The following is a 128,701-nucleotide window of genomic DNA, read 5'->3' on the forward strand; positions in this document are numbered from 1 at the left end:
ATCCGGCATTGGGGCGGTGCTCCTGCAACACGATGGGGCCTCATCATGGGCCCCCGTTGCATATGCGTCACGTGCCATGATCCTCACGGAACAGCGCTACACGCAGATTGAAAAGGAGTGTCTGGGCCTGTTGACTGGGGTCGACAAATTTCATGATTACGTGTACGGCCTCCCCCAATTCGCTGTCGAGACCAACCATCGCCCGCTGGTCAACATTATACAAAAAGACCTGAATGATATGACCCGTCGCCTCCAGCGCATTCTGCTTAAACTCCGGCGGTACGATTTCCAGCTCCTATACACCCCGGGCAAAGACCTGATCATAGCCGACGCTCTGTCCAGGGCAGTCAACACCCCATGTGACCCAGAGGGGTTCGTCTGCCAGGTTGATGCACATGTGGCCTTCACTGCCTCCAATCTGCCGGCCGCGGATGAACGCCTTATCCACATTCGCCGTGAGACTGCGGCTGACCCCCTACTACAGCGTGTCATGCGCCACGTGACGGACGGGTGGCTCAAGGGCCAATGCCCGCAGTTCTACAATATCAGAGACGATCTGGCAGTAGTCGATGGTGTCCTCCTGAAGTTGGACCGCATCGTGATCCCGCACAGCATGCGCCAGCTCGTTTTGGAACAGCTACACGAGGGCCATCTTGGCGTGGAGAAGAGCCGCCGACGGACCCGAGAGGCTGTGTACTGGCCCGACATCAATGAGGCCATCGCCAACACAGTGCTCAACTGCCCCACCTGTCAGCGGTTCCAGCCGGCCCAACCAGGCGAGACCCTACAGCCCCATGAGTTGGTCACGTCCCCTTGGTCTAAGGTAGGCGTTGACCTGTTCCATGCGCTCAGCAGGGACTATGTTCTGATTGTAGACTATTTTTCGAACTACCCGGAGGTCGTATGCCTGCACGACATCACATCATCGGCGGTCATCCGTGCCTGCAAGGAGACCTTTGCTCGTCATGGCATCTCACTCATTGTGATGTCGGACAATGGCCCCTGCTTCCCGAGCCAGGAATGGTCCAACTTTGCCAGCAGGAACAACTTTGTGCATGTGACATCCAGTCCCCTGCACCCCCAATCCAATGGCAAAGCGGAAAAGGGCGTCCACATCGTCAAACGGCTCTTCTGCAAGGCTGCCGATGCAGGATCCGACTTCTACCTCGCCTTGCTGGCTTATCGTTTGGCCCCACTCTCCACGGGCCTGTTGCCAGCCCAGCTGCTCATGGGTCGCACCCTCAGGACCACGGGGCCGTCCATTCATGTCCCAGACCTCGACCACATTCCGGTCCTTCAGCGGATGCAACAGTCTCGTGCACAAAACAAGGCGGCGCATGACGCTCGGGCGACTGATCTCCCTGCTCTGGCGCCGGATGACAACGTCCGCATCCATCTTCCGGAGGGTGGCTGGTCTGCAACTGCTGTGGTTCTTCGGCAGGTGTCTCCCCGCTCGTTCCTGGTTCGTCTGCCAGATGGTTCCATTCGCTGCCGCAATCGGCGTGCCCTTCGTCTCGTTCCACGCTCGTTACGTGATCCTCCACCGGTGCCACGCCCTCCAGTTGTCCCCAACCTGGACTATGTGGAGATTGCGAATATTCTGCATCCTCCTCACTCTGCTGTGGCCCAGCCCGTTCCTCAGCCGGTGGCTCCTGACCCACCCTTGAGGCGGTCAACCAGAATTCGTCGCCCACCTCAGAGACTTGACTTATGAGTTTTACAATGTTGGACTCTTTGATCTGTTCTGTTATCCTGTTTCATCGTTCCAGTAGTGTGTATATAATGTTCATTTCGTTGTTGGCTGCACCAGGCACCTTCCCGTGTAAATAGATTAGCCTCATGTACATAGTCATGTAAATAACACGCACACACATAATCAGGTACATTCACTACACAATATTTATTGTCACGCAGGCACATGTTCTTTATATTAAAGGGGGGATGTCATAATATACACCAGTATATTATGGTGCAGACACACACACACACACACACTGATGGACATGCAGTGGGACCAATCAGCATACACAACACCGCAGCCAATCACCAGTGAGAGCACACACACTATAAAGACAGGGGACAGGAGAGTTCCCGCTCATTCTAGTAGCAGCCAGCTCGGAGCACAGAGCTCACAGCCTGCAACACAGACATTCACCATGTGCTGAGTGCATCACCTGGTTAGGACTAGGCAAGGGTCAACAGTTAAAGCTGGTATTGCATTTAGCCACAGTTCAAGTATGTTAATATAGTTAACCTTATAATAAAATAGAGTTGCACCACTTTCAGTGTTGGTGACCTGTTTGTGATCCACAACACCCAACACATCAAAAGGGAGGCAACACATGTGGTCTCATATACATTCCTGCAGTATCAAGTTCCACATACACAAATACAAGATTCCGATGGGCCCTTTCCTTGACCTGGTCATATAATCTAACTGCCACTGATTCTGATAGGCTCATTACACATTCCTTTCCTTCCTCTGGGCCTCTGCCTCCCAGCATCCTTTGTAGCATCCTTTGCGCAAAGAGCCAGTCCTGATAGCCACCCCTCCCCCTCTCGCCATGCTTTGCCCATCTCTTTGTTCATTCCTTGCAACCTGAATTAATGTCCATAATGCACTATTCTAACTGGTCATCCCAGTCTAATGCTCTTTTCCTTAGTTCAATTCCTCATTCTCTCCTTTTATCATTCTATGATAACTACTATGCCGCCTCCTAACCAACATTCCCTTCTGCTACCCGCCGACAACGGGACACCAGTGTCGTTGTGGCAGGTGCATTGGCCTGACGTCTGGGTTACGCTACACCTCCGTTCCGTGCAGGTGGAGAACAGACATGTTATATTTTCTTTCACCTCTGCCACGAAGGTCTCTATCGTTAGAGAAAGGTGTGGGTAGGTATTCCCCCCAATGGTCAAAAAGTGTGCTAACCACTCTCCAGACCAACAATAGTCCTGTTGCTGTCTCGGTCCAAATTTGGAGTTTGGTTAGGCAAACAACTCCCAGTGTCCATTATAAACATCCCCGGGTTAATAAACTGCATCAATGTCTGGTCTGAAAGACCGTCCCACAATTCATTACATTCCGTACATAAACACTTCATCGCATTTTTACAGCCACTGGCTCTCCTTCCGGGTTCCTTCTGGTTTGATGGTCGCCAGTAACGGGATGTTATCTTGGTGAGTGGTGATGGGTCGAGTCTATTGGCATCATCCGAGCCATAGTCATCTTACAACACATTTTAAGGCATTCAATGATTATACAATATACAATTATAATAACAAGTATTATCAATCCATGCATCAGGTAAAACCCCATGACCGAGCTACGAGAGCTGACTCTGAGCTGAATCCTACTGTAGGGTTTATATCCCCCTTCTATTTGTACTGACTAGCAGCTATCCCCGATCCTTGTCATGTGTGTGTACATGTTGTGATTTGTAAACTGTGCACGGGAATCAATTGTAAATTCATCCATCCCGCAGACCAGTGTCGATAGACTCTTTGTATTGTTCTTTCCTCAAATCCAATCACCGTGAACCATAGCTGTCGCTACTCAGGAAGGTAACACAATAGCTATATCCGTGTGTTCCACTACCTCCAAGGCATCTGATTACCTTGGGGTAGCAGCACCGTAAAAGCTTCCTCATGTCCCTTAGAAACAGCACACAACTCAGTCCATCAGCGACCTAAAAGGTTTTTATCCCTCGCTGGTATTTTCTTTTAGGAAGTGCTTTCCGTTTCGCATTGGAATGGTAAATTATGACATCATGTACTATCAACTGATTATCTTGCTTTATGAATTGCAGAAGCTTCAATCAATCCTGTTTTTATTCCTGACTTCCTCACACTAACGTCTAACATTGTACTGAACCATGTAGTCTGCCAGCCCCGGCTTACATGAGACAATACTCAGTTTTCTTCAAATCCCTTTTGTCCGTTATCATTTTCCTTACAGCATGGAGTGTATACTTGCCATTATTTGTTTGTTTGTTTTTCTACTTTGCAATAACACCACTTGCACATTCAATACAGTCAACTTTTGGGGTTACAACCCAATTGAATCCATACATAACAGTCCCTAACAACTTGCAGGACATTTCGGCCGTAATACCTATTACACTCTCCAATGCAATATTGTTTGCTGCATTGGTTACAAATTTCCCGCCGTGGCATCAAGCTGCCAAAATTCCTAAACTATTGTCATTTAAAATGCGGAGGTTCCTCGTCAGTCGCTGCTGTCTGCCAAGACCCTGAATAACTCCACCGCGTAGTACATACCCCGTGGAGACCACAGATCATCCATCAGCTAACGTGCAGTTCGAGATGTCTGGCCGGAGGTTTCACTATTGAGGAATAATTTGATATTTCGATTTGTTTCTAACCCGTAAGGTTTTCCTTCTGGGCTCTGTCATTTAATTCCGTCAAATATGTAGCCAATTGTATCATTAGTTTCCCCCCCCCCCCCCCCCATACTGTCTAAAACATTCTTCTCTGGAGTGTAGTTCTCGTTCTTCGTCTGTGTTATTTTTGCTTCATCTGAAAACCAAATGAACAGGTCAAAGGCGGAGAGGGCCCTATTCCTTAATTTGTATCTTTCTATTCTTGTTTAGACATTCCAGAAGTGCCCTCTCCAGGACTTCCGGATTTCCATTTAATTCCTTTTTTTTCTTTAACTGACTTGTTTTCCTGATCATGTACGTACATCATACGATTAAGGCCTGTTAAGCCTCCTCCTCCTATCATTGCACCCCTGGGTGAGACTCGAAGAATCTCAAACTCTTCTTTTGCTAACTCAGTGATCCAAGCGGGTTGAAACTTTCCCTGATACATGTCGGATATTGCTACTGCGTGTACTTTAATTCCTTTAATTTTGATTACGACCGGATTTTTATGGAAGTAATTTCCAACCATGACATTTTCACTTTATCATCTGTCCTATCGATGCTGCTAACAGGTTTCAATTCCCTGGCATCCCGCTCCACTGATTCCATAATACGAGTAAGTGCAGTTATCCCCTGCCACTCACAACCAAACATTCATTTTCCCTTGTCCAAGCGGTTTGGGGATATGATCTATCCTGTGGCACGGCATCATTGCAGTGATACAGTCTCTAAATACTGTTAAACTAATTTTATGTCCCCGGGTCATCCCAACATCTCTTAAACTACGTACTCCCTCACTAATTGGTACCACAAGTTTATCACTTCTTCACAATCCTGCACATCCTTTCCCAATCACTCCGTCGTCAGCTTGATTTTCTCTGCAGTAATTACAATTTATCATTATCACACCATCCCATGGTCAAAAGCTATCATGTGGTCACAAACTTCGATCATCGGTGTTGCCTGATGTTTCACAAAACAATCATGCCAACTGAATTCCCCAAATTTCCCTGGGAGCCGAAGCATTTCCCCATTTCTGTCGTTCTAAATGCAATATCAACTCACCTGAATGCTATATCTACCATTCTCCTAGGTTTCATATGATTACTCCCTGTCCAAACTACTGGGCTACAGAACGTGCCACATCCTTGACATGATGTTTCATTATGTTCACAATGAATCATTTTAACTGGGGTCCATTAATAACAGCCCTTGATCTATCATCCCATATTCTCAATTCCTTACTAATTATGTTTCTTCGTTTGCTGCCAATAGGTTGCCTATGGATTATAATAATCCCTCTTTTATCATTTAATTGGGTCAGATGTTTTCGTTCTGATACAATTCCTTTGCTCCAGATGCCACTGATTCTCTAATTCAACGTCCCCCGTGCTGCTATCAGCTTTGATTAAAAAGTACAAATTACTTTTGCTGCTCCTAGGAAAAATTACAAATTACTTTTGCTGCTCCTAGGAAAAAGAGGGCCTGCATACTCCATTCTTCCACCAGTGTCTCAGTTTTTTTCTTTGCTACTCCCTGTTTCTCCACCATTTTCTTTCCTGAATTTTTTAAAAAATGGATGCCCCCCTGGCTTGTCCCTCGTCCTCCTTAACTTTACTACCATCCGTATATACCACCCAAGAATTTACCAACTCTGTTCTGCTAACTGATTTATCAAGTTTCTGTCCCTTTTTAATGTTATGAATAAACATTAAGGCAGGGTTTAAAAGAATGGTTTCCCATCTTTCCCATCGAGCTGTATTTGCGCCTTGCTGGCAACCCTGTCTTTTGGACAACTCTGTCAATTCTAAAAATTCATTTGTGACATAAATTTTCTTTCCGGCTGATAAATTTTCCAATCTCTGCTATTCTTTTTGTTATGGCTGCCAAACATTTTGCGATGTCCGAAAACTTTTGTTCAGCCCTTGCCCAATTTCCTGTCAATGTTTGATAGGTGTCTGAGTATTATGATTAACAAGCACCATACCATATACATTTGAGTACAGATCAAATTTAATGCTCAAATCGTCTTCTTCATGTCTCTCCTCTCATGGCCCGGATGTTGCTACAGCTGTTTTTAACTGGTTCAACCTCCTCTTCAACAGGAGCTAGGGAATGTGGATTGGGAGCAGCTGTTTAAGGGTAAATCCATATTTGAAATGTGGGAGTCTTTTAAGGAAAGGTTGATTAGAGTGCAGGACAGACGTGTCCCTGAGAAAATCAGGGATAGAAATGGCAGGATTAGTGAACCATGGATGACGGGTGGAATTGTGAGACTAGCTAAGATGAAAAAGGAAGCATACGTAAGATCTTGGCGACTTAAAACTGATGAAGCTTTGGAGCAATATCGGGAAAGTAGGACAAATCTCAAGAGATATGGACAGGGTGGATAGCAACAAACTTTTTCCAAGAGTGGGGTTGTCAATTACAAGGGGTCACGATTTCAAGGTGAGAGGGGGAAAGTTTAAGGGAGATGTGCGTGGAAAGTTTTTACGCAGAGGGTGGTGGGTGCCTGGAACACTTTGCCAGCTGAGGTGGTAGAGACGGGCACGATAGCATAATTTAAGATGCATCTAGACAGATATATGAACAGCGGGGAACAGAGGGAAGTAGATCCTTGGAAAATAGGTGACAGGTTTAGATAAAGGATCTGGATCGGCGCAGGCTGGGAGGGCCGAAGGGCCTGTTCCTGTGCTGTAATTTTCTTTGTTCTTCACTGGTCCACCTAAAATCCCCTTTTAAAGTTTCATAAATGGGTCTAGCATAAAGACCAAAGTCTTCCACTACTGGTCTCAAATACCCCAAAATTCCCATGATTTGCTTACCCCCGTTTCGTGAAACGGGTGCTGCGATTCTAGCAGCTTTCTCTCTCATCTGAACACTGGCCTCCCCACCTGCCCTTGACACTGACTACCCTAGATAGTCGTCTTCGCTCCTGCCAATCTGGCATTTCTTTAACCCTATCTCAAACCCTGCTTCATTAACTGTTTTAATAATTTTGGTCACTCTTTCAACATGTGTCCCCCTGATCATCATCTCCAATTAACACATCATCAATATATACTAAAGCCAAATCATCTTTAATCAACTCTCTTACTATTGCCTGAAAGTGGTCTGGGGAATTAACATATCCTTGTGGCAATTTACAGTATACGTAATGTTTAGTGCCAAAGGTAAATGCTGTCTTTTCCCTGCTGTCTCGATCTAACAGAACACTCCCGAATCCGTTGGCTAAAGCCATACTAGTTAAATAAGTTTTCCCTGCCACCTTCTCCAATGTAGTTTGTGGATTTATTAAATACCGTTTATCCTTCTCTTTTTTCTTTTTGTGACCTTATTTAGTGCTTTGTAATTCGTTACCATTCTAAATGTACCAGCAGGCTTGCTAACTACCTGAAGTGGGCTATTCTTCGATGCATATGTGACTTCTTGAATGATTCCGTGCTATTCTAACTCTTTGATCATTATCTCCAGCTCGCATTTGGCACCTCGGGTCAAGGGCTATTTCTTTTACGGCCTGTATCGTCTCCCTGGATTGTGTGCTGGAATTGTGTGCTGATTAACCCTGTGTCATTCTTTCTATTGCTAGGTTTGCTTTCCTTATTTCCTTTACGTTATCAATTGGTTTCAATATCTTAATTTCTTTTATTTCTGTATCTATTTTTATTAATCTTTCCCTGCCATCAGATTCTAATTTCCTGATACTGCAAGTAATACTCCTAATCTAAGCTCCGGTCCCATATCTTTATTCCCTAAAGCTCTGCCTGCAATGTAGTTAACATTCTAACTCTTCATTTCTTCAGCTCGTGACTTTCTTGCAACCCAGCGGGCACTAGGACCCAGTGGAGCTGTGCCATATCACTTCCACCGACTACCTCCTAATACTGGTCTCATTGGTCCCGTGTTTCTAGCCTGCCACAATGCCCCTCTCCACTATCCCAATATAACGCGAGGGCATGTTAAAATTATTTTTTTCTTGAAAGCGGTATCCTGCTACTGTCCCCATTCTACCTGCTCTCGGGACTGCCTACCCCCCTGGAGTCAGTGCTGGCAGCGTCCCCTCAAGTTATGAGTGCTTATACACCAAGGCCCTACAGTAGACGAATAGTCCCCAGTATTTGCCTAACCCCTCTTGAACTGATTTGGGGTTTGGGCATCTCTAAAATGGCCTTCTTCCTTTCTACTGGGATACTGGGATCTTCCTTTCCCCCTGTGTAATCTTAAAATAAAGTTTAAAAAATCCATAGTCTTTGCTGTTTGAAAATCCCCAAATCTTAAATTTGATGTGTAGTGAGTTCACAGAGAAAATACTGAAATCTCTACAATTTGGAATTCACTGAACAAAATTTTTAAATGTAGGTACATCATGGCTGCCTCTAACATGGACTCAATTCACCGAATGCCTAGTCTTCGCATTTCAATTTTAGATTCCTTTGTTCTCTCCTCTCTTTTTATTAAGCAGCCAAGACTATGGCGAGTTCAACTTATCATTTACAAATCCCAATTTATACATTTTGATTTTGCTTTTTGTATACTTCCTGAGACTTGTGTTCTAAATAACTTCCCCAATGTTAATCATTATTACTGATTTTCTAAAGAACTTTCAAATACCCCGTTTTAAATCTCACTTTTAGCTGCCCCTGTATACCTCCTAATTGATGTGCAACTTCATTTTGCAAAACATAACATTTTAAAAACTAGGTATACTCGAGGAAGTTCACAACTTCTTATTAAACACACACTCATTCATCCACCGAGATCTCCACTCAACCGACTCAAACTTTCATTCATTTCAACCAATAAGTTTGAATTTGCCAAGAAAAAACAATTCTGAAATTCCCTAATCATTTCCGAGCCTTTGGTTCCCCCTAGTGGCCATTCATCTCCCATCTTTTTCACTCATAAGATATAACTCCCCCTAACAAAATCCAACTTTAGTCAATTCTAATTGTACGGCATTGAATTATCTCCAGAACATTTCCTCAGTGGTCTTAACTGAATTGTCTGTGACATTCCCTCAATCCATTAAAAACCTTAACCAAATTAGAGTGTAATTCAACACAACCAATTTTAATTTTCAACATGAAAACTGAATTACGAGGCACATTCCCTCAGGCCCTAGCTGAATTGTCCCCTCGAATTCCCTCAGTTTAATAGCCCTCAATCGTGCTTATATCGATTGAAATTAGTTTCCTATTCGGCCAGACTGACCTTTGATTTCGACGAGACGACCTTACCTGACCATGTGCGAGTGATTAAATGTCATCAGACTACGAAAAAGAGGAAAACCGACATGGTCATTTTCCAGCTACTCACGTCCTACTCGGAGAAGATGTTCTTAGCATGAAGGTGTAGCCAGTTAAAATGGCCAACTCCCAATTTAAATTGGCTAACTCCCGATTTAAAATGGCGAATGGCAAAGGCTGATGGGAAAGTCAGCCAACAGGACACAAACGAGCAGCTGCAGGTTGAGTGTGTATTTACCTCTGGAAAGGCCAGACAAGATCGATACCAGCAACCATCAGCATAACCAAAACACCAGCCATCTGCATATTAATGAGCAATCCCCGGGAACAATGAGCAACATTTAGACACATAAAGCAAAACCAGACTCTTTGGCGCCAGCAGAAGCCTACACAATGGGAGGTGAACGACCACCTCAGGACCGCCCATCGATCAGGGAACCGCTCCAGCATTGGAGAAAATCGAACCAAGTGATTGGGACAAAGTCCAATCACTTGGAACCAGGTACAGGGTCCGCCCCGAAAGGCGGGAAGCCCCTGGGGACTATAAGAATTAAGCCCAAGTTCAAATCGTTCTTCTTGACCGGGTCACCCAGCAACGCGAACCAACTCTTGACAGTGACCGGTTCAGCCGCCGCCGATATCCAGTAAGTCTTACTTCAACGCTCGCTACGAGATAGGCGCTCCTAGCTACCAATCTGTACCAACTTCGAATCCCGCAGGCTCAGAACCCGAACGAAAGGCCATTCGTTTCCCTGACCTGGTGGGCCAGTTCCAAGTTAAGTATTGGCCTGTTAGCTGTAGAAGTAGCTTAGACGTAGAATTTGTACATGAGTAGTGATTACTGTGTATAATAAATGTGCTTTGATTTAAATCTTACTAAGCGGTGTATTGGATTATTGATCATTACTCGGACTTGAACCACGTGGCGGTATCATAAAGATACCTGGCGACTCAAGAGCAAAGGTGATAAAACAGAGCAATTAAACTAAGGCAAACGTCAGCAACATTATTTGGCGACATCCTGACGGGACCCGATCTAGAAGTGGAAAACCACTCCGGGAGAACCCAAGAATTTGAATTAGAGATCCAATTGGAAACAGAAAACCACAAGTGTTCAAGCAGTTCTGATCAATACTCATAATTCGGAAGTGTGTGTATGCATGCGTAACTAACAGGGCGATAAGGTAAAACTGATAGATTTGTTGTTGCATCAAAACTGCTGGAAGTTTGTATATCGGAAAGTAGCGAAAGCCGTACCCGTATTTACAGCACCGCCTTAGCTCCCCTGTTCCTAATTTAAAAGAAGCATTCGGATAGGAAAGATGGCAATGCAGCGCCTAATGAACACCGAGGAATTTGCGGTCGCAGCGACCAGCAGCAGTAGAGTGGGACAATGTCCCATTTGGGAGGAAGAGATCAGGAAATATCTCAAAGGGAAAGGATGGCCCCTTTGGAATGAATTCTGTGACAACGAGGAATCAGGCCCCGGGAGTATAGTATATACTTGGTGGGAGAACCTGGGCGAGATCCACAAAAAGAGCTTGGGGAAAGCTCGCAAGCCGATGGCAATCGTGTCCTGCTTGGCACAATTGCGAGGCACAGAGGAGGTCGTTAGGACGCTCCGGAAAGAAGTAGAGGGCATACATCGGATGAGTAAGGTCGATGTAAGCGAGGTAGAAAAGGAGAATTTAGACTTGAGAAGGAAATTGGCAGCAAAAGATGGAGAGGTGGATGACGCCAAAAGGGCTCACAGTCTTGTCTGGCGCACTTAGGCAGCTTCCAGTCTCAATACGAAAAGGCCTATCAGGACACGCAACGTGCAGTCCTGGTACGAGAAGAAACGGAAAAACAGGTAGAGGCATTACAAAAACAGTGTAGTGACCTCACGGCAGCATTAAGAGCACTCCATGCTGCCACCACAGAACAAAGACAAAGCACATTAGACCACGCAAAGTGCCGGAAGCAGATTGCAGAGCTGCAATCCCTGCTTTCTGTTCAAAAAGGTTTTCAGGAAACCTTTGGAGAAAGATTAGATCCGGAAGACGGCCCTGATTGGGAAGAATTGAATGAAACAGCGCAGAGATATGTTCAGGGAACATGTGCGCAGGGAAAGCCACAAAAGAGAAAAGCGCCCCAACCCCCCACACAGCAGATAGTTCAAGCTCCAATGAACCCTGTAACCACCCACCGCACAGCCACATCAGACGATGCAGAATTTCTATATTACACCCCCTTAACAGCGACCCAATTATGGGACGCGTGCGATAAGATCACACCGTTCCTCCCCACCTCAGACCCCCACCATTTCTTTGCCACAGTTAAACATCAGGCGACTATGTACAGCCTTGGTGAGCGAGAGCATGTAAAGCTAATCGTTTTAAGTTTAGACCCGTCAGTAGCAACAGCCTTCCCGACCCACAGAACGTAGGAGGAGGCACCCTTGCAGAAATGCATACCGCGATCCTGGATGCGATTGGGTATAACCGGGGTGACCCCGTAGATGGCCTCAACAAATGTAGGGAAAAGAATTCCGAGCAGCCTGCAGAGTTTGCTGGACGCCTGTGGATCCACTTTGCAGCAGTCTTTGGAGACTTAGACCGTGCCCATTTGTCCCCAGACAACATGGCCAAATGGACCCGCACCCTTATCTCCCATGCCACAGAAACAGGACAAAAAGCTTGCGCGAGTTTTGATCCCTCAGAGGAGGCCCATAACGAGAAGTGGGTAGTGAAAAGATTGTCCCGCGCTTGGGAGCAATCTATACAGAGCAAACCCGCAGTCAAGAATCCCGAGGAAAAGCAGGCCTGAGCAGCATGGGTGAATGAGGGAAAGAACAGCCCCCCACCAAGTCACAGGAGTGTTACAACTGCAGACAGTTGGGACACTTTGCAAGAGAGTGCAATGCCCCTAGAAAGCCACAGAGAGCCTAGCAGACGGGCACTCTGAGTAAGAAGAAGACAGAGCCCATTCATAGCGTTAGCGCCCGTTCAGATCAGACGGACTTGACCAGAACGGACTGACGGTGTACGGGCTCCCCCAGTTGGGTCTGCGACACCCTTTGGGATAGGTCCGGACGACCGGTAGTTGCAGCACAAATTCGGGGACAGCCCATCAAATTTCTCTGGGACACAGGAGGGTCCCGCACCACAATAAATTCCTCCACCATGTTTCAAAAAGACACGTGGCCCACTACAGCCACTATCACCCTCAGCGGCTTTACAGGCCACTCACAGCAGGGACACATCACAGCCCCTGTACCCATTCAAATCGGAACCATCACCACCAAGCACCCCGTGGTTTTAGTTGACCTGCCCCACACAGCAGAACACATTCTGGGAATCGATTTCATGAATTCCCACAATCTTTCATTTGATCCAGTCAACCAGTGTGTCTGGAAAATGGCAAAATCCGCAAGAGCCCCCGCAACGCTCAACATAGGAGAGTACACGAACAAAATTAGCGCCGTAGGCGAATTTTGGTTCAACCCGACTACGCTTAGCACGGACAAGCAGGTTAGGGCAGTTCTGCAAAAGAACAGGGCAGCATTCGCGACCCACAAGCACGACTGTGGACGGATGACTGGCTCCGTACAAGTAACAGGACCTGACCCTAGACCCCAAAAACAGTACGGATTTCCCCAAGAGGCAGAGGGAGAAATCTCAAAGGTAATAGACAGCTGATGAGAGCAGGGTGTACTTAGATCAGTAGCCTCCACTAATAATGCCCCGATTTGGCCAGTGAGAAAGCCCAATGGATCATGGCGACTGACCATCGATTACCGGGAACTCAACAAAGTCACCCCCACAGCAGCCCCCACAGTAGCCACAAGTCCCGAGACCATGCTCAAGCAGGGACTCAATTCCCGATTCTTTACGGTTTTGGACATCAGTAATGGATTCTGGTCCATTCCATCGGCAAAGGCGTGCCAGTACAAATTTGCCTTCACCTTTAAAGCACAGCAGTACACGTGGACATGTCTGCCACAAGGCTTCCACAACTCCCCCTCCATTTTCCACCGACAGCTGGCAAATGGTTTAGCCAAATTATCTCACCCCGAATGTCTGGTACAGTATGTAGACGACCTACTACTGCAGACAGACACCAAGGAAGAGCACATTGAGCTTCTGTCCAAACTCCTGGAACTCTTACACTCAATCGGTTGTAAAGTCAACCCCAGAAAGGCCCAGATTTTGGAAGACAAAGAGATATATTTGGGAACAATTATCACACACGGTAAACGCGAGATTGAGCATAAAAGGATTGACTCGATTGCTAAATTGCCCCTTCCCCAGAACGTTTCAGCCCTCCGGTCGTTTTTAGGACTGGTTGGCTACGCTGAAACCACATTGTCGGTTTCGCCAGCAAGGCAGCGCCCCTCTCAGACCTCCTAAAGAAAGGAGCCCTCTGGGAATGGCTTCCGCAGCATACGGATGCTGTGGACTCTTTAAAACAGGCACTCATAGCAGCCCCCGCACTACAAGTTCCAGACCCTCTTTCCCCTTACGCCATAGAGATGGCGACCACAGACGCACCCTTTCGGCCGTGCTCCTCCAGGAACGGCACGACCAGTTAAAGCCCGTAGCTTACGCCTCCAGAATTTTAGATGCTGTGGAGCAGGGATTTTCAGCCTGTGAGAGGCACCTGCTCGCAGTATTTTGGGCAGTCCAGTATTTTTCATATATTACCGGACTGAACCCCATCACAATTCTCACCGAACACACCCCCACCCAACTTTTACTGGACAGACGGCTCAAGGACGGTACAGTAAGCCAGATTAGAGCAGCGAGATGGACCCTTCTCTTGCAGGGACGGGACATCACCGTTAAACGGACAAAGACACACACCTTTTTAGCCGACAACTTACAGTACCCCCCATGAATGTGAAATTATCTATCCACACCACAACACAGGCCCCTTTATCGCTAAAACACCCCCAGAAAGATAGCTAGTTCAACCCAGAGCCCCCAGCACACGGACACATGTGAGCCCATAAAGATCTATGTGGATGGATCTTCTACAGTCTTTCTATGTCGAGGACGCGCAGGGACGCGCCCTTGAGGAAATATCGTTAAAACTTCCATGCCACTTAGGGGCGCAGGCAGCAGAGCTCGCGGCCGTCGCGTATATAGTGCACCACCCAGATTCTTTCCCCAGCCCAGCAGACATATACTCGGACAGCCTCTATGTCTGCAACAGCCTCACGGAATTTCTGCGCCTGTGGAAAGCAAGAGGATTTGTTTCCGCAGGCGGAAAACCCCTCCCCTCAGCCCCATTGCTCCGGCATATTTTAGAAAGAGCCCAGAACAGGACTTATGGGATAATCAAAGTCCGCAGTCACCATCGTTCCTCCCCCCCCCCCCTGGAAATGTGAAAGCCGACGCACTGGCTAAAGCAGGTTCCAGGCATGGGTACTTTTGGACACCCCCCGATAGCGCACCAGTGAGTGCAGTTCAGGTCTCACAGACAAAGATCGAGGACCTAGTGGAGGCCCAGAAGCAGGACACCAATCTCAAGGAGATTGTAAAGGGAAAATATCCAGCTCCCTATGAGAGGTTTAGAAATGCACTGACCACACATGACGGTGTGGTGTTAAAAGACACCCTTTATGTGGTTCCTGAACAGGACAGGAATCAACTGATTTGCTTGTTCCATGACGGTCATGGACATCAGGGAATCTATCCCACTACAGCCCATCTCAAGCAGCTTTGTTGGTGGCCAAATTTAAAAGATGATGTAAACCATTACATCGAGAATTGTCTTATCGGTGCCCAGAATAAACCGGACAGATATGCCAAAAAGGCTCAACTCAGCTACACCCGACCCGTTAACGGCCCCTGGACTAACCTCCAGATTGATTTTATAGAACCATTGCCCCCTTGCAGGAATGGCTATAAATATGTACTTGTGGTAATTGACACATTTACGAAATGGGTGGAAGCATTCCCAGCCCGCACAAACACTGCAAAAACCACAGCCAAGATTTTGTCCCACCACATCTTGACAAGGTGGGGACTCCCCCGCAGCATTGAATCAGACCAAGGTTCCCATTTTACAGAACAACACCACTTGGGACTCAGTCCTCCCTTTTGTGCTGATGTTTTTGCGTAACACAATTTCTACTTCCACAAGTTACAACCCACACACCCTCATGACCGGACGCCCCATGAAAGGCACAGAATATTTATTAGGTTTGGACTTGACCAGCCCCGAAGTGACGGCCCTCACACACGAGAAAGCAGTAGAGCAGTTAGTGGAGAATGTTAAAACGGCTCAGCTAGCTGCCGCAGTAAAATAGGGCACCAGAAAGAAACAGAGCAAGGCTTGTTTCGACAAGACAGTGCATGTGACTGAGTACAGTATAGGACAGCATGTTATGCTCTCTGTATATAACCCCAGCACATTCCTGTCACCAAAATACTTGGGTCCGTACTCCATTGCGGATAAAGTAAGCCCTTCCGTGTATAAAATATAGTACCCCAATGGTAAGACTGCGTGGTTCCATATAAACCAGCTGAAGGCATATGGAACACAGTCGAACCACGCACACCACGTCATGCTCGACGCAGCACACCACACCCCGCCCACCGCCAACGTAACCCTACCAACCCCCAACACGTCCAGCCCAGCCACGGACTCGACCTCGACTCCACCCCCGAAATATACACTCGGCCCCGGAACGCCCACAGACTGCAGCAGCAGAGACAGCAACTGTGACTCGGACAATAGCCACAGCACGCCTCCCTACTATCCCCATGCAACAGGACCCACACCCAGCGATTCCGACTACAATCCAAGTGATCTCTTCATGATCACTTTCCTAAATAAACCCCACCACCGAACCACAGTTGACGACCCCGATTTTGTCCCCACACAACTAGACACCAATTACTGGCACCGAGATAACTCGTTCAGACTCGTCCGCAATGACGAGAGCGACCCCACCTCATACCACGCAGCCCTTTCAGCCCTGATACACTCAAGAGTTTGGCACCCGGGAGAAGATGGCGACCTTGGGTCTGACTCCAAAACTGAGAACCCCTTTGCGACCCTGTTCGTAACCGAGAACTGAGGTGTCCAGATGATGTTTTAAAGGAACCGCTTGGGAGAAGTGGTGTCCTTTCTGATGGAACCTGCAGAATGTTTTATGTTGTTTGTAAGGTTGTTAAATGTTGTATGTCCGACAGGAGAATTTTTCTTTCTCACTGCCCCAAGCCTATTCGGCCGAAACCTCTGAGGACTTGCCTACAGAGACTCACTATTGCCAGACACTAGTTCAGCGGAACTAGCTTGTCTGCAGAGACTGGTTAAGGTACCAGACGCCCGTTCGTAACTGCCCTTCTGGTTCGAAGGAAAGAACCACTACGGCAGCCCCACCACGATGACTACATTTCTTGCCCGTTCTTGTCGGTTGCTCAGGCAGTGGAGAAACGGCTTGAGACCCGCCCTGCCTGGGAACCCCCCTCTGGTCAACTACGCTTGGGTAGGGGAGACACGGCATTGGTAGCCGTCCTACCCGGGGACTCCATCCAACTCTTACTCGTTGCGGCCCATACGCACCTCATTTTGGCACTTTCAGTTCAAAAAGTTTTGTTTTGTTTAGGTAACCTTTAGGTTGCCAACCACATGCTATTTACATCCTGGAACATTTGGATGGTAAATTGCGCATTATTTGGAAGTGTGTCTTGTCCTAAAATTCGATTTTTGAAAAAAAATGAGGGAGTCACACATAGTGACCAATTATAAAGGGATTAATTGGCACTACAGGACAGACACACTATTATACGAGATATTAAACAAAGATAGTTACAGACACTATGCTTGTTTCCACAGAACTCCAGAAGCTCCAGGACCGGAGAAGAGAAGAAAGAAAAGGAAAGAGAAGAGCCATGAGGACTTCCTTCACATGGATCAGCATCATATTTATGGACATTTGGTTGCGCGTGAACGCGAACCCCATGACTTCAAGCCTCCCAGCCGTTAATGTTTCACTTCCCCGCAGTACCCAGAGCCCAGTCACCAGCGACACCACATCATCTTGGTGTGCCAGGTTTATAACCTGGTACTCTCTGTCCTATGTAATAGAAACATTACTGGTATTAGCGATACTCTGCTGCATAGTGCAGACTATGCGTCTACGGAACTGGAGAAGGAGAGCCTACCGCGCTCGAACCCTGGTATATAGAATCAGATCCCCTATTTTCGGATACGACCAGACCCCCGACCCCCGCGATCTATAATAAAGAGCATTCACTTGCGTTTATTGTAAATACAGAAATGTAAAAAATTGTTCATGAGGAAATTGTACGATCCTGAGCTTGACTGCCAAGCCAGGAAGACTGATGTATAAAATGCTATGATTTTGTTTGTATGGTTGAGGAAGTTAGGATGATGAAATGTTTAAGTGAGTGTCGTGTATTAAGAATAGTTAGAGGTTCCTAGTTTATTGTTTTGTAATGCATGTCCCTGTTTGACATAATGCCCTTAGAATTGTTAGTTAAAAATGTTTTTGCATAGCTATGGTCAGTGCAGAGGCCATGAAGGAAGTGTCCCCCCCAGGTCAGGGAATGGAAAGCAACATAGTTATGTGATCCTTCACGTTTCGCGTTAGGATCACAAGGAGGGCTTGTAGCCAGTTAAAATGGCTAACTCCCGATTTAAATTGGCTAACTCCCGATTTAAAATGGCGAACGGCAAAAGCTGATCGGAAAGTCAGCCAACAGGACACAAACGAGCAGCTGCAGGTTGAGTGTGTATTTGCCCCTGGGGACTATAAGAATTAAGCCCAAGTTCAAATCGTTCTTCTTGACCGGGTCACTCAGCAACGCGAACCACCAACCCTTGACAGTGACCGGTTCAGCCGCCGCCGATATCCAGTAAGTCTTACTTCAACGCTCGCTACGGGATAGGCGCTCCTAGCTACCAATCTGTACCAACTTCGAATCCCGCAGGCTCAGAACCCGAACGAAAGGCCATTCATTTCCCTGACCTGGTGGGCCAGTTCCAAGTTAAGTATTGGCATGTTAGCTGTAGAAGTAGCTTAGAGGAAAGAATTTGTATATGAGTAGTGATTACTGTGTATAATAAATGTGCTTTGATTTAAATCTTACTAAGCGGTGTATTGGATTATTGATCATTACTCGGACTTGAACCACGTGGCGGTATCATAAAGATACCTGGCGACTCAAGAGCAAAGGTGATAAAACAGAGCAATTAAACTAAGGCAAAAGTTAGCAACAAAGGAAAACAATGTTCAACAGAAAACTCATTACATTTCTCATTCTGCAAAGAACCTCCGAGACATGAAAGGTGCTGCGGAGAGAAAGGGAACGCATTCTGGTGCCTTCAACATCTGGCACTGCCACTATAAATTGGCCCAACTCTATGACAAACTTAGCGCTTGCATTCACCAGGACAGACAGGTTAACTCCACATGATGAAGGCAGGCCTTATGGGTGATTCACAACCCACACGGAAGCCAAAGAATGAGCAATAGGAGGTGCCGCACAATGTACCTAGTAAAGACTTGGACGTCAGACCCCATTGCTGCCGAAAGAACAATTATCTCCAAAGTGCAGGGAAAGACTGTCTAAAAGTCAGCTAATGTTACAATCCTACACCGGGCTTGTTTTATTTTATATGGATGTATGGTTAATATAGATAGTGACCACTAAGCTATTGAAATAAGAGTGACCTTAATGCAATAAATATTTTGGACAATAAATAAAATTAAAAGCAGAGAGCTTTAATTAGCTGGTAACAATCTTGCAGGAGGGACTACGCGATTACTTTCAGGAGTAGGAGATGGGTATAGAATCGTAACAATAACCAATTTGGCGAGTTCCACCGGTCTATGACTGTTTTTCAAACTTCTTTTCCCACAATCCACGTTTGCCAACCCGGCCGACCTTCAGGATCCACGCCCACTGCCCTTCACGACCCACAACACTTAATGCAACAGGTGAGCCTGCTTGGTCCTCACAATCTCACTCCAATCAGGTTAAAGGAGGTAAGGGCAATGCGCATTTCAGATGCAGAGTTCAGCCAGTTCCTTTCTGCCGTCTTCATCTTTGTGAGAACGGAAAATCCAACCTCGCACGTGTAGGTCACCATGAAGGGAAATAGCAACAAAATGCTTGTTTTACTCACTGGATACTCCTCGGAGATGCTATTCCAGAATGCTGACATCCTCATGGATTTGTGGCATATTTTGAATGTGCTGTCACAGGCCAGGTGCAGAAATTCCTCATTTGGAGTCAGCTATAAGTTAATAATTGACTTTGGGGTCTCAAACTCAAAGGGATCTTTCACCCACCTCTTCTCTGAAAATCTGATACTTCTCTGGAAAGTAGCGACAGAAACTGTTATAGCGCAGCCAGGTATGACTGAATAAAGGTTGCTCGTCTATTGACAGTTCCCCTCCTAACACGTTTCTTCAATATCATAGCAGTATGGGGAACATGTAGTAGTGTTCGCCTTGTGCTCACACTTGCAAAACCTTCAATGACTTTTGGAAAGCATCTAATTCTTTACAGTGCCCAAAACAAACAGCATAACTCCCCTTACAATTTGAGGTTCAGTTAGTTTTTAATTGAAAAAATCTGCAAGGTGTGACATCGCTAGCATCTAAGTTTCATCACCGAACAAATCAGCCCGAGGACATGATTTCTCAAGGAGCAAAGCATGGATTTCATGCCTCAGTTCTTAAACTCTGCCAAGCACCCAATCCCTTGACATCCAATGTACCTCTGTGTGGAACAATAAATGTGTGTGCTTGGCCCCCATATCGGAACACAAGCCTCAAAAAGCCTGGCATTGAGTGCACTGCATTTAATGAAATTCACAACTTTCACAATTCCACAACATAAAGATTGGGTGGAATGCCTTTCCATGCCAATGCCTCATGGTGACTAAAGCAATGATTCCAAATTGCCTCCTTACTCCTTGTAAAAACTCAGCTGTTTTTCCTAGTCATGTTGGCTACCCTATTGCTTGTGACTCCTCTGCAATAAACCCAGTCAAGCCCACACTTTCCAACCACTTAACAATTCAACGCTTCAAAAATCTGTGTGTCAGTTGTGCTGTTTGGTAATGTCAGGCAGCACAGCAAATCCTCAACAAGTTAATTGCGCCAAACAAACCTAATGTAAGCTAGCAAGGTTACACAATCTGAAATGTCTGTACTTTCATCCAGTTGTATTGAGAACTCCTGTGCTGACTTTAAATGAGAAATAAGCTGGAGCTCAATATGGAGCTAACACGAGCACTGCGCTGTCCTGCCATGGACTCTCCTGTGCAGCTCTCTCCAACATATTCAGATGTGTGATCATGGCCAGTAGGTTCACTGCCTATTTGTGTCTCTGTCCGTTTCTTCCTTGCAACAAAATGATCCATCTTCACAGTCCTCTTGCCTTGCTTGCTGGCAGCTAGAAAATGGAATCTCTCCTCCAAAATTTCACACCAGAAGCATCTACGCACTTGGCATCAAGTGTACGTGCAGGATGCATGACCAGATCACTGCTGCCGATTATGGCCGGAAGATCGCATGCAGCCTCATTTTGTTCTCATTTAAAAGCCAGTAGTGGCCGCCATTCTCAATTTAAAAGCCGGTCGTGGCAGTTGGGCGCTTCTCCCACAATCTCATCCACTGGGAAAGCCACGACCGATCATTCCATGGCCCTCCTGACATCTGCCCGTGACCACCTGCGGGTTGCGATCTGCACTTTGTGAGTAATTTTAAAAATGTATTCAAGGGGTGTGTGGGCTTTGCTGGCTAGGTCAGCATTACCTATCCATAATTGTCCTTGAGAAGCTGATGATAAGCTGCCACCTTGAAGTGCTGCAGTCCCTAAGATGTAGGTACACCCAGTGTGCTGTTAGGGGGTGAGGGGAGTTGGCCCAGCAACAGTGAAGGAATGGCGATATAGTTCCAAGTCAGGATGGTGAGTAACTTGGAAGCAAACTTGCAGTTGGTGATGTTCCCATGCATCTGCTGCCCTTGTCCTTCTAGATGGTAGTTGTCGTGGGTTTGGAAGGTGCTGTCTAAGGGCAACGGTGAATCCCTGCAGTACATCTTGTTATTGGTACATCTTGATGAGCATATGGCAAAATGAACCCTTCACTAAACACCTGGAAAACTGAAGTCCTCTTCCAACAACCCCCCCCCCCCCCCCCCCCCCGCCCCCTCATTGATTAAGATCAATGGTGAGAACCTGGAAAATGTGGATCATTTTCCCTATCTCTTCATAACGAAGGCAGGCTAAAGACGATGAAATTCTTCATGGTGCCAGTTCTACCGAATAAGGAAAATGTTTTTTCTTTCATGTGATGTGGGCACCACTGGCAATTAAGGCCAGCATTTGTTGCCCTCGCGAACAGCCTTTCAATTGAATGACTTGCTAGGCCATTTCAGAGAGCATTTAAGAGTCAACCGCATTGCTGTGGGTCTAGTCACATGGAGGCCGGACCAGCTAAGGATGCGGTCGATTTCCTTCTCTAAAGGACATTAGATGGGCTTTTACAGAATTGTTACAACACAGGGGTCATTTGGCCCATCCGGTCTGCACTGGCTCTCCAAACGAGCATTATGACGTAGTGCCATTTCCCTGCGTTTAGACATCGACATAGAATTTACATTGCAGAAGGAGGCCATTCGGCCTATTGAGTCTGCACCGGCCCATGGAAAGATCACCCTACCTAAGCCCACACCTCCACCCTATCCCCGTAACCTCATCTAACCTTTTTGGACACGAAGGGCAATTTAGCATGGCCAATCCACCTTACTGCACATCTTTGGACTGTGGGAGGAAACCAGAGCACCCGGAGGAAACCCACGCAGACATGGGGAGAACGTGCAGACTCCGCAAAGACAGTGACCCAAGCCGAGAATCGAACGTGAGACCCTGGAGCTGTGAAGCAACTGTGCTAACTACTGTGCTACCGTTCCCTCCTCATCGGTTATATTCAAGTAATCATCTATTGTCCTCTTGAATGCCTCGATTGATCCTGCCTCCACCACACTTTCAGGCAGTGCTTTCCAGAACTGAACCACTAATTGTGTGAAAAAGCTTTTTCTCATATCACATTTGCTTCTTTTGTCAATCACTTTAAATCTGTGACCTCTTGTCCTTGGTCCTTTTACGAGGGGGAACAGTTTATCCCTATCTACTCTGTCCAGATGTCTCATAATTTTGAACACCTCTACCAAATCTCCTCTTAGCCACCTTCTCTCCAAGGAGAACAGCTCCAATGTCTCCAATCTATCCTCATAATCAAAGTTTCGGAACCATTCATGTAAACCTCTTCTCCAATGCATTTGCATCCTGTGACATCCTATAATGTGGTGCCAGAACTGTACATAATACTCCAGCAGCGCTCTAACTAGTGCCTTGTAGAAGTTCAGCACAACCTCCTTGTTCTTGTTCTCTGTGCCCCTATTAATAACGCCCAGGCTATTATATGCTTTATTAACTGCTCTCTCCACCTGTCCTGTCATCTTCAATGATCTATGCACATAAATACCCAGGTCCCTCTGCTCCTGCACCCCTTTAAGAATTTTACCTCTTTTAAAAATTTTTTTTTAGATGACCCAATTATTTTTTCCCAATTAAGGGGCAATTTAACATGCCCAATCCACCTACCCTGTATATCTTTGGTTTGTGGGTGGGGGGGGGGGGGGTGAGGGTGGAGACCCATGCAAACACGGGGAGAATGTGCACACTCCACACCAGGGGTGACCCGGGCCGGAATTGAACCCGGGTCCTCGGCGCTGTGAGGCAGCAGTGCTAACCACTGTGCCACTATGCCACCCTTTACCTCTTATTTTATACTTTCTCTCCATATTCTTCCCAACAACACCCACCACCTCACAGTTCTCCACAATGAACTTCATCTGCCACCTATCTGCCCACTCCACCAACTTGTCAATGACCTTTTGATGTCCTACACTGTTCTCCTTACACTTTACAACAATCCATGATAGTTTCACAGGTCACCATTACTGAGACTAACTTTCAGCTTTAAACACCAGGATCTCACATAGATATACATATCACCAATAATCTGTCCTGGTGCACCCAAGTCAATGCTATGATTAAGAAAGCACAACAGCACCTATACTTCCTCAGGAAATTCGGCATGTCCACATTGGCTGTTACCCATTTTTATAAATGCACCATGGGAAGCATCCTATCGGGCTGCATCACAGCCTGGTATGGCAACTGCTCGGCCCAAGACCGCAAGAAACTTCAGAGAGTCATGAACACCGCCCAGTCCATCACACAAACCTGCCTCCCATCCATTGACTCCATCTACACCTCCCGCTGCCTGGGGAAAGCGGGCAGCATAATCAAAGACCCCTCCCACCTGGTTTACTCACTCTTCCAACTTCTTCCAGCGGGCAGGAGGTACAGAAGTCTGAGAACACGCACGAACAGACTCAAAAACAGCTTCTTCCCCACTGTCACCAGACTCCTAAACGACCCTCTTATGGACTGAACTGATCTCTCCACGCATCTTCTCTACTGTTGTTAGCACTACACTCCGTATGCTTCACCTGATGTCTATGTATTTACATTGTGTATTATCATATGTCCTATGTTTGTTCATGTATGGAATGATCTGCCTGGACTGTATACAGAACAATACTTTTCACTGTACCTTGGTACACATGACAATAAATCCAAATCTAAAATAAAATCGGAGATGAAGGCCCTGGTTATGCCTGGTGGAGACTTGCTCCATGGGCACCGACACTATCGGCCAAAGGGCCTCCTCTCTGCAGCCCTCACTGAAGCGGCAGCGAGGGAGGGAACAAATTGCCTTCCAGGCGCACGCGCGGGCCTGAAAAGGGGGAATGCGCACGCGCGGGCCTGAAAGTGGGCAGTGCGCGCGCGAGCCTGGAAAGGGGAGTGCGCACGCGCGGGCCTGAAAGAGCGGAATGCGCACGCGCGGTCATGGGAAGGAGGCGGGACGTTGCCGGCGGCAAAGGAAGTGGCGGCACGGACGATGTCGTCAGCACGCCGGCGACGGCCGACGCCGATTGGCTGAAACGCTGGCCTATGGAAGAGCGCCTTACTGCCGGTTTGGGGCCGCCCAATGGGAGCGCGGCTGTGTGCGGGGTTGCCCGGTGGGTAGTTTGCCCACAGCCCCCTCCCCCTCCTCCTTGATGCTGGCCTCAGTGTTGACGGGACCGGGGGGGAAAGATCGATTTTAATTCACACGTCGATGGTTGAGTAAAATCGTCCGAAAGATCCAGCGCCCGAGGGATGAGAGCTGGCTGGCCGGCGGCCTGAGGGAGGCCGGTGAGTACAAGGGGGCCCTGTGAGGGTGGAAAGGGAGCAGCGGCCCCGGGCCGCACTGAAGGGGGCACCGGGAGCTGGCACCAACCCCAGTTCCCGGTGCCACTCGAAGCCGCTGTCACTCAGTGTGCCGGCTGTCCGAGCCCGGTGTCCCCCCACCCCGCCTTTACATGGGGCGGTATAATTGCAGCCCAGGGCTTTCAGTTTGTTGACTTATTTCCCTGTCGATGACGATTAAATGCAAAGCAGCCCTCCACATGTATTTTAACCAAAAGCGTTCCCTCCCCTGTCGCCAAATTGTCTGGATAAGATGTTGAAAAACAAATCGGTTGTGGCCAGATAACGTGACGTCTTTCATTTCTATTGATAACCTCGAAAAAAATCGTTCGGCCCGTCATGCCCGTGCTGGTTCTGTGAAGGCACTGTCCAACTGGAGTGAGTAGTGTTCTGTTCCCTGTAAGAACACTATTCACAACACCCTATGCTGTTCTTGCTCAAGTATTTGCTTTGTTTGGCCCTTGTTCCGCACTGTAACCAATCACTATTTGTTGATGTGATTTGTTGAGTATGTTTGTCAATGAACTCTGTTGATTATTTTTTTCCATACTATGTAAGTTCCCTTAGCCACAGATAAATACTTTTCATTGCACTTCGGTACATGTGACAATTAATCAATCAATTCGTCCCCACAGCCCTGCAATGTTGTGTTTTTCAAGTATTTAACCAATTCCCCCTTGAAAGCTACTATTGAATCGACATACGCCAACCACTCTTTTAGGCAGTGCCAGCTTTCCTTGCTATTTATGGTTGAATAGTGACTGAAATCCCAATAATTGTCATTGTTCTGTATAAAGAATGCAATGATGCCAATTCACCTGGCTAAATTCAGCTTAAATTTATTTTGGCAAATCTACACCGCGTTTACTGGCAGATTGAATAGTTGATGTGAGTAAATGTGTAGTGAGGACAAGTTTATTTCTAATATCTGCAGAGTGGCAGCAATTGGGGAATGTTTTGCCACTTCACCTTCTGTTGATTGTTGTTGCAGAGAAGTGGCAGTGAATGAAACACGAAGATAAAAGCGATTTTATCAGCTTTGACAGTCATCCAGACTTGAAACGTTAGCTCCCCGTTCTCTCTTCACAGATGCTGTCAGACCTGCTGAGATTGTCCTGTATTTTCTGATTTTGTTGCAGAGAAGTAGTTGTGCTTTGTATATACATCAGCCAGTATTCTGTTTTCCATCTTCCAACTTTTGACAAGGTGCCACACAAAAGGTTGCTGCATAAGATAAAGATGCATGGCATTAAGGGTAAAGTAGTAGCATGGATAGAGGATTGGTTAATCAATAGAAAGCAAATAGTGGGGATTAATGGGTGTTTCTCTGGTTGGCAATCAGTAGCTAGTGGTGTCCCTCAGGGATCACAGTTGTTCACAATTTACATAGATGATTTGGAGTTGGGGCCCAAGTGCAATGTGTCCACGTTTGCAGACGACACTAAGATGAGTGGTAAAGCAAAAAGCCGGAAGTCTGCAGAGGGATTTGGATAGGTTAAGTGAATGGGCTAGAGTCTGGCAGATGGAATACAATGTTGACAAATGTGAGGTTATCTATTTTGGTAGGAATAACAACAAAAGGGATTCCACACCTGGAGTATTGTGTTCAGTTTTGGTCTCCTTACCTGAGAAGGAGTACTGGCGCTGGAGGGTGTGCAGAGGAGATTCACTAGGTTAATCCCAAAGTTGAGGGGGTTGGATTACGAGGAGAGGTTGAGTAGACTGGGACTGTACTCGTTGGAATTTAGAAGGATGCGGGGAGATCTTATAGAAACATATAAAATTATGAAGGGAATAGATAGGATAGATGCGGGCAGATTGTTTCCACTAGCGGATGATAGCAGAACTAGGGGGCATAGCCTCAAAATAAGGGGAAGTAGATTTAGGACTGAGCTTGGGATGGAACTTCTTCACCGAAAGGGTTGTGAATCTATGGAATTCCTTGCCCAGTGAAGCAATTGAGGCTCCTTCATTAAATGTTTTTAAGATAGATAGATAGTTTTTTGAAGAATAAAGGGATTAAGGGTTATGGTGTTCGGGCTGGAAAGTAGAGCTGAGTCCGCAAAAGATCAGCCATGATCTCATTGAATGGCGGAGCAAGCTCGAGGGGCCAGATGGCCTATTCCTGCTTCTAGTTCGTATTCTTATCTTCAAACTCCTTAACTTGTTCCTGGAGCTTTGAAAAATACCAAACTTCAGTAACTTTGTTTAGCCTACATACAGGCTCTTAAAGTCTTGGTCAGTGAGGAGGTTTATAATATTTACTGCTTTTAGTGGTGTGCTTACTTGAATTGTCATGTCAGTATTTGTTGAGATAACAATTTAAGTTTTGAAAATGAATGCAACAAGGGGAAATTGAAATTTCAAGTAAATGATGAATGATTTTGGGCGTGATTGCTAAGATTTAGATATTACTTAGCTATTAAAATTCTGATCAATTTCTCACATTTGAGTGCCATTTAAATATCAATATTCATTCAGCTTTTGATTAGTGAATTTGTCTGTTCCTATTGGAGTGTATTGTTGCTTGATCGTGTTGGCACTACCTCCAGAAAGGAAGCCGAGTATGATAGATATGTGTTACTTGTTCTGGGAAACTTGTTTCTAGTGTGAAATAAACAGTTTTACGAAAGGTTTATTTGATTCTAAATTACATGTCGCAGTTTTCAGGCAAGTGTCTCAAGGGTTGCACTGCTTGAGATCCATTTAAGCTGCTTTTCTGTGTTGAATGATGAGTGGTGGTCAGTTGTTATGTAATAATTTACTGTTTTCAGAAAATGTGCACTTCAACTTAAACTTCTCGGTCGAGGGTAGAATACTGGTCTCTCTTGGGTTTGTTTTTTAAAAAATAAAATATTTTCTTTCCACTGGTACAATGTCCTTCTGGGAAATCCCTGTGAAATTATACTTTATTTAGTTGAGAAATGTGCTGGTGTGCAAAAGTCGAGTTTGTTAACGGTGTTGATTTGTACTTTTAATAATAATCTTTATTAGTGTCACAAGTAGGCTTACATTAACACTGCAATGAAGTTACCGTTAAAATCCCTTGGTCGCTACACTCCGGCGCATGTTCGGGTACACTGAGGGAGAATTTAGAATGTCCAAATTACCTAACAGCGCGTCTTTCGGGACTTGTGGGAGGAAACCGGAGCACCCGGAGGAAACCCATGCAGACCACGGGGAGAAACTGCAGACTCCACACAGAGAGAGACCCTAACCGGGAATCGAACCCATGTCCCTGGCGCTGTGAAACAATAGTGCTAACCACTGTGCTACCTTTACATTATGGCATGCAATGGCACATTTTACACCTTGCACTGTCAATGCATTTTATGTGTAACATTTTTTGTACCTTTTACAGTACAATATCACTTCCGGCTGTCCTGAAGCTGGAGTTGTACAAACGCTGATTAGAATGTGTCATGTGTCAATTTTAATTGAGTAAAATATTTTTTAAAACTTACCTGGGCAACTGAACAGAATGTGTCATGTGTCAACTTTAATTGAGTAAAATATTTTTCCAAAACTTGCCTGGGCAATTTAGTTAGGTGCTGCACTGGCGCAATTTGACACATGACTTGTTATCCCCTTCACCGCTTGTGCACTGTGGTCTGTTCCCACACTCAGCGACCCTTGTCCCCACCTGCGCATGGCCCAAGATCTGAAATATGGCAGTGCCTCTGTCCTGAAGTTACTAGTTTTGAAATACTCGACCTTTAATTATAATTGATAAGATAACTGCATTTCAACAGGCGGGAAAGTTCAGAAGAATGTTTTGGGTTGTTTGACTTAGATTTTCCTCCTCGTGTGGCTTATTCTGCTTCATTTCTTTTGCATATGTGCAATATGTTGCTGACACAGTCATCAGTAGCCAGTGACATCGGAATGTGGCTTAATTTGCAACTTCTTTAGATCCCACAGTCCTTTACATTGCCTTGATCCGCATTGGTTTAGTAATCTCTATAACCCTCTGTGGTAATAATTATTATTGTCACATGTAGCCTTACATTAACACTGCAATGAAGTTACTGTGAAAGAATTCCACAGATTCACTAACCTCTTCGAGAAGAAAGTCCTCCTTATCTTTGTCTTAAATGGGTGACCCCTTACTCTGGTGTTATGCCCTCTGATCCTAGACTCTGCCACAAGGAGGACAATCGCTCAGCATTTACTCTGTCAAGTCTCCTGACAATCGTATATGTCTCTCATTCTTCTCAACTCCCAATGAGTACAGTCCCAACCTACTCATAAGAAAATCCCTCCATACCCAGGATTAACCTAGCGAACATTCTCTGGACTGCCTACAATGCCAGTATATGGGAATAGAGGGATACGGACCCAGGAAGTGTAGAAGATTATAGTTGAGTCGGGCAGCATGGTCGGCAAGGGCTTGGAGGGCCGAAGGGCCTGTTTCTGTGCTGTACATTTCTTTGTTTGTTCTTTGTATATCTTTCCTTGGATAAGGAGATCAAAACTGTTCACAGTAGTCCAGGTGTGATCTAATTAGTGCCTTGTATTGTTTTAGCAAGATTTATTTTTATGCTCCATTCCCTTTGAAATGAAGGCCACCATTCCATTTGTTTTCCCTATTTACTGAAATTGCATGCCAGTTTTTTGTGATTCATGCACGAGGACTCCCTCTTGAGTTGCAGATTTCCGTTTCCTTTCTCCATTTCAATAACATTCAGCTCCTTCATTCTTCCGACAAGGTGCATAACTTCACACATTTACCTACATTATATTCTATCTGCCAAGTTTTTGCCCACTCACCTAACCTGTTTATATCCCTCTGTAGACTCTCTCATCCTCACCGGTTGCCTTCCCACCTATCTCTATTTCATCCGCAAACTTGGCAATAGTACATTCATTTCCCTCATCCAAGTCACTATATATTGTAAATAACTGGCCCTGGCACAGATCCCTGTGGCACTCCAATAGTTCCAGGTTGCCATCCTGAAATAGCGTCGCACCACTGGACCGCCATGAACAGACGCAGACTCAGTTGGTAGTTTGTAATCTGTTCAGAATATTTGTAGTGCACCTTTCAGTGCCTTGCTGTTAGATATTTATAGTTCCTAAATCTTGAGATTTTGTTTTCCAGAATTCTCCACACACTACACCATAATTCTTTATTGGTTTGATTGCTCATCCAGGTAAACTGAGGCTTTAATTGAGTTGGGAGCATTTTTAATCCCTAGGACACTATATTCATGTTTTTGTGTATGTGGGGGGTGGGTGTGTGTGTGTGGGGGGGGTGGGGGGGGTGGAAGGAATGTTGGACTTTTAAGGCTGTGGTTCGTGTGTGTGTGGGGGGGGTGGGGGGGGGGTGGAAGGAATGTTGGACTTTTAAGGCTGTGGTTCGTGTGTGTGTGGGGGGGGGGTGGGGGGGGGGGTGGAAGGAATGTTGGACTTTTAAGGCTGTGGTTCCTGGTCTGCATCTCCTACTCAATCCATGATGTTGACTCATAGACTTTTATATATTTTTAAGTATTTAAAACACAATTTCTGCATCAACATGTAAAAGCTGCGCTTAATATTTGTTTCAAAAATGTATTTAAGAAATGTTCTTTAGTTTCGTGCCTTGTGACATTTTTTTGTAAATGAAAGCACATAAGTAGTTTGCAGGAATTATTATGTACTTTAAAAAAGAGCATTATTTTTCAACACTGAAAGTGGTGTTAGGATTTGAGTAAAGTTTACTTGCGAGCACGTCAGCTTGTGACCCTGATGGCAATGTTGTGAAAAAACTAATTATATTATTACAGCAATTATTATTTGTCAAGAATTTAGTCAAAATAATGAGATGCATTCATTTGTTACATAGCTGGGCTGGTGTTTCTGTTGTCCGTTAACACGTTTTTGCCTGACCAATTTGAAAGGTAATGTTATTTTGTTTGAAATCAATCTCTGTATACCAGATACTGATGGGAGCAGCTTGTTGTATAAGGGTGTTGACTGAATAGCTGTGTGTATTCCAGTAATTTGTCATAAAGTCAATAAAAATTTGCTAAAATTATGGACAGCTACATCGCAAAGATGCCAAAGTTTTAGTTCAGTTGTTTTGATAATTGTGTCTTGGAGAAGTAGTCACTTGTCTTGTGATTAGGTCAATGTTGTAAATCCGCAGCAAATCAACCAGTAACTTGTGTATTCTGAAGCTGAACTCTAAACAGAGGTATGTGTGATAACTGAAGCTCGGAAAGATATAGCATTAATTTGCGTAAAGCTGCCAGTTTTTAAAAAATAACCTCCTATAAGGCTGACAAAACAAAAAACAGATCCGATGCGGTTTTGCGGTTTACGATTACTTTCACTCATCTGATTCATAATCCTTGTACTGCAGGAAAGTGACTACCTCAACTGCAGGCTACCCTTAAGAACAGATTTGTTTGTTTTTAAATATACATCATTTGTTTTGCCAGCCAATTTTTTATTCTTTTCCAAAGATAAATACTAACTCACGGATTTTCATAGAATTCCAAACTTGTTTCTATCTCCAACACACCAACTTCAGAACTTACTGAGCAAAAATAATTTGATTTATTTATTCATTAGAAACCAGTGGCACTCGTTATAAAAGTCAATAATATCAACCAAAACATTGGTAGAAATCTTGGAATCCCATGTAATAAGATTGAAATTGACTTATTCCATTATGTTAAGTCAGTGATGCTGCTAATATATTTAATTTCATAATGAATAAACATAGAATAATGAAAACCTGCATGTTCTTTTGTAATTTCGATGGCTTACCATTCTGATAGGATCACTCACTGTTGTGATTTACTCTCTCTGAATCTGGCTGTATTTCTATTGTGATTATTGCATTTGTCCTTTACAATTTTACTATACTTTATGATTAATGATACTGAAGGACTAACTGGAAGGTTACAGGAAATTAATGTATGGTGGGCAATAGGAAATAAGCGTTCTGTATTTAATACATTCAATAAATTTTACATTGACATTTATTTGATAGCTATGACAGACTAGAGTAATAATCGAGCAGGACATGTGATTCAGATTATCTATACTTTTTATAACATTTTTAATACTGTGTGAATAATCCCCCCCCCCCAAAAAAAAATGAGGTTGCGGTCTAGAAATTGATGCCATATGTTTTTTAAATAGTAACATCTGTGAAGGTTTAGGTTTTTCTTGTGGGGGGGGGGGCAAAGGTTTCCCTTGCTCTTCCTCTGTCAATAAGCCGATGTAAGATACATACTCGGAATTTGCTGGAGTGGTGGAATCTAGTGGTAAGCTGTTAAACTTCCCCCTCATCCTTCAGCTCAAAACTTCTAAGTGTGAAATAAATAATGGCGCAGCGATAATGTGCATTAGGGATGTTGGGTGAATGATGGATTGCAAAGGAAACACACCGATGGTGGAGAAGGAAATAAGATGAATTGGAGTCGTTGGGTACAGAAATTGAGAGGGAAAGAACTATTGTATTGAGAGAGAGGGAGGAAAAAAGAATAAGGAGAAGAATTTTTCTTTTACAATTGTAGCTTCCCCTTCAATGCAGTTCTGCTATTTTACTCAACTACCCCAAATAATAGCGGGTTCCACATTCTAATCTCCCCCACCACCACCATCACCAACCAAGACTCGCTATACTCTCGCATTAGTAGTCAGCCTCAATTTTCTGCCCAGCAAATGCATCTTTAACTTACAAGCACCTTATATCTGGCCACAAGGGATCAATCCGGTGATATGGGCTGTTTGGACAAGATAAGTGGGAGTTTAAGACATGCCCATTTTGCACCCAATTCCATTTCAAAATGACAACTACCCACGCCAGTAGTTCACTTTTATACTCCCACGTACAACTCAACACCCATTTTCGGAGGGATGTTTTGAGACTTTAAATGTCGACTTATACATCAACATCGATGCTATGTAGATTCTAAGAAAACGTTTGAAAACATACTCTGTTAAAGGCTGATTACTAAAATTGAGACCAATGGAATAGGAAGCTCAGTATCAGCTTTGTTAAAAAAATTGACACGGAGACCGAAACAACGGTAAATGATTGTTTCTCTGACTGGTGGCGGGGGGTGGATTTGAACCTGGGTCCCCAGAGCACTACCCCGGGACTCTGGTTTGCTAGTTCAGTGACAATACCAGTATGCCACCGCCTTCCCAAGTTTGCACTTGGAAGTACAAACAGTAAGGATGATGCCACTCAATTACAATAGGATGTAGACAGGCTAGCAGGATGAGCAGGCAAGTTGTAGATTAATTTAATTCAGGGACATGTGAAGTATATTTTGGCAGAAGGGATGGTGGAAAGCAATATAGGCTTGATGACACAGTACAAGGTCAGGGATATGGGGTGGGGGTTCATGTGCACATATCTTTTGAAGGTGGCAGGACATACAGAAAGAGTAAATAGCAAAGTGTATAGGTTCATAAAATAGGTATTGAATACAAAGCAGGGAAGTTAAGTTGATCCTTTACCAAGCTCTGTTCGGCCACAGTTAGGCTATTGAATCTAATTCTGGCACGGTGCGAGGGTTCTTGAGGGGATGCAGAAAAGATTTATCATAATGTTTCCAGGGATGGGGGACTTTAGCTACAAGGTTAGATTAGAGAAACAAAGGCCGTTTTCCTTTGAACATATAGGGAGGTAATGATGTAATGATATGGTCATTGGACAAGTAATCCAAAGACCCAGAATCCCACCAAGGCAGATGGTGGAATTTGAATCCAATAAATATTTGGAATTAAGCCTAATTATTGCCAAGTGTCATGAAAACCCATCTGGTTCACTAATGTCCTTTAGGTAGGAAATCTGCCGTCCTTAATTGGTCTGTGACTGGTATATGTGACTGCAGATCCACAGCAATGTGGTTGATTCTTAAATGTACTCCGTGATGGGCAATAAATGCGACTCCTGCCAGTGACGTGTCCACATCCCGTGAATGAATAAAAAAACTACTCTGCTCCATCAACCTTCAGTCCAACATATTTCTAGAATTACTGTTACTGAGGATGTTGACAGAGGAGTACTGATTCATCAGCTTGGGCTTGGGGGATGATGGGATCATTGATCGTGGAAAGTGATAATTAGCAAGAGAGTGTTCCTTGCCCAGGTTTGATCTGACGCGCTGAGACTTCATGGAGTCTGGAGTTGATGCCCCCCGAAATGACCGAGCAAGCCTCTCAGTTGTAGCAAACCACTAAAGTCAAGTCAGTAAGAAATGAAACCGGACGGACCACCCGGCATCACCTACACACCAGAAATGATGACAGCAAACTCAGCTACATTGATCCTGCAACACCCTACTTACTAAAATCAGGGGGCTTGTGGCTCTCAGATTCATCAAGCAACTTCCTGACAGTGTCATACCCATGGAATCATATTTTACAGATAATATCCCAGACAGCACCTTCGAGTACTAAAGGTCAAAGCTGTGAGATTGGATCTGGGGCAGGTGGTGAGGGAAAAACATACTTGACCTCATCTGTGCCAACCTGCCTGCTGCAGATGCATCCGTCCATGACAGAGTGACCACCACGCAGTCCTTGTGGGAACAAAATTCAGTCTTCACATTAAGCATCCCCTCCATTGTGTGGTACTACCACTGTACTAAATAGGGCAGATTTTGAACAGATCTAACAACTCAAGATTGGATAACCATGAGGCACTGTGGGCCATCAGCAGGATTGCACTTGACCAATATCTGTAATCTCATGGTCTTGCATATCCCCCACTCTACCAATGCCACCAAGCCAGGGCATGGACCCTGGTTCTATGAGGAGTGCAGGAGAGCATGCCTGAAGCAGCACCAGGCATACCTAAAAATGAGGTGTCAACCTGGTGACGCTACAACACAGGACCACATGCTTGCCAAACAGCATAAACAGCAAGTAATAGACAGAGCTAAGCGGTTCCACAACCAGTCAGATCTAAGCTTTGCAGTTTTGCTATATCCAGTCATGACCGGTGGTGGATAATTAAACACCGCACTGGAGGAGGATACTCACAAATATCTCTAACCTCAATGATGGAGGGGCCCAGTATATTGGTGCAAAAGATAAGGCTGAAGCATTGGCTACAGTCTTCAGCCAGAAGTGCTGAGTGGGTGAGTGCAGAGACTAGTAATCCTGTGGCGAGTAACTCGCCTCTTGACGCACCAAAGTCTGTCCACAATCTACAAGTCAGGAGTGTGATGGAATACTGTCCACTTGCTTGAATGGGTGCAGCTCCAAAGAAGCTCAACACCATAGGATCCCTACAGTGCAGAAGGAGGCCACCCGGCCCATCGAGTCTACACCCACTCTCTGAAAGAGCACCCTGATCTAGGCCCACTCCCTAATCCTATCCCCATAACCCTTCCTAATCTGCACATCTTTGGATGATTAAGGGCAATTTTAGCATGACCAATCCACTGAACCTGCACATCTTTGGATGTCCTGGACACCATCCAGGACAAAGCAGCCTGTTTGATTTGGCACGCCATCCACAAAACATTGGTGGTATCATGACCGGCACAGGCTTGGAGGGCCGAAGGGCCTGTTCCTGTTTCCTGTGCTCTATTGTTCTTTGTTCTTCTTTGTTCTTATTCACTCTCTCCACCACCAATGCACAGTGGCAGCCATGTGTACCATCTACAAGGTGCACTGCAGGAACTCACCAAGGCTCCTTAACGGGCAGTATCTTCCAACCCCACGACTGCTACCATCTGGAAATACAATGGCAGCAGATACTTGTGAACTCCACCACCTGGAAGTCCTCCTACAAGCACTCACCTTCCTGACATGGGAACATTTTACTGTCCCTTCACTGTCACTGGATCAAAATCCTGGAACTCTCTCCCCAACACCCCAGTGGTTGTACCTACACTACAGTGGTTCAAAAACACAGCTCACTACCACCTTCTCAAGGGCAATTAGGGATGGGCAGAATGAATAAAAAAAGACAAACCAGATTGAAGGAAGATCTGGTAGAGGTGTGTGAGATTGAGAGGTTTAGAAAAGATAGACAGAGCAAACCTGTTTCCATTAGCTGATAGTAAGAACAAGGGGAAATAGCTTAGTGGTGTTGGGCAAGAGGAGGGGGGGAGGCGGTGGAATCATTTTAAACAGAGATTTGGAATGACCTGGAACACATTGCCTATGAGTTTAGTGGAAACAGATGATCCATGATTTCAATACAAAATATGATTGTCAGTTGATGGAAATAAATTGGCAGGGCTATGGGGATAGAGCAGGGGAAGAGGGACTGCTGGATTGCTGTACAGAGAGCCAGCACGGACTTGAATGAGTTCCCTCTGCTCTATGACCTATCATTCAATTAAATCATATTTGCACCTTCCCCATATCTTTTTACAATATAGAAACCAGACCTGTGTGCAGTACTCCAATTGTGGTCTAACCAAGGTTCTTACAAATTTAAAATTACTTGCTTTTCAATTCTATTCCTCTAGAAATTAATCTCAGTGCTAGGTTTGTATTTGACCTTGTTAACCAGCTTTTTAATGATTTGTGATTAGATCTCTTTGTTCCTCTACCCTGTATAGATCCTATTGTTAAATGTGACAGCATGTTTCGGTGATTAAATGGATTTTTTTCTTAGCTAACTAGCTCCTCTTGAATTCAGGTCATATGTTGCCTTTATCTCATTGCCTGGAAATCCTGACACCAATCATAAAATAACTTGGTTTTCCTAACCTTGAGAATAGTCACAAAATAAACCTGTCCAGACCAGAATTGAAGGTGCTACACCATTTTCTGATCACCAGGCTGGCTTTGCCAGAACTGCTATGGAAGGGCATTTAACAAACGTGCGTTTGCTATGAATCTCTCCCTTCCCTGACATCAATTTTTTCACATTTCTAAAAGGACATCCCTCTCTTGTAAAATTGTTCCCGTGTGGAGTTTGCACATTCTCCCTGTGTTTACGTGGGTTTCGCCCCACAACCCAAAGATGTGCAGGGTAGGTGGATTGGCCTGCTAAATTGCCCCTTAATTGGAAAAAATGAATTGGGTACTCTAAATTTTTTGTTTTGTTTTAATTGTTCCCATGCGCCCCATTAGCCCAATTTCAATTTGTCTTCATGTCTCCAAGTTTTAGTTCCTCTGGAACCTTTGGATTTTACTTACTAATTAGAGACATTTAAAATCTTTCCTTGTTTTTTGAGGGGAGGAGGATAAGTAACAATGAATTTTTATCAAGCTGATGCAGTTTTGTTCATAATTTGATCCACATTAAAATTCATAAACCATTGTTATATTTTTAAAATTACATTGGATGCATGCGCAATAATTTATCTTGAATTATTCCTGAGCTTTACTATTCACTGACCGGATCCGAGCAGGTAAATGACCTGCTCCCATACCGTTGCTGTTCTTTTGCGGTTAACTGTTTACTAGATGAATTTAAGTGCGGCTTAACTTCTCCCCATTCCCCCATTGCCACTTTCACCATTTTGGGGGTTGTACCGCAAAGCCTCTGCACCCTATTTTCCTCGAGTGAGACTAGCTGGAGCAGAATAGCTCGATTGTAATGCCTTCAGGACTGTATTGGGGGCAGTTTTAGAACGGTTTGTTTAGATCTGATCATGGTAGAAATCATTCTGAGTTTAGTGATGAGTAACAAACCAGAATTAGTTAACAATCTAATGAAAAAACAGCAGTGACTATAATGTGATTGAATTTGATGTTGTGTTTGAGAGAGATGATGGATGGTCATAAACCACATTTTTTAATTGAAGCAAGGAAACTTTGATGGAATGGAAGAATTAACTGCATTAAACTCGGCTGAACTACAGAAGGCTATCTATGAACAGTTGTTAAATATAGTCAAGACAGATATCAATAGTTTATTTGAATCAAAGGGATACGGCAGCACGGTAGCACAGTGGATAGCGCTGTTGCTTCACAGCTCCAGGGTCCCAGGTTTGATTCCAGGCTTGGGTCACTGTCTGTGTAGAGTCTGCACGTTCTCCCTGTGTCTGCATGGGTTTCCTCCGGGTGCTCCGGTTTCCTCCCACAAGTCCCGAAAGATGTGCTGTTTGGTGAATTGGACGTTCTCCTCCCTCAGTGTACCTGAACGGGCGCCGGAATGTGGCGACTGGGGGCTTTTCACAGTAACTTCACTGCAGTGTTAATGTAAGCCTACTTGTGACAATAAAGATGATTATTATTATGTGGGGTTCAGGCAGGAGGGTGAAGTTGAGATCGGAAATCAGATATGATTTTATCATATGATGGAGAAAGCCCGAGTAGCCGACACGTGCTTCTGATGTTCTTCTACCAAATAAATTGTTGAATGGATGAAATAAAATAAAACCATTGCATACACATAAACGGCAACGCTTATTTATGTCATTTAAGCAACTGTGGTCAAATGAGGTATCAAACTAAAAGCTTAACAAATGTCAGGAAATGTGGGAATTCAGCAGACTGGGAGGCTGCAAAAAGCAACAAAGGGATACAAAAAGTAATGTGATGCAAAAAGAAAACATGAAAAAAAAAACACTGGAAGGGACATCAAAGCTAACAGAAAAACCTTTTACAAATGTATTGAGAGTGTGGGGTAAGGCCCATTAAAGATGGATACAGATGGGATTACAATGGAATAATAAAGAAATGGCAGTCTGCTGAAATGAGAGTTTTGTATCTGTGTTGGGGCACAATACTAGTGACACAAGGAAACCTGAAAGTAAGTCATGGAGGAACTGACTGGATTTATGTATTTTGTTCAACGGTACAGGGAATAGAGAAAATAATGGGACATAAAATAGACAAATCTTCAGCACCTAACACGTCCAAGATGAGGACATTGCAGATTCATTAGTCATAATCTTCCATAGCTCTCTAGAATCAGAAATTATTCCTTTTCGATTGGGAAATTGAAGAAATCGATCCCTTAATCAAGAAAGGATTCCCTGCTTGGGTCACTGTCTGTGCGGAGTCTGCACATTCTCCCTGTGTCTGCGTGGGTTTCCTCTGGGTACTCCGGTTTCCTCTCACACGTCCCCAAAGATGTGCTGTTAGATGAATTGGACATTCTTAATTCTCCCTCTGTGTACCCGAGCAGGTACCGGAATGTGGCGACTAGGGGCTTTTCACAGTAACTTAATTGCAGTGTTAATGTAAGCCTACTTGTGACAATAAAGATTATTATTATTAAAAATTACAGAGCACTTGTACAAATATCATTTGAGAGTCAACATTGATTTGTGAAGGATTGGATAGGTTTGACTATTCTAGATGGGCTGGATGGCGTTGGGCAGTTTTGAGAGGATGCCTCAACAAGATTTTTGCTCTGTAAAACTGGATCTGTAAGGTTGAACCAAGTGTCTGTTCAGATCAGTTGGAAGTTGCCTAATTGTCAGTTTTGTCTTTTCCTCTTTTTCTGTTCCCCAAACTCCCTCCCTCCTCACCACCCCCAGAGTAACATTCAGAGCCTATCTGTTGTGTCACAGATCAGTATAAGGCCATAGCAGAGTAGGAAAACAGTGGATTGTAATGAAATAACCCTCATCTGTGTTAATCTTTATTGGACTATAAATGCATTCCAAATGAACTGGCCTGTTGACAATATCTTGGCAATGAATTAGTGTCTATTTGCTTGCACAAGAGACGGTGGTCAATAGTAATTGTGTAATTGAATCTTTTATTCAGCTGCCAGAGTTAGGGGTACAGAGGTGAAGGTGGAAAGTGAGTTACTGCAGAAGTGTGTGTTAATTTATTTTGATCATTCGGCATTCATAGGTATTGTTTAAAAATGGAAAATTATGTATGCTGTGAATTTAGAGTCCAGTGCAGTAATTTGCTGTCTATTGAAAGCATCATTCAGATCCTTCAAATAATGTTTACTATTCAAGCAGGCAGTTGAACCTTTATGAATGTTGAGCTTTAATAATATCCCTTTGACATTAACAGTTGGGCTTGGGAGAAAAAACAAAGGAGGCAAAATTCAATCTCTTTTTAAAAAAAAAATGTATTCAATTTTAGCAAATTTTCAACAAAAGCCCCCCCTCCCCCCACCTTACAGAAAAAGAAAAGCATAAAACACACAGATCAACATTGTACACTTATATCGCAAATTCCCCCAATGTACAACCCCCCCCCTCCCCATGAAACAATAACAAACACCTACATGAAACCCCCCCCGGGCTGCTGCTGCTGACTAGGAACGGTTGCCACCGCCTGAAGAACCTTTGCACAGTCCCTCGCAAGGCAAACTTTACCCTCTCCAATTTAATGAATCCTGCCATGTCGCTGATCCAGGCTTCTACGCTTGGGGGCTTTGCATCCTTCCACTGTAGCAGAATCCTCCTCCGGGCTACCAGGGACGCAAAGGCCAGAATACCGGCCTCTTTCACCTCCTGCACTCCCGGCTCGTCCGATACCCCAAATAATGCTAACCCCCGCAAAATTCAATTTCAACGAGAACCTTGCAAACACTTTTCTAAGCAAATCAGTGTTAGATTCAAATCCACACTGTTACTTAGCTAATAGATTGTTATATGTGAGAAAAATTGTTTTTACTGTTTTTAGGAATTTTGCCCCCTTATGTGGTGCGATTTTTATTTTTTATTTGTCCTTGGGGTGAGGGTAGCTTTGGCAAGGCTGCATTGATTGCCCATCCCTAGTTTCCCTGAGAAAATCTGAGACATTGCAGTCCAGGCAGTGATGGTTCTCTGCACCAACAACGGTATTTGTTAAGTTGTGAAATGATGGATCAGGTCAGCATCTTGACTTTTAGTTGGCTATGGTGACCCTTTTCTTACAGCATTAATTTAGTTTTTTTTAAAAGCGAATTGATAAACTGTACATTGAGATGAGAGACAGCCTTGCCAGTGATGTTGTTTTATAAGAAAAAATGCTCGAGAGTTCATTGGAATGGCCTATGCACATAATTTTCATTTTTCATCTGGGAAGGGATTTCATAATCTAACGCCTGAGGAAACATCACAGACATGTTAATAAGAAAAGACCTAGGTTCAATATTTGGTCAGTGCTGAGATGGCTTCAGCCAGTTTGGCAGCAGCAGAAGCTTACTGATGATTCCAGATTGAAGAATGTTTCGACACCACCGTCATGAATCGGAACAGCTCAGCTTCTCAGCAAAATCAATGTCAATTTTTTTTTTTTTTTGCAGTGTATCTTCTTTGTGAAAGTGGCCATTCATGTATCATTCATGCATGGGCCTCACCATTGTCAGCAAGCTACTCATCTGTGGGAACATCACGGGCAACTGAATCATATTCTTGCCGACTGGAAGTAATTGCCAAAAGGTAAACCTCTGGTGATTTCCCTCCCCACCCAGAGATTGCCAACCCAGGGGCACGGTGGTCATCTTCAGCCTTCACTACACCCTTCACTACTGCCTGAAATAATTCAACTCAGCACTGACAGATTGAACATGGGTCTTTATGGGTTAACCAAACCCTGCTACTTCAGACATGCAAGGAACAATATGGCGCAGTCAATACGAGGAGAGAATACAATATGGAGTGAAGACAGAAAGTGTAGAAGAAATATTACTTTGAAATATTTTAATTGCATTTTTAAAATTGTAATCCCATTGATCCTGATATGAGTAGCATTAATGTCTCGTTCTGAATTACGCCATAGTTAGTAACGTTACTGGATGAGAATCCAAAGACGCAAGTTCGGATCCCACTATAGCAGCCGTGGAATTTAAATTCAGTTATTAAATAAGCCTGCAACAGAAAGCTCTTATCACGAACAGTGACCACCTAACTGTCGTAAAAATCCAGCTGGTTCACAAAAATCCTTGAGGGAAAGGAATCTGACATCCTTACCCAGCCTGATTCCAGATTCACATCAGTGTGGTTCACTCTCAGCTACACTCTGAAATGGCTCAGCAAACCACTCCGTTAGGGCAATTAGGGATGAACAATAAATGCTGGCCTTGCCACTGACTACTATATCATGTGAATGAACTTTTAAAACAACCACAGTGCGAGAGCAAAATTGTTTTTAAAAGGCTCAATCTCAGGAACTGCATGCCGGACAGTTAAACCTTTTCATAGAGCTTCAGTTTGTATATGATGATCATGCAACCTAACCTATCATGTGAACTTTTAGTTTGCTTATTGGATATTAATTTGTTTTCATTTTTCAGGCAGCCTCTTTTGTGGTTCCACCATTTGGCATCAATTTGAAATACTGAAAGAATTCATTCAGATGACTTATCTGATCTAGAAGACATGCTTCTCTCCGTATGGTCTACAACGATTGAGGAAATGGATTTGGAGTTGGTGTTTGGCGATGATCAGCTCAGCCTGGAGGTCCGGGAGGATGATTTCACAGTCTGGATAGCTTTCAAGGGGAACATGAAGGATTATGATTTTGTGAATAAACTAGACATGATCGTCAATAACATGTCATGCCTTTTGGGGATGGGTAAGAATTCTATTCAAAGGATTAATGCTTCCAACTAATGCAATCAGAATCTAAAGATGTTATATCGGAAAGTCCATATTTTTAAAATGCTTTTGCATCCCAGCGTCTTGAACTCCTGTCTTTCCTTCACCTTCATTTTTTTTTTTTCAAAATGCATTTTATTACAAACATGTATCAAAATAGGTTACAGCGAATAAACATCCCGGGAAACATACTTCCCAACAATCAACTATGCAGTCTGTACAGAGTTTTCCCCTTTTTCACTCCCCCCGGCGACAAACAGCTCCTCAAACATGGTCACAAACGTCCCCCATCTTTCCTCAAACCCCCTGAAGAGCCCCTTAACTCATACTTTATCTTCTCTAACCGCAGGAAGTCGTACAGGTCACCCAACCAAGCCGCTACCCCGGGTGGAGATGCCGACTGCCACGCCAGCAAAATTCTCCGCCCTGCAATCAGAGAGGCGAAGGCCAAGACATCAGCCTTCCTTCTCTCCATGAGCTCCGGTTTCTTTCCTTCACCTTCATGTCAAGTTTAGAGAACAGACAAGATTGCTTACTACTTCCAATCACTTCTCTTTCATCTTGTTGTGACCGGTGTTATTTATCCTGGTATGAACTCCTACATCTGCTGATCAGTCAGACAATGGTGAAGATACCAGTGTAGAGATACTTGACTTAACCTGTCCTGGGTTGAGGAAAATGTGGCAATGAGCAGCCTCTCGAAGATTCAAAAGCTGAATGAAGTTGGGTTTAAAAAGTACACAGACTGAGCTGTGATATGTTATCCTTAGATGTTAAAAGACTCTGTGATTCTGAGTTGCAGCACTTTTCAATTAATCAAGTTCCCTATATCAAACCTCTCACCTGAGCCACTTTAATTAACAATGGTTAGACTTTGTGGATTTAAAGGAGCACAGTTTCCACCTTAATGGAAATCTAATACATATGCATGATATACCATAGCATACTGGTCTTTATAAAGCAGTGCTGCATGAAGTTCAACCATAATATTTGCAAGTGCGTTTTTGTTAATATATCAAACAATATTTTTGGGAAGCAAGCATCATATCTGAAATATTTGCTACGTTTTCAACCAGGTGCAGAGAAACTGAGGCCGGAGAAAGTGGAACCATGGAACAGCGTTCGTGTAACGTTTAATATTCCCCGTGAAGCTGCAGAACGATTGCGACTGATGGCTCAGAATAATAACCAGCAGCTCCGTGATTTGGGCATTCTTTCCGTTCAAATTGAAGGTATTCCACCTACTTTTTTTCCAGTTTTCAATGTACACAATACTGGATGGATGGACATTCTAGCTTGGTCGTGCACGATTTCAGCAGGAATACTACAAAAATGGATGAGAAGTCATCAAGTATAGCAACAAATGTACTGCACAGATCTATAGCTAAATTCTGTTTATTAGTGTTAACTGTGATGTTTAGTTTCGATGCAAAATGAGACCAGCATCTAATTATCCATATAACATTTTTAATGCTTTGCACTTCAAAAATATGAAAGTAGCTTGTAAACAAAAGAAATGTTTCATTTTACTTCAGGCGAAGGGGTCATTAACTTGGCTTTGGTGCAACATAGAGGCCAAGAAATCAGAGTAAACGGGCCAGTGAATCAGATCAGAATGGAATCAGGATTTTCTTTGCAAGGAGGTCAAGGTATATAAAATATTCTACTTTTGAGTGTTTTTTGGAGCAAAGTGATTGTGTTTCTGCCTTTAGAAAACAGTTGGTGTCAAAGTAGTCTCTTGGAAGTACTATGTTACATTCTTTCTATGGGTGGTTTGATTTTGATTTGATTTGATTTATTGTCACATGTACCGAAGTACAGTGAATAGTATTTTTCTGCATGGGTACATATTTTCCTGCGTGGGTGGGTACGGAAAACCTAGTTCTAACATTAACCACTCATCCTGTGGAGTCAAATAATATAAAAGATCACAATTATGGATGAGAAAGAGTATCTTTGTTTATCTATTCAGCATGAGAACTTTTTTAATCATTCCAGGGTTTTGGTTTTGGTGTTTACAGTGGATGTCGATTCCAAGACCGATCTTCTATATTCCTGCCCTTGAAGGCACAATGAAATGCACTTTGCAATGTTATTTTAAAAAGATACAAGATCATTTGAATCAAGAGACTTTGAATTAACAGAATCTGGGATTGTTGATCCAAACACATGATCAGGCATCTCAACAAACTTTTATTAGTTTTGCTGGGGGAAAAAGGTGATATTTCTCATAGCTATTTATCTTACACCCATCGGGACATTTTGCAGGAATACCAACGTCGGGGGAAGTAGCAGATTTATACTCGATGAAAGGAGAGTGTTAGTTTGTTGGAAAGTGGACTCTGGTTGAGGTGTTTAAGTATCATATCGTATGACGGAAAGTGAGATTCTGAGGAAAGAAAATTTCAAAGATTTGCAAAGACTTCAAAAGTGGAGGGTAGTGGGTGCCTGGAACTCGCTACCGGAGGAGGTGGTGGAAGCAGGGACGATAGTGACATTTAAGGGGCATCTTGACAAATACATGAATAGGATGGGAATAGAGGGATACGGACCCAGGAAGTGTAGAAGATTGTAGTTTAGTCGGGCGGCACGGGCTTGGAGGGCCAAAGGGCCTGTTCCTGTGCTGTACATTTCTTTGTTCTTTGTTCTTTGGAAATATGATTGTCAATATTGAGAACTGCACATTAGTGTTTAAAGTTACAAAATGAAACATGGATCAGGAAATTGTTGGTGCTAAATGCAGTTACTAATGAGACAATTATAATTCCATGTTCTGTTTTTTTAAAAATAGGTTTGATTAGAGTTAACAACCCATCTGCTGCCATGATCCCTTCAAGTAGCAATATGGCAGCTTCTTTGGTTGGTAGTGGAGCAAGTTCCGAGCTACTGCAAAGCAGAGTACCTCATCCCTCTACTCGACCCACCACGCAGACTGGTAAGAAGGAGATTTAATGCATTAAAAGCTTGTTTCTTAAAAGAAACACTTGCACTTTCTGTGGAGTTTACAAAAGGATGTGCTGTTCTCATTTTTCCTAGGCTAGTTCGACACTTTTTTCTGTACATGTATTTTAACTTGTGTATTGGTAAAATAAAATTGCATGGTACATAATTAATCTTTAAACTATAAATAAATCTGCATTATTTTGCCGAAATAGAGTGTAGTGAGTACACTTCAGTTTAAGAACGTTTCCTACATTAACTCCTCGTCACTGAGATTTATTGTTATGGGCCAGGGCTTAGAAACTTCAAAGTGTATTATGAAGCTCACCTGACCGATAACTTTTATATTGAATTTGGCTAGGATGAGCACAAGAGCCTTCACTTCAGGTGTGATTCATCAGACTTCCTAGGCGCTTTTATCAAAACAAAATTTATTATAAGAATGTAATTAACATATATAAAATAATAATTTGTTACCAATTACAAACATGAAAAAACACACAACAGCTACAGTAATCTATCTATATAACTCTTAATGAATCCCCCTTAGCTGTTCCAATTCAATACAAAATCTAATAAACCAAAACCCCTTTCAAGGGCGTGGCCCAGGACACTGTAATCTCACTTGAATGGGACTGGTCCTTTCCCTGAGATCCAGCCTCCAACCAGCAGATTGAAAACTCCTTCCGGAACGCAACTCTAACAAGGCAGTTAGCCACACCCAATGTGCTTTCAGGTCACTCAAACAGCTTTGAAATGAAAACAGGGAAACACTTTTTTTTCATCTGCTATCCAAAGCAACAAACTGAAACCCAAAAACCTAAACCCCCTCTCACCTGACAGCCACAGCCCAGCTCCACCCACAAATGACATCACTGAAGCCGTGCTACAAATCATGTTGTGGATCGTCAAAGTATCATCTTGCATCATTGACTTTGTCGATATATATGTTTCTGGAACCCACCTCTTCATTCACCTGAGGAAAGAGCTGTGCTCCGAAAGCTAGTGATTCGAAACAAACCTGTTGGACTTTAACCTGGTGTAGTAAGACTTCTTACAAGTCATGTGGTAAGACCAAACCTTTCTTAAAGGGACACACGTAACATTTATGCAGATGTGGAAATAAATCATGTGTTTTCCAATTGTTCTGGAGACTTTCAACTACCAGTGAACTATTTGAACAGAGTATTCCTGAAACGGTTGTCAGTGTAGTTTCCAGGAGAAACAAGAAATTAATCAGAATAATGGGTTATTTAAAACAGCATGCAGACAACCTGTACATATTTACTTCAACTATTCACACTAGTATATGGTGTGGTGGCATGACAGGATGTAAGTTCATGTTTCCATGTGTAGCATATGCGGTCTCATTTTGTGGTTTTGTGATAGAGGCTTTCCAGGAAGTAGTACGATGCACATTTTGCTGGCGTAAATAGGGAATGATGTGGAGGATGTGGTGACACCTAATTCAAATTAATGTCATTTTATCTCATTGGATGGTGATTTGAAAATGTTCAAACCAGAAAACTTTGTTATCAGATGCTACTTATTCTATGGAAACTTTAAAGCAGCTATTTTAATTTTCCATATTACAATATTGGAATTTCTGGAAAAGTTACATTAAATATTCTTTTGGGTCCATTGCCACCAGTCACCCCTGCAAATGGAATGTCTGAGTGCACCTTTTATCAATCCATCATTAAATGATGTGAGCTGGTGATTTAAGTATAAATCGTTGCATATTATTGTCCACTGTAACGTTGCGTTGCATCACTTAAATTGTCCTGGCTGGCTTCATTAAAGGCTGACTGCAAAGCACTCCAGCTAACTAATGCTGTATTTTCATACCTACCTGGTTTGTACTTAGGAGCTGAGCCCACCAAAGCTGTTAACAACCAAGGACTCTAAACTGAATTGACGATGAGAAACAAGATAATTTTTAATTATCCAATTAAGATGATTGACAGTCTTTCAAGATTGAATTATTGAATCTTTGCTAATATTTTTGCTTGCAACTGATGACTTCTGGGATTTTTGTGGACAGCAGATTTTTTTTAGGTGGCTACACACTTTCTGATTACCATGCCCTCTAGCTTAGTCTCTTCCTGATATTCGAGGAAAGGTGCTGCATTGGGAGACGCACCATTAAAACTGAATGTAATCATTGCGTCAATGTCAAATTTACAATATCATTAAAGCACAAACTCTACAGAAGTTAAGCTCATTCCTGCAGAAAGCATTATTGGTTGTGACTATGACAAATAGAAAACCTTTATTCATTTTATAATATTTAAAATTGCAGCTTTAAATTAATGCATGTTCATTTTTTTAAACCAGATATGGATTCAGTTTTGTCAACTCTAAGCATTCAAGCATCAAGCCACCCCTCTGGATCATTGCCTTCTCAGCCTAACATTGTGCAAACCATGTCAACCACCCGGCAAATTGCTCCAGCCAATCTTCAGCCTCATCAACTGCAGGGAGGGCGACCTCCATTTAATCCAGCTCAAATGTCCATAGCTGCCACATGGAATCAAGTCCCAGCAGCAGCAATCCAATCAGTCTCTACACAAGGGGCCTTAGGAACACTGGCAAATCAGATCTGGAAGAAGGCTCCCATGCCTCCTATGCCTGGACAAATGCAGCCCCAACAGCTTCAGATCAGACCGACCCTGTCGGCTGTACAGACCCCCGCTCACCCTCCTCCTCCATACCCATTTGGAAGTCAACAAACGCCACAAAGCCATCAGAACTTTTCTCAACCCTGCAGTTCACCACAATTTGCATCGCCACCCCTTAAGATCCATCCGGGAGGGCCTTCTCGAGTTCCTACGCCCTTGCAACAGCCGCATCTAACCAACAAGTCTCCAGTGTCGTCTCCTTCCTCTTTCCAACAAAGCTCTCCTTCATCCTCCCCAACAGTGAACCAGCCACAGCAGCATATAGGACCGAGAACGCCACAAAGCACTTCCCTCTCTCAGACATTTCAGCCAGCTGTGTGCCAGAGCTCTCCAAGTCGAGGTCCTATAGTTCAACAAGGAAGCTTGCCTGCTGGGTTTATGATGCAAGCAAATCAGGTGGTACAGAGTTCCCATCCTGGTATGGGGAGTAAGTATTGCAACATTAAAAAAGTTAATATTGGCATTAAGCAATGATAATGCATTTTATTTTTGGTGAAATCCAATCAAATCCTTATGGTAAATGAAAAGCTGAGGAACTGTAAATGGTCTGGTGTGTTACGCACTTTCAATACAAATCGATGAATTTGCATATTTTCCAAATATTCTTCAATGGCAGATTAAAATAACAATTGCTTTAGTTTGGCTTTCATTACTTCCATAGCATTCCTGCAGCACAGGGGAAGCCATTTGACCCATCTAGTCTGCACCACCCCACTGAAAGAGCACCTCGCCCTCACCCAGGCCCACTCATCCATTCCATCCCGTAACTTAACCTGTACATCCCTGGACACGAAGGGACAATTTTTATCATACCTAATCCGCACGTCTTTGGACTGTGGGAGGAAACCGGAGCACCCAGAGGAAACCCACGCAGACACGGGGAGAATGTGCAAGCTCCACAGAGACTCGCCCAAGGCCGGAATTGAACGTGGGTCCCTGCCGCTGTGAGGCTGCAGTGCTAACCGCCGTGCTGCCCACCATCAGTTTTTTAAAGTAAAAGATTCTGTCCCAATGTTCACATTTTTAAATATAAAATGCTGATGAGATATTAATATTTTTCTGTTAATTCTTCCATCCCTATTGTTCTGCGAGTATTTGACTTGATCAAACTCGTGTTCTTCAAGTAAGGAATGGCTCAGCTCTGAATGGAATTCTTCTCTCTTCTCTCCCCCCCCAACCCCCCAGCACCACACAATTTTGGCTCCTAGTTTGGGTATAGCTGCCCTGCTACCTTTAATGTGTCTTAACAAGTCTCAAAAGACTGTCCTCAGCACCAATTCCATTTCAACTGCAACCTTTTCGCTTTCATTTTCCACGCCAGCTGAGTGCACTCCCACGTATAGTGTTAAAGAATTGGTAGTTTTCTAAAATGTTTCTTTTCCCACTAAGAACTGGATTGGGAATGCCCAAATGCATTTGTCAGGGTGGTTCTAGCCTCGTTTTACTGGAGCGGGTTAGATGCTTTGTGGAAATGTCATGAGCATATCTCCATCCTTCATCGGGAATGTCCCAGTATAAAAGTGATCCACCTACAGTGCGGACTTTGTTTGCACTGAGTGCTGAATTTGGTGCATTTGAGTGCTATAGTGAGAGTTTGGTGACTGAGGAGTTAGGTGAGGTGGGAGTAAGGTGCTCCTTTCATTTCATTTCATACATTTCCGCAAAGAGCGAGAAGGGAGCCAGGAGTTTACAGAGAGTGCAACTGACTGGGAGCAGAGTTGGAGGGCGGTGGTCCAGTTGGTCCACAGGGCAGCTATATTCTGTAAGGTAAGAGGGGATGGAGGCTAGGCCAGTTGCATGCTCCTCCTGTAGGATGTGGGTGGTGAGGGATACCACCGGTGTCCCCACTGACTATACCTGCGGGAAGTGCACCCACCTCCAGCTCCTCAGAGACCGTGTTAGGGAACTAGAGCTGGAGCTGGATGAACTTCGGATCATCCGGGAGGCAGAGGGGGTTATAGAGAAGAGTTACAGGGAGGTAACCACACCCAAGGTACAGGACAAGAGTAGCTGGGTTACAGTCAGGGGAAAGAAAACAAACAGGCAGACAGTGCAGGGATCCCTCGTGGCCATTCCCCTTCGAAACAAGTATACCGTTTTGGATGCTGTTGGGGATGACCTACCGGGGGAAGGCCCTAGTGGCTAGGTCTCTGGCATTGAGTCTGGCTCTGAAGCTCAGAATGGAAGGGGGGAGAATAGAAAAGCAATAGTAATAGAAGATTCAATGGTTGGGGGAATAGATAGGAGATTCTGTGCTCGCAAGCGAGACTCCCGGAAGGTATGTTGCCTCCCGGGTGCCAGGGCCAGGGATGTCTCGGATCGTGTCTTCAGGATCCTTAAGGGGAAACAGCCAGGAGTCGTGGTCCACATTGGTACCAATGACGTAGGTAGGAAAAGGGGTGTGGAGGTAATAAATGAGTTTAGGGAGTTAGGCTAGAAGTTAAAAGTCAGGACAGACAGAGTTGTCATCTCTGGTTTGTTGCCAGTGCCACGTGATAGCGAGGCTAGGGATAGGGAGAGAGTGCAGTTGAATATGTGGCTGCAGGAATGGTGTACGTTGGAGGGCTCAAGATAATTGGAGTGCATTCTGGGGAAGGTGGGACATGTACAAGCAGGACGGGTTGCATCTGAACCAGAGGGGCACCAATATCCTGGGAGGGAGGTTTGCTAGTACTCATCGGAAGGGTTTAAACTAATTTGGCAGGGGAATGGGAACCGGATTTGTAGTCCAGCAACTAAGGTAGCTGATATTCAGGACGCCAAAGCATGTAGTGAGGCAGTGGGGAAGGGAACACTGACAAAGGAGAGTACTTGCAGGCCAGGAGATGGGTTGAAGTGTGTATACTTCAACGCAAGAAGCATCAGGAATAAGGTGGGTGAACTTAAGGCATAGATCGGTACTTGGGACTACGATGTGGTGGCCATCACGGAAACTTGGATAGAAGAGGGGCAGAAATGGTTGTTGGAGGTCCCTGGTTATAGATGTTTCAATAAGATTAGGGAGGGTGGTAAAAGAGGTGGGGGGGTGGCATTGTTAATTAGAGATAGTATAACAGCTGCAGAAAGGCAGTTCGAGGAGTATCTGCCTACTGAGGTAGTATGGGTTGAAGTCAGAAATAGGAAAGGAGCAGTCACCTTGTTGGGAGTTTTCTATAGGCCCCCCAATAGTAGCAGAAATGTGGAGGAACAGATTGGGAAACAGATTTTGGAAAGGTGCAGAAGTCATAGGGTAGTAGTCATGGGCGACTTTAACTTCCCAAATATTGAGTGGAAACTCTTTAGATCAAATAGTTTGGATGGGGTGGTGTTTGTGCAGTGTGTCCAGGAAGCTTTTCTCACACGGTATGTAGATTGTCCGACCAGAGGGGAGGCCATATTGGATTTGGTACTTGGTAATGAACCAGGGCAAGTGATAGATTTGTTAGTGGGGGAGCATTTTGGAGATAGTGACCACAATTCTGTGACTTTCACTTTAGTAATGGAGAGGGATAGGTGCGTGCAACAGGGCAAGGTTTACAATTGGGGGAAGGGTAAATACGATGTTGTCAGACAAGAATTGAAGTGCATAAGTTGGGAACATAGGCTGGCAGGGAAGGACACAAGTGAAATGTGGAACTTGTTCAAGGAACAGGTACTACATGTCCTTGATATGTATGTCCCTGTCAGGCAGGGAAGAGATGGTTGAGTGAGAGAACCATGGTTGACAAGAGAGGTTGAATGTCTTGTTAAGAGGAAGAAGGAGACGTATGTAAGGCTGAGGAAACAAGGTTCAGACAGGGTGCTGGAGGGATACAAGATACCCAGGAGGGAACTGAAGAAAGGGATTAGGAGAGCTAAGAAAGGGCACGAACAATCTTTGGTGGGTAGGATCAAGGAAAACCCCAAGGCCTTTTACACAAATGTGCGAAATATGAGAATGACTAGAGCGAGGGTAGGTCCGATCAAGGATAGTAGCGGGAGATTGTGTATTGAGTCTGAAGAGATAGGAGAGGTCTTGAACGAGTAATCTTCAGTATTTATAAATGAGAGGGGCCACATTGTTGGAGAGGACAGTGTGAAACAGACTGGTAAGCTCGAGGAAATACTTGTTAGGAAGGAAGATGTGTTGGGCATTTTGAAAAACTTGAGGATAGACAAGTCCCCCGGGCCTGACGGGATATATCCAAGGATTCTATGGGAAGCAAGAGATGAAATTGCAGAGCCGTTGGCAATGATCTTTTCGTCCTCACTGTCAACAGGGGTGGTACCAGGGGATTGGAGAGTGGCGAATGTCGTGCCCCTGTTCAAAAAAGGGAATACAGGCCTATTAGTCTTACTTCGGTGGTAGGCAAAGTAATGGAAAGGGTACTGAGGGATAGGATTTCTGAGCATCTGGAAAGACACTGCTTGATTAGAGATAGTCAGCACAGATTGTGAGGGGTAGGTCTTGCCTTACAAGTCTTATTGAATTCTTTGAGGAGGTGACCAAGCATGTGGATGAAGGTAAAGCAATGGATGTAGTGTACATGGATTTTAGCAAAGCATTTGATAAGGTTCCCCATGGTAGGCTTATGCAGAAAGTAAGGAGGCATGGGATAGTGGGAAATTTGGCCAGTTGGATAACAAACTGGCTAACCGATAGAAGTCAGAGAGTGGTGGTGGATGGCAAATATTCAGCCTGGATCCCAGTTACCAGTGGCGTACCGCAGGGATCAGTTCTGGGTCCTCTGTTGTTTGTGATTTTCATTAATGACTTGGATGAGGGAGTTGAAGGGTGGGTCAGTAAATTTGCAGACGATACGAAGATTGGTGGAGTTGTGCATAGTGAGGAGGGCTGTTGTCAGCTGCAAAGAGACATAGATAGGATGCAGAGCTGGGCTGAGAAGTGGCAGATGGAGTTTAACCCTGAAAAGTGTGAGGTTGTCCATTTTGGAAGGACAAATATGAATGCGGACTACAGTGTTAACGGTAGAGTTCTTGGCAATGTGGAGGAGCAGAGAGATCTTGGGGTCTATGTTCATACATCTTTGAAAGTTGCCACTCAAGTGGATAGAGCTGTGAAGAAGGCCTATGGTGTGCTTGCGTTCATTAGCAGAGGGATTAAATTTAAGAGCCGTGAGGTGATGATGCAGCTGTACAAAACTTTGGTAAGGCCAAATGTGGAGTACTGTGTACAGTTCTGGTCGCCTCATTTTAGGAAGGATGTGGAAGCTTTGGGAAAGGTGCAAAGGAGATTTACCAGGATGTTGCCTGGAATGGAGAGTAGGTCTTCCGAGGAAAGGTTGAGGGTGCTAGGCCTTTTCTCATTAGAACGGAGAAGGATGAGGGGCGACTTGACAGAGGTTTATAAGATGATCAGGGGAATAGATAGAGTAGACAGTCAGAGACTTTTTCCCTGGGTGGAACAAACCATTACATGGGGACATAAATTTAAGGTGAATGGTGGAAGATATAGGAGGGGATGTCAGAGGTAGGTTCTTTACCCAGAGAGTAGTGGGGGCATGGAATGCACTGCCTGTGGAAGTAGTTGAGTCGGAAACATTAGGGACCTTCAAGCAGCTATTGGATAGGTACATGGATCACGGTAGAATGATATAGTGTAGATTAATTTGTTCTTAAGGGCAGCACGGTAGCATTGTGGATAGCACAATTGCTTCACAGCTCCAGGGTCCCAGGTTCGATTCCGGCTTGGGTCACTGTCTGTGCGGAGTCTGCACATCCTCCCCTTGTGTGCGTGGGTTTCCTCCGGGTGCTCCGTTTTCCTCCCACAGTCCAAAGATGTGCAGGTTAGGTGGATTGGCCAAGATAAATTGCCCTTAGTGTCCAAAATTGTTCTTAGTGTTGGGTGGGGTTACTGGGTTATGGGGATAGGGTGGAGGTGTTGACCTTGGGTAGGGTGCTCTTTCCAAGAGCCGGTGCAGACTCGCTGGGCCGAATGGCCTCCTTCTGCACTGTAAATTCTATGATAATCTATGATTAATCTAGGACAAAGGTTTGGCACAACATCGTGGGCCGAAGGGCCTGTTCTGTGCTGTATTTTTCTATGTTCTATTGCCTAATTTTAGTACTGGCGTGTGTTTCACTGTCAATGGTCCTTTTGAATAGAAGCACTTTATGGGCGGTCTGCTGGCAGAGTGGTAGCACTGCTGCCCCACAGCGGCAGGGCAGGGACGTGGGTTCAATTTCGGCCTTGGGTGACTGGCTGTGTGGAGTTTGTATGTTTTCCCGTGTCTGCGTGTGTTTCCTCCCACAATCCAACGGTGTGCAGGTTAGGTGGATTGACCACGTTAAATTGCCCCTTGGTGTCCAGAGATGTGCAGGTTAGGTGGGGTTGTGGGGATAGGGTGGGTGAGTGGGCCCAGGTCAGTGGGTCGGTGCCGACCCGATAGGCCAAGTGGCCTCTTTCTGCACTATCGCGATTCTATGGATTTTACTTCATTGATGCCCTTGGCTGGAGACTAGACTGACTTGTATGATTTTCTAATACCAAGATTTGATCAAACCAGTTAGGTAATCTCATTTGTTTGAGGTTCCTTTTTCCAACACAATTTAAGCTGAATTTGAAATTACAATAATTAGTACATTAATAATTGACCCTTACATTTGGTGGTGGAGGCCAAGGTGGGTGTGTCCCGATGGTGGGTGTGTCCAGAACCAAGGGACACAGTCTGAGAATACGCGGTAGACCATTTAAGACCGAGATGAGGAGAAATGTCTTCACCCAGAGCCTGTAGAATTCATTACCACAGGAAGTAGTTGAGGCCAGAACATTGTATGGTTTCAAGAAGCAGTTAGATATAGCATTTAGGGCGAAGAGGATCAAAGGAAATGGGGAAAAGCGGGATTAGGCTATTGAGTTGGATGATCAGCCATGATCATACTGAATGGCGGAGCGGGCTTGAAGGGCTGAATGGCCTCCTCCTCATATTTTTCCTATATTTCTAAGGTGTAAGATGTAATGCATAGCCTAACTATTTTTAGTGTAAGGTGTTTTTAATAGCGGGAACATTTCATGCAGTACTGCCTCTGATTATTTGGTATTCATTTTCATTTATTTAAATGTTCAGGTGTGATATTCTACTGTATTTGAATAATACAAAGTTCTGCTTGCCGTTCAGAGGAAATAATGTTCATCCTGCCTGTGCGCTGGATTGAAATCCTCAGTGCCAAATGTGAAAAGGAAGTGATTTTTAATGTACACAGCATTGACAGTATTTAATGTCAGCTAGGTGTTACCAACTCTTGCCTCTGGATCACAGTGTTCCATTTCAGAGACTTGAGCTCATAATCTAGGTTGGCACTTCAGTGTTGCTGTCTTTTACATGAGGTGTACTTGATGAAGAGAACTAGTTGAAGAAGAAGAGGGAGTTCACCAATATTTATCCTTCGATCAACATCAATAAAGTAGACAATCTGGGTAATCTTTTAATTGCTGTTTGCGAGATTTTGCTGTGTGCAAGTTGCCCCGTTTCCAACATTGCAGCAGTCACTACACTTCGATAGCATTTCTTTCTGCGAAGTGCTTTCCGACATTCCATGGCCACCAAAGGCACTATATAATTGCAGGTTCTTTTCTTTGCTTCAAGAGCTGTTTCCAGAAATGGAATTAGATTAGCAATTACGCTGAGATGAAAACTCAACCACCACTCTTTCCCTTAGGCATGCCAAAGCGCCTTCCACCAACCTTTCCTCCAGGTCAGCCCAATCAGAACTACACTCAAGCACAGATAAACCAAGCTGTTGCATCTGCCACCTCGATGAACAGTGGAATTCTACAGGCACAGCCCAACCAGAATGTACAACATGCAGGTTGGTTTTCCCCGCAAAAGATCAAGTTTGGATTTGGTGTCTGAGCATCTTTCAGGAGAGAATTGGCAGGAGGTTGGTGCAGTGACGTAGGGGAAGTTGCAGTGTCGGGTGTGATAAATGACTAGATCCCACTTTTTTTTTAAAAAGTGGTCGTGGGGGTCAGGCACCGATCATGCAGGAGTGAGCCACTTGGTAATGTTTAATCATAAGCAAGTTTTAATGATGAACAGAAATTAATTTTTGCATACGTTCTGAATGCAGTCTAAATGGGGAAGGTTTCCTCAAGTGAATAGATACACGATTAGTTTTTTTTAAAAAAATTCACAGCATTTTGCTTTTTGTTTCTAGGTGGTCAAAATAATGCTGCTTCCCAAAATCTGATGAATGTACAGTCACACGGGCCACCTAATGTAATGCAGGCAAACCTGGTTGGACTTCATGGAAACATGAATAATCAGCAATCTATCACTACTCAAGTGAATGTGGGAAATGTGCAAGGCCAACAGGGTCCTCAGTCACAGTTTATTGGGATGCATCAACAGGTCGCACCTTCACAGAGTCAGATGATGAGCATTCAATCCCAAGGTCTACATCCGTCAAACCAGATGATTATTTCTCGTCCCCAGCTCATCCAAAATCAAATGATGATGGCAGCATCCCAAAGCCATAATATCATTCCATCAGGACAGAGGATGATTCCACCCAAGCAGTTGCATTCACAGCAGGGTCAGCAAATAATGACTACACATGGGCAGTTAATAGGACCCCAGGGTCAAGTCATACTGCAGCAGAGCCCGATGATGGGACTTTCTGAGCAAATTGTTGTCAGTCAGGTGCAGGGAAACAAACCAGGGTTCAATAATCAAAACCAGCAAAATGTAATAGCAGGGCCAGGTCAGATGATGAGGGGACCTGCCACAAACTCTCAAGGTAATATGGTTCAATTCTCCACACAGATGATCCAGCAGAATCCTCTGAATGGGAATTCTTCTCAAGGGATTGGAATGCAGGGACAAGTACTTAGACCTTCAGTACCTCATTTAACTCAACAGCATGGTGACCTTACATCAGCCAATGATGTCAATCTGACACAGATGCTGCCTGATGTGCAAATGCAGCAAAGTGTAGTTGCTTCGCACATGCAGACCATGCAGGCAGGTAGTTCTGCTGGGCCCCATTTTCCAGGGCATGGCATGCCCTTCAGTGCTCCTTACAGCACCGCTGCAAGTGGGAGTCAGATGTCATTGGCCACAGCCTCTGGTTTTCCAAACAACAAAGATGTCACCCTGACCAGTCCATTACTTGTCAACCTGCTGCAGAGTGATATCACATCTGCGCAGTTTGCAATGACCAACAAGCAAAACAACCAGAATGCCAACAAACCCAAAAAGAAAAAACCATCGCGATCTCAGAAGAAAAAGAACAATGGAGCTCAGCAGCCAGAAGAGCAAATGCAGCATGTGTAAGTTTAAAAAAAAAAAAAAAAAAAAAAAAATTTGTGTTCATCCCTGGAGCACGCCTGACAGTTTGTTTGGAAGCTTTGAGTGTCTGTCGCAGATATATTGGCTGGTGATATTACAAGTTGCTTTGAATCCAAGGAGACCCTTGTGTATGAAATACACCACCTTATTGCATTTTAACTCTTAGGTTGGTGTTGAGCTTGGACCATAAGACATAGGAGCAGAATTAGGCCGCTCGGCCCATCGAGTCTGCTCTGCCATTCAATCATGGCTGATATTTTTCTCATCCCCTGATATTTTTCTCCTCCTCATAACCCTTGATCCCCTTCTTAATCAAGAACCTATCTATCGCTCTCAAATTGATCTACATTTTTTTTTACTAATAGTTTTCTTTATTTTTCTTTTCTGTCAATCTTCTCCCCTGTTTCTTCCCCCCCCCCCCCCCCCCCTCCCCCCTGCAGAAACATTGACCCTTTGTGGGGATCTAACTGCACAGGTGCCAAGAGTCTTCTGGCCACTTCTCATGCATGAGCCAAGATAATGAGTATCATCAACAAGCTATTCTACAGTGGGGTCATTGCAACCAAGCACAATCCTATCCTTACCCAGTGTCAATGGGCATTTTACAAGCATTGAAATGCATCCTTATTTTGTGCAGTTAAACTGACTAAAGAGGCCAATTGCAACTTCCTGGATGTTCTTTCCTTCCACTTGGCTAAGGTCAGCTAACATTACCCAGATAAGGGATCAGATCAGTTACCTTCCAGTTCTCTTTTCTCCAGGTTTTCACTGGCATAACCAGCTGACTCATTAGGGAAAGAACCACTTTCTTATCAAGAAAACTGGATGACAATTCGATCTATTCCTCATTTTCCCTCCCTTCACCCCCGTGGACAGGAAACTAACCATTTGGTTCTGGTGAGAATATGGAGATAGAAGTTAAATTACTTGGTAGGGTTGAAGTTGAACTCGCTGTCTCAGTCTAACATTGGATGCTGAAGGTAGGTGAATGAGTTAAGCTCTCAGTCATGTTCTGGCTCGGGAGAGAATCCCTCGTTGTGACGTTTTCATTTTCTGCCCCAACAATTCAGATGACCTAACTGAAAGAAGCGATTAACATGCGGATTTATTTCAAATTAGGCAGTTTTTATAGACTTTTTTTTTTTGCTGCGGCCTTGGGAGATTTAGCCCTCTCTCTTCATTTTTCTACCCCCAGCAGATGTTAACAGAAGGACAGAATCTGGAGCAGACTGAATTTGTGATAAACAATTGATCCAATTTCTAAAAGAACATGTGCCAATTTCTCCTGGTTCACATGTTTTCCTGCCTTGCCTGGGATTACTTTATTCATTTGCTATATTTTGACGAGAATAATTAAATTCTTTGCAAGGAAGTTTCAGTATTTGTCGGTTCCCTATTTTGAAAATAATCTCCCTTTTCAAACCATCATGGTATCACACAGCCAATGAAATATTTCTGAAGTAGAGTCACTGTTGTAATGTAGGGAAATATGACAGCAAATTTATGTACAATAGGTTCCAAAAACAACGTGATAAACAATCGGGTAATCTGATTTGCTGGTGTTGATTTGAGGGATGAATGTTGGCCTGGAGAACTCCCTTTGAAAAGTACTGTGGGATCTTTTACATCCACCCGAGAGAGTAAACGGCTCTTCTGGAAGATGATATATCCAACAGTTGATTTATCCCCTACAGAATGCATTGAAGAGTAGGACAAGAATATTTATTAGATCTCTGGAGTAGGACTGGAATCCACAAATTTGTGACTTGGGTGAGGATGTTACCATTGAACCATTTCTGATGCTTTTTTTTGGGTTTCTTTCAACCTGCTTTCATGTCCCAAGATGGTTGTTAAGCGACTTGCAATTAGCTTGTTGATGTCCTGTTGATCTGACTGTGTTAATGGATTGACAATAATTGTGTAAAGAAGAGTGGCAGGTCAGAAAATTGAAAAGAATACAAAGAACGACAAAAAGATTGATAAGGAGGGAAAAACTAGAGTACGAGAGAAAACTAACTAGTAATATAAAGACGGATAGTAAGAGTTTCTATAGATATTTAAATAAGAAAAGAGTTAACAAAATGAGTGTTGGTCCGATGGAAAGTGGATCTGGGGAATTGATAATGGAAAGTAGGGCCATGGTGGATTTGTTAAACAGGTACATTGCATCGGTCTTCACCATAAAGGAGCTGGTTTAGCACAGTGGACTAAACAGCTGGCTTGTAATGCAGAACAAGGCAGCAGCGCGGGTTCAATTCCCGTACCGGCCTCCCCGAACAGGCGCTGGAATGTGGCGACTAGAAGACATTGAAGCCTACTTGTGACAATAAGCGATTATTATCATATTATTATTAAAGGACGCTGGTAACATCCCAGAAATATCTGTAAATCAGGAAATGGAAGGGAGGGAGGAACCTGGGAAAGTTACAATCACCAGGGCAGTGATATTGAGCAAATTGTTGGGTATGTGGGCTGCCAAATCTCCGGGTTCAGCTTGACTTTGCCCTAAGGTCTTCAAAGAAATGGCAAGTGAGATGGTTAATGCATTGGTTTTAATTTTCTAAAATTTCCTAAATCAGGGAAGGTTCCTGTTACAACCCCAATGGAGGTCCCAGGATCAGAACCATAGATATCATAGAATTTACAGTGCAGAAGGAGGCCATTCGGCCCATCGAGTCTGCACCGGCTCTTGGAAAGAGCAACCTACCCAAGGTCCACACCTCCACCCTATCCTCATAACCCAGCAACCCCACCCAACACCCCCCTGGAATATGAACTACCCGTTTAAGGGAGCGGGGCTTCCCCTTAACAGGGAGAGCCCCAACTCTCACAATATCCCTGGCCTGGGTGCAGGTCGGGAAAGGAGACACTTAGTGGAGTGGAGGAGTTTGGATTTGTATCGTAATAAATCTTGTTTGTTAATTTCTACCAATCGTCTATGAATCCTGCTTACCGTGGATTCAACAGTTCCATTAGATTGAAAGATAGGAAATGTAACTCCTTTGTTCAGAAAGGGAGGGAGCAGTACCGGAAGCAGGAAACTACAGGCCAGTTAGCCTAACATCTGTCAGAGGGAAAATGTTAAACGTTATTAAAGATGTTACAGCAGGGCACTTGGAAAAATTCAAGGCGGCAATCAGTCAGTGACATCATAGTTTTGTGAAAGGGAAATCATGTTTACCAATTTATTGGGGTTATTTGAAGGAGGCGTGCTGTGGATGCAGGGGGATTGGTGGATATTCTGTACTTGGTTTTCCAGAAGGCATTTGATAAGGTGCCACATCGAAGGTTATTGCGGTAAATAAAAGCTCATGTTGTAGGGGGTAGCGTTAATATGAATTGAAGATTGGCTAACTAACAGGAAACCGAGTTGGCATAAAGAGTCTCTATCTGGTTTGCAGGATGTGATGACTTGTGTGCCGCAGGCATCAGTGCTGGGGCCTGAACCTCTTACAATTATATAAATGACTTGGATGAAGGGATTGAAGGAATGGTTTTTAAATTTGCTGACGACACAAAAGATAGGTAGGAAAGTAAGTTATGCGGAGGATGTAAGGAGGCTACAAAAGGACATAGAAAGGTTAAGTGAGCAAAATCTGGCAAATGAAGTATAATGTGGGCAAATGTGAAATTGACCATTTTGGCAGGAAGAATAAAAAAGAAGCTTATTATCTATTGTGAGAGATTGCAGAGCTCAGAGGTACAGGGGGATCTGAGTGCCCGAATGCACGAATCACAAAGAGCTGGTATACAGGTATGGCAAGTAATTCGGAAAGCTAATATAATTGTGGGGAATCGATTACAAAATTAGGGAGGTTATGCTTCAGTTGTATAAGGTGTTGGTGATGTCGTCACTTAAAATGGCCAACTCCCGATTTAAAATGGCGAACGGCAAAGGCTGATGGGAAAGTCAGCCAACAGGACAAAAACGAGCAGCTGCAGGTTGGCTGTGTATTTACCTCTGGAAAGGCCAGACAAGATCGATACCAGCAACCATCAGCATAACCAAAACACCAGCCATCTGCATACTAATGAGCAATCCCCGGGAACAATAAGCAACATTTAGACACACAAAGCAAAACCAGACTCTTTGGCGCCAGCAGGAGCCTACACAAAAGGAGGTGAACGAGCACCTCGACCGCCCATCGATCAAAGAACCGCTCCAGCATTGGAGAAAATCGAACCAAGTGATTGGGACAAAGTCCAATCACTTGGGACCAGGTACGGGGGCCGCCTCGAAAGGCGGGAAGCCCCTGGGGACTATAAGAATTGAGTCCCAAGTTCAAATTGCGCTCTTCTCTTCCTCTCCACCTCTTCGAGCTCTTCATCCTGCCCGGGTCACCCAGCAACAACGAACCAACATTGACCATGACCGGAGCAGTGAAGTTCGAATCGTAAGTTTAATTCAACGCTCGCTACGAGATAGGCGCTCCTCGCTACCAATCTGTACTAACTTCGAATCCCGCAGGCTCAGAACCCGAACGAAAGGCCATTTGTTTCCCTGACCTGTTGGGCCAGTTCCAAGTTAAGTATAGGCCTGTTAGTTGTAGAAGTAGCTTAGACGTAGAATTTATGCATGAGTAGCGATTACTGTGTATAATAAATGTGTTTTGATTTATACCTTACTAATCGGTGTATTGGATTATTGATCATTACTCGGACTTGAACCACGTGGCGGTATCATAAAGATACCTGGCGACTCAAGAGCAAAGGTAATAAAACAGAGCAATTGAACTAAGGCAAAGTTAGCAACATTATTTGGCGATTCCGCCGGGACCCGATCTAGAAGTGGAAAACCACTCCGGGAGATCCCAGATTTTGAATTAGAGATCCAATTGGAAACCGAAAACCACAAGTGTTCAAGCAGTTCTGATCAATACTCATAATTCGGAAGTGTGTGTATGCACGCGTAACTAACAGGGCGATAAGGTAAAACTGATAGATTATTTGTTGCGACAAAACTGTCGGAAGTTTGTATATTGGAAAGTAGCGAAAGCCGTACCCGTATTTACAGCACCGCCTTAATACCCCTGTCCCAAATTTGAAGAGCAGCATTCGGATTAATACCCCAGTCCCAAAATTTGAAGAGCAGCATTCGGATAGGAAAGATGGCAATGCAGCGTCTAATGAACCCCGAGGAATTTGCAGTCGCAGCGACCAGCAGCAGTAGAGTGGGACAATGTCGCATTTGGGCGGAAGAGATCAGGAAATATCTCAAAGAGAAGGGATGGCCCCTTTGGAATGAATTCTGTGACAACGAGGAATCAGGCCCCGGGAGTATAGGACATACTTGGTGGGAGAACCTGGGTGAGATCCACAAAAAGAGCTTAGGGAAAGCTCGCAAGCCGATGGCAATCGTGTCCTGCTTGGCACAATTGCAAGGCACAGAGGAGGTCGTTAGGACGCTCCGGAAAGAAGTAGAGGGCATACATCGGATTAGTAAGGTCGATGTAAGCGAGGTAGAAAAGGAGAATTTAGACTTGAGAAGGAAATTGGCAGCAAATGATGGAGAGGTGGAAGGTGCCAAAAGGGCCACCAGTCTTGTCTGGCGCACTTAAGCAGCTTCCAGTCTCAATATGAAAAGGCCTATCAGGACACGCAATGTGCAGTCCTGGTACGTGAGGAAACTGACAAACAGGTAGAAGCACTACAGAGACAGTGTAGTGACCTCAAGGCAGCATTAAGAGCACTCCATGCTGCCACCACAGAACAAAGACAAAGCACGTTAGATCACGCAAAGTGCCGGAAGCAGATTGCAGAGCTGCAATCGCTTTCAGTTCAGAAAGGTTTCCAGGAAACCTTTGGGGAAAAATTAGATCAGGAAGACGGCCCTGATTGGGAAGAATTGAATGAAACAGCGCAGAGATATGTTCAGGGAACATGTGCGCAGGGAAAGCCAAAAAAAGGAAACGCCCCAACCCCCCACACAGCAGATAGTTCAAGCTCCAATGAACCCAGTAACCACCCACCGCACAGCGGGTGAATGAGGGAAAGAACAGCCCCCCCACCCAAGTCACAGGAGTGTTACAACTGCGGACAGTTGGGACACTTCGCAACAGAGTGCAATGCCCCTAAAAAGCCACAGAGAGCCCAGCAGACGGGCACTCTGAGTAAGAAAAAGACCTAGCCCATTCATAGCGTTAGCGCCCGTTCAGATCGGATGGACTTGACCGGAACGGACTGACGGTGTCTGGGCTCCCCCAGTTGGGTCTGCGACACCCTTTGGGATAGGTCCGGACGACCGGTAGTTGCAGCAAAAATTCGGGGACAGCCCATTGAATTTCTCTGGGGCACAGGAGGGTCCCGCACCACAATAAATTCCTCCACCATGTTCCAAAAGGACACGTGGCCCACTACAGCCACTATCGCCCTCAGCGGCTTTACAGGCCACTCACAGCAGGGACACATCACAGCCCCTGTACCTATTCAAATCGGCACCATGACCACCAAGCACCCCGTAGTTTTAGTTGACCTGCCCCACACAGCAGAACACATTCTGGGAATCGATTTCATTAATTCCCACAATCTTTCATTTGATCCAGTCAACCAGTGTGTCTGGAAGATGGCAAAATCCGCAAGAGCCCCCGCAACGCTCAACATCGGAGAGTACACAAACAAAATTAGCGCCATAGAAGAATTTTGGTTCAACCCGACCATGCTTAGTACGGACAAGCAGGTTAGGGCAGTTCTGCAAAAGAACAGGGAAGCATTCGCGACCCACAAGCACGACTGTGGATGGATGGCTGGCTCCGTAGAAATAACAGGACCTGACCCTAGACCCCAAAATCAGTATGGATTTCCCCAAGAGGCAGAGGGAGAAATCTCCAAGGTAATAGAAAGCTTATTAGAGCAGGGCGTACTTAGATCAGTAGCCTCCACTAATAATGCCCAGATTTGGCCAGTGAGAAAGCCCGATGGATCATGGCGACTGACCATCGATTACCGGGAACTCAACAAAATCACCCCCGCAGCAGCCCACACAGTAGCAACAAGTCCCGAGACCATGCTCAAGCAGGGACTCAATTCCCGATTCTTTACGGTTTTGGATGTCCGTAATGGATTCTGGTCCATTCCATTGGCAAAGGCGTGCCAGTACAAATTGGCCTTCACCTTTAAAAATCAGCAATACACGTGGACATGCATGCCACAAGGCTTCCACAACTCCCCCTCCATTTTCCACCGACAGCTGGCAAATGGTTTAGCCAAATTCTCTCGCCCCGAATGTCTGGTACAGTATGTAGACAACCTACTACTGCAGACAGACACCAAGGAAGAGCACATTGAGCTTCTGTCCGAACTCCTGGAACTCTTACACTCAATCGGTTGTAAAGTCAACCCCAAAAAGGCCCAGATTTTGGAAGACAAAGTGATATATTTGGGAACAATTATCACCCATGGTAATTGCGAGATCGAGCATAAAAGGATTGACTCGATTGCTAAATTGCCCCTTCCCCAGAACGTTTCAGCCCTCCGGACGTTTTTAGGACTGGTTAGCTACTGCCGAAACCACATTGACGGTTTCGCCAGCTAGGCAGCATCCATCTCAGACCTAAAGAAAGGAGCCCCCTGGGAATGGCTTCCGCAGCATATGGATGCTGTGGACTCTTTAAAACAGGCACTCTTAGCAGCCCCCGCACTACAAGTTGCAGACCCGCTTTCCCCGTACGCCATAGAGGTAGCGACCACAGACCGCACCCTTTCGGCCGTGCTCCTCCAGGAACGGCACGACCAGTTAAGGCCCGTAGCTTACGCCTCCAGAATTTTAGATGCTGTGGAGCAGGGACTTTCAGCCTGTGAGAGGCACCTGCTCACAGTATTTTGGGCAGTGCAGTATTTTTCATATATTACCGGACTGAACCCCATCACAATTCTTACCGAATTCCCCCCCCCCCCCCAACCCAACTTTTACTGGACGGACGACTCGAGGACGGTACAGTCAGCCAGATTAGACCAGCTAGATGGACCCTTCTCTTGCAGGGACGGGACATCACTGTTAAAAGGACAAAGACGCACACCTTTTTAGCCGACAACTTACAGTATCCCGGAACACGCCATGGATGTGAGATTATCTCTCCACACCACGACACAGGGTCCTTTATTGCGAAAACACCCCCCAGAAAGATAGGTAGTTCAACCCAGAGCCTCCAGCACACAGACACGTGTGAGCCCATGAAGATCTATGTGGACGGATCTTCCACAGTCTTGGATGGGAGGCGAATAACAGGTTGCGATATCTATGTCGAGGATGCGCAGGGACGCGCCCTTCAGGAAATATCGTTCAAACTTCCAGGCCACTTAGGCGCGCAGGCATCAGAGCTCACGGCCATCGCGTATATAGTGGAACACCCAGATTCCTTCCCCAGCCCAGCAGACATATACTCGGACAGCCTCTATGTCTGCAACAGCCTCACGGAATTCCTGCCCCTGTGGAAAGTAAGAGGATTTGTTTCTGCAGACGGAAAACCCCTCCCCTCAGCCCCATTGCTCCGTCATATTTTAGAGAGCGCACAGAACAGGACTTTTGGGATAATCAAAGTCCACAGTCACCATCATTCCTCTCTCTCCCACCCCCCCCACCCCCCCCCCCCCCCCGGAAATGTGAAAGCCGACGCACTGGCTAAGGCAGGTTCCAGACATGGATATTGTTGGACACCCCCCCTGAAAGCGCACCAGTGAGTGCAGTTCAGGACTCACAGACAAAGATCGAGGATCTAGTGGAGGCCCAGAAGCAGGACAGCAATCTCAGGGAGATTGCAAAAGGAAAATATCCAGCACCCTATGAGAGATTTAAAAATGCACTGACCACACATGACGGTGTGGTGTTAAAAGACACCCTTTATGTGGTTCCTGAACAGGACAGGAATCAACTGATTTGTTTGTTCCATGACGGTCATGGATATCAGGGAATCGATCCCACTACAGCCCATCTCAAGCAGCTTTGTGGCCAAATTTAAAGGAAGATGTAAACCATTACATCGAGAATTGTCTTATCTGCGCCCAGAATAATCCGGACAGATATGCCAAAAAGGCTCAACTTAGCCACACCCGACCCGTTAATGGCCCCTGGACTAACCTCCAGATTGATTTTATAGAACCATTGCCCCATTGCAAGAATGGCTATAAATATGTACTTGTGGTAATCGACACATTTACGAAATGGGTGGAAGCATTCCCAGCCCGCACAAACACTGCAAAAACCACAGGCAAGATTTTGACCCACCACATTTTTACAAGATGGGGACTCCCCCGCAGCATTGAATCCGACCGAGGTTCCCATTTTACGGGACGTGTCATGCAGGACGTCCTCACGATATTTGGCATCACCCAAAAATTCCACATACCATACCACCCACAGTTGAGTGGTATCGTGGAGCGCATGAATCGGACCCTAAAATCCACCCTCTGAAAAATGGTCCAGCAGAACAACACCACTTGGGACTCAATCCTCCCTTTCGCGCTGATGTTTTTGCGTAATACAATTTCTACTTCCACAGGTTACACCCCACACACCCTCATGACCGGACGCCCCATAAAAGGCACAGAATATTTATTAGGTTTAGACTTGACCAGCCCCAAAGTGACGGCCCTCACACACGAGAATGCAGTAGAACAATTAGAGGAAAATGTTAAAATGGCTCAGCTAGCAGCCGCAATAAAATTGGGCACCAGAAAGAAACAGAGCAAGGCTTGTTTCGACAAGACAGTGCATGCGACTGAGTACAGTATAGGACAGCAAGTTATGCTCTCTGTATATAACCCCAGCACATTCCTGTCCCCAAAATACTCGGGTCCGTACTCCATTGCGGATAAAGTAAAGCCTTCCGTATATAAAATAAAGTACCCAAACGGTAAGACTGCGTGGTTCCATATCAACCAGCTGAAGGCATATGGGACACAGTCGAACCACGCACACCACGTCATGCTCGACGCAGCACACCACACCCCGCCCACAGCCAATGTAACCCTACCGTCCCCCAACACGTCCAGCCCAGCCAAGGACTCGACCTCGACTCCACCCCCGAAATATACATTCCGCCCCGGAACGTCCACAGACTGCAGCAGCAGAGACAGCGACTGTGACTCGGATGATAGCCACAGCACGCCTCCCACTACCCCCATGCAACAGGACCCACACCCAGCGATTCCGACTACGATCCAAGTGATCCCTTCATCACCACTTTCCTAAACAAACCCCACCACCGACCACCGAACTACACTGATGACCCCGATTCTGTCCCCACACAACTAGACACCAACTATTGGCACCGAGATAACTCGTTCCGACTCGTCCGCAACGACGAGAGCGACCCCACCTCACACCATGCAGCCCTTTCAGCCCTGATACACTCGAGAGTTTGGCACCCGGGAGAAGATGACGACCTTGGGTCTGACTCCAAAACTGAGAACCCCTTTGCGACCCTGTTCGCAACCGAGAACTGAGGTGTCCAGACGATGTTTTAAAGGAACCACTTGGGAGAAGTGGTGTCCTTTCTGATGGAACCTACAGCATGTTTTATGTTGTTTGTAAGATTGTTAAATGTTGTTTGTCAAACCACAAAAAAGGTTTTCACGGCCCCATGCCCTTTCGGCTGAAACCTCTGAGGACTTACCCACAGAGACTCACTACTGCCAGACACTAGTTCAGCGGAACTAGCTTGTCTGCAGAGACTGGTTAAGGTCCTAGACGCCCGTTCATAACTGCCCTCCTGCTTCGAGGGAAAGAACCGCTACGATGACTACATTTCTTGTCCTTTGCTCAGGCAGTGGAGAAACGGCTTGGGACCCGCCCTGCCTGAGAACCCACCTCTGGTCAACTACGCTCCGGTAGGGGAGACACGACATTGGTAGCCGTCCTACCCGGGGACTCCATCCAACTCTTACCCGTCGGGGCCCATACGCATTTTGACACTTTCAGTTCAAAAAGTTTTGTTTTGTTTCAGGTAACCCTTAGGTTGCCAACCTCATGCTATTTACATCCTGAAACATTTGGATGGTAAATTGCACAGTCTGCGAGATGGCTCGCACTGGTTCATTATTGGGAAGTGTGTCTTGTCCTAAAATTCGGTTTTTGAAAAAGAAATGAGAGAGTCTCACACAGTGACCAATTATAAAGGGAGTAATTGGCACTAAAGGACAGACAGACTATCGTACGAGATATTAAACAAAGATAGTTACAGACACTATGCTTGTTTCCACAGAACTCCAGAAGCTCCAGGACCGGAGCAGAGAAGAAAAGAAAAGGAAAGAGAAGAGCCATGAGGACTTCCTTCACATGGACCATCATCTTTATGGACATTTGGTTGTGAATGAACGCGAAACCCATGACTTCAAACCCCCCCCCCCCAGCCGTTAATGTTTCACTTCCCCACAGTACCCAGAGCCCAGTCACCAGCGACACCACATCATCTTGGTGTGCCAGGTTTATAACCTGGTACTCCCTGTCCTATGTAATAGAAACCTTACTAGTATTAGCGATACTCTGCTGCATCGTGCAGACTATGCGTCTAAAGAAATGGAGAAGGAGAGCCTACCGCGCTCGAACCCCGGTATATAAGATCAGATTTTCGGATACGACCAGACCCCCGACCCCCGCGATCTATAATAAAGAGAATTCATTTGCGGTTTTATTGCAAATAAAGAAATGTAAAGAACTGTTCATGAGCAAATTGTACGATCTTGAGCTTGACTGCCAAGCCAGGAAAACTATGTATAAACTGCTATGATTATGTTGTATGGTTGAGGAAGTTAGGATGATGAAATGTTTAAGTGAGTGTAGTGTATTAAGAATAGTTAGAGGTTCCCAGTTTATTGTTTTGTAATGCATGTCCCTGTTTGACATAGCGACCTTAGAATTGTCAGTTAAAAATGTTTTTGCATAGCTATGGTCAGTGCAGAGGCCATGAAGGAAGTGCCCCCCCCCCCGCCCAGGTCAGGGAATGGAAAGCACCATAGTTATGTGATCCTTCACGCTTCGCGTTAGGATCACAAGGAGGGCTTGTAGCCACTTAAAATGGCCAACTCCCGATTTAAAATGACGAACAGCAAAGGCTGATGGGAAAGTCAGCCAACAGGACAAAAACGAGCTGCTGCAGGTTGGCTGTGTATTTACCTCTGGAAAGGCCAGACAAGATCAATACCAGCAACCATCAGCATAACAAAACAACAGCCATCTGCATACTAATGAGCAATCCCCGGGAACAATAAGCAACATTTAGACACACAGCAAAACCAGACTCTTCGGCGCCAGCAGGAGCCTACACAAAAGGAGGTGAACGAGCACCTCAAGACCGCCCATCGATCACGTAACCGCTCCAGCATTGGAGAAAATCGAACCAAGTGATTGGGACAAAGTCCAATCACTTGGGACCAGGTACAGGGGCAGCCCCGAAAGGCGGGAAGCCCCTGGGGACTATAAGAATTGAGCCCAAGTTCAAATCGCGCTCTTCTCTTCCTCTCCCCCTCTTCGAGCTCTTCATCCTGCCCGGGTCACCCAGCAACAACGAACCAACATTGACCGTGACCGGAGCAGTGAAGATCGAATCGTAAGTTTAATTCAACGCTCGCTACGAGATAGGCGCTCCTAGCTACCAATCTACCAACTTCGAATCCCGCAGGCTCAGAACCCGAACAAAAGGCCATTCGTTTCCCTGACCTGGTGGGTCAGTTCCAAGTTAAGTATTGGCCTGTTAGCTGTAGAAGTAGCTTAGACGTAGAATTTGTACATGAGTAGTGATTACTGTGTACAATAAATGTGCTTTGATTTAAACCTTACTAATCGGTGTATTAGATTATTGATCATTACTCGGACTTGAACCACGTGGCGGTATCATAAAGATTCCTGGCGACTCAAGAGCAAAGGTAATAAAACAGAGCAATTGAACTAAGGCAAAGTTAGCAACAGTGAGGCAACATCTGGAGTATTGTGTACAGTATTTATCTCCTTATTTAAGGAAAGATATAAATGCGTTAGAACCAGTTCGGAGAAGATGGGAAATTATAGACCGGTTAGCCTGACTTTGGTCACTGGTAAGATTTTAGAGTCCATTATTAAAGATGAGATTGCAGAGTACTTGGGAGTGAATGATAAAATAGGACTTAGTCAGCATGGCTTCGTCAAGCGGAGGTCATGTCTAACAAATCTGTTAGAAGTTTTTGAGGAGGTAACAAGGATGTTAGACAAAGGAGAACCAGTGGACGTGATTTATTTAGATTTTCCGAAGGCCTGTGACAAGGTGCCGCATAGGAGGCTGTTGAATAAGTTAAGAACCCATGATGTTAAGGGTAAGATCCTGGCTTGGATAGAGGATTGGCTGACTGGCAGAAGGCAGATAAAGGGATCTTTTTCAGGGTGGCAGCCAGTGACTAGTGGTGTGCCTCCGGGGTCAGTGCTAGGACCACAACTTTTCACAATATACATTGACAATCTGGAAGAAGGAACTGAGGGCACTATTGCTAAGTTTACAGATGATACAAAGTATGTAGAGGGACAGGTAGTATTGAGGAAGCAGGGGGGCTGCAGAAGGATTTGGACAGGCTAGGAGAATGGGCAAAGAAGTGGCAGATGGAATTATAATGTGGAAAAGTGTGAGGTGTTGCACTTTAGAATGAGGAATGGAGGCCTAGACTATTTTCTAAATGGGGAAATGCTTAAGAGAATCTTGAACAAGGACTCCCAAGTCCCTTTGTGCTCCTGATTTCCTAAGGTTAACATACAGGTTCAGTCGACAGTTAGGAAGGCAAATGCAATGTTAGCATTCATGCCGAGACGGCTAGAATACAAGAGCAGGGATGGACTTCTGAGGCTGTATAAGGCTCTGGTCAGACCCCATTTGGAGCATTGTGAGCAGTTTGGGCACCGTATCTAAGGAAGGATGTGCTGGCTTTGGTAAGCGTCCAGAGAAGGGTCACAAGAATGATCCCTGGAATGAAGAGCTTGTCATATGAGAAGTGGTTGAGGACTCTGGGTCTGTCCTCGTTGGAGTTTTGAAGGATGAAGGGGATCTTATTGAAACTTACAAGATACTGCGAGGCCTGGATAGAGTGTATATGGGAAGGATGTTTCCACGAGTAGGAAACACTAGAACCAGAGGGCACAACCTCAGACTGAAGGGACAATCCTTTAAAACAGAGATGAGGAGGAATTTCTTCAGCCAAAGGGTGGTGAATCTGGGGAACTCTTTGCCGCAGAAGGCTGTGGAAGCCAAATCATTGAGTGTCTTTAAGACAGAAATAGATAGGTTCTTGATTAATAAGGATCAGGGGTTATGGGGAGAAGGCAGGAGAATGGGGATGAGAAACATATCAGCATGATTGAATGGCGGAAAAGACTCAATGGGCCGAGTGGCCTAATTCTGCTTCTATGTCTTATGATCTTATGGAGAACATTTACTAGACTAATACCAGGAATGGGTGGGTTGCCTTGCGAGGATAGGTTGGAGAGGTTAGGTTTGTATCCACCAGAGTTTAGAAGAGTAAATGGTGACTTTAAGATCCTGAGGGGTATTGACAGGGTGGATGTGGAGAGGATGATTCCTCTCGTTAGAGAATCGCGAACTAAGGGTCACTATTTAAAAATTAGGGATCACTCATTTAAGATGATATTGAGGAGAAATTTTTTTTTTTAAGGGTCACGAGTCTCTGTAATTCTCTTCCTCAAATAACAGCGGAAGCGGAATCTTTTGAATAATTTTAATGCAGAGCTAGATAGATTCCAGGTTAGCAAGGGGGTGAAAGATTAAAGAGGGTTGGCAGGAATGTGGGGTTGAGGTTGTAATCAGATTAGCCATGATCTTCCGGCTGCGATGCGCCGGAAAAGCATCTCTCCACAGGATCTACCCAGCTTACAATGTGTCGCGAGATTCAACGCAGTCTCATGAGACGTTGCAAGTGGGAATCCCGCCCACAATGGGTGGGATCACTTTTTGGCAAATCTGCAGATTAGAGCGAGGCAGTAAGCCTCACTCTAATGTACAGATTCCCAAGGTACCTGAGGTTTTAGAATTCAATCCCTTTGACTCGGGGATGTCGGGCGAGTACTGTTTGGTACTGGGTCCCCACAAACGTGAACCAGACGGAACGGCACTCGAGGGTGTCTCGAATTGGGTTGGAGGCCTCCAGCTGCATGCCTTTTGGACAGGGTGTTGCCCTGCACTGCAAAGGTGTCCAGGTGGCACTGCCAAGGTGCAAGGCTGACATTTCTTGCACACACATGATCTGGCCGGGGTTGCTGGGTGTTGGGGGTTGTGTGGGCGGCTGGGGAACCCTCCCCGTGTTCAGGCTGGGGGTGGTCGGGGATTTGTTCTGTGGACCTCGGAGATAGGGACGCCATCTAAAAATGGCGTCCCGATCCCTCGCTACAACGAGGAGTACCGGCGAGCAGAACTCCCATTGTAAAAAAACGGGGCTATGTGCGACCTAGGCCCGCGTTCCCCGTTTAGACCCTTATTCTTTTTTTAAAAATAAGGTTAGAGTACTCAATTCATTTTTTCCAATTAAGGGGCAATTTAGCGTGGCCAATCCACCCAGCCTGCACATCTTTGGGTTGTGGGGGCGAAACCCACGCAAACACGGGGAGAATGTGCAAACTCTACATGGACAGTGACCCAGATCTGGGATCGAACCTGGGACCTCGGTGCCGTGAGGCCGTGTGCCACCGTGCTGCCCTTTAGGCCTCTTATTCAAAGCAAGTCGCGTTGAATCGCCTTGTGTTTTTCAGCACTGCGAGTGCGGCTAAATGTGCTTGCTCGGGAACTTTGTTCCTTTTTGGGAAAATCGCGCCCATTAGTTTTGCTGAAAGCTTCTATCATTGCCATTTTAAGATAATCGTATCTTTATGATGCTTTCAATAGTTTGTACGATCCAATCTTCTACAATATACAGTTGTGACCTTTTATCATTGTTCATCACAATGGGTCATCTCTGTTGACAATATTGTATGCACTCATTTGGTCAAGTGTTCAGGCTTCAAAGTCAGTGCCACCACCTTCATCCAAACATTCTACATTCTGCAGGTCAGCTTTTAATGTTTGTACATGTTATGCATCTCCCACACTTGGCAGAACAGTTGTGGTTAATTCACGCTGTAAATTATCCTTGGAAAATGGCTGTTTTATTCATGTGAGAATGCAACTCATAAAACTTTTGTTTAAGAGCTTGGAGCTTATCTCAAAGTTGCAAGTAACATGGTGCAAATCTTAGCATTAAAAATATCCTCCAAATTGGTCTGCTGGTTACAATACAATTCTGCAAAATGTGAGTTTCACACAGGTGATTTCTTTTTTTGCATTTGTTGGTGAATTCACGTTAAGTGTGCAATCTGTGTTCAGTTATCATTTCACTGTCACTCTTCAATTTTTTTTTTTTTGTTGCATCTTTTCAATTAAATGTTTGCTATTTGTTTCTAAAATGGTAGCTGCACTTTTATTAAAACACCCAAGTTAATATGAGATTTTAACATAGTGAATAAAGAAAAAGACTCATTTAGATAGTCTAATTATATGTTTAGAAATACCCAAAAATATTTTTGCATGTGGTGAAATACTCTGTGTAATAACTTCAACGTAGGTAAATTTTCCAGACAGGTTGCCGCACGTTTTCAAAGTAGAGAGATGAATAACCGGGTAGTCATTTAGTAGTTGTGTTGTTTGTCAGAATGTTGGCCACCAAGTAAATTCCCGACCTCTCTTTGGACGAGTATATACTATTATTTCGAAAAAATTACAGCATTTCTGTAGATTTGCCAAATCTGGATTGATGCAACTCTGGAGATTTCATGCATGATATTCAATCATATGGCATTCAATCTCTCAATATCTATGTGATACTTAATCATGTCTTTTGCATACTGGTTGCAAACGTGCCATAGTTGAGTGCACAGTAATACAAAGCCCCAAATAAATTATTTGGCTTAGCTTGTTTTACTGAGATGAAAAAATAAAAGGATACAAAAGAATAGAAGCATTTAAGGTTAAATATTGTTTAAATTAAAACTGCTCCCATAACATTTCTACAGTATTGACGACAGTAAATTAAAGTAAATTCCACTGATTCAACCAAAGGAAATTGTGCAAAAGCTTTTTGCAACGCAAAAGAAGTTAGGAAAATAATAAAACCAGAACCTAATTGAATTCACTGAATCCCACACTCCACTACTGAAGTCCAGTTGCAGACAGGGTGGACTTCCTAATACCAGATCACAATATACAACAGCATGTATTGAAGGCTGACATGAGTGTTTTCTTTGCTGTCTCCATTACAGCTTTTGTTTCAGCCTCCTCTTTCACGGTCAATTCATATGTTTGTCTCCCCCACAAAGCTTGTGTACTCTCTCTTTCCCCCTCCCACCCCTAGTAACTCACTGTCCCATTTTTCATTAGCTCTGTGCAGTCAACCATACGGCTGCCAATTAGTGGTGGTGCTCTCTGAATACTTGGAAGAGGGGGAAAGGGAGGACCAACAAAGTTTGTGCTACATGCTTGGTTTCAAAGCATGAGAGTTGGAAAACAAGTGCGCAGATAGAATAATCCCTTTGTAGATACCAGCAGCAGCACTGAGGAGACCAGTCTTCCATTCCCGCTGACTCCTGTTCAAATTAGAAAAGTTGGTACATTTAGCACAAACAGCAGCACATGTGTTTCAAGGTCATGATCAGCCCTTATGTAATTTACATTATTTTCTGTATTGGTGTTTACTCTGGCTATTGATGATGCTCAGATTTTCTGCTAATTTGAAAAAATAAACACTGGCCTGATGATTTCAACCCAGGATAAGCCTTGGTTAAATATGATGGGGGGGTAAACTAGTATGCTTCTAAACCGAGTAAAAACATAATTGGAAGTGTTTTGAAAAGTATTTCCAGTGTTCCAAGTCTCTCAAAAGTCTGTTCCCTTAAGTTTCAGACCCCACTTTCATTTCTACAATTCTGGCAATCCATTTCTCTGGAGGTGGTGATTTATTTTCTATTACCTTTCTTCCCTCCAACTCCGGTTTACTGTTCTGTTTCAAGCCTCTAGCAACATCTCTTTCTGGCTGGTAGGATTTACTAGTTCTATAAGTTTTGTTCTCTTCCCCACTCACTCTGCCCTCGAAATAAATATCTGGCTGAGATTGGCTAAACAGGATCTTATGACCTATGGCAAATAGTTTTGGTAAGCTGTTGAATTAGTTTTGTCTGAATGAGTTCTTCGACAAATCTTGAATACCGTGATATGCCTATTTCACATTAATTTTCCCTCAGACTTGTACTATTCAACTCTCTGCAGCTTAGTTTTCTGCTGTGATTTATGAAATAATGTCATTGTGTCTGGTGTAGTAAAACCTGGTGACTTGTTTTAGGATTTCAGATGCCCGTCAGATGCAGCCAGGTCTGGATGATGCTGAACAGCAGCAAATGACAGGAGAGCAGGGGGTAGGACTTGATCCAGCAGCTAACAAATTATCTGAATTTGCAAATCGGCCTGCAGGTAAATACTTTTTGCAAGAGAGGCTAAAGTTTTATTTTTTTCAATAATTAAACAGTACATGTAAAATCAAGATTGAAAAGAAAATGATCATTTTGGCACATCTCGGGCAGCACGATAACACAGTGGTTAGCACAGTTGCTTCACAACTCCAGGGCCCCAGGTTCAATTCCTGGCTTGGGTCACTGTCTGTGCGGAGTCTGCACATTCTCCCCGTGTCTGCATGGGTTTCCTCCGGGTACTCTGGTTTCCTCCCACAAATACCGAAGATGTGCAAGTTAGGTGAATTGGCCTTGCTAATTTACCCTTAGTGTTCAAAAAGGTTAGGTGGGGTTACGGGGAGGGTGGGGGTGTGGGCTTGGGTCGGGTGCTCTTTCCAAGGGCTGATGCAGACTCGATGGGCCGAATGGCCTCCTTCTGCACTGTAAAGTCTATGAAATCTATGAAAGTGAAATTACGCAACTCTTATGCACCTGGAGGAAAACATTTCACAATTTTGAGTGGCATCCTTATTGCTTTTGTTTGTACAGCATTCATGGTTTATATCTGAATAGTCAAAGGAATTTTCAATGTAATGTTTTCAGCCCAAGCATTATCCACAGTTTTTAGTTTAAGTGGGATTGCTGCTGTTTTTATTTTATGCAAAGTAACTCCCTTTTCTCTTCCCCTGAACTCTCCCTCCATTACCACCTATCCCCATCGGGGGGCCGGTTTAGCTCACTTGGCTGGACAGCTGGTTTGTGATACAGAGCGAGGCCAGCCGCGCAAATTTAATTCCCGTACCAGCTGAGATTATTCATGAAGGCCCCACCTTCTCAACCTTGCCCCTCACCTGAGGTGTGGTGATCCTCAGGTTAAATCACCACCAGTCAGCTCTCCCCCTCAAAGGGGAAAGCAGCCTAAGGTCATCTAGGACTATGGCAATTTTACTACCTATCCCCACAAAAACCATGGTCTCCAGTTATGTTTAATGAACCTTAGTTCACAGAAATAATCAGATAACAATGATTCAAAGAATATCAACATTTTCTAACATAATTAAACTCTTTGTTTGTAAATGTTTAGCAGGTTGATTGTTTATCATATAGAAGTATGTTTCTGATCCATGTTGCATGTTCCATACAGGATTTCATATGCAGGCAGTTGATCAACGACCTCTGAAGCAGACAACTATTCAACCTATGCAACATGCCCAGCAGCAGCAACTACAACCCCAGCAGCAGCAGCAGCAGCAGCAAATGATGATGATGTTGATGATGAAGCAGCAGCAGCAGCAACAAGACTCCTCAAAGTCAATAAAAATTCCAATGACGCCAAGCACACACCCATCAAAGACAGCCTTACCTCCTGATGCCTCAAGGATGCCAATGGCCCCAACTGGTAATATACCTGTCATGGTAACCTTGCCTGGGCAGAGTGGAGTGCCACCCTCACCAGATAAATCAAGAATACCATTACTAGTTGGCCATCAAGCTGCCAACGCTCTAAGGAAAATGTCTTTTCAGGAAAGTTTGCAAAACATCCCATCATCAGTACCCGAGGAAGTAAATCCAGCTACACATCATACAGATGGAATTGGAGCAGAGCTTCCACTTTCCGTTGGAACCCAAATTAATTCGGGGCAACAACCTGTTCCACCACCAAACCAAGTACTTATTACTGGGGCTAAGCCAGGCCATTCTCAGATCCCAACACCACAAGGTGCAGGTTCACAGCAGCAAGGAACAATTCCAGTGCAAAGCACTCATAATCTTCATTTTCCAAATGCTACTACGAACACTCCGACCTCGAGACCAAAAACACCAAATCGAGCAAGTCCCAGGCCCTACTTTCCTCATACACCCACCAATCGACCGCCCAGTACAGAGCCTTCTGAGATAAGCTTATCTCCCGAGAGATTGAATGCTTCAATTGCCGGTCTCTTCCCTCCTCAAATCAATATCCTCTTGCCTCCTAGGCAGCCGCCTCTAAATAGAGGATTTGATCAGCAAGGTCTAAATCCAACTACTCTGAAGGCAATTGGGCAGGCCCCAACGAGCATGCCTCCACTCACCAACAACCCGTCTGTTCCCGCTGCATCACAAGTAAATAAACTGGATTCCGTTATAGTTAGTTCAGGAAAACAGGCAACTGGAAAACGGTCAAGCCCTAGCATTAGCAGGAGGTCAAGCACTGGTTCCAGTAGAAAAACTGGCCAAAATGCAGGTAGGCAAGGTGGAAAAATCGTGAAATCATCATTGATCCCTCAGCAGAACCCAGCACTTTTACCAACCGTGGATGTACAGAAGAATATTCTAGCAAACTCTGCACAAATGTTATCAAATCCAGCTCCTGGAATTTTAAATGATCCTATAAATACAGTTTTGGGTGCTCAAAATCCAACCATTTCTGTCAGGATATTGGGTAACAATCCTGAAGAAAACAAGGAAGGGCCAACATTGTATGGAAATGATGGTGTGTTGAGAAAAGTCTCTATTAATAAAGAACAGATGAGCTTTGAATGCAGTCCTCAGAGCATAAGCAAGTTGGAGAAGAAAAATGGTTCTGAAGTTCAAATAAATAAGGGGAATAAACCACTGGAACCCAGTAAACCTGGACGGGGTTGCAATGAGAAAAGTATGACCCTGCCACCTTTAAGAGAAGTTCCAATTTCACTTAATCAACTTCTGGACACTTCTTGTAGTGCTGGTGTTACCACTAAGACCTCTAGTTCCAATCAGATGGAACAATCTATACCTTCTGGAGATAAAGCAAAAGCCGTAATAACAGATGCTCCTACTATTAAGGAAACCCCGAGCACATCAATCCCATCACAAATAGTTTGTGAAAGTGGCACGGCCGCTCTGCGACCAGATGCTGGCGAACTAAATACCAATGTGACTCAAAGTGGCGCAACGATAGTGTCTGCACCAGTGGTGTCTGCATCCATTTCTGTCTCAAATCAGATTACAGTGTTTGTAAGTTCTAGTCCCATTAAATCTACAAGCAATGTTACAACAGCTGCACAGACTCAATCCCAACCTCCAATTTCAGCTGTAGTCACAACTCCGTCATTACATAATAAAGTGATGGTGCCTGAGCTACAACCAGTGGTGCAGTCTGGTTTGCAGCCAGCATTTATCTCCACACCTGTGTTTATAAATACATCTGTATTCCAGGTTGTTAAAGAACCTTTGCTACCCCAGTCAGCCGCTGTACCTAAAGTAACTGCACCCTCAACCTCTACATTGACACCTCAGTCAGTTACTGTAATCCAGATTCCACAAACTGCTCAAAATTCATCGTGCCCAGCAGCTTCGCCCAACCCGTCGGTTAATAGCTCTCTTAATTCTACTTCTTCACCAACAAATAGAACAGTGGTCCAGAGGTCATCACCAGTTCAACCACCATCCAGCTCTCCAGCATCTCCTCATAGACCAGCTGTGGACTTCAGCCTCAGTGAACCTCTTCAGAATAATGGCATGGTTGACCACAGTTCTTCAACTTCATCCCATGCAACAGCAGTTGCGACGTCGCCTGCATCTGCTAGCCCAGGTAGCTCTTCTAGTAGTAGGCGAAGTCCAATATCGTCCAACAAAGGAAGAGGGAAGGTAGATAAAATTGGTCAGTTCCTTATGACCAAGGCATGTCAGAAGGCCTCCCCAGATAAAAAAGATGACCCAGCAGCATCTGAATTGGCTTCCCCAGGTGTTGATGATCAGGTGCAAAAAGCAGCACTTCCTGGTAGTCCTGAAGGAGGGGTTCCTCCTACAGAAACTAATCAGATCATTATTCCTCCTCCAGCTAGTCAACCAGACATAGGCACTTCTGTTAACGTCACATTTGGTACAACTAGCAGCTCTGCTTCTACTGTCTCTGTTTCCTCACCTGCGAGTACATTGAATAGCACTGCTCAAAACAATTTCACGTCAGCCATCATTCCCCAGAACCCAGAGCCTGAATCTGTAGTACCTGTTGGTGATAGCAGTCTTGCAGTCTCACAATCTGAGGGAAGTTGTTCGTCAGGAGTGAAAGTGGGAACAAATAAAGATCACCTACCAAATACAGGTATCTAATTGGTACTATGCATGTGTTTGCAGGATTTTGTATAAACTAAGCATCAACCCATAGCCTTACTTTTAAGCATAGACTTTAGTTAAGTCACCTTGTCTTCATTTCTTTTGAGTTGCTTCTAAAATAGTTCCGATCCAATCATCCCTGGATATCAAATTAACCATAATCTGTCATTCTGCTCTGCTTCGAACTAATCTTTTCATTTTTGAGGCAACCTTTCAGTGAAAACTTTTGAGGATAAATATCAAAATCACAATACTTTAGTCTTTTGGTTGCATTTAACCAAATCTGGTGGATGGTTGCACCCATCTAAATCTTCCAAAGTTGCGGACAGTTTATTTTTGCTAATCATGATTTGATATCCAAGATATGTGGGGATCATTGAAATTTCGGTGTGCCAGTCCCTGCTTTAAACTTAAAATAGAGTGCTGCTTTCACCTTTGCAAAATCGGTTGTGGTACATCCTTTTGATTGAAATTTGGGGGAAATCGGCGTATTTCTGGAATGCGCTACCTAAAGTCTAGTGGAAGTTTTAGTTTAAGGTAATTTTTGTTGCAGGTAATTTTATTTATGGTGCAAACTGTGGCTCAGTTGGTTGCACCCTCACCTCTGGTTCAGAAGATTGTGGGTTAAATTCATGGGTTCAATTCCAGGACTTTAGCACAAACATCAAGACTTGACACTTCAGTGCATTAGTGAGGGCGTGCTACACTGTTGGAAGTACCAGCTTTCAGGTGAGATGTGAAACTGAAGTCCTCTCTGCCCCCTCAGGTGAATTTAAAATATGTTGTGACACTATTTTAAGGAAGAGGAAGGGAATTATTGCCCGTGTCCCTGCCAACATTTATCCCTCAATCAACACCGCAAAAACAGTTTATCAGTTCACACTGCTACATGTGGGAGCTTGCTGTGTGCAAGTTGATTGCTATGTTTCCTACTTTACAACAGTAACTTCACTTCCGGTGTGCTTAATTGGCTGTAAAGCACTTTGGGATGATCTGTGATCATGATGGGTGCTTTACAAATGCACATCTAATTCTTTTTCTCGCATTTTATTTTCCGCTTCTATGAGAGAGAGTTTGTTTGCAAAGTAATAGAGTAACGAGCACAAACTTTATTTGTGGGTAATATTTTAATAAGATCTTTGCTTAATACCATTCATGCAACGCAGTGGTTAGCACTGCTCCCTCACCGCGCCAAGGTCCCAGGTTCGATCCCGGCTCTGAGTCACTGTCCGTGTGGAGTTTGCACATTCTCTCCGTGTTTACGTGGGTTTCGCCCCCACAACCAAAAGGATGTGCAGGGTAGGTGGATTGGCCACACTAAATTGCCCCTCCATTGGAAAAGGAATGAATTGGTACTCTAAATTTATTTTTTAAAATAGACCAAAAAAATATACAGTTCATGCATGGTAGTGGAGATCATCTTAAAATGTAGTGAAAGCATGGTAACAGGCTCAAATGGCTCAACATCCTCGATCTGTTCCAAAGAATTATTTTTTAATGATTTCTTGGATTCTCTTTTTCTTTTTCATAAGTCTTGGAGTTTTATTGGTACCGTCATCTTTAGAGCTGCTCAAGTCAAAGCATTTCATACCCCGAAATTAGGAGGGTCCCTGTAGGGGGTTCTTTGGTTAGGGGGTACCTGTGGGGGACTCCCTATTAAGGGGTCCCAGGAGGGGAGGGGGTGTCTCCCTATTAAAGCGTCCCGGGAGGGGGGGGTCTCCCTATTAAGAGGGTCCCGGGAGGGAGGGGTCGGCAGGATGTGCATTATCGGGGAGGGTGGCCCTGGGATGGATTTGGGGGCAAACTCTTGGCTCACTGTGAGATCCACCATGTCAGGCCCATGTGGTGAGATCTGTTGTAAATCCCACCCAAAAAAACAGTGAATCACGCAAGGCCGGAGAATAGGGTGCTGGCATCCTCGCAATGGCAGACGGGCGCAAGCCCCAGCCTGCCACCAGCGAAGTCCGGAACATAACGGTTGGTTCGGTGCCCAGCACGAACCTTGATTTCGGCCGGGTGCCTGATTCTCCGCCCGGTTATGATTTACCTTCAAGTGGCGCAAAATTTACTGTTTTTGATTAATCGCTGTCTCTCCAAATACAGATTAATTTTGTTTCTCAGCATTGCTTCCAGGGCGGCATGTGGTGCATTGGTTAGCACTGGGACTGCGGCGCTGAGGACCCGGGTTCGAATCCCAGGCCTGAGTCACTGTCTCTGTGGAGTTTGCACATTCTCCCCATGTCTGCGTAGGTTTCACCCCCACAACCCAAAGATTTGCTGATTAGGTGGATTGGCCACGCTAAATTGCCCCTTAATTGGAAAAGAAAATAATAGGCTACTCTAAATTTATTTTTAAAAAGCATTGCCTCCAATAGTTGCCCCACCACTGAGCTTAGACTGACTGGTCTGTACTTTCCTAGTTTACCCCTTCCTCCCTTCTTGAAGGTCAGAGAAGGTTCATTCAGCTGATTCCTGGGATGAAGGGGTTGTTTGAGGAAAGATCAACAGGTTGGACCCATACTCATTGGAGTTTAGAAGAATGAGAGGTGATGTTAATGAAACATAAGATTGTGCCAGCTTGGATTGTGTTCAAATAGTGTGGGGCAATTCTCTTTCTTGGGCCTCTCAGACTTTATAACCAATGAATTGCTTCTGATAGTGGTCACTATTGTTTTGTGGTAACGGTGATGTTTCAGTCGTTTAATATAAATGGTCGTATCCTTCAAATAGTAAGCACTGATTTTCTTTCCTGTGCAAAATCCAGATTGACAAGTCATTTGGATCATCGCAATTCAACTACCTAACCTACAGTCCATCATCATTACTGTCAAATAATTCCAAACCACAGTGTAGTTTTTCAGTAGCCATGGCTGATTGTTAGCAGAGATGATGGGCTGAATAGCCTCCTGTGCTCTATCATTCTTTTATGACAGCTGAGGCATTTTTACTTTTCTCGACTGGTTTGCCCTATACCTGTTGTTACCCATGGAAAACATTGGACGTTATGAAGAAGGTGTGCAAAGGTGTAATCGTTCACTCTCAATTGGGCACCAATGAAATTTAAAGCACTCTTGGGCATTCAAGTGATGAAGCGTAGTTTCATCAGGCTATATTGCGACTGTGGAAACTTTGATTCTGAAGAGAGAATATAGATACTAGGGCCTATTCCATTGGAGCAGCGATGAAGAGTGAGACTTTTGATAGGATGGGGAAAAACGCTGGTTGCCTTGGTGAGGAATTAAGTCATGAAATGTCACAACATACAACGAGCAGTGAAATGAGAGGATATAGAATGTCTTCATCGAGCAAATTCTTGGAGCATGGAATGCTTTTTCATGGGGCATATACCAGGCAGTGATCACTATCTTTTAGCGGAAAATTAGATACATATTTGAGTCTGAGGGAGAGATATGGGGCTACGGTGAAATAGTGGGGTGCTAGGATGAGTTTTGAATTGCTTTAGCACAAGTTGGTATGTACCAACAGGATTGACTTTCTGTGTTGTCAATTTTGGTTCTATGAAAATGAGGGCGAGGGAGGCAGTTGGCTAATGACGAGGGTGCATATGGGATTTGTCTTTAGGTTGGTGTTTTATGATTAAAACAATGTCTGGTTCCAGGATAGAATAAAAGGATTCTCCAGTTCTAAAGCAAACGCCCTTCTTGATCATTCTCTAAGCACCAATCTGGGAAGTGAGTGTCACTGGGTAGGTCAGAATTTATTGCCCATCCCTAATTGCCCTTGCGAAGGTGGTGTTGAGCTGCCTTCTTGAACTGCTGCAGTCCATAGGTTAGTACTTACAAACTGCATAGAATTGACCTTGGAAAGGTCTATGCTGGGGAGAATCCTCGACAGAAGTCTCTTCCCATTTTAACGCATCTGTCCCATCAGGATACCCTTCGATTCCTTTCTCTAATGTTTATTTCGCTTATTTAGCATTTGTGCTATTTATCTTAACTTCCCTGTGACGGCATGTTCCACGTTCTAACATTCTGGGTAAAGCTGATTCCCCTGAATTCCAGATTGAATTAATTAGTTACATAATTGAGAACATTTTCTCAGTCTTTGTCCTTTCTGTTTCTTCCAGTGCCACCGTCTGTTTTTGCCTTTTTACATTTTTAAAAAATTCTTTCTCTGATCTCATATTCCCTTGAGAATGTTGGTTAGCCCCTGCAGCCTTCTGCTTGATTGTGCCTTTGTCCACTTCTTCCGCCTGGCTCCACAGTGCTGTGGTATTGTGGCGTTGCTCCCTGACTGGAGTGCTATGGGAGGATATATATTCCCCCCTCTATCGTTTAGACCCAGCACTACCTCCATGTTTATTACTGTGACAAGTCACTTTTTGGAAAAGGTTGAGTACATATTGCAAGAGAGGCTGGGATTTAAGACTGGTTCCTTTGTCTGTGTGCAGTGCAATAGTGTGAAGTTCCATATATTGAACAGTTCAATAGAAATACAGTCCTGTTTCACACTATTGTGTAATGATTGTTAAATGTTGTGCCTGACACTCACTACAATTTTTGACTACAAATGTGCATGTTCTATACATACAATGAAAAATGCTGATTCCACTGTTGAAGATGATCAGGTTTGTGACGAAAAATAGTTTAGCATGACCCTGTCAACACTTTGTCTTTAGCAATGGAGCTGTTTTTCTAAAGGTATTTTCAAAAATGTTAGGGGTTCTTGATCACCCACAAATAAATCACTCCATTTGATGTAGGAATAAAATCTTTGAGACTAACCCTGATTTATCTGAAGATCATTTTGATGTTCTATATTTGGAAAAACTAGTTGAAATGAAGGCACAAGCGTGCAACCTAGTTTCACCACTCCAGCCTGCCTTTCTTCTGTGTGCTACTGTCAATTGAAAGTTTGTTTCCTCATATACTTCTGTCCAGGAGACTCCGATTTGAAATCTAGCCTCTGCTAGAACATGTGCTTGGGCATTCCAAAATAGCTAAATTGTGTACAAAGCTGAGCGAAGTGCTGTGTTAAAGGATGAAGGAAGAAATGTTTTCCTGCAAAGCTGTATCTTTCTTGGGAGTTGGATCAATATCACGGCATTTCTGGAAAGGTGGAGCAGTCAATGCAAGACTGAGTCAAGTGTAAGGGTAAAATGGTGATCCCCGGAATAATGAGAAGTCATTCTTCAAATGTTGGTTTGGAGACAGAGAGTCAATGTCGCATTTTTAATAGAGAAAGCCTCCACTGGAAGTAAGATGATTGGGGAGGTCTTGCAGAGTATTATGCAATGGTGGAAGAAGGAATCTTATATAAGTTCTTGAAATGCACTCATCCAAAGTGAAAACACTGGTGCACATTAACATGAAAATTAACAGCAGGAGTAGGCCACTCAGCCCTTAATCCTGCCTCTGCTGTACTCTGGGGAAGAGAATTCCGCAGATTAACGACACTGAGAGAAAAAATGTCTCCTCATCTCCGTCTTAATTGACATATTTCTAAATTGTGTCCATTAGATCTAGTCTCTCACACAAGGGGAAACATCTCCGTCTTAAATGAGATATTTTTTAATTGTGTCCATTAGATCTAGTCTCTCTCACAAGGGGAAACATCCTTTCATCATCCACCCTGCCAAGTCTCCTCAGGGTCTTGTATATTTCAATAAGATCCCACCTCTCATTCTTCTAAATTAGTAGATACAGACCCAACCTTTCCTCAGAAGATAAACCCTTTGCTATCGGCATCAGTCAAGTGGATCATCTTTGAATTGCATCTAATGCAATTATATACTTAAAAGTAAGGAAACATAGAACATGCAGTGCAGAAGGAGGCCATTCGGCCCATCGATTCTGCACCGACCCACTTAAGCCCTCACTTCCACCCTATCCCCGTAACCCAATAACCCCTCCTAACCTTTTTAGTCACTAAGGGCAATTTATCATGGCCAATCCACCTAACCTGCACGTCTTTGGACTGTGGGAGGAAACCGGAGCACCCGGAGGAAACCCACGCAGACACTGGGAGAACGTGCAGACGCCGCACAGACAGTGACCCAGTGGGGAATCGGACCTGGGACCTTGGCGCTGTGAAGCCACAGTGCTATCCACTTGTGCTACCGTGCTGCCCAAAACTGTGAATGTGTTCCCACCAGTGTGTCAAAGTCAATATTTTCCCGCTTCTGTAATAGAAAAATTCAACACACTCGTTAAGACAGAATAACAAGCTTTATTTTCGAAAACAACTGCATGCAGTAATGGCTGAAACTTGAAGTCAGAGAGCAGTCAACAAACTGCTGAGTCTTTCACAAGTTCCGCGCTTTCGCGGAGAATTAGCTCAATATACATTATCATTATCAAGATTATGTGACAACAGTATGGTCAGGAGTTTGATTGGAAATACAAACGGAAGCATAGACCAGACCATGTTTGGTCATATCACTCATACCATTATTTAGTCCCCGGAGGGAACATTGAAAGGTCGGAATAGACTTGTTTCTTCCTGAACTGATCTTGTTTTAAATTCCTACGGCCCTGGGTTATGACAAGTTAGTTTTATCAGGAGTTGCCGAGGTCCGATGTTTTGGAATGGCTCGACCTTCGCTGATCTTTTCAGACTTCAAGTTATGCAGAGTTGGCCTACGGCCATACTAGTCTGAAAATGGTTAGGGCAGCATTCTTTACATGGGCCTGGTGAGCTGGAATGAGTAGTTTCTGCCTTTCTTCTATTGTATCAAACCTTTTGACCAGTCTTCCCATTGACCAGTTTTCCCATCATGCCATTACTTAATTCGTACCATATCACAAGTGTCCTGTACAGCTGTAGCAAAACGTCCTTTCTTTTATTATCCTTTTATCTACGTTGCTTGTTACTTGACGACTGCATTAAGATGTTCTGAGTGCCCCACTCTAATCGCCTTAATAGTAAATTCTAGGATATTCCCTATGAGAGATGTTCGGCTAACTGGCCTGTTGTTTCCTGATTTCTGTCTCCCTCCTTGGGGAATCACATTCACAATTTTCCAATATGATGAGATCTTTCCACAATCTAGGGAATTTTGCAAAATGATAACCGCATTTATTATCTCTCTGCATCTACTAAACAAATGAAGTTGTTAATTTTAGGGCAGTGCGAGATGAAGTACAGAAACTCTCAACTTTTGATCTTGAATTCATTATGTGGAAGAAAGCTTCATTTAAAGACTGAAGCTAAGAACACCTTTTCTGAGTAATCTGCATTTTTAGTGACAATCAGTACATTTATAAATGAATAACAGAAAAATAGTGCGTCCTATTGGATTTTGTTTCTAATAACTTGGAAGCCTCTTCTGGCTTTTCAAAGTTACAAACTTTCCTGGCTGAAATTTTAGGAATGCAATCTAGCCCCACACTTCTCAGAGTCCTACAGCACAGAAGGAGGCCACTTGATACCATGCCTGTGTTAGTTTCTTGAGTGATTCCATTAGTCTCATTCCCCTGCTACTCCTCCATAGCTCTGCAAATCTTTCCTTTTCGACCCACATCTCCAGTTCCATTTTGAAAGTTACTATTAAATCTGCTTTGTTACCCTTTCAGACAGTGAATTCCAGACAATAATTTACTGGTGGGGAAGGGGGGGGGGAAGAGGAATAAATTCTCCATGCTGCCTCAGGTCCTTTTGCTAGTTTTCTTGTATCTGTGGTCCTTGCTTACCTTCTTGCCAGTGGACACCATTTATTCCCACCTACGCGTATCAAAAAACCCTGATTAACTTGAACACTTGTATTAAATCATCCTTTAACCACCATCTCCTCTGCTTTGTAAAGAACAATTCTAACTTCTCTAGTCTTTCCACATAACTGAAGTGAATAAAAATGCTTCTCTCCGTGTTGGGCTTGATCCTAATGTTAATGGCCCTCAAGAATGGACAGAAGTAACTTGCCTCTTTTATTTCTTTTCCCTGTCTAATTTCCTTTTGGGACATTTCATGAGTTTTATTCATTCATCCCTGTTGTTATTACAGAGATTGGAAATTGCTTTGGGAAATTGTAGGTTGGATGGGAGTCCAAACCTACAACAGTGTTTGATGACCAGCATCACTCCCAACTGGGATTAAGTGAAGAGTACCCTAACATCAAATACTGAAAACAACCAGTCTAAACATTACAAAGTGGGTTTTTTGTGTATTGTGAAATGTTATGAGTCCTTTTAAAAAAATTAAAAATGATTGGATTTGCCTTTGTTTTACTCATTCTACCATTGTTGCCATTAGCTTAAAAGGATTGGTCCCCTTATGTAGTGTTTTTATGCACTTCTCTCTTGATAGGTGAGCAGATTGCAGAGAAAAAAGAGGCTTTAGAACATTCAGACACAGGACCACTGGCCACAAGTAAGTCTGTGTCCTATGCAGATGTTTCTTGTATAATAGTTGCAAATAATTCCGTTAAATATGCCTTAACTGAAATTGAACTCGTTGGATTTGTGACTTTTAAATGGAATTGGACCTGGGACCCTGGAGCTGTGAAGCAATTGTGCTATCCACAATGCTACCTTTTCCATAAAAGTCTTGTTTTGGATAGGCAATAAGGATTGTTTTGGGTAGACAAGAATTGATTTGGGTAGACGATAAGGATCGTTTTGGATAGACAAGGACCGTTTTGGATAGGCAATAAGGACTGTTTTGGGTAGACAATAAGGATTATTTGGGTAGACAAAGGTATTTATCCTGCGAGCCACGCCTTCCTGCCATTGGGTAAGCAGCAGAGATTGTGGACAGACTTCATTGAGGGCAGGTTATATTTAGGGGTGGGGCTTCAGTTTAATGGCTCTGCACTTTTTTCGTACAATCTCTGGCTCCACACTTTAAATATAATACTTCCCACCTAACTGAAGCAATTCTCTTTTTGTGCATTCATTAGTCAGTGCATCATTTTATGTGGTAGTCTGATTTATTATATTTTTGTGTGCAATATAACTCGGAAGTGTGTTGGATGAGCAATTGCCCGTCATACCTGACTGTTATTTTTCAGTGATCATAATTTGGTAAACATGTGCTGATTATTTGACCCTTTAACCTTCAGCTGATTAGTAAGTTTGCGGTTGACACCAAGGATGGTGGAGTGGCAGATAGTGTTGAGGATTGTTAGAGGCTACTGCAGGACATAGATAGGTTGGAGACTTGGGCAGAGAAATGGCAAATGGCGTTTAATCCAGACAAATGTCAGGTAATGCATTTTGGTAGGTCTAACATCGAGGGGAAATATACCGTTGTAGCGCACAATGACTTACGAGAGACGAGAAGTGATGAAGTCGATCCAGGCTTTATTAAGCGATGCTTGTCCATAGCAGCTCAGCAACAGAATGAAGCTGCGGGGAGAAGCTCGGGTTCCTATACTCCGCCTTCAGGGCGGAGCCAGAAGTCGGCAGATCCAACCAGGACCCGGGATCTGTCAGCCAATAGCATCTCGGCTTCACAGGTCCCACATGACCCCTAATACATACCACCACAACCGTAGAGGGCAAAAATCTTAGGAATATAGAAAGTCAGAGAGATCTGGACATGCAGGTCCACAGATCCTTGAAGGTGGCAACACAAGTGGAGAAGGTAGTCAAGAAAGCATACGGAATGCTTGCCTTCATTGGACGGGGCATCGAGTATAAAAACTGGCAAGTCGTGCTACAATTGTATAGAACCTTGGTAAGGCCACGCTTGGAATATTACGTGCAATTCTGGTCGCCACATTACCAGAAGGATGTGGAGGCTTTGGACAGGGTGCAGAGGAGGTTGTTGCCTGGTCTGGAGGATGTTAACTATTTGGAGAGGCTGAATAGACTCTGACTGTTTTCATTAGAAAACTGGAGGTTGAGGGGTGACCTGATAGAGGTTACAAATTTATGAGGGGCATGGATAGAATAGATAGGCAGGAACTCTTTCCCAGAGTGGAGGGGTCAGTCACCAGGGGCATAGGTTTAAGGTCCATGGGGCAAAGTTTAGAGGAGATGTGCGAGGCAGGTTTTTTACGCAGAGGGTGGTGAGTGCCTGGAACGCGTTGCCAGGGGAGGTTGTGGAAGCAGATACATTAACGGCGTTCAAAAGGCATCTTGACAAACACATGGAGTACAGGAACACACATCGAGTACAGGAGCAGGGATGTGTTGTTGCAATTATACAGGTTCTTGGTGAGGCCACACCTGGAATATTGTGTGCAGTTTTGGTCTCCTTTTCTGAGGAAAGATGTTTTTGCTCTCGAGGGAGTGCAGCAAAGGTTTACCAGACTGATTCCAGGGATGGCGGACTGTCATATGAGGAGAGATTGACTAGGTTGGGATTGTTATCGCTGAAGTTCAAAAGAATGAGGGGGGAATCTCATAGAGACTTATAAAATTCTAACAGGACTAGACAGGGTAGTTGCAGGGAGGATGTTCCCGATGGTGGGTGTGTCCAGAACCAGGGGTCACAGTCTCTGGACTCAAAGGCAAACCATTTTGGACAGAGGCAAGGAGACATTTCTTCACCAAAAGAGTGGTGAGCCTGTGGAATTTGTTACCACAGGAAGTAGATGATGCTAAAACATTGAATATATTCAAGAGGTGGCTAGTTATAGCACTTGGGGCGAATGGGATCAAAGGTTATGGGGGGGAAAGCAGGATTGAGCTATTGAGTTGGATGATCAGCCATGATCGTGATAAATGGAGCAGACTCAAGGGCCAAAAGGCCTCCTCCTGCTCCTATCTTCTATGTATCTATGGATAGGATGGGTATAGAGGGAAGTGCTGAGGGTTTTGGCAAAGGTTGATGATATGACCGGTCCAGGCTTGGAGGGCCGAAGGGCCTGTTCCTGTGCTTCTTTGTTCTTTGTTCTTTAGTTGCAGAATGCAGAGCTTTGGCTGCTGAACTCCCACCATGATGGCCACAATGTTGAGAAGGACCCTGTACAAAGTACATAGAGTACTGTATAATGTCAATTGTATATATTTTACACGTAATTGAGCACTTAACCAAAGTTGATACTTCAGTACATTACTAAGAGAGTATTCCATTACATCTTACAAAAAAGTCAACATTTATCTTTCAACCAACAATTCATTCTTCCGTTGCCACCACCAAAACCGATTAGCTGGTCATTAATACCTTCACTGTTTAAGGGCAGAATACCTGTTGACGCTGCTGTGTCGGCCAATGAGTTGAGGCTGGGTGGGACCTAATGACAGGGCTTGCAGTTACCTAATAGAAATTACCTGTGTAATATCATTCCCATTCTTTCAGAGCAATGCAGTCTCCAAGTGCGATTAGTAATTCCCCACTTCAATCATCTCCATTCTGGCCAGGAATGATCGGTGTCATTATATGCAGCTGTTTGCGAGACCTTGCGCTGTGCACATTTGCTGCTGTGTTTGTCCACCGTAACAGTGACTGTACTTCAAGAATATGTCAATGACTGTGAACCACTTCTGGATGTCTTGAGGATGTGACGATCACTGCATAAATGCAAGGGAATCCATTTGTTTATTCCTGACTCTCATTCTGTACTGTTATAGATATTGTAATGGTACTGTCTAATTATTACTACTTCGTATCTTTATTCTCTAAGAATATTCTTTTCTTTTTTTTAGCACCTCAAGTTGTTCCAGAACAAGTGTCACCCAGTTCAGCACAACAAGGGACCATTGTGAAAAACGGTAAGAGAATCACAAGTGGAAATATTGAAACCTTCAAATAAGCTTAAATGCATTCACTTGATCCTAATTCTGGTCCAATCCTTAGCTAATCATTTTATCATAGTCATATACATTTTAATCTACAGAAGTAACACAGTGATTTAACATTAATGTGGTGTTGCTTCAAAAGAAACATACGTGAGAACTTCTCTGAAGGCTCAATTGTACCGTCACCTTCTCTGAGGCATGTAGATATGCACGGTTCCAGAAAATGATTAGTTAGAATTCCTACTGGCAATTGCTTAGAAATGGTTGGTTAGGATTCCTGCTGGCAATTTCCATGCAACAAATAAGATTTGAGTCTAGCTGTGATGTCCTCAACCCTAGGATACCCTCATCCAACCTAGGATACCCTCCTGCCACTAATTGAATGGTACTAATGTGGGTGAAATAAAAAAGGATGACCATGTCTGTGAACCAACAGCCTTGAATTCAGGGAATAAAATTAACTTGTAAATAAAATAAATGAAAGGTGTAATGATGCTCATGGTGTTGACTTCTGCCCACCTCTTTCCCTGATTAGTTAGAAAATACTCTTGGGCGCGATCTAACGGGAAAGTTTCTGAAGTGTGATTTGTGGGAGTTTCCTGCCGGTTCTGCTGGCTGTTCCCCACTGCTATCTAACCACACTTGCCACTTTTTTGGGCCCTGGAGAGTTTCTCACCGGTTTATCCCGCGCTTAGAATTATTTTCATCACGGAGGAGCTGAACTCGCTAGCCAGACCAGCTCCTCAGAAATTGGGCCGCCATTTTGAAAGGGTGCCCCGATCTCTAAGTGAGCTTGCGGGTCCCTCACACCCTCCACCCATGGACAATGTCACCCCCCCCCCCCCACACATATATATATATATATATATATGGACATTACCCCCTCCTCCTCCCCCCCCCCCCCCAAATGATGACACATCGCTATGGGGTCACTGAGCCCCCACCCCCCTTTCTCAGGCCTTCCCCACCCCCAAATTTCCAGAGGTGCCTTCACATCTGCCCTGACACCCCCACCCTTCATATTCCCCTCCACCAAGGGTCAGGTCCTGAGGAGAGCCATGCTCAGTGCCACTCTGGCAGTACTCCTGGCATTGCTGTGCCCTCTGGGCACCTAGACGGTGCCAGGGTGGCAGTGTCAAGGTGTTCCCATTCCAGGGGGAGGTCCAGGGGGCTACCCTGCTCTGTCCCTGTCTACCCATGGGCTTTCAATGGCCCGGGAGACCTCTAGTGAGAGTACTGAAAAGCGCCCAGCTGGAGACCTCTTTGGGGAGGCCGTAAGATGCCTGGAGGCTGGTAGATCCCTGGTGGCTATGCCTTAGTAGATTTAAAACCTACTTGGACGAGCATGGCTTGGTCGTGCCCATTGTGGTGGTATCCTGATCACGCTGACTCACAAGGTCCAGGTAGATCCCGCAAGGTATACTGGCTTCCGGGAAGCCCGCGGGAGTTTCAGTAAAGTTACCAGAAAATGGAGGCACATTTTTGAAGTGCCTTTTGGACATCTCTAGGCCAAACAGGTTCAGCAGGGCCTCGGGTTATATTTTCATGAGCAGCAGCATTATGGAATAAAATCTCCAAAACCATCACAAAAAGTGTCTGGAATCCCATGCAATGAAAATGGAATTTGACCTGCCTAGTCACTGCAGCCAACTGTTACGAATAGTGAGCAATTTTAGCAACATGCATGTTCAACATTGAACAGTCCTCACACACACAAAAGCAAACCCATTAAGTTACAACGGTGAAGTTATATCTTAGACAACCAACTGACTTGCTACATAATCCCACAACAAATCATGAGTTTTTATAGTCACAGCACGTATTACAAATCTTTGCCCCAGTAATGCAGAATTGCATAAAATCCCATGGTAGTGAAATAAATGACTTGCTCCAGCTTTAAATTCCTGCGGAATTTGCCCCTTTGTTGTCTCCTGTATCATTATATTATGGGTGTTGACTTTGGCTCCAAGATGGCACTGTAACCTCAATCAGAATGTCATGTAACATTAAATAGAATCCCTACAGTGCATAAGGAGAACATGCGGCCCATCATGTCTGCACTGATTCTCCGAAAGAGCACCCTACCTAGGCCCACAATCCCCACCCTATCCCTGTAACCTCCCATAACCACATCTTTGGACACTAAGGGGCAATTTAGTATGGTCAATCCATCTAATCTGCTTATCTTTGTACTGTGGGAGGAAACCGGAGCACCCAGAGAAAACCCACGCAGGCACGTGGAGGGGGGGGGGGGGGGGGGGGGGGGGGGGGATAGCCCATTGAGTCTGCACTGACAAAAACTACACTTTTCCAGTACTTGGTCCATCGCCTTGAATGATATGACATTTCAAGTGCTCATCCACGTACTTTTTAAAGGTTGTGAGATTTCCTGCCTCTATTACTCTCCAAGGCAGGGCCGGCCTCCCCAACAGGCGCCGGAATGTGGCGACTAGGGGCTTTTCACAGTAACTTCATTGAAGCCTACTTGTGACAAGCAATTATTATTATTATATATCCAGACTCCCACCACCCTCTGGGTGAAAAATAAATCTTCAAATCCCCTTTAAACCTCCTGCCTCTCATCTTAAAATTATGACCCCACGTTATTGACCCCTCAACAAAGGTGAACAGCTGCTTCCTATCCACCCTGTCCATGCCCCACATAATCTTATGCACTTCAAAAGGTCTCCCCTCAGCCTACTCTGCTCTAAAGAAAACAATCCAAGCCTATCCAGCCTCTCCTAATTGTTCAAATGCTTCATCTCGGGCAACATCCTGGCAAATCGCCTCTGCACCCTCTCCAGTGCAATCACATCCTTCCTATAGTGAGGTGACTAGAACTGCACACAGTACTCCTGCTGTGACATGTATGCCTTTTTTTTCAAAAAATATATTTATTAAAGTTTTTAACACAATTTTTCTCCCTTACAAACAATAACCCCCCCCCCCGGTAACAAAATAAGATATATAAATGGTAAAATGATATGTTTACATAGCTTTGTACACTGGCTTTCTCCCGCACGTGCCAGTTTCCCCAACCCTTCATGTTATCTCTTGCTCATCCACCCTCCCAGGCAATCCCATTCTCCACCCCACCCCCCCCCCCCAGGTTGCTGCTGCTGCTGACCGACCTTCCTCTAACGCTCCGCAAGATAGTCTAGGAACGGTTGCCACCGCCTGTAGAACCCCTGCGCAGACCCTCTCAAGGCAAACTTAATCCTCTCCAGCTTTATGAACCCAGCCATGTCGTTTATCCAGGCCTCCACGCTGGGGGGCTTCGCCTCCTTCCACATTAGCAAGATCCTTCGCTGGGCTACTAGGGACGCAAAGGCCAGAATGCCGGCCTCTTTTGCCTCCTGCACTCCCGGCTCGTCCACTGCTCCAAATATTGCTAGCCCCCAGCTTGGCTTGACCCGGACTTTCACCACCTGAGATATTGCTCCTGCCACTCCTCTCCAGAACCCCTCCAGTGCCGGACATGACCAAAACATATGGACATGGTCCGCCGGGCTCCCTGAGCACCTTCCACATCTGTCCTCCACCACAAAGAACCTACTCAACCTCGCCCCCGTCAAGTGCGCTCTGTGAATCACTTTAAATTGTATCAGGCTTAGCCTGGCACATGAGGAATTAACCCTACCTAGGGCATCAGCCCACAGACCTTCCTCAATCTCTTCCCCCAGCTCCTCCTCCCATTTACCCTTCAGCTCCTCTACCAGCGTTTCCCCTCTTCTTTCATCTCCTTGTGTATTGCCGACACCTTGCCCTCCCCGACCCAAACACCCGAGATCACCCTGTCTTGAATTTCTTGTGCCGGGAGCAACGGGAATTCCCTCACCTGTCGCCTCACAAATGCCCTCACCTGCAAATATCTAAAGGCATTTCCCGGGGGTATCTCGAACTTCTCCTCCAGTGCCCCTAGGCTCGCAAACGTCCTGTCAATGAACAGGTCCCCCATTCTTCTAATCCCCGCCCGATGCCAGCTCTGAAACCCCTCGTCCATCTTCCCCGGGACAAACTGGTGGTTACCCCTGATCGGGGACCACACCGAGGCTCCCATTGCACCCCTGTGCCATCTCCACTGGCCCCAGATCCTTAGCGTTGCCGCCACCACCGGGCTCGTGGTGTACCTTGTCGGCGAGAGCGGCAGCGATGCCGTCACCAACGCCCCCAGGCTCGTTCCTTTACAGGACGCCATCTCCATCCTCTTCCATGCCGCCCCCTCTCCCTCCATCACCCACTTGCGGATCATCGCCACATTTGCTGCCCAGTAGTAGCTCCTTAGGTTTGGCAACGCCAACCCTCCTCGGTCCCTACTGCGTTCCAGGAATCCCCTCCTTACCCTCTGGGTCCTATTCGCCCACACAAACCCCATTATACTCCTACCTACTCCCTTGAAAAAGGCCTTGGTGATCACAATGGGAAGGCACTGAAACACAAACAAAAACCTCGGAAGGACCACCATTTTGACCGACTGCACTCTACCCGCTAGCGAGAGCGGTAACATGTCCCATCTTTTGAAGTCCTCCTCCATTTGGTCCACCAACCTCGTCAGATTCAGTTTATGTAGGGCCCCCCAACTCCTGGCTATCTGGATCCCCAGATACCGAAAGCTCCCCTCCGCCCTCCTCAGCGGTAGGTCCCCTATCCCTCTTTCTTGGTCCCCTGTCTGTAATACAAAGAGCTCACTCTTCCCTACATTGAGCTTATAGGCCGAAAACTCCCCAAACTCCTGAGTCTGCATGACCTCCACCATCCCCTCCATTGGATCCGCCACGTACAGCCACAGGTCATCCGCATAAAGCGACACCCGATGCTCTTCTCCCCCTCGGACCACCCCCCTCCATTTACTAGACTCCCTCAATGACGTGGCCAAGGGTTCGATCGCCAATGCAAACAACAGGGGGGACAGGGGGCACCCCTGCCTCGTCCCTCGGTACAGCCGAAAGTATTCTGACCTCCGCCGGTTCGTCACCACACTCGCCACCGGGGCTCTGTAAAGGAGCTTAACCCAACTGATAAACCCTCCCCCGAACCTAAACCTACGCAGCACCTCCCAGAGGTATTCCCACTCTACTCGGTCAAAAGCCTTCTCCGCGTCCATAGCTGCCACTATCTCCGCCTCTCCCTCCTCCGATGGTATCATTATCACGTTTAAGAGCCGCCGCACATTAGTGTTTAATTGCCTGCCCTTTACGAATCCCGTCTGGTCCTCGTGGATCACCCCAGGGACACAGTCCTCGATCCTCGTTGCCAGCACCTTTGCCAGCAACTTAGCATCCACATTGAGGAGCGAGATCGGCCTGTACGACCCACATTGCAGTGGGTCCTTGTCCCGCTTTAGGATCAAAATGTATGCCTTCTTAACTACCCTGTTCACCTGTCCTTCTGCCTTCAGAGATATGTGAACAAGCATCCCAAGCCCTCTGTTCTTCTGAACTTCCTTGTGTCCTGCTATTCATTGAGTACTCCCTTGTATTTATTACTCTTTCCAAAGTGCATCACCTCACACTTTTCGGGTTTAAATTCCACCTACCACTCAGCTGACCAACCGTCTATATCTTCCTGCAACCCAAGACCTTCTTCCTCACCAGTAACCACCCTGCCAATCTTTGTGTTATCCGCAAATTTACTTTTCATTAATTCCCCCCCCCCCCCCCCCCAAAGATTCTATATATATATATATATATATTATCACCAACAATAAGGGACCTAGCATTGATCCCTGTGGCATGCCACTGGATACCAGCCTCCAGTTACACAAATAGCCTTCTACTACCACCCTCTGTCTCCTATCACTAAACCAGTTTTAGATCCAACTTATCAATTTACCAACTTATCCTGAATCCCTTGTGATATTATCTTTTTCATCAGGCTCCAATGTGGGATCTTGTCAAAGATTTTGCTGAAATCCACATCAACTACATCAATTACACTACCCTTATCTACACACTTGGTCAACTCCTTGAAAAATCAAATTTGTTAGGCATAACCTCTACTTGAAAAAGCTAAGCTGACTACTCCTGATCAAACCTAAAGATGTTAGATCTTGGAATGTTGAGTTGCCAACATTCCTGGACCTGGACCCAGTCCTGGACCCCCCTCAATCACGTCTCTGTGATGGCAGAAATATCACAATTCCACCTGTCAACCCATGCCCTTAACTCCTCAATCTTCTCTATGATGCTCCTTGCATTAAAGTTGAGGCCAGCCAGCCTCTTGTTACTTCCTTGGAATCACCCATGGGTGAACTCCCTCTGTCTTGATTCCTTTAGTATGCTCTGTCCCTATTGTACTAACACTCTGTGTCCCCCTCTCTCTTGTTGGTCCCGCTCTGGTTCAGGTGCTGACCGTGCTGCTTGTATGTGTCCCACCTTCCCCAGAAACAGTCCCAATGATCCAGGAATCTAAAACCCTCCGACCTGCACCAACTCTTGAGCCACGCATTCTTCTGCGCTATTCCCCTATTTCCGTACTCGTTAGCACGAGGCAGAGATTACTACCTTTGAGGTTCTGCTTTTTAATCTGCTGCCTAGCACCCTGAATTCTTGATGCCAGACCGCATCCTTCATTCTAACTATATTGTTGGTGCCAACATGTATGACTCTGACTTATCATCTTACCCTTTAGGATGCCCTGCAGATGTTTAGTGACATCCCTCACCCCGGGGAGGCAACATACCATCCTGGAGTCACACCTGGAGCCACAGAAACACCCGTCTGTTCCCCTAACTAATGAAGCTCCTATTGCTATCGTTCTTTCTTCCTTCCTGCTTGTGGTACCAGAAGCTTGGCTCTAACTGCACTCTCTTGAGGAACCAGCGCCCTCGTCAGCTTCCAAAAGGGAAAACCAATTTGAGCGCGGGGCCCCAGGGGACTCCTGCATTACCTGCCTGTTTCTCTAGGAATGCCTGGTGGTCACTCTTCTTTCTTCCAGTCCCTTGAGCTGTGCTGTGACCACCTCTCTAAACATGCTATCCATGTAACACTCAACTGTTGCTTTGCTAGTCTTGCGATATTTCTCCCAATTTTGGCACAGGTGCCTCAGATGTTAGGAGGGCTTTGCAGGGTCGGCAGGGCTGGGTTTGCCTTTGTTATCTCCGGTGCCAGTCCATCCTTGTAGCAGTTTGATAGAACTGAATGGCTTACTAGACCATTTCAGTCACATTACTGTGGATCTGGGGTCACATGTATGCCAGACCAGGTGAAGGCGGCAGATTTCCTTCCCTAAAAGGGATTAGTGAAACAGATGGATTTTTACAAAATTTCACAACCCTTTTAATTCCAGATTTTAAATTTTTTTAAAAATTCAAATTCCACCACTGTGGTGGGATTCCAGCTCGGGTCCCCAGAGCATTACCATGTGTCTGCCTTACCAGTGCAGTGGCAGTAGCACTACACCACCACTTCCCCATGGCCCTTTGCCGACGCCTTATCACCTCTTCTCAACTTACTTGCATGGTTTCATTTCTCTGTGTCTTCAGAAAATTTAGCAACCGTACATATGGTCCCTTCATCCAAGTCATTGATCTAAATTGTGAATAGTTGAGGCCCCAGCACCGACCCCTGTGGCACTCCACTCATCATGTTTTGCCAACCCAAAAGAGACACATTTGGCTAACCAATCCTCTATCCATGTTTATATGTTACTCCCTACACCATGAGCTCTTATGCGTAGTAACCTTTGATGTGGCATCATGTCAAATGCCTTCTGGAAATCTAAATACAGCAAACGCACAGGTTCCCTTTATCCACGCTGCTTGTTAGTTCCTCAAAGAAAACTAATAAATTAGTCAAACATGATTTCCCTTTCACAAAACCATTTTGACTCTGGTCGATTGCACTGAAATTTTCCAAATGACCGACTATAACTTCCCACAGTTTCCCTATGATAGATGTTAACTAACTGACCTGTATTTTGCTGTTTTTTGTCTCCTTCCTTTCTTGGTTCGAGGAACCTATTTTTCAGTCTGATGCAATCCTTTCAGAATCTAAGAAATTTTGGAAAATGAAAACAAATGCATCTGACATCTCAGCAACGCTTAAGCTCCTAGGATAAAGTCCATTGGGACCTGGGCATTTGTCATCTTTTAATTCTAATAATTTTCTCAGTCCCTTGCCCTGGTGATTGTAATTTTTCTTCCCTGCCTTTTACCTCCTGATTCAGTTATTTCTCAGATGCTATTTACATCCTCTTCAGTGAAGACAGATGCCAAACATCTGTTTAATTCATCAGCCATTTCCTTATTTTCTATTACTATTCCCCTATGCTCACTTTACTCATTCTTTTCCTTTTAAATACCTGGAGAAATTCTTGCCATCTGCTTTTATATTTCTAGCTAGCTTTCTCTCATACTCTTTTTTTCCGTCCTTATTACTCTTTTAGTAATGCTGGTCTTTATATTTTGTCCAATCCTTTGACCTGCTACTCACGTTTGCAGAAATATGTGCTTCAATTTGATGCTATCTTTAACTTCTTTACTTACCCATGCATGGTGTTGCCTTAGAGTCTTCCCTTCTCACTGGAATGTAAGTTTTCTGAGTATCCTGAAATATCTCCTTAAATATCTGCCACTGCATTTCTACTGACCAATCCCTTAACTTAATTTCCTAGTTCATCACCTTGGGTAGCTCTCATGATTGCCTTATTTAAGTTTAAAACACTTAGATCCACTTCAAACAGAATGTGAAGTTCAATCCGAATATTTTTAAAGATAAATTTAGAGTACCCAATTCATTTTTTCCAATTAAGGGGCAATTTAGCGTGGCCAATCCATCCAGCTTGCACATTTTTTTGGGTTGTGGGGGCGAAACCCATGCAAACACGGGGAGAAAGTGCAAAGTTCGATCCCGGCTCTGGGTCACTGTCCGTGCGGAGTTTACACATTACGTGGGTTTCGCCCCCACAACCCAAAGATGTGCAGGGTAGGTGGCTTGGCCATGCTAATTTGCCCCTCAATTGAAAAAAATGAATTGGGTACTCGAAATTTAAAAAAAAAAAGGACTGTCCCTCCATGTCATGCTATGATCATTATTTCCCTTATTCCTACTGTGCTCTTTTGCCTTGTTTTTTCTACTGATCCAAACTTGATCCCTCGCTCCCACTATTTATCGTAAAGCCTTCTCGACCTCCCTAGTTGTGCAATTCGCCAGAACTCTCGTCGCAGCGCAATTCAGGTGAAGACCATCCCAGCGGTACAGCTCCCACTTCCCCCAGTACTGCAGCTGGTGCCCTGTACATGAAAACCCATTTCTCCCACACCAACCTTTGAGCCACTCTAATCCGATTTACACTATGCCGGTTTGTTCGTGACTCATGCATAAGACTACATGTCACCGGTATTAATGGAAATTTTTGTTCTGTCTCTTTTTCTCTCCCTCTTTTCTCTTGCTCTCGTGAATGGGATGATTGGTTTAATAATAAAAAACAAATCTTTATTGTCACAAGTAGACATGCATTAACACTGCAATGAAGTTACCGTGAAAAGCCCCTGGTCGCCACATTCCGGCGCCTGTTCGGGCACCCGGAGGAAACCCACGCAGACACGGGGAGAACGTGCAGACTCCGCACAGACAGTGACCTTTATGCACTGTAAATGTGTTTTTAAATTATAATTTTCAGATAAAATGCTTTGTTTTCATTAATCAATTTGTGGGTTTTTTTTAATGCAGGAGAAGACTTAAATGTTGGAAACGAAACGGGTCAGAGGTATGTCTATACTGCTTAGTATTAATCAATTTAAACACAATTCACAAAGGCAGAGGTACCAACAGCATTGAATCACTTGAAATTTGCAGTTTTTATTTATTATGGTGACGATGAAGCTTGAGGGCAGAGACCTACTGATTACATTTTCCTCATGAATTACAAGCATTAACTTTGGGTGAAAATGACTGAACTGTTGTTCCAGAGGCAACTGTCTTCTATGCTTCTGCAAATTGAACCAGCATTGCTTGGTGTATGAACAGTTCTCTGCCATATTGCAGTGTTGAATTGGCACACCAATTTGGTTTGATAGCATGCACGTTTTATTTAAGTTTGCAGCGTTTTTAATTTGTTTAACTTCTGTTTTTTATTTAAAGTCCAAAGACCCATGGGTGTAGAACTTTTCATGGATTTGTTGATGTTTGAAACAATAGTATCCAAACGTTGAAGCTGCACACCCATTGCATGTGCGCCCTTTTGGAGTTTCTGTGAGAAAATGAAGCTTTTAGTTCCTCAGAAGGATCCTAACTTCAAAATAAGTCGGTGGAGCCAAATGAGCTTATTGTCGGAATTTATTTGATCCTCTTTTTTTTTCAGCCTGCTTCCCCTCCGCCACAACCACCAACCACTGAGCCCTTGCAACCACACCTGATCATTTTAATATTTTCAATCCTTATTTCCCAGACAGCGACGTGGGGAGAGGGGGTTGGGGTGCAGAGGACTAATAGCCTGAACTCTGAACGTCTCTGATAAATTAAAATAATTTCTCTCTCGAAGAGAGAGGAAGTGCCAGGCTTCATCCAGTATCACTGGTGGTGATGGCCCAACAGCGATTTGAGAAGTTACCAAAATGCAGATTGTAACACTGGACTGTTTTGAATTCTTGAATTTCAATTTTTGTTTTGTTTACTTTTATTGAATGAATTGAAATAATGAAGTCTAATGATAAGAAAAGTGATTGTGACTATTGCGCTGTTATAAGAAGACGCACACTAGCTTCTTGCAGAGAAGCTTTGGTCCTCACTGGGCATGTGTTCCAGCTTAAGCCAAAGGAAGTTCTGATCATCCATATCGACCTTCAGAGTTTGGTTTTGAAACCTGAGGTTCTTGTTACCAGTTTTAGATGAAATGGTCTTTCGAAGGGTCTTTCTCCCTCAGGCCAGAGAACGGAACGAGCTAGCAAAAAGCAACCAACTGGGGAATAGCCTGCTTAGTATTGAGGTGCCTGGCCTGATCCTTTCCTGTAGCATGGAATGATCATGAAATGAGATTCCCTGTTGTATATCCTCAGAAAAGGAGCCAAGTCCCATCCGTTATTTTAGCAGTGTTCTATTGTGCTAAAAGTTACACCCAGTTTTGTTGGGTAAAATCACCATTCAATCACAGAGTTGCCTTTGAGACCAGATCAGGAAGCAGCTGTAGATTGTGGTCGTCGGTGACTGTTCTGGACTGGCTTTTGTTCCTGATGATTTGTGGAATCCAAAACTAAACCTTAAAAATTATATTTTCTTTTGTGTTGATCATTTCTATATTCCTATTAAAAGTATATTTTTTTATTTTTTTTGTCTAGATTAGGCGGGAATAGTGGGAGATGGCGGGATGTGTTACGCACTGAACTATGTTTACATTTGTATTTGTATCTTTTATTGTTTTAAAACCATAAATGCCTTCATAAAATGTTTATTTTTTTTTAAAGTATATTTTTTAATAAAAGGAGGAAATAATGCTCACTTACTTTTGATGGCAGTGAAGCAAAGAACAATCTGGAAAAATCAAAAAGCCCAAGTAGAAGAAATGTAAAGGCTGAAAAAGAGAGTGAGGAGTCTTCGTCTCTCCAGGAATCTTCTGAAAACGGACAGCGAAAAAGGCCTTCGCGACCAGGTTCTTCAACAGGGGCAGCAAAAGGTAGTGCACGTCTTCTTCTGGTAATCCCAAGTTCATAATATGTTAGTAGGTGACTGCACTGACTTCATTCCCTAAAATGAAGATCGATGGCGGGTTCAGTTTTCTCTGAACGGCTTTTTCTGACTTTGAAATATTTGTTAATTTATCCAAAGCTCGCCTGATGGGTATGTGGGTAAAGGGACTGTGAGCTGCTGCAACACGTTGTACAGACCATGGGACTGCCTGTGTACACCAGGCTGTAAAGTCTACAGTGCTGCTCTGTGGGCTACTAGACCACACGGTCTATAAAGTCGTAGTTCAAGTCCTAGTCTTTTGAGTTAAACAATCTCAGCCAAGACAGTAGTTCGAGCTGCTGCAATTAGCATTAATTGCACATATCCTTCAGTTCCCAAGTTGGAGAGGAGGGAAAAGGTTCAATGCTGGATCTTCTGTTGTCCAGTGATATTTCTCCCTTCTTTAAAATGTGCACGTGTTGGATAATGGATCCAACATAAAGGATGTTGGATAATGTGTTAGCTATAGAGCTTTCCCCTTTGGACCATTGCCGACCTTCTCTGTTTAGGCTCTGAAGTTAGTGCGGGTTTGCTACAGAAAAAAGATGAGGCCTTTCGCAACTACCAGACATCCCATAGCGCTTTACAGCCAATGAAGTACATTTTAAAGCGCGGTCATATTTGTAAACTCCAGGAGTGGCTATGTCCCAGCTCACAGCAACACATGCGGTCAGCGGGGAGGGATTCCGGCTGAGCACCAAGCCATCATATTGTTCCTAGACCACACTTGGTATGGGTGTAAATTGGTGATTTTGCAAAGCCAGTGCTGGACAGAGACAGAAAGATAGGAGCCATCATGGAACCTTATATTGTGAGAGTGTACAATATTCTAATTTTCACATCAGTAAAGTGTTGAAATGCTCTGATGTGGGTGCGGGGGGCGGGGGGGGGGGGGGGGGGGGGCGGTGAGTGAGCATTGTCTTTCATGGGGAGTTTGTTCCATTTATGATAATAGTTACAAGTATATTGTTAGATCGACCTTTCACGATCGATCGAACCTGAAGGCAGACCCTTGGCTATTTGTCTGCTGATGCTCCATCCTCAGCTGTTTTCTTCGCAATGTTTGTGGTTTGCCATTTCCTTCCACTCAAGGGAAGGGTGAGGAGGCAGGTCCAAGTTTACCTTTGTCACCAAATAATAAGTGAACCTGTGCTGATTGTGCTAATCTGAACTATACACCAGCCATATAGATACACTCAAAGTGTGGATGATGTCTCTTGAATTTACTGCTGAAGATTTCCACTTTGAAAAGCTGGTGCAAAACCGTAGCACTTTAGGAGGGAGACCGTTGAGTGGTGTAAAATTAATGTTTCATTAGTCATCGTTATGGTCTAACTTCTCAAAACTGTGTCCTACCACACACATTTTACAAAGAAAATGAAATATTATCTCTAAGCTCCACAGTGAACCAAAATAATATGTCAGTGAAGGATTTTGTAACACTTAATGAGGAGTCTGAGTTTTACCCGCTCAGTTTTTCTTTAACTCTGAATGAACGCAGCTCCAACAACACAAGAAGCTCAACACCTTCCAGAAGAAAGCAGCCCGCTTGACAATAATAATTGTGTCGCAAGTAGGCTTACATTAACACTGCAAGGGGAAGTTACTGTGAAAATCCCCTAGTCGCCACATTCCAGCGCCTGTTCGGGTACACAGAGGGAGAATTCAGAATGTCCAAAGTACCTAGCAGCATGTCTTTCAGGACTTGTTGGAGGAAACCGGAGCACCCGGAGGAAACCCGCGCAGACGCAGGAGAACGTGCAGACTCCGCACAGACAGTGACCCAAGCAGGGAATCTGACCCGGCTCCCTGGCGCTGTGAAGCAACAGTGCTAACCACCGTGCTACCGTGATGGGCACGGATCCACAAAAATCCACTCCTACAGTGGCAGCAGTGTAAATGTACCATCTACAAGATACACTGCAGAAACTCACCAAGTCTGTCCTTAGACAGCACCTTCCAAACCCACAACAGCTGCCATCTAAAACAGGCTTGTGCAAAGCACTGCTCATGGTCTGCCTGCGACTCGTGAAGCCCCTCTATCTGGCCCCCAGCACCAGTTTTCAAAGCCCCAATCAAAGAGGTGAGATTCAACGAAAGATTCTTCTTGAAGCAGCTGCTCCAATCACAGGCCAGTTCTCTCCCACTTTTATTTCTGATAGGCTCATTAATCTGCCAAGCAGCAAATGAGGGAGAGAGACCGTGTCCGATTGGAGGATCAGCAAACCCACGCATTGGTTAATGTGCCGAGGGCTGCCGGGCTGAAGGGAGAGGAGCAGTGGTGAGACTGGAACCTGGGGAGCCAGTTGCATCTGACCCGAACCCCAGGGAGACTGAGGTCGAGCCAGGGCAGTAGATACACGGGAACACCACCACCTGGAAGTTCCCCTCCGCAAAGCCACACACTGTCCTTAACAGTAAGAAGTCTTACAGGTTAAAGTCCAACAGGTTTGTTTCAAACACTAGCTTACGGAGCAAATCTCATTCCTCACCTGAGGAAGGAGCTTTGCTCCGAAAGCTAGTGTTTGAAACAAACCTGTTGGACTTTAACCTGGTGTTGTAAGACTTCTTACTGTGCTCACCCCAGTCCAACGCCGGCATCTCCACATCATGTCCTTAACAGCACTGTGGGTGTACCTATACATGGGAACATGGACTGCAGCAATAAATGCTGGCCTAGCCCGTGACTCCCTCATCCCATGAATGAAAATTATGGTTCTGTGGCACTTTGGCCATGAGGTCATTTCCTATGCGCAAACCTGGGTAATAGTGTTGGCAGGCACCTTGACCCATGGGGGCATTCCAGCCAAACCAGCTCCATCTTCATTCAGTATCCGCCTTGTGTGTGTTCCGGCACATCATAATTAATGTGGGGGAAAAAAGGGTGAACAGGGATTCAACGATTATCATAGAATTTACAGTGCAGAAGGAGGCCATTCGGCCCATCGAGTCTGCACCGGCTCTTGGAAAGAGCACCCTACCCAAGGTCAACACCTCCACCCTATCCCCATATCCTAGTAACCCCACCCGACACTAAGGGCAATTTATCATGGCCAATCCACCTAACCTGCACATCTTTGGACTGTGGGAGGAAACCGGAGCACCCAGAGGAAACCCACGCACACACGGGGAGGATGTGCAAACTCCGCACAGACAGTGACCCAAGCCAGAATCGAACCTGGGACCACTGGAGCTGTGAAGCAATTGTGCTATCCACAATGCTACCGTGCTGCCCAAATAGAACACCCAAGGTGGAAGAGGGGGACACCAAGGAGGGGGCAGGGAGGGGATGGGGAGAAGATACATCATGAAAGATGTATGTACATAAGAAACTGCCTAAATTGTAAATATCGGACACAAAAGTTTCACTCCGTAAAATTGAAAATGCCAATAAAAACATTTTTTTTTTAAAATACATAAAATTAATGTGAACCCTAGTTACGTGGGTTCTCATTTTTAGGTATATCATCATCTTTGGTCCAGAGAGGCCAGTTATTGCAGTACTCATATTGACATAATAGTGCATCATGTGAAATGCTGTTGCGGTTTTAATGTTTCACACGTTGTTGTTGGGGGGGGGGGGGGGTGGGCGGTAATGTAACTCGAATATTGAACTTTTTTTTTCTGAATTGTAGCTCAGAGGTACCTTGGATACTGCATTTACTAATTGAACAGTCTACGATTATCTGCTCTTCAAGCTAATTTACTTTCCATCCTTTGTCTCCTAGATACCAGTACAGGCACCAGCCCTACGCAAACGAAACGAAGGAAATCCAAATGAAATCTCTCCGTTGTAAACGTGTGAAGTGTAAATGTTTGTGAATTTAAATAATTTTTTCCAAGCTACTTTTCTAGCATGAACTTGTGTATAGAAGACTGTTTTTAATATTTGTCCCACTGAAATGTGACTTTAAAAAAAATTTCTTTAAATCCTGAAACTGTTTAACAAGGTTAAAAACTTGTCGTACAGCCAGTAAAAACCTTCCCTGAATGTAACTGTGCTGGTAATTTCTGTTGCAAAGCTAAAGTAAATTGCCAGATTTTGTCACTGTCAAAAATTTTGTTAGAATGTAGTATGTTGTTTTAATGTGGTATTTACTGACAGTTGAAGTGAGTGTTTAAGTCTTAAGTACTGTATGTGAATATTTGTACCAGGGTGCAATAAAACCCATCTCCACTGGATAGTTGAGTCCAAAGCAGTATCCCTTTCCAGTTAGTCCATATAGTTGTTTCGCTTAAATTACATGCTCATGCACTTCATTTCCCTTGCTCTTCACTCTGGGAAGTTCATTTGTATCTATTCTGGGGGAGGAGGAGGAGGTGCAAAATACCGTGGATGCTGAAAATCTGAAACAAAATCAGAAAATGCTGGAATTGACTCATTCAGGAGTGACAAAGCTGTTACTGGTGTGACGTGTAAACTGTTTCTCTCCCCCCCCCCCCCCTCTGCAAATGTTGCCTGACTATTTCCAGCAAATTCTGTTCTTCGTTTGAGGAAGAGCTCATCTTGACTGTGAAGTGGAATTCAAGAACCAATCCAGAGACAGATTCTGTATGCTTTTGTGACAGACAGTTCGATTGTAGTAGCTATGCGGCAATTAGTTTTGAGAGTGTGGGAAGAATGAGCACGATTAATCACCCCTGTAGAGTCTGCCGTCGATCAGTACCCATGATGTAGAATGCTAAGCACCAGGAAGCATTATTTTAGGTGGCGATTGAACTCGTGGCTGTTAGGTAATACAACACATAATATAATTTAGGCTCCCCTCAAGCCAGTACGATACTAAAGGTTTTCTTAGCTGTGTACAGTTCAACCCATTTGTGTATCGGAATAAAATTAAATGTAGAAATACAAATTATAAAGAATTCACACCTCTGGCGATAGCTGTTTTCCTTTTCGACGGCCTGCTTCTACTTGACCTTGTGAATGTCAGGTGTACTAGAATACAATTTCTTAACTTGTGATCTCCCGGTTGGCGTAGTATTTAGTGGCGCCTGTATAATTCTCCTCCAGCAGAGAATTGGTGTGTGGATTGAGCATGCTCTGACACAACTCTCCCCAAATGTTTAGCACTACTGTTTCCCCCATGGCCAGCAGGTGTCGCTGCACTTCTCATTGGCTCGACAACAGCCTTGACTGAAGTGGCTAAACCAGATGAGACTGGCGTTGGTTGCTATTCAGTTAGCTAGCTTGAACTAGCTGCTAGGAAACCTACTGATTGAAGTGGGAAAGGGTGAAAAGAGGGTCCAGGGTGGGGCTGGTTGGAAATGTAGGTTGTGGTTGGATGTGATTTCATTTTCATTTGCAAAATAATTTTCTCCTTTTGGCACAATGCTGCAAATAAGCTCCGTGGCAGCCAGACTTAAGGGAGAGAGTGGCTTCTTTAATGGTTGCTCTGCCTCCTTTAGAGTCGTTATACAGTGGGTTTGTGAAGCCTTTTTGTTTTGAGTAAGAGGAAATGGCCTACATGAACACTTGAAACCTGTGTTTCCTAACCTGTTATTGGTCATATTCTCTCATTGGGGCTGGTCATTTCCTGAGACTTTTGCGGTCCAAAATGTTATTTGCCAGTTATCAACCCAGTTTCTCAGGTCTTGCTACAGATGAGCATAGACTGCTTCATTTATCTGAAGAGTTGAATGCAACTGAAAACTGTCCATCTCCTGCAAAACTATCCCCATATCTGACTTTATGATGGAGGGAAGGTCACTGCTGAAGTAGCTTAAGATGGACCGAGGACCCTGTCCTGGAAACTCCTCCAAATATAGTCCAGAGCTTGAGATGATTGGCGTCCACCAACCACCACCATCTTCGTTGGTGCTCGATATGACTCCAACTAATGCAGAGTTTTCTCCTGATTCCCATTGACTAGGGTTACTTAATGCCACTCTCTAAGGCTGTCTTTTATGTCAAGGGCAGTAACTCTCCTTCCCTGTGGAATTCAGGGTGGAAAGATGAGTGGTAGTGGGTTTGGGGAATGCTGTCATGGTAAGCAGGAGGTAGGAGTCAAGATGAGCAATATTGTAGATAAATCACAGAAGAGACCATTTTCCCATTATGCCAGTACAGAGGCTGTGGAACAAAGGTGGGGAGGAGGGGGTTTAAAAGCAAGAGCAGCAGCTCAGATGGAGTCTGTTGCCAGACAAGAAACGGATGAGGTTGAATTAGGTAAAGGAATGGGAGGAAAATGTGCTCACAGTATAGAGATCAAATTGTGACTCCATGAATGTCTGAACACCACATTGGCGGTTTGGGGCAGGTTGTCAACTATAAGCAGTCAGGAGAGGTTTAAGCAAAGACCCAGGATGTTGTAGCTCCCCCCCCCCCCCCTTCCCGAGTGAGCTGTGACGACTAAGAACTTGCCTAGGAGGATGGTGGAATAGATGATCAATGATTTCAAAAGGAAAAAATCGGTGGCACAGGGGTCAGTACTGCTGCCTCACAGCGCCAGGGACCCAGGTTTGATTCAGACCTTGGGCGACTGTGTGGAGTTTGCACATTTGTCCCGTGTCTGCGTGGGTTTCCACCGGGTGCTCCGGTTTCCTCCCACGGTCCAAGCATATACAGGTTAGGTGGATTGGCCATGCTAAATTGCATCCCCCGTGTCCAGATGTTGAGTGGGGTTGCAGGGATAGGGTGCTCTTTAATGGTCCGTACAGACTTGATGGGCTGAATGGCCTTCTGCACTGGAGGGATTCTATGAAATCAGGCTATTGAGGGAAGTAAACTTGCAGTGCTGGGGGATTTGAGTGAATGATTGGCTTGGTGCAGAGAACCTGCTTAGTGCCTCATGAGTCATGAAGCAAAAATAGCAAACCACTTTGCTTTGTAAAGCACCAACTGGGTACCACCAACTGAAATGAAATGAAATGAAAATCGCTTATTGTCACAAGTAGGCTTCAAACGAAGTTACTGTGAAAAGCCCCTAGTCGCCACATTCCGGCACCTGCTCGGGGAGGCTGGTACAGGAATTGAACAGTGCTGCTAGCCTGCCTTGGTCTGCTTTAAAAGCCAGCGATTTAGCCCAGTGTGCTAAACCAGCCCCAACTGGGTACCAATCTTAACTTTGTTTTAAAGTAAACGTGACCTTGAAAGCTCAGTTTGTCTCAGTTCGATGCTTTGCCTTGAACCCTCAAAACAAAATTGATCCCCATTACAAACCTGGAAGAAAAGGGCTGTCACACATCCTGAACTAGCTGTTGCAATTTTAACCTGTGTACTGGGCAACATCCAGCATGGGCATGAAAAAACAGAATGGCCTCTTGAGATGCATGGGGAAGACATGGAAGGGGAACAATGTGACTGCAGCCAGAAAACCAGTGGGTATAATGTGACTCAAGTGTGTCGATTGTGGATTCTCTGCACCTCTCACTTGTGAAACTTGGCTATTAACATTCAAGATGATAGTGGCTTTTCAGATAACTAAAGTCAAATTCTGTTACTCAAGTGATTTTAGGCAGCACGGTGGTGCAGTGGTTAGCACTGCTGCCTACGGCGCTGAGGACCCAGGTTCGAATCCCAGCCCTGGGTCACTGTCCGTGTGAAGTTTGCACATTCTCCCCGTGTCTGCGTGGGTCTCACCACCACAACCCAAAGATGTGCAGGGTAGGTGGATTGGCCACGCTAAATTGCCCCTTCAATTATAAATTATTCAAGCGATTTTTTTTTTAAAAATAGCATTCACGTACATTCCTCCTCTCTCTCCCCCCTCCCCTCCCTCACCCCTCCATCCCCTTCCCCAAAATAAAAATCAGCAGAACCAGAATTGTGCAATATATTTAACGGTGTAGTGAAAGACTCGGACAGCACATTTGGAAAAAGTGAATTTTATGAAAATAATGACAATCCCACAGTCATCATCAATTGGCTATGACAGAATTAATTTAAGCATTATTTCCACCCATAATCCAGTTATACATTTCACACTTCCAATCATTGAAAACAGTTTTGAAAGACCAAAAGAAAAAAAACAAGCTGCCTTTTTTTTTTTGCATAGGACTTTACTGTTGACACTCAAGTCTGCATTCCTTTTTTTTTAAATATATTATATACGTGTACACAATTTAAAAACCCATCACACCACCCCCAAGTGGAAGGCACATACACAGTCAATTTAATACATAATGAGAGGTAAGTTACTGATGAATTACAAGCAGTATAACTTTTTAAATATATTTTATATCTGGTAACACACATACACACTCTCTACCACTATACACTGTTTTGTAATTAGAACAAGGAACCTCGTGTTATTAGAAAAAGAAATGTGGCCTGTCACTGTAGCTGCACGGTAGAATATGCAGAATGATCTATAATACAACTGCAAAATTTAAAAAGACACCACCCCTTTAATACCATGTTTCACCCTAAAATGCTTTTATTGGAACCTGGCAATAGTGTTGAATGTCCAGCAGGTAGCACTTAAGGAACAGAATTGCAACTTTATATAATCTAATACTTTAGATGTGAAACCTCAATACGGGGAAGGGGAAGGACATGTGTAAAGAGGATATGTAAAGCAAAGAAGTGCATGGGATTAAACTAGGTAGCCCATCTGGAGATAACACTAGCAAAGATGTGATGGATTAAAATGTCCCATTTCAATATTGTAACATTCTCTGATTGAAATTAGTCTGCTTCTGAAATTGTTTTTTTTTTTTTTGTTTTAACTATTTTAAAAATAGTCCAACTACTTGAATTAATAGATTGCATTTCAACCCCACACTTGGGGGAAGAGAGCAGATACAGACGGGAGAAACAATAGGGAGTGCCATTTGAATGTTAGTTTAACTTCCCCAGTAAAATATTGCTTTGAAAGCCCGTGCTGAAGAATATCTTTGAAAGTGATAGGCAGAGGACGGAACGCTGTATGTCAGCCTTGACTCAATCAAGATATGGACTCCTTATTGAGGAGTAATTTGGGGATCTGATTCAATTCCAATAAAGATCATGCATTCGTGAAAAGGTTGATTCCCTCTCAAGTAGATGAAACAGTTGCTGGACACGTGAAAGCATTTTGCAAATTAGACAGGACACTGCATTAAATAAAGAAAGCACATCAATGTAAAACAAAGCATAGAGGCTTGTCTGATTAAAATGTTCAAGTACAAAAGGAGTTGTTACACTTCGATAGGACAGACTGGAAAACTGTTCATTCATCTATCTTAAGCCTGGATTCTCAAAATATCACGGATGGAGAATTAAAATGTTGTATTAGATGAAATTGCTTTACTTGAACACAAGCAATGTTCATCCCGAGAGCAGTTTTAAAAAAAAAAAAGTTATTATCCTTTTATTAGCCACCCTGAAATTAGCCACCTCGGAAGCTTCTATTCAATATAGAATCTCATTGCTTGTCTTCGAATTTTAAAAAAACACGCACTGCATTGTGTCATATTGTCCCTGAGAGAGTCTGCGCTGTCTAGTTTAGAAAGGAAAACTGTGGCTCACATATCACACATATCCTTAAATAAATCAAACAAAACATACACATCAGCAGAACACTCTCATCCCAGTCACTGACAAGCAATTCTACTTCAGAACACTGGTCTCAACAGCACAGCATATAACTTCTAAATGTTCTTTTGTTCTATTAAACATTATAATACTGTCCACAAACTTACATATTTTCAGTTATAAAATAAAGTTGTATATTTCAGTTCAGCACCACACTTGGGTTAATCAGACTGTAGTGTCAGGACCTTCTTTTGTAGCAAGGCATTAAGTATAAGTTAGTAGGTAGATATAAATTGTTGTCGAAAGCCCCAGCTACACTGGTGCAGGTACAGTGTGGTGTGTATATTTATCAAAGCATCTCACAAGCACAGCTCACATAATTAGTGCCATAAACCGTTCCCTTAATTTCCACACGGAAATGCCAAGGGCTGGTCAGGGGGTGAGAAATGCTGCTCATTAGATTGTTGGTATCGCATGGCAGTTTGATCAACACTCCCAAGGGGCAAAATATCACCGTGCAAAAGATGCCAACCTCCCTGCAGCATTTTTGGCTCATTTCACATTTAACTTTTTTTTTTGTGCAAAGTTTAAGTAACTTTCATTGAGGGGACGCCTTGGGGTTTTCATACCGGAGAAGTAGTAAGTCAGTGAACCGAACTAGTCCTACTGTGAACCTTCTGCTGTTTTGTTCGCTTTCCAGTATAAATGCTTAAAAAATATAAATTCTTAGAATTTGGGCGTTAGTGGCAAGGCTGCATTTAGTGTCCAATCCTTCTCGGCTTTCGAAGCTGAGGGTGGACCACCTTGAAGTATCAGAGGATTTGAATTGGAATTCCACTTTCAGCCCACTGCGGATGACAGTACAGAGTCTCAGTGTGAAACTGGAGTCATAACAGCACAGAAGGAAGTCATTCAGTCCATCTCGTCCATACCAGCTCTCTGCAGAGCCATCCAGTCAGTCTTACTTCCCCCACTCCATCCCTGTAGCCCTGCAAGTTCATTTCCAATAAGTGCCTCTTAAATTGCCATTTGAAATCTTTGATCGTACCCGACATGAGTCAGACTGAGTAAGGTTGGCAGATTTCCTTCCCAAAAAGGGAACATCGGTGAACCTGTTTGGGGTTTAAAAACAATAATCGTACGGCTTCAAGGTCATTTTTGCTGGCACCCAGTTTTTTTATTTTTCATTTCCAAATTTTATTTCTAAAAGGTGAATTCAAAATCTTGAACTGACATGTCGGGGTTCGAACTCTCTCCCTCTTGGGATTACTGGTCCAGTAATAAAATCACTGCACGGCCCCAACCCTGACATTGGAAATCCGTTGGCTTAGAGGTTTTTTAAAAAAAGTTTAATTTAAAAAAACGAGAAAAGGAACCAATATCTATTTTTGGCTGCATTTTCTAACAGGAGGAATACAAATTCACAATTTTAAATTTACAGAATCGTAAATATGGAAATAAATTTATGGATCAAATAAACTCAAATACGGTTTAAAGAGGAACTCTATTTTTTAAAGCAGGGGTAAATTGCCCTCCTGATATATTTGCTTGTGTAACTTTAAACCAACCAGAAGTTTCTGACACCACACTGCAACCCTTTATTCTAATCAGCGGGATAGAGCAGTAAGCTGGAAGGGAAGCATCAGATACACTTCCACAAATTGTATTGGCACTCCTAATATCTCTCTATCTCTTATCTGGCATCCCACCTCCTTCAAAATTAAACCCCTTCAGCAGAAAATAAAAACTGCACCTCTGAAAAAAAGTCACCGCCTTATTTTCAGGTCACCCGGACCCCCCCCCCCGCCCCCCCCAAGATCAACACGTTTGAGCCGGTACCCAACTCTAACTGAAGCCAAGAAAGATTTCCATCCACCAGATTTGACTCGCCGTTACTGATGGCAACAATACCAAGAGCAAGGTCAGTGGAATTGGCAACGAGACCGACAGGAGGAGTTGACGATCAGGGCGAACATTTCAACAGTGAAGGGGGGGTAAGGGTTTGGCCAGTGAGGACAGTAAAGAGCAGATGAAAAGTAAACCGTACCGGCATTTTGTCATTGGGACATTTGCAGCTTGGAGGACACAGTGAACGTGTTTCCACCACTAGGAGACACTAGAACTCAAAAGGCACAGCCTCAGACTGAAGGGACGACCCTTTAAAACAGAGATGAGGAATTTCTTCAGCCTGAAGGTGGTGAATCTGTGGAACTCTGCCGCAGAAAGTTGTGGAGGCCAAATCACGGAGTGTCTTTAAGACAGACATAGATAGGTTCTTGATTAATCAGGGGATGAGAGGTTATGGGGAGAAGGCTGGAGAATGGGGATGAGAAACATCAGCCATGATTGAATGGCAGAGCAGCCGCGATGGGCTGAATGGCCTAATTCTGCTCCTAGGTCTTCTGGTCTTATGGAATTCAGCGGGTCTGCAAACCAAAAGCTGATACTGCTCCCAAGTACCCTGTGACCTGATCAAACAATTCTACACAAACTGATAAAATGCTTGATGGGGATACAGCAGCATAATCCACATTCCCTGTGACGTTTGTGACGAGTGCAGAAGGAGGCCATTTGGCCCATCAAGTCTGCACCTACCCACCTAAGTCCTCACTTCCACCCTATCCCAATAACCATTCTTAACCTTTTTGGAGACTAAGGGCAATTTAGCATAGCAAATCCACCTAACCTGCACATCTTTGGACTGGGAGGAAACTGGAGCACCCGGAGGAAACCCACGCAGACATGGGGAGAATGTGCAGACTCTGCACAGTGACCCAGCGGGAATCGAACCTGGGACCCTGGCGCTGTGAAGCCACAGTGCTAACCACTGTGCTACCATGCTGCCCACTGGTTTATATCACTGGTGACATTGGTTTAAAATGCAAGAGACTGGCCCACTTGGTTTTAGCTAGGTTGTGGCGTGCAAACAAACCTTGCAAAGTTCATCACATCCACGTTGCTGACTGTTGCAAGCTGCAATAAGTTAACTTGATTGCGGGTTCACCACTGCCTTTACTTACCCCCTCCCCTGCTGGCACGATTTTTCTGGATGCATTAAATTACCAAAGTAAGCACTGCACCGCCCACACATATGTAACTGAGGCTTCAACGGGAAGGGAAGCAAATGGATCTAATTCATTTAAACATTCCTTAAAAAAAAAAGTGACCCCAGCATGAAGACACAGGAAAGGAGAGAGAAAAAAAAGGTCCCAAAGGATGTATCCGAGTCGGGAGCACGGAACGACTTTTATTTCAGAAAGCTATGCTTAGAGCCAGAAGGCCGGCCGTAAGTCAAAGCCCGAGCGGCGAGATGCGCAGTTGTCCAAACTCATCGTTAATGCCATTTAACTGACCCCCCCCCCCCTCCTAACTTCGCTGTTTTCCTGAAGTGGTTTAGTAGTTGTACTGGCGCCGGCATGGCTGGTACACGAAGCTGCCGTGGTGCTTGGCCCGATGGAAGCGGCACTCCCTGGCCAGGTTCTGCCGTTGAATGTGGTTACGGCTCAGCTGGCGCTTTTCGACCCGTTGTTTGGCCCGCTGGATCCGGCGGACCTGACTCGCCTTCTCCAAGACGGTGGCTCTCCCGCCGACAGCTGCAGGGGCCGGAGCAGCCCACCTTTCCATTCTGCTCCGACTTCCATTTCTGCGGACGATAAAAGATCATTTTTTGTCTTCCCCCAAAATACATTCGCCGGCTGGCAACATAGTATATTACAGTTCAAAAGCATCAACGTTGCTATTTTGATTTTATAAAGATTATTATTCTTTCTTATTGCCCCCCCGCCACCCCCAAACCTGAAACATTTCACCCTTTTCCAAACTTTCCCCTCAAGAATTTACGAATTCTGCTTCACTTTCAAAATAAAATTTGTCCACCTCCCCTCGAAAATCTTCAGCCGATACAATCTATCTGTCACCATATAATCTCATCACCTTATCAAAGAATTCTTACCGTTTCAGCGGGGAAGGAGGCATGAAGTTTTGAGAAGTGTAAACCCTTCTCCCTTGTAACCTCTTTGTGAATCTAAATTACCCCTTCTGCCAAATCTTTCATCATGTAGCTCACTGCTGATGTGTTATGTACTCTGGGATAACACAGGCTGCAACTCGATGCAGCTTTTGACCAAAAGATACTCCAGACTTTGAAGTAAGTTCAATGGGATTTATTGAACCATCAGCACAGTTCTCTAGGAGTTCAACTCTCCTGCTAATCTTGCTATAGCAACACAGTCTAACTAACCAGTCTGCTCTAAGCCACGTGGTGGGTGTGATGCTTCTGATCTGCCCCTGTCCTTCTCTTTGAGTGTCACCTGTGGAAAGAGACAGAGCATGTGTGCCCTGTCCTTATATATGGGTTGCCCCCTTGTGGTAGTGTCACCTCTGGGTGTCTTGACTGCCCATTGGTCGTGTCCTATTCTATGTGTTCATTAGCTGTATGTCTGCATGTCATGCCATCTCCGGTGCTCCCTCTAGTGTTTACTTAGTTGTAGTGTATTTACATTAACCCCTTGTGTATTTACAGCGATGCATATCACCACAGCTGCTACACATCAGAAAGGCTGGGAGTTTTCTTAGGTTTGTTCCATGCTCCAAACTGGCTTCTAGTTGCTCTTCCTGTGAAGTTACAATGGGCTCCCAGCCATTGTTTTTATTGGACTTGGAAAAACTGCACATCTAGCACTAATCTGTCAAATTCATTTTTAAAATGAGTGAGGTACCCTCAATAATGACGCTTAGAGATTAAACTGTAAAGAAGGCTTTATTAGACTAATAACTATGCTAGAGCTAGAGACGAGAGCTGACTGTTACAGAACATGAGGCAGCCCTTTATGTATGGCTCCCAGATGGGCGGAGCCCCCCGGGTTTCAAGCCCAGTCTTAAAGGGGACATCACCTTACATGATGATAAGGCAGTAACCGTTCATCACATTCACCCCCTGTTTAAAAAGGAGTCCGCCGGGGGTGAAGTGCCATCATAGGTCCATCCGTCTCGGTGGCCGGATCGTCCTCCTCGATCTCCTCAATTCGGGCGGTGGTGCGGCGGGCACGGACGTCCCGGTTGAGGGCACATCCGGGAGCACAGCGGTCGGAGCTTCAGTCCGGGTTGGGGCAGGGGAACTAGGCAGGGCCGGGGGTAGCGGAGCCGGCACCGGCCGGGTGTGTAAAGGGGGGTGGCGCAAGGGGGGGCACATGGTAGGGGCTCACCAACGGGTGGTAGTGCCAGAAGGGGGTGTGTTGGAGGGGGCGACAGGTCCTACAGGGGAGCGGCGCGGGAAGGGGCGTCTGTGGTGGAGGATCCAGCGGGTGCCAGATCCCGGAGGGAAACCGTATCTTGCCTGCCGTCGGAGTACTCCACGTAGGCGTAACGGGTTGGCGTGGAGCAGTCGGACCTTTTCAACTAGGGGGTCCGTTTTATGGCTCCTCGCGTGCCTCCGGAGAAGAACAGGTCCCGGAGCCGTCAGCCAAGGTGGAAGCAAGACCCCGGAGGTAGACTACCTGGGGAAGAGAAACAATCGGTTGTGAGGGGTCTCATTTGTGGCCGTGCAGAGGAGTGACCTAATGGAGTGTAGGGCATCGGGTAGGACCTCTTGCCAGCGGGTGGTTGGGAGATTTCTCGACCGCAGGGCCAGAAGGACAGCCTTCCACACTGTTGCGTTCTCCCTCTCCACCTGCCCGTTTCCCCGCGGGTTATAACTGGTCATTCTGCTCGAGGCGATGCCTTTGCTGAGCACATACTGACGCAGTTCATCGTTCATGAACGATGTACCCCGGTCACTGTGGATATAAGCGGGGAAACCGAACAGGGTGAAGATGCTGTGCAGTGCCTTAATCACCGTGGCTGAGGTCATGTCGGGGCAGGGAATGGCGAATGGGAAACGGGAGAACTCATCGATCATGGTGAGGAAATAGGCATAACGGTTGGTGGATGGGAGGGGCCCCTTGAAGTCCACGCTCAGTCGCTCAAAGGGGCCCGAGGCCTTCACGAGCCGAACCTTGTCTGGCCGGTAGAAGTGTGGTTTGCACTCCGCACAGACTTGGCAGGCCCTGACCATGGCCTTGACCTCCTTGGTTGAGTAAGGTAGGTTGCGGGACTTGATGAAATGGACGAGCCGGGCAACCCCCGTGTGGCAGAGGTCATTGTGGATGGCTTGCAGGCGGTCCTCCTGCGCGTTGGCGCATGTGCTGCAGGACAGGGCATCTGGGGGCTCGTTGAGCTCCCCTGGACGATACTTGATATCGTACGAGTAGGTGGAGAGTTCGATCCTCCACCTCAAAATTTTATCGTTTTTTATTTGGCCCCGTTGCGTGTTATCGAACATATAGGCGACCGACCGTTGGTCGGTGACGAGGGTAAACCTCCTACTGGCTAGGTAGTGTCTCCAGCACCGTACAGCCTCCACAATGGCTTGTGCCTCCTTTTCGACTGCAAAGTGTCGAATCTCGGAGGCGGTGAGGGTTCGGGAGAAGAACGCTACTGGTCTGCCTCCTTGATTGAGGGTAGCAGTCAGGGCGATGTCTGATGCATCGCTCTCTACCTGGAAAGGGATGGTTTCGTCCACCGCGTGCATGGCGGCCTTGATGATGTCGGCCTTGATGCAGTTGAAGGCCAATTGAGCCTCAGTCGAGAGGGGAAAAGTGGTGGTCTTTAGGAGTGGGCGGGCTTTGTCCGCATACTTGGGGACCCACTGGGCGTAATAGGAGAAAAGCCCCAAGCACCGTTTGAGGGCCTTGAGGCTGCGGGGGAGAGGGAGTTCCTTAAGGGGGCGCATGCGGTCGGGGTCGGGACCTAGGACCCCGTCTTCCACAACATAGCCGAGGATGGCCAGCCGGGTGGTGTGGAAAACGCATTTGCCCTCGTTATAGGTCAGGTTAAGGGCTCGGGCGGTCTGGAGGAACGTTTTGAGGTTAGCGTCATGGTCCTGCTGATCATGGCCGCAGATGGTGACATTGTCCAAGTACGGGTATGTAGCCCGCAAACCGTACTGGTCCACCATTTGGTCCATCGCCCTTTGAAAGGCGGAGACCCCATTTGAGACACCAAAGGGGACCCTGAGGAAGTGGAAGAGCCGGCCGGCTTCTTCAAAGGCAGTATAGGAGCGGTGTTTTGGTCGGGTGGGGAGCTGGTGGTAGGCGGATTTGAGGTCGACCGTGGAAAAGACTCGGTATTGGGCGATCCGATTTACCATTTCCGCGATGCGAGGAAGGGGGGTACGCATCAAGCTGCGTGAATCGGTTTATGGTCTGGCTATAATCCACGACCATCCGTTTCTTCTCCCCGGACCGGACTACCACCACTTGCGCTCTCCAAGGGCTGTTGCTAGCCTCGATGACCCCCTCTCCCAGTAAACGCTGGACCTCTGACTTGATAAAAGCCATATCTTGGGCACTGTACCACCGGCTCCTGGTGGCGACGGGCTTACAGTCAGGAGTGAGGTTCGCGAATAGCGAGGGCTATGGTTTGGGATGTGGGATGGGTGCGTAGGGAGCAGCACCTTACTGTTTCAGGGTGGATAAAGCTCTCCGTGTTCCCGGAGTCGAAGAGGCATGCAGTATCGTGCCCGTTGACCTGGATCTGCATCATGGAGTTCTGCAGGTGTTTTGGCCGAATTTGATCGAGGGTGATCACACCCAGTCGCGGGTAGTCGGAGTCCTCAGCCGAGTCGGACTCGTAAAATGGCCGCCGCCGTCGGCTGCGCGTGTCGGGTCGAGAAGATGGCCGCCGACAAGATGGCCGCTCCCATGAGTCGCACGAGGCTGATGACGCGTCAGAAGAGGGCGTGTCGGGTCGGTGCGCAGCAGCATTGCGAGGCCTGCGGGCCCGAGAGCCTGACTTTCGGGCCGGCTGTTCTTTGTTTTTCTTGCCCCTGGGTCTGGCCAGGCAGACCCTCGCAAAATGCCCTTTCTTGAGTCGCTGCAGATCGCGGAGCGGGCTGGGCAGCGTGGTCGTGGGTGCTGGCCCTGCCTGCAAAAGTAGCATGGTGCCCCCATGGTGAGCGGGTCGCCGCGTGGCGCAGGCCTGTAATATAGTTGAGTCTGAGGAAGTCCGGGGGGGGAGCTGGCAGAGTCCGCAGGGTACATACCCAAGTTATGTCGGGCCACCGCCAGCGAGGAGGCGAGCATTAGCATCTCCTGGAGGTCGTTTGCCCCGTTTTCGAGCAGCCGCTGCCGGATGTAGGTCGAGCGGATGCCGGACACGAAAGCGTCCCTGATGTGCAGGTTCATATGGACTTCCCCTGTCACATCCTGGTGGTCACGGTCCCTGGCAAGCGCGGTGAGTTTTTCAACAAACTCGTCGAGCGATTCCCCCGAGCGCTGCCGGCAAGTAGAGAGCAGATGCCGGGCGTGCACCTCATTGATGGGTTTGACAAACCGCTTGCGGAGCAACTCGATCGCTTCCTCATAACTCGTCGCCTTTTCGAATGTGGCGGAGATTCTGTGACTCACCCGGGCGTGGAGTAGATGCAGCTTGCGTGGCCCCAGGATGGGAGTCTCTGCGGAGTCCAGGTAGGCCTCGAAGCACCGCAGCCAGTATTTAAAAATTTCCTTCGCCTCCAGTGTCCGTGCTTCCAGATTGAGCTTCTCTGGTTTTAGGCCTGCGTCCACCCTGAATCTAGTTTAGTCTAATAAATTGAGGTACCCTCAATAATGACGCTTAGAGATTAAACTGTAAAGAAGGCTTTATTAGACTAATAACTATGCTAGAGCTAGAGACGAGAGCTGACTGTTACAGACCATGAGGCAGCCCTTTATGTATGGCTCCCAGATGGGCGGAGCCAGAGGCGGAGTCCCCAGGGTTCCCAGCCCGGTCTTAAAGGGGACATCACCTTACATGATGATAAGGCAGTAACCGTTCATCACAATGAGAGACTGTAGAAAAATCATTACTGATGAGGGAAAGGAAGATAAGAGTTGTGACATTTGTATATCAGTTGTATGATAATTAGACATGTGAATTAGAACATAGAACATACAGTGCAGAAGGAGGTCAGGTCGAACCATCGAGTCTGCACTAACACACTTAAGCCCTCACTTCCACCCTATCCCCGTAACCCAATAACTCCTAACCTTTTTTGGACACTAACGGCAATTTATCATGGCCAATCCACCGAACCTGCGCGTCTTTGCACTGTGGGAGGAAACCGGAGCACCCGGAGGAAACCCACGCACACATGGGGAGAACGTGCAGACTCCGCACAGAGAGTGACCCAGCGGGGAATCGAACCTGGGACCCTGGCGCTGTGAAGCCACAGTGCTAGCCACCGTGCTACCGTGCTGAGGGACCTCCGATGACAGCCATGGATTTAGTGGAATGGTTTGGTCCTTTTCATCCGATAAAGAGGGGTGTTTGCTGGTGCAAAGTGCATGACCAGTGAGTGACAGGAATTCTCCTCCAGTGGGGCCGAATTATGGCTTATTGAGCGAGCAGTGCAACGATCAAGGGGCAGCAGTCCGGCCGGGAGGACATTTGAAAGTGCGTAAGAGGTAAAGATGGCGGAGGGCTCTGGGCGTCGTCTCCGGCCCAGTGGTCTACCGAGCAACTGGTGGAATTTCTGAACACCCAAGTTCCAGCAGCAGGGGCAAGCGGGCCTGGCTAAGGTGGCAGAGCCCATCAGGGCGGCTATTGAGAGAGTGGAGCAAAGGCTGGAGGCCCAGGGCTTGGCGCTCCAGAAGGTGAAGGAATCGGTGGCGGATCATGAGGACCGGTTGGCCTCGTTGGAGGTGGAGTTGGCGCTCGTGGCAGCCGGCCAGAAGCGGCTGAGGGAGAAGGTGGAGGACCCGGAGAAACGCTCCAGGGAGCAGAATCTCCGGATTGTGGGGTGCCTGAGGGGATTGAGGGAACGCAGGCCACAAAGTATGTGGTGAATATGTTCGAGATGTTGGTGGGGGAGGGGGGTCTTTGACCGTCCTCCCGAAGTGGATGGAGAGCACAGGGTGTAGAGGAGGAGGCCGAAGGCGAGGGCGCTTCCGAGGGCGATGATGGTGCGGTTGCATCGTTTTCTGGCTAAAGAAAAGATTCTGCGGTGGGCGAAGGAGACACGTATGTATCTGGGAAGGAAACGTGCTGCGTATATACCAGGACCTGGGTGCGGAATTGGCTGGGTTCAATTGAGTCAAAGTGGCCCCTCTACAAAAAAGGAGTGAAGTTTGTGGTGTTGTATCTTGCTCATCTGTGGTAATGCATCAGAATCAGGGATTCTATTAAACGCCAGAGGGGGTGAGTAAATCTATGAGACACGATGGACTGGGGGACTTATGGGGACACTGAATTTTGGAGATGTCAATATGGGGGAATATGGTTGTGTATGCCAGGCATACTATGTGTGGGTGTGGATTGGCTAAATGTGTTCAACTGTTTTGGGGGAATTGAGGGTGAGGGGTGGTAGGGAGAGGGGGGGAAGCCGGTTGCCTTGAGTGGAGGCCACCATGCTAGCAGGAAGGCTAGTTAATGGGAGTGAAGTGGGGGGTCAATCTCTGGAGGGAGTGGGGGGTGGGGCGGGTTGGTTTTCTGTTTCTTTGTTTATGGGTGGATGCTGATGTGGGCGTCGTTGGTTAAGGGGGGTGGCAGCGGACATCGTGGAGAGGTCCCGAGGGTGCATGAGGAGTGGATCTGGAGGAGCTGGGTAAAGGCGGATTATGGCTATTCTGGGGGGGGGGGGGGGGGATTTCCCCCCACCCAGTTGGTTACGTGGAACGTACGGAGGTTGAATGGGCCGATTAAGAGGTCTCGCATTTTCGCGCATTTGACGAGTTTGAAGGCGGAAGCGGTGTTTCTTCAGGAGATGCATATGAAGGTGGGGGACCAGACGAGGCTGAGGAAGGGCTAGTTGGGGCAGGTATTCCATTTGGAGTTGGATAAGAAGATGAGAGAAGTAAGGACTTTGTAGATCAATAAGAGGGGTGTATAGTGACCGGCCCTGGGGTAAACTTGAGATGGTAAGTGGGAGGTTGGAGGTCCGTGATGTAGGTGAATGTGTATCCCCAAATTGGGTTGATGTAGAGTTTTTGATTCACCTTTTGGCAAATATCCCAGACCTGGACATGCACCGGTTGATTATTTGGGGGGGGGGGGGGGCGGAGAAAGGATATTAATACGGTGCTGGACCCTAGGCTGGACCGGTTGTGTCCCAGGACCCTGAGGGTGTCGGCCATGGCAAAGGAGTTGTTGGGGTTTATCGAACGCACGGGTGGTTTGAGAAGCCGAAAGGAATTTTTGTTTTTCTTGCACATCTACAGGGTGTACTCCTGGAATTATTTCTTTGTCCTGGATAAGGCGCTTTTGGCGGGAGTGGTTGGATTGGCGATCATGGTGTCGGACTACGCGCTGCAATGGGTGGAATTGCAGGTGGCAAAGGAGAGTCCCCACCGGTGCCAGGGGAGGTTGGATGTGGGGTTATTGGTAGATAGAGGTTTGCGAGAAGGTAGGGGTGGCTATCTGGAGCTATGTGGAACAAATAAGACGGGGGAGGTTTCTGGCTCCAAGTTGTGGGAGGCGCTGAAGGCGGTGGGAAGGGGGGAGTTTCTCTCAATCTGGGCGCAAATCATTGGCTTTTAAAGCAGACCAAGGCAGGCCAGCAGCACGGTTCAAGTCCCGTACCAGCCTCCCCGAACAGGCGCCGGAATGTGGCGACTAGGGGCTTTTCACATTTTCATTCATTTCATTTCATTTCATTCCACAAAGAGAAAGTGGAGAGGGCTGAGAGGTTGGGATTGGTGGAGGCCATTCGGAGTGTTGACCGGAGGTACGCCACGGTGCCTGAGGAGGCGCTGTTGAAGGAGAGACAGATATTCCAGGTGGAGTTTGGACTTGTGTCCACGGGAAAGGCGGTGGGGCAGCTGTGCAGGCCCAGGGGGGCAGTATATGAATATGGGGAGAAAGCCAGCAGGATGCCTGTGCATCACCTGAGGAGGCAGGCGGCGCGAGGGAAATTGGGAGGTTGAGAAATGGGAGTACAGTGGTAATGGAGCCGGGGGAGGTCAATGGGGGTTTGAGGCTTTTTACCGGAAATTGTAAAGCTCGAAGCCTCCGGTGGGGGATGAGGGTGTGAGGTGGTTCTTGGATGGGCTGGAGTTCCCGAGGGTGGCGGAGGTGAAGGTGCAGGGACTGAGGGCCCCGATCGGGCTGATTGCATGGGGGCGATGCAGATGGGGAAGGCCCCGGGGCCGAATGGTTTCCCAGCCGAGTTCTATAAGAAATTTGGGTCGGAGCTGCTGCCCCTGTTAGACGAGATACATAATGAGTTGATGGAGAGGGGAGAGCTCTCTTTCTCCTCCTCCCCCCCCCCCCCCCACCCCCCCCCCCCACCCCCACCCCCCACCCCCCACCCCCCCACCCCCCACCCCCACCCCCAAGCTGTCTCAGGCTTCAATATCGCTCATTTTAAAGAAAGACAAGGACCCGGAGCTGTGTGGGTCGTACTGCCCGATGTCACTGTTGAATGTAGATGCGGAGCTGCTGGCGAAGGTACTGGCGACGTGGATAGAGGAGTGAGTGCCGGGGGTGATAGGCGAGGACCAGGTGGATTTGTGAAAGGGCAGCTGTGGACGAATATCCGGAGGTTGCTGAATGTCATTATGATGCCTCAGAGGGCCGAGAAGTGGAAGTGGTGGTGGCGATGGACGCAGAGAAAGCTTTCGATCAGGTGGATGGGCCTACTTATTCGAGGTGCTGAGACGGTTTGGGCAGGGATTTGTGGACTGGGTTTGGCTGTTGTATAAAGACGCCCAAGGCGAGTGTTCTGACTAACACACGGTCAGCTCAAAGTACTTTGGATTACACCGCAGGATGAGTCAGGGATGTCCGCTCTCCTCCCCGCTGCTCTTTCCCCTGGCGATTGAGCCACTGCCAATGGCGCTTCGGGTCTCGAGGGGGTGAAGGGATATTGAGCGGCGGGGGAGGGGAGGGGGCGTGTGGGGTGCAGCATCGAGTTTCTTTGTACTCATGATCTCCCTGCTGTACATTTCGGACCCGGTCGACAGGATCATGGGGATTTGAGGGGGGGGGGGGGGGGTGGGGGGGGGGGGGGTGGGGGGGGGGGGGGGGGGGTGGGAGTTTGGTCTCTTTTAGGGGTATAAGCGCAACATGGGGAAAAGTAAGATATTCCCAATTGATGCCCGGGGACAGGGGGAGGAGTTTGGGGGAGGGGGGGGCTGCCACTTCGACTGGTAGGGGGTGAGTTTTCATTACGTTGGGATACTATTGGCGCAGAGTTAGGCCCAGCTGCACTAGTTGAATTTGGCGCGGCTGGTGGAGGTAATGACAGCGGACTTTAAGGGGGTGGGAAGTGCTGTGTTGGCTGGTCGGTAAAGATGACGGTGTTGCCGAAGTTTTTGTTTGTGTTTCGGAACCAAGGAAGATTAGTGGGATGACTTTGAGGTCCGTGTGAGCGGGTCAGGGTCCCACGGGCTGGGAGGTTGTTCTTGAAGAGGGATTTACGTGGCGGGGTGGGGGGGAGGGGGGTGGGGGCTGGAGTATGGAGTGAGGCTTTGCGGAGGGTTAATACATCCTCATTGTGCGGAAGACCTAAGTCTCATCCAGATTAAAGCGGTACACAAGGCCCACATGAACGGTGTCTCGGTTAAACAATTTCAGTGGAGGGGGAGGCAGGTGCCTCGGGTGGCAGTGGGTGGAGTGGGGGGGGGGGGGAGGGGTTGTAAGGATGATTTGGCTGTTTGCTGTAGCTGTGATTGTTTTTTTGTTTATCTTCTTTGATTTGAACAGATTTGTAAATGCCTCCAATTAAAATATTTTTTAAAAAAGAGATGCGAATTGTGGAGGGGGGGGGGATTCACGTGATGCAGGCACGGGAACAGCGGCATTTTCCCGCCGGCTCTGGCGCAACTCGGGTGTGATTTAACGGAAATGATACAGCGTCCCGTGCCGAGCGCGCTGAGCCGGGTGTTTTTCTGGCGGCTGCAAGAATAACCGCGCTATTAAACGGGACTCGGTTTCATTTCTGGGCCTTGGTGAGGCTCGATGAAAAGGTGGAAAGAATCCGGAATGTCGTAAATGTAGCTTCTTCAGCTGAGACACATGCAATCCTTAGGAAACCAGTCGTGCGGTATGTCAGAAATCCTGGACGATCTGGAAAAGGACAGGCCAGAGAAATGTTCAGAACTGGCTGCCCATGTTTTCTTAATACTCCCAGCTTTCGCAGCCAGCTTAAGTTGGAAAAAGACACATTGTCTCCGGTCTTTGAGGTCGAGGGACAACCAGTGCCCCCCAGCCTGTAATTATTAACTTCATGGATCTCAAGAGAGACTGAAGGCCGTGAGGCATGGTGGGACATTCCCAAGAGAGACTGGAGGCCGTGAGGCATGGTGGGACATTCCCAAGAGAGACTGGAGGGCCGTGAGGCATGGTGGGACATTCCCAGGAGAGACTGGAGGCAGTAAGGCATGGTGGGACATTCCCAAGAGAGACTGGAGGCCGTGAGGCAAGGTGGGGACATTCCCAAGAGGAGACTGGAGGCAGTAAGGCATGGTGGGACATTCCCAAGAGAGACTGGAGGCAGTGAGGCACGGTGGGACCCGACTCCATGGACAAGGGTCGCTTTCAAAGAACAAAGAACAAAGAACAAAGAAATGTACAGGACAGGAACAGGCCCTTCGGCCCTCCAAGCCCCGTGCCGACCATACTGCCCGACTAAACTACAATCTTCTACACTTCCTGGGTCCGTATCCTTCTATTCCCATCCTATTCATACATTTGTCAAGATGCCCCTTAAATGTCCCCTATCGTCCCTGCTTTCACTACCTCCTCCGGTAGTGAGTTCCAGGCACCCACTACCCTCTGCGTAAAAAACTTGCCTCGTACATCTACTCTAAACCTTGCCCCTCTCACCTTAAACCTATGCCCCCTAGTAATTGACCCCCCTCTACCCTGGGGAAAAGCCTCTGACTATCCACTCTGTCTATGCCCCTCATAATTTTGTATACCTCTATCAGGTCGCCCCTCAACCTCCTTCGTTCCAGTGAGAACAAACCGAGTTTATTCAATCGCTCCTCATAGCTTATGCCCTCCATACCAGGCAACATTCTGGTAAATCTCTTCTGCACCCTCTCTAAAGCCTCCACATCCTTCTGGTAGTGTGGCGACCAGAATTGAACACTATACTCCAAGTGTGGCCTAACTAAGGTTCTATACAGCTGCAACATGACTTGCCAATTCTTATACTCAATGCCCCGGCCAATGAAGGCAAGCATGCCGTATGCCTTCTTGACTACCTTCTCCACCTGTGTTGCCCCTTTCAATGACCTGTGGACCTGTACTCCTAGATCTCTTTGACTTTCAATACTCTTGAGGGTTCTACCATTCACTGTATATTCCCTACCTGCATTAGCCCTTCCAAAATGCATTACCTCACATTACCTTCCAAGATATCCCAACAACGACACAACAGAAGCATAGAGGCTTCAATGAAGTTAGAAAACACCTCAAGGCTGCTGAAGTTAATTATGCTCTGCTTTATCCTGCGACACTGAGGGTGATATCTGCCAATTCCATAAAGACATTCGATAATCCAGCTAGTGCCCTTGGCCTTTGTGAACATCATGGAACACAATAATCTGGAAGAACATGCTCGCTGAATTCTCTCTTTGTTATGATGCTTCCTGCCTGATCTTATGTTGTTATTTATCATGTTTACTGGGAGGTGTCAAAAATTGAGCACTATACTGAATGTTTTATCCTTAAGAATCTCTGGGACCTCCATTTATCTTGAATGGAAAACACCATTCAGCGTGCCCCTTCTAGCTAAGGATCAGGGGGGGGGGGGGGGGGGGGTCGGTTTAGCTCAGTTGGCTGGACAGCAGGTTTGTGAATACAGAGCGAGGCCAGCAGCGCGGATTCAATTCCCGTAGCGGCTGAGGTTAGTCATGAAAGCCCCCATCTTCTCAACCTTGCCCCTTTGTCTGAGGTGTGGTGACCCTCAGGTTAAATCACCACCGGTCAGCTCTCCCACCTCACAGGGGGAAAGCGGCCTATGGTCATATGGGATTATGCTGAATTTACTTTACTCGAGCTGAGGGGTGTGCTGTGTAAGTGGCCGCGTGATAGTTATCCATCTTTTCTTCTTCTCCGCACCTTTATGATGGTGTAGGTTTTTTTTGTATCCTTTCTTTAATCAGGACAAATT

The 128,701-nt window shown here is 45.4% G+C and overlaps 2 protein-coding genes across 11 annotated transcripts in view; one reads left to right on the plus strand and one right to left on the minus strand.

The window, feature by feature from the left end:
• The first annotated feature begins 24,719 nt into the window (after window positions 1-24,719).
• Window positions 24,720-107,291, plus strand: ncoa6 (nuclear receptor coactivator 6). Of its 5 annotated transcripts, XM_072515172.1 has the most exons (16): window positions 24,721-24,930; window positions 41,102-41,237; window positions 42,092-42,372; window positions 43,472-43,627; window positions 43,931-44,044; window positions 45,187-45,330; window positions 47,673-48,443; window positions 55,655-55,804; window positions 56,153-57,266; window positions 75,619-75,746; window positions 76,869-79,790; window positions 88,067-88,129; window positions 91,354-91,419; window positions 101,118-101,154; window positions 102,899-103,056; window positions 106,838-107,291. In XM_072515172.1, the coding sequence occupies exons 3-16, from the start codon at window positions 42,177-42,179 to the stop codon at window positions 106,888-106,890; spliced, it is 6,072 nt and encodes a 2,023-aa protein (XP_072371273.1). In that variant the 5' UTR covers window positions 24,721-24,930; window positions 41,102-41,237; window positions 42,092-42,176; the 3' UTR covers window positions 106,891-107,291. The 5 variants fall into 5 exon arrangements, with proteins under 5 accessions (XP_072371274.1, XP_072371276.1, XP_072371273.1 ...); XM_072515171.1 differs by lacking the exon at window positions 41,102-41,237; XM_072515174.1 differs by lacking the exon at window positions 41,102-41,237 and having other exon boundaries at window positions 76,869-79,277.
• An 8,502-nt stretch (window positions 107,292-115,793) lies between these two features.
• The window catches only part of tp53inp2 (tumor protein p53 inducible nuclear protein 2), a 70,308-nt gene continuing 57,400 nt past the window's right edge, over window positions 115,794-128,701 (minus strand). For all 6 annotated transcript variants that reach the window (XM_072515182.1, XM_072515176.1, XM_072515179.1 and 3 more), the window contains one exon: window positions 115,794-116,209. In XM_072515182.1, coding sequence (XP_072371283.1) covers window positions 115,960-116,209 — 250 coding nt within the window. In that variant the 3' untranslated portion in view covers window positions 115,794-115,959. The remainder of the gene's footprint in view (window positions 116,210-128,701) is intronic.

The sequence above is a fragment of the Scyliorhinus torazame genome, chromosome 8 (genome assembly GCF_047496885.1).
Source record: "Scyliorhinus torazame isolate Kashiwa2021f chromosome 8, sScyTor2.1, whole genome shotgun sequence".
Lineage (NCBI taxonomy): Eukaryota > Metazoa > Chordata > Chondrichthyes > Carcharhiniformes > Scyliorhinidae > Scyliorhinus > Scyliorhinus torazame.

What these genes read in the sequence shown, in the direction of transcription:
- ncoa6 (XM_072515172.1), top strand. Translation starts at nt 42,177, where the DNA reads ATGCTTCTCTCCGTATGGTCTACAACGATTGAGGAAATGGATTTGGAG. An exon ending in TTCCCATCCTGGTATGGGGA is followed by an intron (nt 48,444 to 55,654) that starts GTAAGTATTGCA and finishes TCTTTCCCTTAG; the next exon opens with GCATGCCAAAGCGCCTTCCA. An exon ending in GAAGAGCAAATGCAGCATGT is followed by an intron (nt 57,267 to 75,618) that starts GTAAGTTTAAAA and finishes GACTTGTTTTAG; the next exon opens with GATTTCAGATGCCCGTCAGA.